Below are 121,896 nucleotides of genomic sequence, written 5' to 3' on the forward strand. Positions count from 1 at the left end.
TAAGCTTAGAGGTCAAACACTGTATAATCTACCTATGTGCTAGGACAGGAAGCTCACATGTTTGTGTGCGCTCCAGGGTCATCTCCCGTCAGGAAGCCAGGCTGGTTTTGACAAATGGTGAGAAAATGGACAGAAATATATCTGATCAATTTTTAGCTACAACATATCCACAGTTTATCTTTCTGAGACATGGGGTCACAGTTGATATAAAGTAAAACACATTTTTGTAGATGATGCATAATTATGGGCTGGGAACTCCATGGACATCAGGGGAAAAATTAGGCTAACACTGGGTACAACTAAAGGTGCTTCTCTGATGGAAAGAAAGTAGTAGCAGAACAAGTAGGCATTTTATAGTAATTTAATTACTGCTTCAGCTATTAGTTTCTATTAATAACTTAAACAGTTTGGGAATCATCAGCCATTGACAGCACCCAGTTCCATAACCACATTCAGTATGAACTGAGGCAGGCAGCTCACACTATTCCAGTCAATTAAATTGGAATGCTTTTAGGCACTGAAATGTGTGAAAAGGCCACAGCTGTTCTGACAAACTCTTAGCACCCAGAAGGTGGTAGTTGATACAGTATGTCTTTTAGTAACGCCACGGAGGCTCAGGAATAGATTGGAAGTGCAAATGACCAGAGATGAAGGCATCCCAGGGGAAGTACATCTGAGGAAAAGTAGATTCCAGCACTTGGGCACGTTTTAGCTACTGCTTAGCAAGTAGGGAGCAGTGGTCAGTAATTCATTTTTAATTTGATGTCCAGTGTGTCATATATACACCCCTGTATAGAAATCTCAGTATTTAGAGTTGCAAACTTCAAGAATTTTCTGTGATGAACTGCCCAGACTCTGGGAGAGGAGGGATTGCTCCTTTACCTAAACATGCAAATTCATGTAGTTCTAGATATTGTCAATCTACTTCACTTTCCACACTCAGATTTTCTTCTGTTCATTTTGTTTCACATTGGCACTAAACTAAATTGCAGCCTTGGCACAGGATTGCTGCAATGGGATATTGCTGAAATTAACAATATCCATAAAATGAGAAAATGTCCAATGGCAGGTTATGCAGGATCCTCAGCTAGTGAAAGTGCAGGTTTAGCAGAAATTGGGGAGACAACCCCACCAAATTTTTCCAGAAATTATTAAAATTAAATCCTGAAGGACTTTCTGATCATTCAGCCTGTTCTTTTACATGGCACAGGCTGTTATGTTTCTGCCAATCTCTCCAACACTTATCCAAATAATTTTGATTTGTAGGCATTTGATCATTGAGAAACCCCCCAAAATTTTGATAGTTTGTTCCAATATTTCACACTTTTTTTGTTACAGCACATGCTCAACATCCAGTTTTAATTAGTCTCATTTCAGCTTCAAGTTCTAATTTACAGCAATTACACTTCTAATTTATTTTTTAATTTTTTTTACGGAGAAGAGAGTGCTTGGCTGTAGAATATTCCACAGCAGGAAAATTAGAGGATTATAGTAACTTTCAGAATAATCATCTCTCCCAGTTTTGAAAAGCCTTTTAAAATTTTGTGGTACATTATTTCACTATATACCTCCATAGTAATATTCACCAGCAGGTTTGGAGGCATTTCTGCATCTGTCCGTAAGCATTCAGCTGCTTCCCCTGGTTTACTGTTGGATCATTAAAGTACTCACCCATTTTGAAAACAAAACCACTCAAAACCACCTTACTTTTCAAGGAAAATCAGTATTTAGTGTATTTTTAACCTTAACAATGCTTTTCCCAGTCTGTAAATATATAATCACTTGTAAATTATATTCCCACTAGCTGCATATGATAAATGCATATTTCATACACAGCACTTCTGTGAACATTTAAAAAAACAACCCAAACTGTGATTTTCAGTAATTTGCCTTGCAGAGGTTTTTGGGTAATCTGCAGAGTACTGGCCATTTCAGGTAATTTAAAAACTGGTAGAATCAGGGCAAAGCCAAGGATTTGGCTACAGTCAGTCAGTACACGTTACACTGCCCCTTCCCTTTTTCTTTCCACTGTAATTTTAGTAGTTGTCATATATGGGTTTGCACCTTTTCTCCCACAACAAACCTTGTTTTGGCCAGAAGAGCTTCTTAGTTTTATTGTACATGATGTGCTACACACATCTGCGACTATTCATTCCTACCTCACGCCACAGGACATCACATTTCATTTGGTTTTGTACAGCCTAGTGGAATCTGCAGATTTAATCACTGACCCACTGAAATTTCCCAGTCTAAAAAGGAGCAAACAAGGAACAACATTTTGGAGTACACTTAATTCCCATGGCCCAGGCTGCAGCCCAGCTCATGCATTCTGGCAGTGTCAAAAGTGAGTGGGGACAAACTGCAACGTAGAGATAAGACCATGCATCCTGTCCTGATTTTGGCTGCAATAGAGTTAATTTTCTTCTTACAAACTGGTACGGTGCTGCATTCAGCATGAGAATGATATTGATAACACACTGATGTTTTACTTGTTGCTAATTTGTGCTTACCCTAAATCAAGGACTTTTCATTTTCATATTCTCTGTCAACAAGCAGGTGCACAAGACACTGGGAGGGAGCATGATCAGGAGACCTGATCCAAACTGGCCAAAGGGATGTTCCATAACATAGCGCATCATGTCCAGGATGTAAATTGAGGGAGGGTGGTTAGGAGGATGGAGAATGGGCTGGGAACTGGTCTGCAGGGGGTAAGATCTTGTATTGTGTGTTACTTGTTTCTCTTGGGTTTTACTCCTCTCTCTCAGTCTCCCTCTCCCTGTCTTTTTCACAGCAGTCGTCACTATTATTATTGTTATCATTAATATTATTGTAATGATGGTGTTTTTCTTCACTTCAATCATCAAATTATCAATTATCAAATTCTTAACCCACAAATTTTACTTTTCTTTTCCATTTTCCTCCCCACTGGAGGGGAGGCAGGCAGGAGGGGAGTGAGCAAGCAGCCACATGGTACTCAGGTGTGGTTTAAACCATGACACATGAAAGGAGGAGGTATTTATACCAGTTGAGATGTACTTGCAAAAATAACTGCAGCTAAGGCGTTAGTCCACAGTTTCATGACACACTGAGTATGACTCTAGAACTCCCAGTACTAGACCAAAATCAGTACCATCACATGACACAAAGCACTGAACCAGCACATACTACTGGCAGCTTGAGATATTTTTACACCTTTTGATGTGCTGGCTTCATACTATAAGACCAGCATTATCTGACCTTCTATATCTGGCTTTTGGTATAAAAGCTGTGATGAATTTCACAGTGTGATTTAGTTAAAGCAGTATAAATAGAGCCATAAACTGGATGCTTTACTTGAATAAATTTCTTATAAATGAGTGATTCAATAATGTAGTTCCTTAGTATTGATGACTATGAAATTACGCTCTCATTCTAGAGTGATACACTTTAAAGCAACAGTCATTAAAGAGAAGTCAGTGTACAGTTATCTCACTGTTTTTTTTAACTCTGACATCTGATATAAATTTCCAGGAAAAGGTGGTAAGATTTCCAATTGTACAGAGTTAAGAGGGAAGGGAGGCAGTCAACTCAAATACCATCTTTTTCTGCTATATACCTATACATATACTTCAATTATCCACCACTTTTCCTACTCAAGTACAGACTAGGTACAATAAACTAGAATCTTTTTCTGAGTTAGGGATTGTGTAAGAAGGACAATGTTCTGTTCCACTCTTTTACCCTTTCTTTAGCATGAATTCCAATAGCAGATTCTTTGTACTCTAACATAAAGAATTCTGTAATCTTTCTGGTTGTTCACATTATTCACAAAGGAGCAGTCTAGCACAATGATGAAGGAAGGTTTTTGTCCATACAGCCTTCCTGGTCTCAAATCACTCTCTTTACAGCCCTCACAGGGAAGTGGACCAAGTATTCTACTGATATAATGCCTTATAATAGGGAAAGTACATAAGGTTCTCCCAATATCTTGCCCCTTCAGCTCAGAAAACAAACACACAAAAAAATTGCAGATAGAAATGTTAAAGGGAGCCCCCCATCTTTGGTTATTCTGATGGAAAGCTTTGGAGTCACACCTCTTGGAACACCACTGCAGACTGTATTCCTCCATTTCACACTGGATGGTAGGTGGTCAGACATGCTTGAGTCTCCACTGACGCATTTCCAAGAAAAAAATTAATGCAGCTGCACTAGGGAGTACAAAAGGACTCTGCAATACCAAACACAGTTGGGAAAAAGTTTACAGTCCATTTCAGGAGCCCTTTTCCATAGAGAAAATCCACAAAGGAAAAACAGATATCAGGAATATCATATTTTGTGGTGATAAATTATTCTCCATTTGTATAAATTTGTGTTGCCAGTTTAGACAGGCTGATGATGTTTATGTATCCTCTGCCTGCAGTAACAATATGGGCTGTTGTGCAGTATAGGACATTAGCTGTTCTTTTAAATTGGCTTTTTCACTGGCATCTTATAATAATAGATTCTATCCCTTCTGTTCAACTCCCATCAAGTTACATTAATATCTCCCCGTAGAGTAATCAGTTCTGTGATTTTTCCCCACATATCTTATATATGCAGGGCAGGAGTTGCTCTCAATGATCCTGATGGATCCCTTCCAACTCAGTGTATTCTGTGATTCTGTAATTCTGTGATCATATTATATGTGATTATGCCTAAATGGGCACTACAATTTATTTCATCTATCCAGCCTGGTTTGTTTTTCTGGGTAAAGTTAAAACAACTTCTAATCACGTCAGTTGCTCAATAAATAATGAGAATCTTACTCAGGTGTTCCTCAGAAAATATATAGACATGTCTGTGTTGTGCAGTTTAGTGCAGTGAATTCCAGGGCTACTCAAATCTGGAAAGCTCACTGAGTGCTGATTAAGATATCTTTCTCTAGTGTTTATATAGTCACACCATTAATTTAAGGAAAATCTAACCTTTAACAATATAATCTATGCAAATAAAGGTAATATTATTTGCATTTATTTTTTGCATGTGATTCAGAAAAGGAATCACTGGAATGTAATTTGCAGTTTCAACTCTATTATAATAAGAACACTCTAAATGCCAGTTCTCCTCTCATCCCTCCAAAACATTTTAAACTCACATTATTCCAGCAATATCTGCAGGCTTTCTCAATATGTTCTGTTTTCCACCACCCAGGCCATTAAGTAAAATCTCGAAGAGAAGCATGCTATAGACAGGATTATGCAATACTGGAATGACTTCTCAGATGGAGAGCTACAGTTGAAAAGGGTACAGTGTTTCCCCAGTGGAGGACCATTTAATCTGGACCATCCTTCCTTAGATTGCAAATAAGAATGTCAAGCAGGGTGATGACTTACCAAGGTCAGTATCTCATACAACCTGTTTGTCCCTCATTTACTAGTATTTTCTACCAAAAAGAGTAATTACATTGTGTTCTGCTATTTGATAATGAGAAATCTACTTTGGATAGTTAATTGGTATTTGGTCCCAATGACACTCACAAAAGTGGTTGTTCTAGAGTTTTAACCAATGCTGATATTAGGCTGAATAACTTAAAATTCTTCAAAGTTCTTTTTCACTGCTTTTCACGTTCCATACGTGCCTTATCTTTTTCACATTTGAAGCAGTAATGTCTATCAGTTTCAAGATGGCTCAGGATTTTTTCAACAAACAAGACTGAGCTTCACCAGCCCTTACAACCTGTAGTAATACAGCATATATATATATTTCATTTTTCTTCATGCTATGGTCTATGGTTACTATTGTAAAGAAAATTCATTAACCAAGTGGCAATAAACAGCTCTTTGACAGCTGTTTCCTCCTTTTCTGCACCTATGATTATTTAACCATCATTCCCTTTTACAGAATAAGTCTCTGTTTCATTCTCTTACAAAATAATGCCTGATTCTCAGGGGGAGGGGGGGATGTTGTTTCATTTATTCTCATTGAGCCTATTTAATTTTGACCTTGTATATCTGGTTTTTCTCATCCATTAAATAGCAGCACATGCAGCTGTATTTTTCTCTTTTTGGTACTATTTTTTTTTCTCCACAGCAGGCCAGGTTGTCATCCTGATTTCAATAAAGTCTCTTTTATACTTATTTTCTCTTACATATTCCTTTAAATGATCATGCTGAGAGCCCCCTGACTACCTCTTTGCATTCATTCAGATGTCACTTCAGGAACATAAGAACAGCTGAATTCTATCTTATATTAAAGTATCCCAATTTCTAATGTAACTGTATCATTACTTCTGCAATCATGGTTATGACTACTAAATATGTGAATCTAGAGCGCTTCCACTTGCTATTTAGTAATTCCTCTTCCCTAAGGAATTTTCCTTCAATAATATTGTTATTCCAATTGGTTCTCTGTTATAACACATTAGCAAACACCTCCTATTAGCAAACATCTGTTTCTCAGCTAGTTGTTTCCTAATTATCTATTTGTTTCTCCTCAAAAAGACTCCAGCCACAAATTCACAACAATGCCAGATTCATTCAGGATTGTGTGTTGTAATAAAAAAAACTTAGAAAGAGAAATGACGTTATCTCTTGTCTCAAGAAAACTGATGTGATTCAAGTCAAAAGGTTCTGCAGTTTGTGGGTTACTTATGTATTACGTTGTGTATTTGGGAAACACTCACATGATTGGTAGGTAAGATTGGTAGGTAAGATGCTCTTACAGAGACAATATTCTCACTAATTTGGTAGGCTAAATTAAAACTGAGCTGATTTATGAGTGGCCAGGTAGATTTGCTTTAGAGCCAGCAGTGCTGTCAAGGAGCTAGGCAGGGAGGTTAGGGCAGGAAGGTGTTTGGTTTTGCTGTGACAACATCTCACAACTGCTAAAGGGATGCAAGTGTGGCAAGTTCCTGGGGACTGCTGCACATTTCAGCTGTATGGAACCATTAGATTAGGGGTTTGCTCAGCAACAGATTTGTTCAAAAATCCATACATACATGTCTTCTGCAAGACTAATTTGAGCATTAGCAGCACCCAAGTTTTACCACACCTCCAGGGCAGGCCAGCTGGTGAAAACTTAAAACAATGCTTATCTGTCTTTAACACATAAGTCTGCACAACACAGAACTTGTTTCCCTTCTTCTGGATGATTTTATCCTTTATTACCTATAAAATTCTCCACTTCACAGTAATACATAGCAAGTGCTAAAATTCTGCAAATATCAGATGAAATATTTAATGCTCTTTCTGCTTTGATGCATACCATATTATGCACAATAATAGTGACTTACTCTTTTAAGGACCTAACCTTCTAATAAAATGTAGCAATAAAGAAGTTTCTATTTCACATTTCTTAAATAAGAACAGAAAAATGACACTCAGAGTTTGTAATTTCTATCTGCCTAAAGGTGGTGAATCACTCCTGCTATGCAACACTTAAAAGCTGTCAGCAATATCTTTCAGAGGCATCTAATCCTTTAGAAATCTCTCTGCGGTATTTACTGATTATAGAAATAATATACAGCTGCATGCCATGCATCACATGGTGGGAAGGGTCTTTAACAGATTTATTCACAGATTGTATAATAGTCTCTGCAGTGGAACTCATGTTTAGTGATGAATCAGTTTCTACTGCATCTGCATGAAATCACTAAAATAATTTGTCAGGATTGAACTCTAAGTCAAATAAGCCTACTAGATACAACACCAAAGATATGTTAGTCTCATTCCTTCTCAGTATTTTTCTGCCTGAACAGGATACCAGAAAGAATAAGGCAGGTACAGCTTCTCAGAACTGTAGAGACTTTATAGAGCCAGAGACATGTTAACTACACAGCCAGACACACAACATTAAACTCTCCATTACCAATCCTCATGCTTGTTACAAATCAATCTCATTAACAGGGAAGGAGAAACCCCTTAAAAGTTGTTCCTCTTTCCTTCTCAGTGTGTAGATCTGTAATATATTGTGACATTCCTTGTGAAATAGGACAACCACTGTGTTTCTGTAAGCAGGATCCCAAAGACCATGCTGATGCCACTGGTGGATTGTCATTAGTTCCCTTGTGAATGTTGCACCCAGATGTCTGGCAGGACTGATGCAGGTCCCCATTTGTGCTATTAGCATTTTCCCAAGGCCTGTTCTCATGTGCCTTTGGTAATCCAAATTGCAATACCATGGCACGAGGGAAGAATCCTTTCCTTGTTATCAACGTTTGCAAGGTGTAAATTCAGAAGGAATATGTGAGTTCTGGTATATCTTTATGAGAAAGTGTAAGTATGAATCTTACACATCATACACACTCCTGTTGAGTAGCTATGCTTCCCTTCCAGTACCCAAGAGCATTTTTGGGGATTTTTGGTGGGTTAAGTAATTCCTGAAGATGCCAACACATGTGTCACCTCTTTGACAGCTGTTCTGATCTTTTCAGAAAAAAAATTAATATCTTGTTATCACAGGTGCTAATTCTATGGTTAATCATACCAGTTAGAATTAAATTATTTAACCTGTGGGAAGATGTTTGCCCCTTCTCTCCTGGAGTGTTCTGTTCTCTCATTCTTTTGCCTGTGTCTTTGATGCTTAAATTTATCATACTTTTGTGGTCAATTTTATACAATTATAACTCAAGAAACGTAACTGACATTGAAATCCAAAACATACTTGCCAGTTTCCTCTTCCACAGTGACCTATACAAGCATATTTGTGGCATAATCTTCTAGGAATAAAACTTTTAGCATTATCTGTGAGAAGCAAGTAAATGTCTGCATGCTAATATTTTTCATGTGCTCTTCCCATGAGAACTTCAGGGTCTGTTTTCCCTTTAGTCAAGACACTTCCTTCTCCATGTCTGCCACTGGATTCTGTACCATCAGGGAATGTTAACAAGTATATTTTTATTGCACTAGTACATAATAGTGCAAGGTTTTACATGAAGATGGATGGAGATCAAAGTGAAATATATGCAGGAAATATTTTCTCAAAGCCTGAAAAAGCAGAAAACACAGCAAATATCCCTAAAAGTTGGATAGTTAAAAAATAGAAAACAAAATACTAAAATGAAATTCTTAAAATGAGCAGTTACCTCTTTTTTGCACACAGTTCGCTGCAGTGAAAATAATTGCTTTCTTCTCAAAATAATACTTTTTTATAGCCCTAGGAATGAAAATATTGTATATTTTTACACTTTTATCTGTATTTAAAGTATAAAATCTTATTCTCTTTAGATCACAGATCAGTAAACTTTTGCATTAATACAGAATTCTCATATGCATTAACAGAAATGTTATTCTGCACATTTGTCCTTTATTTGATTAAAATTCATATCTGATACACATAGATGTTTTCTTCACCTCTATTTTATCCAGAGTGATTTCTCCTATGTGGTTCACTGGCATAGAGTCATAAAATTAGAGTGCGAGATTAGGTTGTCCTTTAAAAATAGGCCTTTTGACTTCCCTTCAACTGTAGGAACTTTCCCCTGACGATTCTGTGGTAAGAATTTACAGCAGTTTTTCTACCTTTGAAGGCCAGTCACCTTTAGATATCATTTGGAAAAATATTCTCCCAAAGATATTGGTTTATTTTCTTGATCATAAAGCCCATTAACAAATAATGCAGCACAAGTCTTTATGAAGTGAGGGAGGTTTTTGTATCTTTAGTTGACTCTTTACACCAGTTAAAAATAAAGAGTCCACAATGTTTAAAAAAAAAAATAAAAAGTCTTCTGTTTTGGCTTCAAGGAAAAAGAAACGAAAACCTGACCTTGGCATTAAGCTTGGGTAAAGTTGCACAGTCTTCTAGACCAAACAGATTCTTATGTCATCATAAAAAAACAGTTTTTAATATTCAGCCATCTGTTATGATTCAGGATGCCAGGAGTTGTTTAGAGTAACAGCAACTCCCTGGGAAAGTCCAATGGAATGCAAAAGTAAAGAAAACAAGGAAGAAATTAGAAAATCAGATTTCAGAAATTGCTCAAACAAGATATGATTTATACTCTAAAAATATCCCTCCATAATGTTTTTATTCAAATAATGGATGACTATTAAAAACTCAATCATTTTTCCACTAAGTTGGGTTGATACTTCCCTTCATAAATGTTACTTCAGAAAAAGTGAGTAGTATCTGACATTAGGATAAGTTAACTTGACATAAAAATTTTAAAAACAGAAATTGGTCCTTGAGAGTTGAATACTAACAAATCCTAGCAGAAAGGTCACTGTCTTCCAGAACACTGGGAAATAAAAGAACTCTATTATTGTAATATTTCATTATTTTCTTACACTTCAGGTTTCACATGTACTGGAAAACAGGTTCTCAGTTTTAGACTTGTGGACAGATAAGGGGATATTAAGAGGATCTTTGTCTTAATAGCTAGATAAACATGATGAAACTCAGGGGCCAAAAATATTTGAGAACAAAGCCCATGATAGACTGATGACAGCAGCATTAACACACATTACTTGGCCAAACTTTCAGAGATTTAATGTCTCTATTTTATTCTACTTAAATATTTCCTCTTTACTTTTTTACCCTGGAAAGTCCTGTTCACAATTTATTGGTTAAGGTATCTAACCGTTAAAAAGATATCAAAAGCAGTATCTTCCAAGGGCAAATCCATCTTAGGAAAAATTATTATGATAAAACTGTTTCACAGAAAGCTAGCTAGCTAGCTTTACACATGGAAGCATGTGTATTGGGTTTAGATGGCTAGGCTTTGGCAGCTGGGGGGACAGCAGGGATGGCTTTTGTGAGAAGCTGCAGGAAGTTTCCTCTGTGTCCAGCACAGCCAGGGGCAGCTGGGTCCAAGAAATCACCCATCAGTGATCATGGTAGAGCCTCTGGGATACTGTATTTAAGAAAGGAGGAAAAAAAAAAATTGTGCAATTGCAGCCAGGAGAAAGGAGTGAGAATATGTGAGAGCAACAGTCCTGTAGACATCAAGGTCAGTGCAGGAAGAAGGGAAGAAGGTGATCCAGGTGCTGGAGCAGAGATTCTCCTGCAGCACATGGTGAAGAAGGTGGTGAGGCACCCGAGGCCCTGCAGTCCGTGGAGGTCATGGTTTAGGAATGGCACTCTCCAACTGAGTTATCCCCACAAACAAGACTCTCCCAAACCAGTTGCTTATTCATTCCCCCCACTTCTCTAGTGAGAGGAAAAAAAGGCAGAAATATTTGGTAAAAGATAAGAATAATTTACTGGAAACAGCAAGTAAACAAACAGTAACAATACTGAAAAGCATACAAAAAGAGGGTGACTTACAAGAAAAAAATCTCACTAGCTGATCCAACATGGCGCCACCCTAAGACATTTAACCATGATGGATGGACCCTCTGTGTCTATGCAAGAAATCCCTTTCTTCTGACCCTGAGGGTGACATGAGGTATTGTTGTTATAGAATAACAACCTAGACATGCTCACATAGCTCCAGTCTCTGCCTGCTTATGGCTACTGGAAAATATTAACTCTGTCCTGGCCAAAAACCAGGACAATGGGGAAAGAGTCTGTAAGTGTAAAGATGAGATGTGATTTACATGGTTTGTTGAGTCGAGTCTGTTACATCAGCACAGGGATATCTTAATTCTAACTAAACTGCGGAATGAGAAGAACAACATATTTCTCTGGAAAATGTTTTGTTCCTGTGTACTTCTGCTAATTAGCCCAAATAAGATTGGATTTCTAAAACCAAAGTAAAAAAAATATTTACTGGATTTCCATTTTCTGAGCCTCTAAAGATGAGCAGTTCCACATTTTTCCATACTGGTCACAAAACTTCAGAAAGAGTTAATATAATATAATGCCTTAATATAGAGGCATTTTAATTGGCTGAATATCTATTTACGTCTGTTTTGCACAACTTATAGACTCATGTTAATTCAGTTAAATGATAATTACCTCAATTTTTTTAAGGTCTTTGAACTGCTCCATGTAAGCTTCAGTTTGCCCTACTACATTTTTCATATCTAGAAAACCCAAAAGGATCACAATTTGTAAAGGCTGCCTGCTGTTCAGCACACAAGGACAAAATGAAGGACTTCTGTAACTGCAAGAATCAAGATTGCTGCAATTTGAGCTAAGAATTGGTTCAAACTCCAGTGGTTAGAAGGAGTAGGCACAAGAGGAAATTCAAATTTCACAAGAGGAAATTCAAATATGTATGCAAGCATCTAGACAAGCCAGCAAGGCAAATCTATTGCTACATGCTCTCCCTTATGTGGAAAAACCACTGGGATGTGGTGTTTGGTTTTTTTTTTTTGGCAGCACAGCATTGCTGCAGAGCTGAGGAAGGTGATTTTCCCAATCTCCTCGGCACTGGTACTGGAGACTGAGCTTGAGTGCAACCTGTAGTTTTGAGTGCCTCAGTAGAAGGAGAACATAAAGATACTGAAGAGAGCAAAGAAGACAGTGAAGGGCCTTGAGGGCAGACTGTTTAAGGAGCAGCTTTAGCGAAGTGACAGGATGCCTTATCACAGTCTACAGCTTCCTCGTGGCAGGAAGAGGAGGGGCAGGTGCTGATTTCTCTCTGGTAACTAGTGATACAACCAAAGGGAACTGCATGGGGCAGTGTTGGGGTAGTTAGGTTGGGTATTAGGAAAAGTTTTTCATCTGGAGGGTGGTTTGGTGCTAGAAAACACTCCCCAAGGGAAGTGGTCACAGCACCAAGACTGCCAGGGTTCAGGGAGCATTTAAAAATATTCTTAAGCACATGGTGATTCTGTGATTCTTAGGGTGTCCTAAGCATGGCTAGGAGCTGGACTCAATGATTCTTGGAGATCCTTTCTAACTCAAGATATTCTATGATTCTAAAACTCTATGACATGATAATCTTCTAGTAGAATTTCATAATCACAAATCATAATAAATATTAATAGTGTCATTATGTTTACTGTAACTACAGACACTTGATATTAAAATGGTATGAAATAGAAGAAACCATGGGGTATCAAATTCTTAAGCTCAACCAGAATAAATAAGTGATGTTCAAAGTCCAAAAGTCTGTCCACTTTATTGTCTACAGCTCTTTGCCAGGAGACCAGGTGAAAACTGAAGAAGCAGGAAAAGGGGGAAAACTCCACAGATGTGGCTGAAGTAGAGAAATCAGAACATGTTCAACCATGCATCTCTTGCTTTTCCTATTAGAAAATAATTTGCAATAGATACAGAGAAGCTTTATAATTTACTCTTCTACACAGAAAAACTACTGATAATTTCTCCTTCTCAGACCATATTTCATTTTGGATGGTTGCCATGCTTAGCCAGTTACATCATCTAGAAATCATTCTTCAAATTATTTGTTTCGTTCTACAGTGATTTTCTATGTCCTTCACAGTTACTTTGCCAGAAACCAGCAACACTGATGGAACATTTGAAAAGTTTGAACTCTGGTCCTCACAGATAATTTCTTAAATGCAACAACAAAAAGAATAATTCAGTGCCACTGTGGCTGTAAGCAAAGTGGTGGGAAGGAGTTTCTTTTTTACCTATTGTTTCCCTAGTAAACTTGCCCTTCAAAGAGTTGTTAGGTAAGAGACTGTTCCAAGCCAAGGCTGCAATACAAATTCTGGTGTGGTGTTGCTCCAGAAAGTATCATAAGAATGTTTTACCTGGATCTTTAGTGCTCAGCTTGTTTTGTCACCATAATGCACCACTTTGATTTAATTCCTTGAAGGGCCCCCTTTAAAAATCAGAAATTAAAAAATCAAAATATCAAAGTTCATATACAAAGCCATAGCTCAAATTCAAGAAAGTCATCAATATAATGCAGTTGCTGCTCTATTCAGAGTTGACTAAAAAATTATTAGATTAATTATTATATTTAGAATATTAGAATCTAAATCACAATTAGATTATTGTGCTTTCCCATTTAAAAATCAAGGAAGGATATTTGCTTTTGCATTCATTAGACTTCTTGGGTCATACATAAAGTCTGACTCCCATGGATGTCAGTAATAAAAAAGCCATAATAACAAAACGCAAATCTGTCAAGAGTTTAATGAAAATCATCAATGAGACAAACTTGCCAGTCACTTTATTTTAATTCATAAGACATGTAGCCATATAAAGAAAAAAACATTTGTGACTCTGTACTCACTACATACTGCATTTCCTTTCCTTATCCATTGTATTTTCCTTATATTCATACTGAAAGTTCCTAATCTGGAGACTCTAACTTTTCTTACTAATGCTTTGAACTACTGGTGATCAGTCAGTTTCTTGCTCATCTCTGCAGAACTATATGGCATACTTTACATGAGGAGAAGGATCAGAAGAGCTCTCCTTATGCTCCAAATCTTTTCTATCTGTGAGTCCAACTTCTTTGGCTTTTAGCTTCTCTTCAGGGTACACTAGTCTGAGAAGGATGAAAAGATAAAACTGAGGAGGGATTATATAAGAGCAGCTGCATAACAGAAGTGGCTGTGTACTTTTTCTGAGATGTTTATTATTTGTGGAATATATGACTACCAGTCAGAAGAACTGCAATACTTTTGCCTCCCTTTCTGTCAAATCCAAAAGTGTATAATTGCATTTCATAGGCCTTCCTAATACTTCATCGCTATGCATTTTTAACATGACTTTAGTCCTAAAGTGAAATGATGGAAATACACTCAACTGTAAAAAAAAAACTTTACAGATTAAAGGCCGATACAAATATTGTCAATTAACAGAAACCACACTAATATGCAATCTCCATTCCAGTTTTGTCTATACTTTGTATTAATTACCTTGAACTCTGGTCCTCACAGATAATTTCTTAAATGTAACAACAAAAAGAATAATTCAATGCCACTGTGGCTGTAAGCAAAGTGGTGGGAAGGAGTTTCTTTTTTACCTATTGTTTCCCTAGTAAACTTGCCCTTCAAATGAGTTGTTAGGTAAGACAGACAGTTCCAAGCCAAGGCTGCAATACAAATTCTGGTGTGTTGTTGTTCCAAAAAGTGTCCTCATAAGATATTGAGGCAATGAAAGAAAATTTTGAAACTGATATCTTCAAACAGATAATCCTTGAAATTACTTAAGTCTTCAAATTTGTTTTCCAGACAAGATGAAGAAATGCTGTTCAGAAATAGTCCCTGATCTTCCCACATTTATGGCAATAAAGTTCCAGCCACTCTTGTTTCTGTATACCTTCATTATTTGGCTGATTTATTTTTAGCTAGAAGCTGCAACACCACAAAAGTAGTATATCACAAGCAGAATCCTATCCAGAAGGAAGAATGAGGCTACTCCAGAATGTTGGAAGGCATTAGGGAAAGGGATAAAGGATGACTAAAGGATTAGCAATTACAACATGAGACTGGCATCTTAAAAAAGGAATTCCATTATTATCATTGGTGACGACATGAAATGTTTGACTACTTATCTCAGACTTTTGCAGAATCTATTTAACTTTGACAGGTGTGATTAACTTGTAAATCTCTTGCCTTCTATGTGTTTAAGAGTTTCTTTGATACCTTTATATTTAAGCATGTAGGACATTGCCCTTGACAACATGAGATAGTTATTTTTATTCAGCTACATCACTGTATTAGCAATTATTTTTAAGTAAAACTAATTTATCTCCCCAGAGTCTCTCACGTCATAGTAAGTTTGCACTTGAGCATCTTTAGTAGTTGGCCTAAATTTGGATGGGTATGCACAGAACAGACAGGGATCTGTTTTAAAGTGATATTCAGAAACATAGTTTATACACTGCCTGGTTTATATTTTTGTTTTTTCTCTCTTATAAGACGTAATGAACTCTCCTGCAATAACCTGTGTTGTCTGTGTTTTTAAGTGTACATTTGCAGTTTTAGGTTGGTGTTTTCTGCCCAGTTTGAGTGTGAAAATGCACTCACAGATGCAATTTAAGAAGCAGGATCTCTGCTTTCACACTAGTAAATCTTATGACTAAGAGCTGGTAACAGGTTTTTTGTGCCTCAGTAACAGTTTTCAAAATTAGTATCATCACTTCTGGTTGAGATTTGAGGGAAGGAGATAAGTAGATTTGTGTATCAGCTAGTCTTAGGGTGCTCAGCCAGATGTCAAGGAGACAAGGTCATTCTGGCTGGCTACTCCGAAAAGGGGAATAAGTGAGCCTCACAAAGTGAGATTGTTACTAGCCCTTCATTATGCCAATGAAAAAAAGTATGTAGTCTCTCTTGAGACATTTCATATACTGTAAGTTTAGTTCAATGTGCCTGACTTATGGTTGCTGACACCAACTAGGAGAGAACAGCTTGCTCCACACTCCTAAATAATTTTAGCCTATAAAGCAGCTTGGGGACATGCAAACTGACTAGTGGAAATGATCCATAATATATCACAAACTGAGCCTGGAAATTATTTAGAACAGTGCAATCTCATGTGGAACAAAAATATACTAGTGACTTGTGCTGGTTTTGGCTAGGGTAGAGTTAATTTTCTTCACAGTGGCTGGCATAGGGATGTGTTTTGGATTTGTGCTGAACAAAGGGTTAAGAATATAGAGACTTTTTTTATCACTGAACAGTTCTTATACAACATCATACCCTTTTCTGCTTTTTGTACTGCCAACTGGTGAAGATGTGGATGTCTTGACTGAGGGTGCCTGGGACACTGGAAGGAGACACAGGTGGCACCAGATGACCAGAGGGATATTTCAGACCATAGGACATCATGTCCAGTATATAAAGAGGGGAGAAAAAAGGAGGAAGGCAGGAGACATTTGGAGAGGTAGTGTTTGTCTTCCCAAGTTACTCTTACATGTGATGGCCCTGCTCTCCTGGACATGCTGAACACCTGCCTGCCCATGGGAAGCAGCGGATTCATTCCTTTGTTTTGCTTTGGTTTCATGCATGACTTTTGCTTTTCCTATTAAGCTGCCTTTATGAGTTTTACAGCTTTTACCCTCCTGATTCTGTCCCAGATCCTGCTGGTGGGGAAGTGAGCAGGTGGCTCTGTTGTGCTTTGATTGCTGACTGCTGTTAAACCCCAACAGAAACACAACAAAAATTTCACAGTTTGTACAATTGAATTTCAGCTCTCAGGAGCACTCGCTGGCACAGTTCAATTTACTAGAAGGTTTCAAGAAGACAGCTTATAACAGTAATGTTCTTATGTCCCTTAGAACTGTTTGAGGTAGTTTATTCAGTTAATATAATTATTAATATAATCTAGACAGTGATGCAAATGTCTCTGTGTATGAAGAGTAATGGCTATACTTACTTCCTGTAATAACAATCACCAAGAGGAGGAGTGTGTTAGGTAGGTATCACACTGAAAGAAAGATGGAATTACTTTTTTAGTTTTCTCTACAAGAAACTGATAAATATAATTGCACCCTTGGATGAGCAATTCCACACCATTTCTGTGCAAGAATAATAGTAGCTATATGGAAAGCAGTATCAAGAGGTTTTTTTCAACGTTCCTATTCACACCTGTGCAGAGTGTCAGAGAATCAGGCAACCTCTGATGCAGTAACAATTCTCCAAAGTTTCCTCAAAATTTACAGAAGAAAAAAGGGGGGGGGAAAGCCTAGTCTGAAACATCTTGAATTCCCAAAGGTGTTCCAAGCAAAAGAAAAGGACTGAAATTAAAGAAGTTCAACTTTTAAATTACCTTAAATATGTCTTTAGGGTCCATGCCTTTGCTGCTTATCTAAAAGTTAAAAGCGATTGGGGGTATTACGGCTAAAGCTGTATTTAGAAGGAAAAAGTATCTTAAAGATGAAAAGGATATCCTCAGAATTATTTTTTTAAAATTCCTATCCACCTTCTAGCACATCTCCTATTTTCATATGAGCCTATGAATTCTCAAAGCAGAGAAAAGGAGAACTAATGAGCTTTCCAGCAGGAGCCTTCAATGAGACAGAAAAAGAAATAAAATAATCTTACTTATGATGCTTTTACTGAGAAAATACTGTAAGAGAGATAAATGTCAAATTTTATGAAAATCCAGTTCAGCCAAACAGATCAATGGTCTATCTGCAAATTTTCAGTATATCTTAAAATTCTACCTAGTACCTAAACTTTGTCACTTCCTCTTTCTGTTGTTTGCTGGGGTGGTTTTTTTTTTATTATTATTTTTTTCTTTTTGGTTTCTTTTGATATTTTACTGAAGATAAAATACCACTCAGTGTTTTCTGAATTTCAAAGATTTCTATCGGGACTTCCTTAAATTTTGTGTGCTTAGCAGTCTTGCAGATCAGGCTTTTCAGATTCTATTTCCTCTGTATGCAGCTGTGATTCTAGGCTTGAAACCTCTGTGTGATCCAAATGAGAATGCAGATTAGTGATGGGGAACAAAAGTTCTGAGAAAAGACTTCAAATGGCTCATTTATGTCTGAGGTCTTAAATCTGGAGTCAAATGTAGACATTTGAAATACCAATAGTGTTAATTATGTTATATTCAGATGAGAAAAATTAATCTGAAAGTACATTTGAGGGAAATGATAAATCATTAGGCCTTGAGGGTATTATGTCTCACTAAGAATACAATTAACAGCTCCAGAAGTAGAAGAAATGTAGATGCTACACTGGTGTGTTTGCCTAGGGCTGGGGACTCCTGTGCTCTGGTTAATTATAATAGTTAACAGAGGGTAGAAATGGAAGAGTGAAGTTTTTGATATACTGATTAAAATTTCTTCTACAGACACTGAGATTATTCTACATGTTTTCAATAGTTCTGACAGCAAAGTCCTGCACATGGAGCAGGATTACATAATGCATGAAAGGCAAGTAAGTAGCAGCCACTCTGAAGAGGGAAAAGAACTTCCATCTGGTCTTGCTCTGCGGCAAGAACCTACCTAAAAAATAAGGATTTTTAACTGAAAGTTTGGAAAGTACAAAGTACTGAATTGGTCTCTTTTTGCACAGAGGCAAGTATTACCTATGTGTAGAAGCAACCATGTTTTGTTGCTGGGCAACACCTGGAGCAAAAGGACCCTACTGTGCCGTGATCCCAGTTTCAAAAAATAGCCACAGCAAGGTGAAGTATAACCTAAACCAGACACCACTGTGCTCTCATTCCTACATTTTCTAAATTGTGAATGTGGGTTTACAGCTGATTTGCCTTATAAGTAGATACTTTTGCCCACCCTCCTTTTCACCATGCTGTAAGAAACCACTAGCTGTTACTTTTGAGTAATGACTTGTGAGTAAGACCTTTCATTGTGGGAAGGGAGACTGTTGTCTACAACTAATAGTTAAGCTTCTTCCATCCATTGAGGAAGCTCAGTTTAGCAAGCCCAGGTATGAGTCAAATTTAAGCCCAGACAATTTTATAACAACACAGGAGAAAAATTCTTTTCATCATAGGCTAATAGGGTGGGTAATCTGTTTGCCATCTAGTAATCAAAAAGGGAGACTGTAAATCTTAGAGCAGATGGTAGATTTATGCTATAGCCTGTGTTCTTTTCAGGGGATTTATTACCATATGTGCTTCTTCAATTTCACCAGCCTTCTGTTTTGATTACTAATACTTCTCTATTGAAATGCAAGAAGGGCTAGGTCTCAGTGTAATGAATTCAAGACAGGTTCCAAAAGAGCAATAACCAGTGCACTCATCCCTAACATGAAGATGGTATGTGAACAAAAATTAAAATTATATGAAAGAAATTATCAAATTGATTTAGTTTTCTAGTCTTTCGTATGCTGTGCCCTGGAATTTGAAGTCTCCAAAGAAGCAAGGAAAGGCCACCATAAGCTTTTAACAATATTTATGTTAAATTAGCATTTATTAGCATTAATATCAGCATTTGGCTGCACACTCAAATCTATAAAACAGCTGGAAACTTCAAAAAGCCTTCTTCAAGAAGTCTACAGCACACTGTAAGACAAATATCTCCTCTGTGCCTCTTCATTCTAAGCTGCAGTATTATTACTTCTACTCTTTCTCATTGCCCTCATCCTCTTCTTGTCTGTGTTGTTTTTCATTCAGGTAGTTGACTTCTCCAGAGTGGGGAGGAGCAGCAAAAAGGCAAACACATTCAGCCAAAGAAGAAGACAAATATACCTTTATATTCATGAAGAACTAAGGGCCTTTCACTAGATTTCAAAATAAGAAAAAGAATTGGAACATCTCCCTGAAAGTCGAAAATACTCTTGCAATAAAAGCAGTCTAGAAAACTCTGTGATTTTCATATCATTTTTAGAATTTTGAGAAGGGGCTATATTTGGCAACTTATGTCTCAGTGTTGTCCTGCATATCTTCAAAATGAGTAAAAGGATGGCCAGTTTCTAGACTTTAAAAAACAACTACGGTTTTGGTGCTACTTGTTGTGGCTATGAAGTGCTTTAAGACGAGCCATAAAAGCCATCACCCTTTCCAGTAGCCACTTAGTTTATTTTTATTGAAAAAAAGGGGGACTCATCTTTAGATTTTTTTCCCTCAGCAATAGTCTGGAAAGAAAGAGGTTCGTTGCACACTATTGTGGGGTCATCACGGTCTTTTTCTATTCACAGAAAAATCTGTGACTTCTGGGCAGTATTGAGGAGCTAATAATAAAAGAATTAAGTGTTGATTTGTTCTGTTTGTTTAGTGTCATGTAAATTCTAAAGTTATGGAAGACATGCTGGAGAGGCCAACCAGAGTGCACCCAGATCCATATACACATTATATAGAAAACCAGTCAGAGCCAGTAAAATTAGTGAAGACACACTTGGAACATCCCATACCAAGATACATTACAGTTTGTACTTAAAGAGACACACTAAATATTTAGACGTGTCCAAAGAAGAGTTATTCTTCACGTTTCTTATATTTTTGATGTCTAACATCTGAAGCACTTTTCATGCCATGGGGTAAATTCTGACAAAATTAGTCAAAAACAGAGCCTCACTTAATGCTCTAAATAAACTCAATGCACTATTTCCTGTCAATGCACTTTATAAATAATGGTAACTTTTAAACTAATTAAAATAACAGAAATGTAAACCACAATTCAGAATGAAAGCCTGCTGCAATGGTGCTTGGGAAACCCTCATGTCTGTGCATACTCATCACCATTCAGCATCAGTGCTAGCAATCATCACGACAACTTTAAAGAAACTAGCCTGGGAACCTTTGACAGTCTAGCCACAGTTACACAGCTCAGCAGAAAAAGAATTTGCCCTGGCAAATACTGGTTCTTAACTTAAGGGTGGTTTGAGTGGACAGTTCTTGATTTTCAGGCCAGATTTGGTATATTTCTAAAGTTTAAGAGCCTCTAAAAAGAGTCCCAGAATGACCAGGACAATACACTTTCCTGAGGGATACTGCCTGATCTATAAGAGGACACAAGTGACTTTTTGAAGAGGACTGCTAACTCGTCCCAGTCAATTCTTTTCACTGACGTGCAATATTTTTGTTTAACTGATATCTATGTGCGCTAACATTTTTTTTACCATATATTCACATGTTGATTATTTCTTAGAGCTTTTAGAAACCATGCAATTACTGTACTTCGTAAACATATTGCTACCCCATTATACTCGTACTAAATATCATGGGCACTAAATATTTTTTTAATTGACATAAAAGTCAGCATCTTTTCAAGAATAATTTCTTCACTGAAAGGTTTGTCAGGCATTGAGCCAGTCTGCCCAGGCAACAGTCCCCACATAGCATTTGGTGCTATGGTTTTTTTGATGGTGGTGTGAGTATAAAGTTGGACTTTTCCAACCTTAATAATGACTCTATGGCTGTATGATACAAAGCAAGCAATGACATACATCTTCTTTTTAAGCTACTACAAGTTCTTCACAGGGTAAATTCTACTTGCTACTGGTATTGAGCTGACAGATAATTATACTGGATATAAATGATGACTACAGAAACTCTAACCAAATACACTAAGTATACCTTAGATAACTATCTAGAACAATGTTTGACAGAGCAAGGAAAGCTCTTCAGAAGCGTGTAATAGGAAAATAGCACCTCTGAAAACACCAGTTTTTACTAGTACTTGTTGCACTTGGGAAGACCTAATTATAAACACTAGGTTTTCCCATTTCTTTCAGTAGATTCTGCCATCCCTTGAAGCCTGCCACAAGTATTTAATAAATATTATGTTATTAATTCCCAGGGAGGGAGGGTGGGAAAGAGGGGGTGGGAGGGAGGGAGAAAACAATGTGTTAATCATTTCACAAACCATACATTTTTATTTCCTCTTGAGAATATAAAAAGTTGAATATATGCCTTTTGGTCAATTTTCATTAGCAGTCTTCTCCAACATGCACTATTTTCCTTGGAAAAAGAATCCCTAGAATACAAATAATGCCATAAGGCCGTGTGCACTCTGTATCTTGGAGGATATTTTGGAGACAGTTTGATGGTGAGAAAATTATGGGAGTTAACATATATGATTAAAATATCATTGATATATCTCACACAATAAATAAAAAGCTACTTCATTACACAATTATCAAACAATTCATTAACATTCTGGTGACACTGCAGAAGATGCTTTTTGAGGATCAAAAATCAGTGATAATTCATACAGTTTGTCAAAATATCCCTGTGGATGATGGTAGATACATGTTTGAATAAAGTTTCCGTCTTGATATTGTCCTTGCATATACCTAAGCCATTTACATCACGGTTTTGGGATGCCCTCCTCAGTCTGTTTATATCTGTTTTTAAAGAAGAGAAGCCTTTTGAGACACTGTTTAATTTTTTTTCTGATCATATCATTTAGCCTAAGATAAGCTACCAAACCCCCCTCAGAAGCCTGTTCCCCCTCCCTCTAAAATATAAGAAATTCTCTCAAATCTAAAAAATATCCTAAGAATGACACCTGCTGACAAAACACTTCCAACTACTCACTCTGTCAGAAACATTCCTTCATATATTAATAACATAATATGTCTCTTAAACCACATATATGTAAATATTAAGAAAAAAAATCACAATAATCACTTTTCATAAATCTATATAAAAATAATTACAGCAGGTAGAGTCAAAAATAGCTAATGGATCATCCACCAGTTATCACTCTGCCAGTATTTCAGTTTGCTCTTGTGAATGTTGCACATTGTCCAGACCCAATGGTATAATGCAGAAATCTTCATAGTAATCATCACATCCTTTTGAGAGTTCCAGTGCACACAGTCTTTGCCATCTGTTAGTAATTCAGTTTTATTGTTTTGCACTGCTAACAATTTCAATTTCCCTTAATTTTTGAAATTTTGATTTTCTCTTTAGATCTAGATTATAGGTATTCTAGTCAACAGAAGAAATTAAGTATCACCTTGCTTTCTGAGAAGGATACAAGTTTGACTAATGTTATCAAACCACTAATTCTGAGCCTTATTTTCAGACTGCAACAGACTGAAAATAAGTCACAGGTGTTCATCACTTGATATAATGTTTCTATTTTATTAGATGACAATACCTGTATTACTCACTGATGGTTCACAGTTTTAGATGAGATTTCTAAGAGAAACATTCTGTCTTGATGTGGAATGAGGCACAATCTGCCTCCCTGCCTCAGCTGTGGCTATTGTGATATTACCACAATATTTTCCAAACAATTACAGTGAGCAAGATGTTTCTCTACTCTCCCTCTGAATTTTAATACCAGATGTCCTTAAAGTAGGTCCTAATGACCAAAGCCATGTTGAGTTCTGTGGTGGCAGGTGCTGAACAAAAACATAGCAAGTAAGTAGGCAATGTTGATAATTTCCAGATACATTTGCTGGGGGGTTCCATCTGCTTTGTGTTGAATTCTAGAAGTATTTCCAAGGATTAAATGAGTAATAGCTGTGCACACTTTATAACATGGTTTTGATAAATGGAGAAAATGCTATAAAAACAATGTGATCCTTTCTTCAACCAAATAAAATATCCTTTTACTACCCATACCAGTGACAACAGTCTAGGTAAACATTACTTTGGCATTTGGCATGACCTGAAGATCAACAAGACTCAGCCTCCTTATTTTGCCCAAGTTTCAATCAATCTATACATATTACAGATTGGATTACTTACCCAGAAGTCCACTGTGTGTGTTTTAGGTTGTGATTTAGTATTCCCTATTGTTAACAAATTTTGCTAACTATGCTTTTTGAAAATTACACACTGTTCTATAATTGCCTTTTATCTTGTGTTTTGATCTAAAATGGCATCCTAAAACATTGGCAAGCCATACATTAAAATGTTATATGAATCATTAAAAATCTTGTATTGTTTTTAACATTGACTTTTTTTTGAATCTTGATGCTTACCTCTCCAAAAACAATTTGAATAATTTTTTTCATAATAACCAACTTTCCCACCCAAGTTTTGTTTCCAATCTAGAGGCACTAAAGGCTTGTTGACCAGCAGCCATAGATTTTACAGAACTGAAAATTAGTTCAGTAAATTATGAAAGGGAGGAACGATACCAAACATAATCAAAAGCTGATTTTGGTCAATTTAATTGCTGGGTTGCTTTTGAGGTCAGTCTACTTTGTCTGTGTCTCATCCCTATTCATCGTTGTCTGCTTCCAGTAGAAACTGAAAGCACTAGCTAAATACTTCAATATAGTCAACACCTTTCTTTATGCTAATTACACCTAGAGACCAATAACTGCTTTCAAAATATTGACAGCTCATGAATAAACCAATTTGACTTTTCCATTTACCCCAAGAAAGTTACCTCACGAAAATCTTTGGAGTCATTAATAACAAACATTCTGAAAAACACTCAAGAGATTTTTATCTTGCTATTTGGACAGTACATACTGATCAAATTGAGATTCAGAAAGTTCCAGGCACTACCAGTGAATTAATTTCTCATTACATAGGTCAGCTTTTATACGTTGTTTGTTTTTATAATTTATTTACATAATTATCATATTTAGCAGTAAAATTTTTGTTAAACAATAAGTATTTCAACAAAAAGACGCAGCATTTCAGTTTACACTTTAATGAACTGATACAATAAGTTATATGTTCCAGTAATTAAAAAATTTCCCTATTACACACTTAATATCACTTCATCACTTTTTGATTCGTGGCAATCATGAAGATAAATATCACCACCACTGGTTATAAATATTTATTGCACAGTATCTCACACTTCTAAGGTTTGGCTGGTTTAGAATTAATTTTCTTCTTAGTCACTGGTACAGTGCTGTGTTTTGGGTTCAGCATGAAAGTAATGTTGGTATCACACTGATGTTTTAGCTGTTGCTGAGCCAAGGACCTTTCAGTGTCCCATTCCCCATCAGTGAACATGTGCACAAGACACTGGGAGGCAGCTTGGCCAGGACAGCTGAATTGAACAGGCCAAAGGGATGTTTCACATGATGTTTCATGCCACAGAACATCATGTCCAGGATGTAAACTGTGGGGAGCTGGCCAGGAGGAGCTGACTGCTGCTGTGGGTGGGCTGAGCATTGGTCAGCCGCTGGTGAGGTCTTGTGTACTGGGTGTCACTTACTTCTCTTGGGTTTTATTCCCCTCTCTCCTTTTCATCATGATGATTAGTAGTAGTAGTAACAGCAGCAGCAGTACTTGTAGTAGCAGTTGTCGTGTAATAATATTTTATTTTGTTTCCATTATTAAGCTGTTCTTATGTAATAACACTACTTAACTTTTCTTTTATTCTGATTTTCCTTCCCACCAGGGGAATGGGGAGCAAGGGGTGAGAAAGCAGTCGTGCAGCGCTTAATTGTCCACTGGGGTTAGACCACCATGCCAGCTACTCACTATTTTTGAATCTTACCTCCTAAGTTCTTCAAACTCTTTTATTAGTTAGGTAAAATTACGGCCATTTCAAGATAGTTCTTTCTTTCTGTTTAGGTAGTTTAGATATTGTGTTTTAGCTCTCTCTTTTTGCTGCGCATCTCACAGGCTTTGCTCTCATGCCTTTGCCGACACAGTGATGATCTGTCCTTGAGGCTGGAGTCAAGGCATCCCGAGCAGAGGGATATTGGCTGAGGAAATCACTCCCTCTGCTGGATATTCGAGCCTCCTGCTCCTATTGCAATCTCAATCCAGCGTTTATCAAATGTATCTCAACTGAGGGTTTACATTTCCTTACGTGCTGGTGGCCCACTGAAACCACAGCCAGCAGTCATCTCATATATATTCCTATAATCAGCAAAGGAAATGGTTTACATGTTTCTGCTCAGCTCAGAAATTAAAAGTGAGAGAGAGAGAGAGAAGCTAATGGAAAGAGAAGACATTTTGTAAATAAATGAAAGAAAAAAGCACAACCAGATTAAAAGAAAAAAATGAAAATTGAGGGCAAATAGGAAAAGGTTAAGTAAAAAAAAAAAACCAACAAAAGGATATTAGCCCTCTGCCAAATACGGTTCCGTGTACAAATGGAACAGAGAAAATGTTTTAAAACAGATACTACAGAAAACACACAGAAGCTAAGCAGATACCAGAAGTGTCTAAAAAATGCAATTAGGTGGAACATGGAAAATTAAAAAATAAATTAAAAAAAAATCACTAGACCGCAGATTTCCAGAACCTAGAGGGGCTTACAAGAAGGCTGGAGAGGGACCTCTTACATGGGCAAGTAGTGATCAGACAAGGGGGTAATGGCTTTAGAGTGAAAAGAGAGTAGGCTTAGGAATTCAGGACATTAGGAAGAAATTCTCTGCTGTGAGGGTGGTGAGACACTGGAACCAGAAAAATTGTCAATGTCCTATCCCTGGAAGCGTTCATCGCAGGGTTGGATGAGTCTCTGATCAGCCTGGTGTAGTGGGAGGTATCCCTGTCCATAGTAGGGGGATTGGAACTAGATGAACATTGTGGACCCTTCCAGCCCAAGCCATTCTGTAATTCTGTGGCTACCCGAAGCATGGGATTTTTGTGAGGCAAGGTGAGAAATGCATGCATCCTGTGTAGTGCAGGATCCTAACTGTGCAGGACCATCAGCTTACATCAAGGTTGTAATGCGCTTAGTCATTGACAACTCAGTTTCTGGGGAAAATATGAAGAGTTGAAAATTCAATTTTCCTGACATCCCTATTTCAAAATTGTAATGTTAAAAATATGCCAAAGCATACATCTGATTTCCCAGCTTAGAAGATGTGTGAACATCGTAATGGACATGAGTCAGACAATAATATCTATCTGATGCATAAATAGCATCTTTAGCTCTTTTGGTCAGTGATGTGATATTTGAAGGCCTCAGCACAGATGGGTTGCTTCAGGAGATGCCTACATCTTAGGATCATTCAGAAGCATCCAGAGCAGGTTCAGATGTGCTGCCCACACACAGTGACTACTCAGAAAGAGAAACTTTAAAGCAGGCATGTGTCTAGGAGGGACAACTCCAGTTTACAAATTTCTCCAGCTGTTCTGGCATATTACAAACACTAATACACTCACTGCCAACTTGACAAAGGTGAGGAATATGCTTATTTGACACATGAGTGGTTTCAAATTGAAAGAGAGTAGGTGTAGATTAGATATTACAAAAAAAATTATTTTCTGTGAGGATGGTGAGGACTGAAACAGGTTGCTCAGAGAATATGTGGCTGTCCCATCCCTGGAAGTGTTTAAGGTCTGGTTGGATGGTGCTCCTAGCAACCTGGGCTGCTAAAAGGTATCCCTGCACACAGCAGGAAGCCTGGAATTAGATGATCTCTAAGGTCTGTTCCAACCCAAGCCATCCTGTGATTCTGTGATTCTTTACTGTGAGGGTGACAGAGCAGTGGAACAACTTGCTTAGAGAGGCCATGGAGTCTTCCTCCCCAGAAATATGCAAAATCTGGCTGGATGCAATACTGTGCAACATGTTTTAGGTGAACCTGCTTGTCTTGGTTTGGGAAGACAGGTATCTGCCAGGCAAAATTGGAGCTTCCTTTGGAATGGAGAATGTAAACCACCACAACCACCCTTTATTTCCAATTATAAATTTGCAGTTTAAAGTCTTCAGGCAAAAGATTTTGGAAATAGAAACAGGATGTATGTATAACAAAGTATGTATAACATACATACTTTCCTAGTATGTATAACAAAGCAAACAAACAAACAAAAAAAAAAAAACAACTACAGTATTGATAACAAAAACAGTACCAAGAACCTCGGGGGCTTTGCATCACAAAAACCCAGGGCAGTTTGGTCTCAGTGCCTTTGTAGGATCCTCAGAGCACCAAGCTGGAAACAGTGGAAAGTCCCGGGCTGGTAGCTGGGATGGCAGGATTCCCAGCAGGTGTCCCGGCAGGGCAGGGGCAGGGCAGGGGCAGGGCAGGGGCAGGGTGTCCCAGCAGGGCAGGGGGGTGCAGGGTCACTCTGTAGCAGATGAGCAGCACTGATGGAACCACGATGGCAGGGCAGGGCTGGCCCAGCTCTCCCAGGGTGGCAGAGGAGCTCAGAATTCCAGGGCGAGCAGATGATGGCAGATTTTCTAAGACTGGACTCCTCTAGAGAAAGTGAACTCTTCTAGCGGTGAGCAGCAACCCAGCCATTCTCTCTCCCTGAACGCCGAAAAAACCGAGTGCCAAACTGCCTCAAGCTCTGTCCTTTACCTGCCCCAAAACTCGCGTTATCTCCCCCTCTGAGCTTTGACCACTGCTTTGTTTTTTGTTAAATAGTCTTAAGTACAACACTTAGTTTCCTTGGTAACTTATGGGGAAAAATTCTTTAGAGTAAAAAGGAACAAACCTAACCCCCCTGCTTTAATAGGGTGTTAGACTAGATGATATCCAGAGGTCCCTTCCAACCCCAGCCATTCTGCAACTTTGTAATTCTGTGAACAGACTCAATTTCCCACGTACTTTTTGCAGCAGGTATTTATGAACACAAATATTTCTGGGGGCGTTCAATCTGTCTAACATAATAAAATTCATATGTTCTTGTGGGCCCATTTCTCAAGCTTGTCCAGGCCCTCCTGGATGACTTTCCATCACTCAGGTGTGTCAGTCACACGACTCATCTTGGTGTCATCTGCAAACTTGCTGAGGGTGCACTTGGTCTCTGTCTGTGCAATTGATGAAGATATTAAAGTCCTGCTCCTTGTACAGACCCCTGGGGGACAGCAGTCATCACTGACCTCTTGGTGAACCTTTGACCACTACCCTCTGGATGCAACTATCCAGCCAATTCCTTATCGACTGTCCATCCATCAAATCCAAATGGAAGAGAAGGATGTTGGGGGGTACCCTGTCAAAGGCTTTACAGAAGCCCAGATAAATGACATCTGTAGCTCTTCCCTTACCTACTGATAGAGTCACTCCATCATAGAAAGCCAGAGCTTGATCAGGCAGAATTTGCCCTTGATGAAGCCATGCTGGCTGTTTCAAACCATATCCCTGTTGTCCATGTGCCTTAGCAGAGCTTCTAAAAGGATGCTTTATCATCTTCACAGACACAGAAATGGTGCTGGCAGGTTGGTAGCTCCTTTCACACTTTTTAAAAATGGGTTCCATGTTTGCCTTTTTTCCACACACCCAGGACATCATCTGACTGCCTTGAACTCTCAAATACCAGAGAGAGGTTTGGCAACTACATTGGCCAATTCCTTCAAGACTCTGGGATGCACCTCATCCCATAGACTCATGTTCAATTTCCTCAGGTGGTCTCAGACCTGACCTTCTCTTACAGCAGGTGTGACTTGGCTCCTGCAGATGCAGCCTTGAGTTCCATCCACTTGAGAGATGTGAAAAGAGAGAGTGCCACTGAAAGCTGAGACAAAAAGGCTGTCGAGTACCTCAACTTGTCCTTGTCCACTACTACTGGATGTGTTAACACATATTTTCATGATGAATTTGTTTTTCCGTGGTAGAAATCAGTAAGGTCTTTGAACAGCTATTCTAAAAAGAAAAACCTTTTTTAAATATGCAGATTTTAATTTAAAAGGCTCTGAGTTTAAATTCTTTTCTTTTTCCCAGCAGAAAATGTAGATTTGAAAGTCAACACTATTTTTTAATAAGAAGTATGTCTCTATTATTAAAACTTGAGAAATACAGTAATCAGTTAGGGATGCTAGAGTGTCTGGAGGTTTGTCTTGTTCCAAAGTTAATTTCTTTGAAGCAGTTCACGTACTTCAAAGTTTAACAATTTTTCTTTTTTCATCTACAAAACACATACAGAAGTATTTTATATGTCAGGATGTGAGAACATGCTACCACATAAAGAGATTTTAAGAATGGTTTTATTTTTCATTTTTCCTTCCCTTTCTTCTTCTAATTTTCTTTTCTATTTCTTCCTCCTTTCCATTTTAAATCTACTTATTTTATGGTAATGATAATTAGGTCAAGTTTCAAGCATATGACAAAAGATGGGGAAAAGTTTCTTGAAGTTCAGTCTGCTACAGTTTTTCTGTCTCATATATTTAAGATTCTGCTGAAATGTGTCAAATATTCATCACCTATCAGCTGATTAGTCCTGATATTTTTCTCATATTTGGAAAAATAATGTATATAAAATGCTGTGACTAACTACTATGTATTTTGGGCTCATTCAGCAGTGTGTGTGTCCTGAGACATGACAGGAAAGCATCTTTATCACAGTATGAAACTTATGATGCATACAGCCAACTCTACTGGACTAATAAGGCTGCTTAACTTTAGGTTGCTTAGTCTATTTTAAGTCTGGGTTTGGCAAAGCAAGCAGCAGTCAGGGGAGTGAAAGAACATTTTCATTATCTTCCCTGGAATAATTTTTATCTGCAGATTTTTCCCCCACTATTAGCAGCAGATATTTTTTCTGTGCTGTGCTAAAAATTTTGACACTAAACGAAGTTCATAGTCTCAGCATAACAAATTTCACGATAAAATTAATGGGCACATTTTTAAATATGTACACAAAAGAGGGAAATTACCTGTGATACCAAACTGCATTAAGAGTTCTGCATGATCTTTGCAATTGCTGGAAATTTCTCTGTGTATAAGAAACCTGGGAAAGAGTTCCTATTGCTCCTAATGGAGATACCTGGCATATTCAACCTACATTTCAAAACAGCAGGTCTTCCTACTTCGTTGATCTAAAGGTGGATTTCTGACGCCTTCTTTCAAAATTGATGCAACAGTCAATAGCTCCAGTGCAGACAGTGTCCCTGTGTTCTCACTTCTGATGAGAAGGCGGACAGGGAAGACATCCAGCTTTTGTGGACTGATATAAGGGACAGACCACAGGATGGCACAGATCAAGAACCTTGGCTTCTGTAAGAACCTTGGCTTCTGTCAACTGTGCAGTTTTTCCATCATCAGATCAGAGCAAGCTCCCAAACATGGCATTTCTGGATGCAAGCACTGGTTTTGAAAATCAAAATTGAAACAGCAGGTCTCTCCCCATAAAAAACCACACAAACACTTGCAAAGGCTGGGGAGATAAGAAGACAGTACAGCCTGATTGCAGATGCTGTGAGTTCCCATATGTTCAGAGGCTCTTGCCAGGTTCCTGGCTAGAAAAGCTCTCTTTTCACACAACACAAAGTGCTTCTACAGCAGAGTTCCACACAAATTTCCCCAGACTGCTTGCAACACACCCAGATTATGTCAGGAAGATGTTTACAGTGAAGAGCACCTTTGCTAAATCCAGAGCATCCCTGAAGAGTAGTTTATGTCATTCCCATCTTCTGCCCAGGAGATGAAAGCAAATAGGATTGTGCCTCTGCTCTTCCCAGGATCTGAGCCCTACCCTGCCTGCCTTCCACATTCCTGGGGTGGAAAGGGAGATCCTGCACTGCCACCCTTGAGCCCCATAACATAGGATCAAGCCACAGCCATTGTCAGCAGTAGGATGCAGACTCTGCAGTCTGCTCAAGACCTCACAGACTGCTCAGGCATGCTCTGCCAGGATGTGTCCTGGCCAGCCTGGAGATGGGCTGAGCTGCCATAACACTTTCCCTGCTGACCAGGCGGCCATGGTGCTTCTATTTCCATCCTGTGCACCTCATGGGAGTACAGTGACAGCTCTACACTAAAACCAGAACAAAGTTGTGCTTCTGTGCAGAAGGGAGCATTGAATGCAACCATATCAAGATTGTAGTGAGCAGCGAAGGCTGGAGAAGAGCTCCAAGGTGTCAGCACAGAGCGAGGCATCGAGGAGGCCAGGTCCAGGCTCATGAGCAATGAGGCACAGGTTGAGCCCAAAGGCCTCTCCATCCTGGCAAAGCACATGGCTGTACCCCATCCCACCAGACTGGCCCCATCAGTCTTAGGCTGCTGCAGATACATGAGGGGGAAATGCGTGCACAGCACCCAGAGAAAGAGGAGAAAACTTCACAAGTGGGCATAGCAATACCAGCTGCAATATTTTAATTGGAGACCAAGGCTTTTCCTGCAGTTTTGTATTCTTCTTTCACAACAGTCTTCAGGTCCTCTTAGGGGCCAGCTTATTTCCCAGCTGCTGACTTGCCCCTGGTTTCACTGCACTAGTATTGCCAGAGATATGACTTCCTGAAGGGCTGCTGGCCCTCCTCTTTGGGGGTCACTTGCCTCCAGGAACGTTGATGAGCTGACACACAAAAATGTCTGTCTGGTTTTGTAGAAACAGCTGCAACTCCCAAACAAAGGCATCCTCACTCAGCACCACAGATTTACTCTTTTACCATTTACATGGCCAAAGCCACATTCCACCAATGGCCCCATACACCAACTGTTGAAGGAGAGCAGGGCCACAAGGATCTCAGGTAGTCCCAGAAAATTCCTGCCAAGACATGAGGCTGGAAGGCACACATGTGAGTCCTGGGATCTTGGCCCAGAGCACCTAGTAATTCTGGTGGCTGACAACTGACAGATCTGAGTGCTGTTTGAGCTATCCGTAAAAACTCCATGGAGTAAATGTTGGTGTTTACAGCCTGTCTGAAAAGGAGGAACTTTCCAAAAGGAGGAAATTTCCATTACGCAATGCATCCCAGACAGATCTGGTGAAGCGAGGAATAACATGAGCAAGATTCTACTGAGCATTGCAGCAGATGGCAGCTCCACCCAGTCTCCACAGCCATGTTTGAGTGTTGCAACAGGCTAGAGAAACCTGAGGACAGGAGGAGCTGCTCTCCTTTGCCAGCACCACAATGGCAGTGTCACGCCCTGCAGAACAGAAGAGAGCATCTTCACTCACTGCTCCACGGAGAGGAGGAAGAAAAGCCCAGATGCCTCAGGAAGGACATTTATCTAGTTCCCCATGGCCCAAGCACTCCCCATAGAGACAGCTCCAGGTTCTGTCTATGGGGCCTAAAAAATCCTGTTAGGAAGCTCAAAAACAAAGGCATAGTTTACACAGAAAATGCCCTGGATTCATCAGAAACACAGATCTCACTTTCAGAGATTTGCAGAGGCGTTCACTACTGGAAACTGATGCCCAGAAAAGGCATTCTCTGACTTTGTTTTCCCAGTCATCATCCTTAAAAACTGAAATACTTAGGCAAATAAGAACTGTTACTCTCTAGGCATCACAGATACACTTCAATGGAATATTAGGACTCTGTTCAGTTGCCAGTAAATAAACTCTTAGAGCCATATGAGATGCCCTCAGAAACAAAACTGGGCTGTAAGTGCTGCTTTAGAGGACCATGTATCTGTCAACATCATAAACAAGTGAGAACTTTAAGTACCACTGAAGACATATGGGGTTATCTCAAACAAGTCTTGTATAAAAACAGACTCAAAATACCAGCTTTCTATGGCCAAGCAGCTCCTAAATTGCCTGCAGTTTACAATATATTATGCCCATAATATAAACTACAAAATTTTTTTTAAATATTTAGGCCTAGAGTCTTGCTCAGAGACTGTGGGAACATAGTTTCTTCTTTAAGTATTTGTCCTATGGTTTAAGCCTGAAGTGAGAGTGTGACTAAGCCATATGAAAGGGAATAAAAGCAATTGCAGTGTTAGTTTGTGGCATTACTGCTTCTACCCAGAGTTAAGAGCCATGGCTATGTGGTTGGTTGTTCTTACTGAGAGCTTTGATAGCATCCTGCTCAGTGCTGGATCAGAGAACATTTTAAGGAATCTCACTCTGCACTGACTCTGCAAGAAGCATAGGTAAAGCAGAGAGCTTTCTTTCAGCTCATCAGTACTTAGTTTTGGCAATTGAAATGGTTACTTTAACAGACCTGTTTGTTGGGATAAAACCAGATTTTTCATTCAAGGGTTCGAGAAGGACTTCAATGACAAAAGCAGTAAGGAAACAGTTTATATAGAATCTGGCAACAGATGAATAACTAAAGTGAAAACACTATTTACTGTAGCATCATATTATATCACATATTTTAGATTACTCTATGATAAGAATTTTGGATCTCTATGAAGTCTGTCGGGAGAATTCTTAGGCATCATGTTTCAGTAATAATGAAAATATTATGCATAATCAGGGATGAGTGTAGGAGGTTCTTTTGACTACAAGAAGAGTATTTGAACACAGTCTCATGTTAGAAAGTCTCAAAAATCTCCATTTTGGTTTTGTTATGCCATCAAACTGCTAATAGCAAGTGCTACATAGAATTTGTCAGACCACAATTCTCAACTCAGAAACTATGATACAGAAACAATTTTCAAAAAATAGAGCTAGAAATTATCTCAAATTTTTTGTGTCCTCAACTGAAATTTGTATCTGAATGAGGATATTGTCTTCTGAGAGTGTAAGACAAATATATTTTTCATAACTAATTTTTTAATTACATAACTGAAACTGGAACATAGACATGAGCAAGATAATTCCAGAGTATTTTAGAGATTGATTGATTGCCAGTTGATTTATTATGTACCAAGATTTTTATCTGCTGAGTTCCAGCAACTTCAGAAACTAAAGAGAGTTCAGAATGTGATTAAAGGAAATAAAAAGAGAATTTAATACAACATAAAATTCTGTGGGAACCATTATCTCTACAAAATTACTTTATTCACAGAACATATCCACTCAAACCGGTCATATGAAATTAATATTTTGATCTGTTCTCAAGGATAATGTGATTCTTTAGGCTGGAGTGTCTTCTAAAATCAAAAATTGATTACATTGTTTTCTTCAGTGGTCAAACAAGTTAATAATTCCCTCTACTTACTCTCTATTTAATACTTGTAAGGAATAAAATTAAATACATTAGGCATACATAAAAGACAAACACTACTTAAAAGCTAAACTCAAAACAATTTTCAATTTAACAGGATAGTAACCAGGCAAGAAGCTGGAAAAACCCAGCAATGTGCACTCACAGCCCAAAAAGCCATCCATGTCCTGGGCTGCATCCAGAGCAGTGTGGGCAGCAGGGCCAGGGAGGGGATTGTGCCCCTCTGCTCTGCTCTGCTGAGAGCCCACCTGCAGGGCTGCATCAGCTCTGGGCTCCCAGCACAGGAAAGATGTTCATTGGAATGAATTCAGACCCAAGATGATCAGACTTCTGGAGTATCTCAGCTATGAAGAAAGGCTAAGGGAGTTGAGGCTGCTCAGTCTGGAGAAGAGAAAGCTCCAGGGAGACTATATTGCATTTTCCAGTGCCCAAAGGGGGCACCCTACAAGAGAGGTGGAGAGGGACTTTTTACAATAACAAGCAATAGGACAAGGATAACAGTTCTAAACTGAAAGAGGACAGTTTTAGATTAGATATTAGGAAGGTATCATTCAGAGCGAGTGTTGTGAGACACTGGAACAGGTTGCCCAGACATTTTGTGGATGCCCCACCCATGGGAGTGCTCAAGGCCAGGATGGATGGGACTTAGAGCAACTTGGTCTCATGGGAGATGTCCCTGGCCATGGAAGGAGGGTTTGGAACCAGATGATTTCTAAAGTCCTTTTCAATCCAAAACATTTCGTATTTAATTTCTTTATATATCAGCCTAAGAACAAGCTTGGTACTTGTAGGTATTAATGACTGAAAGAAAAGAAAGAGTGAAAGATTTTCACTCTTTTCTACCCATTCCTATTGAAAAATTAAACTGATAATTCTAGAAAAGAAATGCATTTCAAACTGCTTCATATAATGTTGCAATAAAAGCATATTTGCAGAGATTTAATTTAGATAACAGTAAAACAGGATGATGCTGGAGTGTCATGAAAGATTAAACTTCACCAAATAGAAATTACTGTGCAGAACTGTCCAGAACATTTGAATGACAGCAGAACTGAAAAAAACCTGAATTTCTTCATATTCCCTCTGAAGGATATAAAAGATATTTTTACACTACTTAGGAAATATTATCCTCATATACACATTAAGCACTGACAAAGCAGTGCCTCTCATGAGAAAAGAAATCAGGACTAAGAACACAGAGACAGAGTCATGAGGTAGCAAATTACCAAGGATAATCTTTTCACAGAAATTGTAAAACCAAAAAATAAAGTGCCACCACCAATTCCGGTAAACTTCATATCATACAGCTGTATTTCAAGCTAGTTGGTAGTTTTCTCCAGTATTTTTCTTAGGACGCTTTTCCAATAATCTCCCTGGTAGTATGAATAAAACTGTTAAACAACTAAATTTCTTATTGTTCAATTAATTTGGGGGGGAGGGGGTTGGTATACATTTCCTAAGTTATATAAGGCTGCAATAATATTTTATTCCCTCAGTGATGACCTATCAAGAAAAACTTTTCACAGCATTTTTTTGCTGAACTGAGTAAGCAAACCACTTCTGTTTTCCTGTAAGCCAAGCTCTATCAGTTTTTCATCACCTTAGTATTTTTCTTTGTGTCTACTCTGGCCCAAATTAATTTTTAAAAAAAAATATTATTATTATCACTATCCATATAATTATAAATTAAAAATTATCAGGGCATTGATATTCCCCTGCATGTACTGGAAATATACCCACAGTCCTGGACAGAATTAGTCTTTTCAGAGCTACATCACACAGTCAGTGCTCTGATCAATTAATATACTCCATTACTTAACCTCTTTATTGCTTCCAATTGATGAGTCACCACCTGACAGCAGAAATTCTTGCCAGCAATCTCAAAGTGCATAACCTTGTATATTATTCACCTGAATGTCATTCATTTTCCAATTCTCTAACAGCCAAGGTTATAAAATTAATTTAGCAAGTTCTAATGCAGCTTCAGTTTAAGCAGTTTTAATTGTTATTCCACATTCTAAAAAAATATGTCTATTGAAAATACTGCTCCAAGTAACTATCTCTTTCATTCCAAGATTATTTCTGAAAGTATTATCCTTGCTTGGATATAAATTCTTGGGTTTTTAAAGAAATATACCTTCAATTTCAGGTATGTTCCTCAAATTCCTGAGCAGTTCAGATTGGGTGAATTTCTTTAGCTTATCTAAGCTCACTTCACAGGTCAAGCACTTAAGTTGAAGACTTAATACTTTTGTTTTTCTTTACTGAAAACTAAACTAATTCAAAAGCCCGGATCAAAATTTACAATTACTGGCTTAATGGTATTATTTACACAAACTAAATATAACATAATACAAAACCCCCTTCAAAGGATTGTTAGTGCAATTTTATGTCTGTTTCGTGTAAAACACTTAAGTTCTTCCTTGAAGATCCTTGACATTCCCTTTCTTATATAAGCTCCACAATTCTTTGGGCACAGACATGTTTTTCTCCATCCTATATTCCCATAGACCACAAATCTTTTGAAACCATGCCACCATGGACAAAAAAAAACCAAAATAAAACAAACAAACAAAACAACCACAAACCCACACTGCTTTATTTTCAGCTGGATAACTAGTATGTTCTCCCAAGTTAAGGGAAATGTGAGGTAAATCTCTTTTCTGTATAAGTAGCTTCCATTCTAGGAACTAACTTTCAACAACTGATAAGCAAAAAAGTTCAGTGACTTAGTATACGTGCAGTATATATTTTATGTTTTCTTTTGTCTTCTCTCAAGATAGCAGGATTCCTTGACCAGCAGGATTGTGAAGCCCAGAAAGGATCTCTACATTTAACATAGTTCTGGATTCTATTCCAGGGAATAAGCAACCACAAATTAAGAAAACTATATTAAGAATTACATTATTAGATCTAGTCTTATGTGACTTAAAAAATGTTTTCTCTAGCTATAATCCAGCTGATCATCACAATTTTAAATGGATTTGATTATTTTTCAAAAATAAGCAAAAGCAAAGGAAATGTTTTGTTAATTGATGGATATTCTGTATAGATGTTATATTTCTTATAGGAGCATGACAAGATTTACAAATCAAATATAAACCATTATCTTCCAGTAAAGAGCATGAAATGTCATTTTCTTACAATTTACCTTGTAATAGGAAAAGATTTTCAACAGTGTGCTGAATTGAAATTCAGGCAGTATTCTCAGTAGGCTAGAAATACACAAAAATATAATCTCCATACAGTAAAAATGTTATGCTTGATGGCTATTGTAGTGCCTAGTTTTAACAAAATTTATCCAACAATTAGTCCTATAGTGCAGGGTGAAAGAGGCCACTGTTACTCATTGAGCTTTCTCCTGATACAATGCTGTTCAAATATGCAAGCTGCTTAGAAAAGGCAAAGAAAAAAAAAAAAAAGGAGACGGAGTGTGGAGACAGACATGGCAAACAAACAAAAACAAAAACAAACAAACAACATCAAAACATCAACAACAACAAAACCAACAGGTAAGGCAAAGACTGTTTTCCTTCAGTGCTCTGTATCAAGTCCCAGAAGTTCTACCCAACAATTTTTATTTCTTCATTCTTTTCTCTTAATTCTCCCTTTCTGGTCATTTTCTAAGACTTTTTTTTACTCCAGGACACATGACCAAATAATAGTTATGCAGGTCTTGGAGATGACACCACATAATGGAGAAGCCTAATGGGTTGAAGAACTAGGGCTAATGCCTTGGGTAGTCATTGGTGCACTGAGTTACAGCTGCAGAAAATGTAACTTTTTATATTCAAGAAGTATTTTGGTAAATAAAAGAAGCTCTGCAAGAATGACAATAAGGTCATCCTTTCCCTTAGGCAGTTATGTCAACACAATTGGATTGGAAATGACACATTGCTGGTATGATTATTGGAATACATGGCCACTTGTTAGAGGTTTTCACTGAGTACCTGTGAGCTGGATACCCTCTCCATTGTCATAGCCATGAAAACAGAATGTGCCACTGTGTATGCACCAAATACTGCAGCTCTGCAGGGTGCTTCAGTGCTCAGTGACCCACTGCACAGACCTTCAACGCAGTCTTCCTGAGACACGATCAATGTCTCAGAACAGCAAAGACACTCTCTGGTTTCTGACCTACTGTGTTCATTTGGCACTGGTCCTTGAACTCCCACCAAAGACTGCAGGGTCTATCCCAGGAAAAGGTATTTCATATTTAGCCTGTCTTGGAATTAACTATTCATCATTTGGGATTCATCAGCCTGTCATGAATCCCAAAGCCACAGCACAAGTCATCCTCTCTAGCCTTCCACAGTTCAGCTGCCCGGTGATGGACAAACATCTATAAGATAATCAATACAGTTAACCACACAGTACAGCTGAATGGCTCTGAATATAGTCCTGTAGCCAGCAGCAAAGTTTCATTTTTTCCCCATTCCATTTGCTGTTGCTGTGATGTGAGCCATAGAGTCCTTTTAATTTCTTACCCCCAGTGCCATCTGCATGACTATTTCTCTTTATCTCTGGGATTCCATTAAATTCAAGTAGTCCAACCCTACATTCTACTTAAACTGAAGCAAATGAGATGAAAAACTTTAAAAAACATCTCTCTCCTATTATTTTCGACATTATTTTATGTCAGAAGCTAAGGCCTGAAATGTCTTAAACTCATTATTTTAATCTGTGTTTTATTTCTTCTGTTCCTCTATTTCATCTGTTTCGATTATCAATTAAAATATGCCTTATAAGCTGCTATTCTTTATGACTGATAAATATTGTTTTTTCTAATACTCATTTTAGTTTAAGTTTGAGCACACTATAAATTATTTGAAAATAAGTCTGTTTCTTCTACATGTAGTTACTGTACAGTACGTGGCAGAGTAAAACAGAATTTAATTATTGGGAGCATTCTGCTTGTGACATTCTTTACAGGGTCTACACTAAGAAAGAAAAAGCGCCAATTAGCACAACATCTCATGTTGTAATCTCATGCAGTGCACTTTGGTCGCCATGAGAGCCCAGATCTTACTGTGAGCCCTGCATTATCCAAAATAGCTACCTGATAATATAACCTTTTCTTGACCTGCAAGGATTGTGTACTGAAATGCAAGAAAGATCATAGGAATTATTTATCATAAATACAGGAGAAACCCTGAACTGGAAGTTTCAATTTTCCAAACCGCCTCCACAGGCAAAGAAGTGAACAGACTCTAATTCAATTTTCCTCAGCAGTGTTCCACCCTTTCTTACTCTTAACATTGCTTTAAAATTGTTCCCTTCCGGTGTTTGAAGACTGTCATTAGTATCTTCAGCAGATCGTCAGCTACGAGCACTTCTCAGCTCCTGGGGAGGTCACGGTGTCACCGCAAGAGGCCAAAAGCCCGCTGAGGTGCAGGGATGGAGCTCCTCGTTTCTCTTGGGTCGCCCTGGCACAGACGCTCCCCGCCGCGCCGCCCTTCCTTCCATGGAGCCCCTCGTGACACGCAAAATTTCCTACACAGATTCATAAGTGCGTTTCGTCCCCTCGCCCCACTTTTTTCAATGCTTCCTCCTTTCCGTCGCTGCCCATTAGGACAGTCGTGGGCTGCTGAGGACACCCAGCCCAGCAGGTGACGGCGGCCGGGCGCTCGCCGGTGCCTGCGATGTCCAAGGCCTGGCTCTATGGACGTTCGAGCTCTGGGTTTGGGTTTATTCCCAGGGCCCGAGCGAATGTAGTTTCTGTCTCAGGGCCTATTGAAAAGTTTTCGTTCACCCTCTTAACCTTAACTCCCTCCGCCTCTCTTGTCCCTGGTCACAGCTCGCCGCCGGGGCTGAGCTCCCCCCGCTCCACCTCTGCCACTCCGGAGCCGCGGAGCCGCGCCAGCCTCCGGGCTCGGCCGGCCCGGGCACTGCCCCCGTTCCCGCGGCACTGGGGCTGGCCCCGCGGCCGCCGAGGGTCCCCGCCGGCCGCAGCAGCCTGTGTCAGGCCGGGCTGCCGCCGTGTGCCTCCGGCGGGCAGGGGCAGCGCTGGCGGAGCGCTTTCCGCCGCCGTTTGTCTCCCGTCTCTTCCCGTTCGCGGGAGCAGCTGCTGCTGCGCAACCCCTTCCCCGCCCGCCCGGTGGCTCCAGCGCCGTCGCCTCCTCCTCGCAGCCTCGCACGGCGCGGCCCGGTGAGCTGAGCGGGGCCGGGGCGGCGGGAGGCGCCGCAGCCGCCCGTGGGGCCGAGGCGGGCCCGGGCCGGGGGGCGAGGGGGCGCGGGGCGAGCGCGGCGATGCGGGCACCCGCCCGGAGCCGGGGAGCCGCCGGGCTGTCCGCCCCACGGTGAGCCCGGCACCCGAGCCCCGTGCCTTCCTGCCCGCCGTTAGCTCGGCGGGGCCCGCAGCGCCGAGGGTCGGGCCTGGGTGGGCTCGGGGGCGTCTGAGGGCAGCGGCCGCGGCACTGCTCAGCCTGGCGTTCCGCGCTGTGCTGGCACAGGGACACCCTGTTCTTGCTTGGTTTGGTTTTACTTTGTGCGACAGCTAATGCCTTTCGAGTAAGAGCATGAAACAGGCAGTTCTCATCTCGGGATCTCTTTTGGGAAAACGGGATTACACGCCGATCCGTGGTATTCCAGTGACGCGACTGGTCTGTTCTCTGTCAAAGCCATTTACACACTCCGTATCCTGGCTGTGCCTGGAAGACCTGTTGACTTAAACAGCATGCAGTAGGGAGATTTGGCAAGTCAAGGAATAGGTTTCAAGTAGCAAGTAGCATTTCTTTTTTAAACTTCGTTTTAATTGCATGTGTTAATCTTGCTACAAAAGAAAGTATCACATTGGCCACCCACTGACATCAGCTAGTCATCACTGTTAATAATTTCCATGGTAGAAAAACTGATCGCGCAGTGGCTGAACTGGTAGAAGAGTTCATAGACAGGAAGGAGATGCACAGAAGCAGATGATGCAGCTTTCTCCTCTTCTTTGACAGCCTGGAGACAGTTCTTTAAATTCTCTTTACTGTCTCCCCGTTTTATGTGCTATTTTATTGAGAAACATTGTTGAAGTAGGTTTGTTAAATCGTTTCTTTAATCAGAAATACTTTGGAGATCAGAAACTAGCAGCAGTTTTTTAAGTGTACACTGATGTGTCCCGTGGTTGTTTCTCTGTCTGGTAAAGTATCGGTTCCTCCTTTTTGTGGGAACAGGAACTTGGTGTATGGGCTCTTGTTGGCAGGACAGCTCATTTAACTTTTCTCTGTCGTCCTCCTACGAAGCTGACACTCTTCTAATTTTTTTCAAAACTCTCAATAACTATTGCTGAAGTTTCAGTGCCTTAGTTTCCTGCTGCAATCTAATTATTATTGTAATTTTCATGGCTGCAATATTCTGAAGGGGTCACAGGTGATTTTTGAATAAATGGATGTGATAACTGCTTGTGCTGATACATTCATTTTCTCATTCATATGTATTTGTGAATGAAGGGCAAGTTAGTTGAAATTCTAGACCAGGTTTCAACAGAAATTTAGGGGGTTGTGTTTAGTTCTTCACTGTGAACATATGAGAATTTTTAATTGGAGTTGTACTTCATGTTTTTTAGAAATTTTTTTTAAGACAGAATGACCAAAATGTAACATATTATACAATCTGGATTTTACAAGAAATTTAGATATAAATAGGCTTTTTTTTCTCCTTGAAAATTTATGTAATCTGTCTAGTCTCCTCCTAAAACTTCAGTGAGTTCTGCATCCAGAACATGGATTCAGCAAGAATAGCTGACCCATTTGAAGGAGTTCACAAAATAGCAGTGACAGTTGGAGATCAAGAAAGCATTATCTCTGAGGAAAAAGAGAAAGATTTATTTAGTTCAAAGACAAGATTGAAGGGAGGCTAATGTCTAATAAGTGTTTAAAGTTGTGAAATATTCTGCATGGAAGAAAAAGAGTAACTTTGCTCTCTGTATCCACAGCAAATAAGGGAAATTACAAGAAAATTCGATTTAAGTACTAGGGGAAAAGTTAATAATAAAGGATAAGGAGACAATGAAATAGTTTGGGAAGGCTGTAAAATCTCCATCAAAGTTCTCTAAGAGAAGATTAGACCAATGATTTCCAGGAAAGAAAACTGAGACTGACTTGGAAAAGGAAATCTTAGGGCTCTGCTCCTAGTCTTACTGGGACTAAATAATTGAAAAAGGTTTGAAGGTCATCAGACAAAAACCATGGAAGAATATAGGCCTTTTTAACACTCTGGTATGTCTGCATGTTGTTTTGGAGGCAAACATGAGCTCACATGAAGCAGCTGACCCAAAAGCAGTACAGCCACAACACACATGGTCTAGTACTAAGATGAAAAGTCCTACTCAGGGCCTGACATTATTTTTGGAGTTCCATGTGAAAAACTTTTCTCTTGAAAAGGCACTTTCTGCTGGAGGAGAACAAGATGTCTTTTAATAGTTTTACATGTAAACCAAGACAAATGAAACATAGGAAAATCTATCCAAAAGACTAAGGTTAAACTGCATCTAACAAAAAACCTTCCAGAACTTCAAAATCCTGTGTTCGTATGCATTTATTTGAACTTATGTACAAAACAGAATAAAAGTGAATGCTGATAGGATAAATAAAAAACATGATGTGTGTAGAAACCTTTGCAATTTGTTAACGTGCATCTAGAAACAGTAGAGTTTCTTCTGTGTTTGTAAGAACTGCAAAGGACAGACACATGCAGATTTTTAATACATGTAACTGAATTTTACTTTTTAAATACTCCTAGGACAGAAAAACACTTCAGCCTGCTATACCATAATTTTAAAAAAAGTATCCACTTGAGTTGGATTTTTTCCGTGTAGTTCATTATCAACACTCTTGGTTACACAAAATACAACCCATGCTATGTGTGTTATTACACATATACCACACACTCATTTCTTTTATATAAGTGTAATTTTAAATAAAAGGTATTTGCTGAACTAAGAAGAACCTTTCAAAGCATATAACAAACTAAACAAAATAAATAAATAAAAGACCTTTTATTTGGCAGTAAATCTTGGAAGGTGTTATATAGATGAGAAGGATGTTTACATCAGCTGAAGCGCAAGTGATCCTTAGAGAGCCTTTGTCTGCATGACTTGAACCATGTCTTTTAAATATAGAAAGTGCATTTATTCATCAGTCTTTTATCTGATTGTTGTGAGGTCTGTCACCAAGAGTTTTTGCCTTCCTCCAGCCATCAGCTTCAAATGAAGCAGCTGTTCAACAGATAGCAAGACATTCTTTTCTCTGAGGGGAACACAATGTATATAAAGTCTTAATTATATCATTTGGATAAAAAAATACAGCATAGTAAGTGACACAAGGTATATGTCACCTCATTTCAAGAAGGTATTTGAGTAGATGAGGATATGGCTGTACCTAAAAAGAATGTCTGAGGAGACTGCGTGCAAAATGTCTTTCAGTCCCTCCTGGTTGATCTTAGATTTGAGGCTCTCACTGAACTGTTGTAAAATTAAATTTGTTCTATAAGTGTGTTATGAATTTGTGAAGAATAAATAAATTAGAATACCTTTAGAGCGTTTGAGTGATATAAAGAAATTTGTAACTGATAATTATTCTTTCAATACTGTGTGGTGCCTAATGTTATAAAAGCAAAGTGATACAAAGTACTTACGAAAATTGTCAGAGACCAAATATGCTTTTAGAAAAAGAAATCATTCATAGAGAGGTTCATTATTTTATGTATTCTACTTTTGAAATATGTCTGATACAGAAAGTAGCAGCATTGACATGTGTGGGTTAGTAAAAACTAACTTTAAGTTAAGTAAAAACTGAAGTTCTGGTTAAGCTGAAGCATTTGAATAATTCCATTCATGAACAAGATAGGTTACTAGTATAAGTTCTTAGCTTTGATGCATCTCTTGCATGATCTTTTGCTTGGCTGTCTTAAGATTTGTTAATGGAGCCTTAACAAAAATTCATTTTAATTGTGATATTGCAAGAAAATATTTAATGCTTTCCTTAATTTCACTTTTTAAGCTGAGAGTGGATCTGATTGCTAAAATCTGCATGTACATTTGAGCCCAGAGTCTGCTGTATGTACACACATTTCTGCTTGTCCTTGTCAAACTGTATTTCTGACCTTTACTTTTGTAGAAAAGTAAAAAATGCGAATTAATTAAGACCTCAGATGCAAATAAAGATAATTAGTAACCTCTCTGTTTTTTCATTGTCTTTGATTACATCAGAAAACAAGGCAGAAGAAGGACAGTAGAAATGGGGAAAATGTCTATGTTTCAACAAGGCAAACTGCTCTTCAAACAACCTGTAGTGAAGACCTCAAAGTTTCTTAAGTTAGTGAAAATTTAAAAAATTTAAATGTTAAAATAGTTGAAAAATCAGATGTTTGAACTCTGAATCTTTTGGCACTGATTTTTGGTTTTATACTACAGCATGCCTGTCATTGAGTGTTTTGCACTTTAGCACTCTGTGTAGGCCTAACTCCAGTACAGGGCTTGAGTTGCCATGTAGATGAAAAAGACTGTCTTAAATTTCTTTTATGTAACTAGCATAAGGTGGTAAAACCATAAGTACTTCAAAAGAATTGGAGGATTATTGGAGAAAACATGACAAAAAGGGAAGACTTTGGAACAAGGTAGAGAAGACCAGAGAGACAATGAGGACACAGCAGGACACAAAAAGAGAGAAATAGAGTGTTTGTCCTGTCCTTCTGGTTGACTTAATTTAGGTCCTGTTTTCCAAGGAGGTTAATACAGATCCATGAAAAATGGTTGCACCAATAGTGCTCATCCTTCCATACAAAATAATTTAAGGGAGCAAGCCTCCATGGACATACTGGGGAAAGAGTCTGTCATCTATAGTTTTATGTTGCCATTCACTATTGTTATTTCGCAGTATATGTGTGTATGTTAATTTATTGCTTAGGATAGCAATGACTTCTTCCTATGTAACTGAAGTTCTCCTATCTTTTGCCCAAATATTGGACACAATTTTTGTGTGGTTGATTAGTCAGTTTTGTTTAATGTTACTTTGGGTTTAGTTGTTTTGTTACTGTTGCTTTCTAGTTCTTTGTGCAACTTGGAAATAAAATCAGCTTTTTCATGTTACTATTTAAAACATCTAGATGGCATGCTATACAAGATCAGATAAAGTTGTAAATAAAGTATTAGTCTCCTCTACAGTGGTGAGAATATTTATGGACTTGAAGGTCTCTCAAGAGAAATGTGTTTCAACAGGTGACCAAATTGTCATTTTGTGGTCTTTACAGGTCAACATACAGAGCTGCAAAATCCCAAGTTGACATAATGAACAACCAAGAGGCTGGTGTTCTGCACTGCTGGAGATGTAGGAAATGTATAGCAAATTCTGGTTTTCTTGCAAAATGCAATGGGAAAAAAACATCCAAAGTAAGTATAGCTTCTTCTGAGGGAGTTTGTAAGTTCTTCTCGTGCCATTTATTTTAAATTAAGCAAAGTATTAGACTTAGGCTCACTTTGTAATTAATGTTTTGTGGAGGTAAGTAGTAGAGACAGTTCTGTAGAGAGTAGCGTAGGAAGTAATTTTGGTGAAGCCAAGTAGGCAGTGATCAACTTCATGTTCTACAACATGCAGGATAGGCTGATGTTCATGGACACTTGACTAATACCCTCCATAGAGCATTACCGTTTCTAATTTAAAAATGGGGGTTGATGGCTTTAAAGCAGTCTTTTTTTGTTTGTTTGTTTGTTTGTTTTAATATCTCTTAATGGACAAGTCTTTGTATATATTAAAAACTGATTCTAATTTCCATTGTGGTGGTTAACTCAGTGTAAAATATCCCTGCCTCAGAAAATTTGGCTCTTCATTTTTTCAAATATGGGCCATAGTCTGTCCACAAAAATAGTTCAGAAGATTAGTCTGTCCTGAGCAGGGTTATGCCCTGCTCAGTAATTTATATTGTCTTTATTAAAATAAACAGAAGGATAGTTACACAGAATAAAACCGTGACAGTATATTTCCTACTGTTTTATAATGGCAGCTACTAATCATAGAGAGCTAAGGTCTTCCCAAATGTGCCAAAAAGGATCTTGAATCAAAGTTAAAAAACAGATAGAAGGTGGTGATGTTTTTTATTAATGTGTTAGTAATGCAACAACATTCTTTTTCGCACTAGAAAGGGGTGCAGCCAATAGATGTAGAAACAAAGTTTCTTTCTAAGACCATGATAGCATTATCAATAAACCCCATTTTAATCACTCTGCTTACAGAGCCTGAAGTCCTGGAATAATTTTCACGCTTTATATTTGATGGTTCTTTTTTGCGTGGTTTGAAGTGATTTTTAGGGGGAAATGTGGGAATTCCAACTCCTTCCATGGAAAAAATGCAGTGAAAAGAAAGAGGTATCTTTGTCTGAGCTCCCCATGGTGGAACTTTCAGTTGTGAGTGGAGATCCAGCCATCATTGCACACATGACTGAAATTGCTTCTTTTCCAGTTATATAGATAGCAAATAAAAATCTGTGATTTGATGCTTTATTTAAAGAGGTTGGAAGGCAAAGACAATACTCTGATGTAAAGAGTAATGTTTTCAGCATATTTTCACAGATGAATTTTAGACCTTCGATAAAGATATAGTTGAATTATGAATAAAAAAATGTAGAACAAATTTTTAAAAAAATGCTGAAGTTACAAATACAGTATAAACACTAATACTTATATCCATCTTGAAGTGCAGGTGGTCTTCACAGATAGGAGAAAAAAACAGCATAGACAAAATAAATGGATCTATCTGTCTTCTGTCAATAGTTGGAGAATTTTTTAAAGCTTCTATCTTCTGTCTAAAGTCTCACTTTTAATTTTTAGCAGAATGAAATCTTTATTCCAATGACTTCAATAACATAAGCATCCATAACTTTCCATAATCATAAATTTTAACAACTGATTTTATGACTTTCTAAGTGTTTCCTTATAATTTTAGCCATCACTGTGACTCTAGTTAGGTAATTGCTTTTATTTTAGTATCATTAATGAAATGCTACATATTTTTAGGTTTTTGTCTCTTCAGTTGATCACGTTATTGCAGTAAAAATGGTAAAGTTGCTAAGATTACCTGGTTACTCTGTTAGTTTCTAAAAAGCATTAGAAAATTAGTTCTGGTTGTTGTATTTATGCATTGCTGATCACAGTCTTCACGTAAACTATAACTTAGATTTTTCTGTCTTTACTGAAAAATTGTGCCAGCTGACAGTAATTCTAAAATCAGTTTCCAGATATTCTTGGAGGGCCTGCAACTACATGCTTGCTGTTCTTTTAAACAAAACAAAACCACCTCCACACGCCTACATTTCCTCAGTGGAGTTTGCCCAATGTTCTTAGATTCAGAAATAGAGAATTACCAACAGTTTCCTACCTGATTTTTAGCTTAAAGTAGCACATTATATTTGAGGTTATCATTTGTTAATGTTTACTGATTTTGGGGAGCTGGCCTCTGGCTATATTCATATAAATTTTGAGTATAAACAGATACCACAACCTTCAGCTGCTGCTCAGAATTTTTTCAAGGTATGGCATTTGAGCTTAGAAGCCATTCTAAGTGGGTGAAATTGTCATTGAAAAGATAGGTGTTTTTTTTTTCTTGCATCTTTGTTATTCAACATGTAAAATATTTAAGGGGGAAAATTTTGAAGGACAGTTTTCTGACAAGGTCCACGTATGTTACAGAGAACTTGTAACTGAGACAATTCTTCCCAGGACTTTCTATCATTACTATTTACAGATGTTCTTTTCCTCTAAGTATTTAATTTTGTTTTGTGTTTAATATATGCAGAAGTGCTACAAGTGATAAATTCTGTTTCCTGCTCTTTAACAGAATAATGCATTTATGACTGTCCAGATAACTGTCATGGGCATTTCTCCGTGTTTGTCAATGCTTAATATTATATTTTTTACCTAGCCTTTGGGGTTTGTTTTATTTAGATCATGAGTACTAACACATAGGTTGACAGTGACAACAAGAAGCATGTTTCCCCGTAAAAGTGGACTGGAGATTTGTTAAGAGATAAGTTTTTAGAACATGATGTGTTTTATACTTACGTCTTTTATATTTAATGTGCTCTTATGTCATATGAATAGAAAGTAGATACCTTCCTGCAAATTTAAAGTTTTGATAACAAGCCAGTGTCACTGCTTTTCAGTTTTAACTGCATATTTGAAATTACAAAACATCTCATAAATTTCCTGTTGTACTAACTGCTTCCGTTGGTATTGTCTGTTTTAGATCTAGAAGTTAATGTTGTGGCATAGATACTAATAAGCAGAAGCAGTGCTTTCTGCTGCACAGATTTTCTTTCATGAGTCTTTATTTTTGATAAGTAAATGATATTTGCATTTCTTTCTCCCTACACTTCCATGTAAAATTTTACTGTATTTTAAGCAACTTCTGCCTTAAGCAAACCCATGCTGAAAACCATGCATAAAGAGAGAAAAATTGTTATGACTCTAGAACTAAGCACTCAAATATTTAAAAAACTTCATCTTCCTTCTTTGTATTCCTCTATGTGGGGTTTTTTGTTAAACATTAATTAAACTTTTTAAAATTAGTGATCTCTTCTACTTCAATGAACACGACAGAACAGTTATGTTCAGAAACAGTAATCTTGGAGGTGTGTTTGAAAATTACAGCTCATGACTCAATTTCCTCACTTTACAGTATCGTCTAATCACAAATCTTTAATAATGAGGCATTTTTACAGGATTTTTGCCTCTTCAATTATTTCAGTATAATTGTATTCAATATTGATAGTAATATTATTGTTTTTACCTTTAGCTCTTAAATTATTTTTTTCACCTTTAGCTTTTGCATTTGAAAACACAGAGGATCAGATTGGGGACCAAGGAAATACAAAACCAATAGACTGCTTGAAATATTTGGTTAAGGCTGCAGAGGAGCAATTCTCCTCTGCTGAAGAAGGCAGACAATGCAATTCTCTGTGTACACCTTTGGCACCTTTGACTGTTCATTGTGTCACTTGATATCCTTGGAACTCTTGCCTCATTCACTTTGTCTCCTCTGGGAGGATCCTGTGATTTTATGGATAAATGTGGGGGGGTATAAAACCAATCTTACTTATAGCCAGATCTTCCTGGGCTCTGAATAATTTTGTGATCATGTGTTGTTTTCTCCTGTATGACTCCTGAATCAAAGGCTAAATCATTTTACATAAGCACAAAGTCTATTTGCAGGCTGTAAAACCCACTGCTTCCCAGACAGTTCTTTTTTGCCATCTGTCCCTGTTCTTAGCCAATCTCCTTGGATTTCATGTATATATTAGCGTATAGATAATCTTCAATAATTACAAATATGTAGCTAGTGCTGCTAGTGACCTTTACTAACCTGGATTTTCTTTCACCCATCACTTAGCACTTGTTTTGGTTTCTTTTTGTAAACATTTCAGTTTTTTCATCTTTAGGTAGTCACTATATCTGTGTACCCTCAGCTCCCTTTCAGATCTTTCTGATTTTCCCCTTACCACCTCCTCCACTAGTAGGCTGTTGCTTCTTTTACTGAGTCAGTGCTTCCACACTCTGTTGCCAAACTCGTGCTAAATCAGTCCCAGGCTTCTTGATACCACACCTCATCTCCCAGTCTCTGTGCACATGGGACATAGATAGAGATGTCCTTTTTCCTCCACACTGCATTTTGCATGTCAATTTTTTCCAGGCTTCTAGCCTTCTTAATTTTCATTAATCACTCCACCTCTCCGTTTGAAGATTCAGGGTGCTATTCCATGCCAGAGAGACCCAGTAAAGTCACTAAAAAGTGTTTTTTCCCTTTATTTTAGTGTCTAGTCCCCGGCATGGACATGGACATAAACTGTGGGAGACTTAATAATAAATCTCAGAGCAAGGCATTTGGGAATGGCCTGTGTACATGTTGGTGACCCTTATAAATTGAGAGGGATTGTGCATGTTTACAGAATTCTCAAGAATTTGAAAGCCTTTGGTTATATGTAAAGTATTAGTTTTTCTCCAAGTTAAAAACCTTTCCAGATTTACATAGATTGTCATAGGTGCAATGAAAGGCACACCTGTGATATTTTGTGTAATTTAGAGATTTTAACCCATAAGATAAGTTTCTCAAGTAAATGTTTCCAGAACTTCTAGCATTGTGTGTGAAAAATAACCATTTTTTCACACAAGTTGCTGGTGTTTTTTTTCTAAGACTGCTAAATTGGTTTTTCTGACATTTTCTGTAGCTTTCAATAGGACAAGCATCAGTCATGGACATATCTTTCCAAATCACCTTGAAGGACATTTGCAACTGAAAACAATGCTTAAACTGTAGAAATGTTGGGCAGCTTCTGTATTCATTGTTCTTTAGACACTCAAGTGAGTGAAGTGTGACTGGAGTTGATAATGTTTTTTTCTCATCTGGACTTTGATCCTGCAAGCACATAACTTTAGTCCTCAACAGTGCTCCTGACAGATTATTGTAATTGCTGAAAATACTAATAGTTGTCTAAATATGTGGGAGGACTGATAGTTGTATTAGTATGTAGGTGTTTATAGACCTTTGATATGTATTTCCTTTTGAAAAAGTGCCTTCAGGGTTGAAAAGAAATTCATAGAATTATGAATAATGAAAATAACTGTCTCCTTATATGTAGAGTATTAAAGATTTGTCATGGTATCTGCACAGAGATTATGTTGTGATGCTACATATACCAAAATACAAATACCATTTTAAGCTTTTGTGGGGTAATCAAAGTGAAAAGCTATGTTATGTTCTTTTCTTGAGAAATCTCCTTCCACTTAGTATGCAAGAAATGTATCAGCACTCAGAACATTCAGCTAAGGAGCTGCGCTTGCCAATTCCAGATTAACGTGGGAAATTGATTTCACTGCTTTAAAGATCTAATGGTTTTTTAGTATTACAGCATTATTCTATCTGAAGACAAATTTTAAACATATTTCAAAGCTCCTACGTTTTACAATGTGTGTTTTAGTTTCCTTAGAATTACTTATCACTGTAGCAAGCAGAACTTTGACCAGAACGTTATTTATTGTGGATTTGCTTTCTGCTGTGAAGTGTCTTTTATTGTATTTGAAAAACAAGAAGAAAATCCTCTTAGCAAAGGAGAAAATAACTCCAGTCATTATTTCTTGCTCATTTATTTTCAGTTAACATATTGTGTGTTTTATTTTTTTCTCTTTTTGTCAATAGGCACAGGGGACAGTTGGGAAACTTCACTGTCCATTCTGTGGAGCCTGCTTAGGGGACTTTAACTTTGTTGGCAACAAAGAATGTTCCTGTGGACAGTTAGTAAATACATATTTCTGCAGAAATTGGACTGAGCATCAGCCACTTTTCTCTGTTAAATTGTCAAAATCATCAGAAAAGCATTTATTTCTTAAAATTCAGTCTGGTTTTAACAAGGATACCTGCCATGAAGTGGTAACTGCAACTTTAGACATCAAAAATCAAGGACTTTTCTACACAGCTGGAAGTAATAATGGTGCTGAAAGATTAACAGAAGCACTTTGTTTAGAAGTAAGAGCTCCCAGATATGAGATAAAAAGTAAAAAACTTCCCTTAAAGGCATTAAATCAAAAAAGAACTCTCCCTTCTTTTTATCCTGTAAAAGATGCAAGCACTGTAAAACCTTTTCACAGAAGATCACATAGCTTGGATTTAAGTATCAGAGAAAGACTTGTTTTGTCACCTGTGTTATATGAAACTTGCAGCATGGGAACACTTTACCATGGCCAAAATGAAAATCCACCTACTTACATACAAGGGAGCCTGCAATTAGAGTCCAATAGGAAAGGTTGTAGTTCTTTTCAGAATCTGTATAGCTCCAGTGCTGACATACTACAAAACCAATTTCAAGTTACTTCCATTACCACATTACTACACAGAGAAACAGAAAGTGAGTGTGATTTTGAAGTTACTGGACAATCTTCAGGCAGTGTCACTGCGGGTGGGTCACTACTTGTGATGAGTTCCTCACCTTCAAGGGCTGCAGAAGACGAGCAGTGCATCACACCTGGTGGTCCTGTGCATCCTATGAGTATTTCCTTCAACCAAAAGCTGAGTAAGAGAGAAAGAAACAAGTCAAAAAGCCTCAGGAGAAAACAAAGAAGGCAAGAGCAATGTCTACAAAAGCAAGTAGGTGTTTAAAATTAATACTTTCTTGGTAAAGTTTGACTTGCTTTTAGAAATCATTCCAACTTTTTTTTTTTTAATTGTCTTTAACTACTGTTTAATATGGAACTGTCTTGAGTCAAGTATCAGGCAAGCAAAGGTTTATGACCCCTTGCTACATGTAGGGGTTTTTTTAATTCCATCATATCAGGTTTTCTTTCTGTGCAAAATCAAAACATGATGAGTTTTCATTTGCCTTCGTATTATTTTGTGATGTAATAATAAAATTGAAGTGGGAAAAACACCATGGGATTAAATGAAAACTAATTATTTGAATCTTTTTTTAATCTTTTAAATGAAAAACCCTACCATGTCAGAATTTTCTAACTTTAAACTAATTACATTTTGAGTTAACTTTGCAGTTAAGAATATTTTAAATGTGTTTATTATTTGTTGTAAGACAAGCATCTTTCTATGAGTAAAGAGTTGATTACTGCTATTTAAAATATTAGTCTTTAGTAGGTAAATATTTTGTCTGCAAATCTAACACAAACTGTTACATATCCTGATCAATTGTACAGTAATGGTTTCCTTCTTTAAACCATCTAAAGCAGAACAGAATTAAAGGCCACAGACAGTCACAGCTTTTGGTGGAAAGCTGGGAAGAAAAGCAAGTCATAAAATGACTAACACAGTTTTGGTTTGCTCTCAAATTTAGTAGAATGACTAATGATAAATATGTCTTTGAAAGAAAATTTCTCATAATAAATTTCCTGCAACAAAAAGCTGTGTGGTAAGCAGGAGCAAACATACTAACGCATCAGAGAAGTAATATCTACTCAAGGAATTACTCCTGCTTTGGGTAGGTTTGTCATTGTGAATTCAAGATTTCAGAGGTACTTAGAGGGTGTCTCTCTCAATTATATGTGAGAACCAGCTTGAAAATGTAATGGGTCTGGGAAACATTATGAGTGTTTTCAGTATGGTATGCATATATTCTTTCTTCTTTGGGAAGGGTTTTGGTTTTACTTTAAGACTTAAAATGGTGTTGAGACCTTTTGAAAACTTGTTCTTTTAAAAAGCATCTCTAAAGCTGAGAGTCTGGATGTCTTAATATTGAGTACTTGTATTATAGTAAGTCTATAAGGATTCTTAGCTGCCTAGATTCCCTAAAATGGCTTAAAAAATTCCAGATCCCATTGCTTCGGTAACTGGAATGATGATGCACAAGCACAATGTATATGGGCATTTTCACCATCATGTCACTTACAGTCTCTCCAGACACTTTAATATTTAGGTGTTACTTTCAAGAATAAAACATTGTACAGATTTTCTGAATTTTTGATAGCTAAGAAAGAAAAATACTTTCAGACCTTTTTCTTGTTAAAACATGCTTATCCAATTCCTACATGATTTTAGTTACATTTGTTCAGATCCAATAATTGGAGAGATGCCTCAGACCAAATTAAGTTGCAAACGAGACCATATGCTAGAGGCAATAATATGGATTTAATTTAACAGTAAATGGGAGGTAGAGAGAGATAGAAAGAAATAGAAAAAGAAAGAGAAGAAGAGAAATTTAAAAAATGACAGATTAAGTAAAGAGGTATCACCACCTGTGGCTCCAGACATCACCCCTCTGGTCCTCTTCTGGTCCTTTCAGTAGCAGGGGTCCAAGATCACTCAAAACTTCTTCTCATTTGTATGTTTTAGCAAACAAAGGAATCAATCCTCATTGGGTACACACCATTCATATTCTCTTGGTTAAATTATTTGCTCACTTCCCATGCTCAGTCCTCCTCTTCTTTTGAGTCAGTGGGCCATGGCCTCCTCCTTCTGGATCCAGTCAGACCTGATTGTCAGCGCAGTTGCTGAGTTGGCTATCCTTGTGGATTCTTCATGTTCATTATCAGTGCTCCCTCAGCTTGTTTACCTCTTCCTAGTCTGAGATAATCAGACAATATTATCACCTTATTTTATCTCTAGTTCCTGTCATGTTATTAACTTAGTGTGCAAATTTCCAGAAATTCACAAAGGCATGTCCAACAGTGGTAGGGTGGGGGGCAGGGGATCAGGGTGGTCACCAAGCAGTTGCCTCTTGGTATGATTTGCCATAATGGGCAAAGTCCTTTGGTGATCTTAATGGTCTTTGAGGCAATTTGATCTTTAAGTCTATTACAATATTATATACAGAAAATTATATACAGTTTATAAATCTGTTCGTTCTCATCAGTAAACATACAGTTTACAAAACACAAAAATTTCATAATTAGTGTGCAAACTAAGTGATTGATTTCAAGTCATAGCTTCCAGAAGAAGATACTGTGGTTAGGATTGATTATTTTTTCCTTGGTGAGAGTTTGCAATCATGGCATGGAATATTTAAATGGGCCTCCTTCTTCTGTATCAAGCTGCACATGTGTCTAGTGCAGCTGTATTTCCCAGTGCTGAGGTATCTTCCCAGGAGGATGTCAATCTAGAAGGTTACATCCTCTGTACAGCCTGACATGTTGAAAATGGGAATGGCCCTCTGCCACATACTCGATTTCACATCTGCTTTCCTCTCATGTCAGTCTGGTATCCAGGGTTTTTTGCAAGTTTTACTTTTCATCATTTTTCTTCAGTATTTTAACAATCCTCCTTGTAAAAATGTGGATTTTGTCACTCCTGTACTTCCAATAGAAAGCTGGGAAAGAAGTACTTTGTAACCATGAATTCTAACATACCATATATGTTTAAGCAATCCATAAAATTTCATGAAGAAAAAATCATAAGTCTCTGGGTAGATGGAGTGAAAAGTTTTAATAAATGGCAGTGAGAAGTATATCATTTAAGTACTCTTTTAAGAATTACATCAGTGCAGCAGAACCCTGATGTGAGGTAAATATTTTCAAAGATGTCTCAAAGTACTGAGCATATCGCTTTTATCTTTAATTGAAGCTTTTCTGGAGAGCAGTCTGAGATAATAAACCTATTCAGTCTTTGGAATTTCTTTGTAAATACAAGGGCTGCTTTACCAAGTTTATTTTGTAATGAGATAACTATCTGTCAAAGGCTTTTTTCTATCCTGCAGAAAAGCAAAGTGCAGCCATAAACATTGTGTGGTGGCAAAATGCACTCTGTTATTAAATTGAAGTATATAAAACTTAAATCGTAAATAGGAGCAATTCTGTGAGCTTCTGGCCTGTGCTTCCCCCAGAGGCTTTCATTGGTGCAGCTTCTCAGGTGCAGGAGCAGGACCAAGACCAAACTAGCTAGCTAACAGCAGAGGGACCCAAGCTTCCTCTGTCTGTTCTGCAAAGGACAGCTCTTCATGCCTTTGTGTGTGTGTTCATGAGCGATTTTTAAGCTTCTGTTAGGGTATGATTATATTGTTAGCGTGTGTTAATTATGTAATTTTTAGGTATGATAATAGCTGCTTAAGAATAGGAATTGCCAATATTAGTAATGATTCTTGTTATGGTTGCTGTAGTTAAGCAAATTAAGTATTTCTTTTATAAATTCCATTTGGTGTGTATCTTATACATTTACATTGTTTGCTAATGTAGAAGCTTGTATTAGTTTTCTGGAAGATCTCAGAAAAAGATAATTTGTGATTTCTCCAGCTATCTTGCATTTTTCCTCACAATCATTTTACACAGAGAAAGGCTCTGTAGTTAGCTTCAAAACTGCAGTGTCCTCTTGGAAAGGATCCTGATTTGTAGGGGAAAATACTGGCAGTTTTGCTTCATTTCATAATGGCACTTCATTGGTTCTTTTGTATCTTTTTGAAAACGTCAGTGTTTTATCTGACCAAGATGGCTAGTGGCCAGTTTCCCAAAATTCGGATTGCTTTTCATGCTCCCAGTGATAATCTGAACTCCGGATGAGCAGGTAGGTGAGATGCAGCATTGGTTATCCATGCTGTCAGGTGCTCTTATTTTGCCCCACAGCCTTGAGTTTTCAAATTCATCCTGATACCTTCTAGCAACTCAAAGTCTTGTAGTGAAAGTGCTAGGCTTTCAAGGTTTAACTTGTGGGCAAAGTTAGCTTCATCTGTGCAAGTCTCTTTTTCATGAGCATACTGCTTTACAGTTCTTTTTCTTGCACAATCATATTATAATTGAAATTATAAATCCTTCTTGTGTCTAGTTATGCATCTACGTACTCGGATTTCATTCACTCTTTCTATGATGACACTCATGACAAGATTTATTCTCACATTGCTTATGGATCTCTCAGCTGGCTGATGGGGGGCTAAACACATTATTTAGTGTTGGCACCAAAGCAAAGCGGGATGAGAAGGAAATTAAATGCTATCACAGCTAGAGTAGGCAAGCCATACATACAAAGTTTCAGAAGACCTTTGTTAGGGAAATATGAGGACCTGGAGAAATCACTTAAAACAAGGAAAGCCAAAATACAGGGCAAAAGGGGAAGCTCTTATGTTTAGAGTCTTTCATTGAGTGTAAAATGAAGTTCATGTTGATGGTTTCTTTTTATTTACCCCAGGATCTATTTTGTGCCTCCACTCTCTCTTCAGAAAGCTGCAGCTTCATGCCACGCACAAAGTATCTTATGTGGTGTGTAAGATACACTTACTATCTTCTGTTTGTTATGCTTAAAATCAATTCTGTGCAGGGCCAGGTCTGCATTTCTTTAACAGATCTCTAGGGAGTTTCTCATAGCTCTTTTAGTCTGCAGTGCCAACGCCAGTATGATCCCATGCATGTACTCCTCTGTATCATGTCTTGGGTCTCCATTTTGCAAGACCTCTGCTATTGTTAGCAGCCCTGCATTTCTTTACACTTTACATCATTATATTAGTAATACAGTTATCTTTATATATGTAATAACTGCTATTAGTTGTTGTACCATAGAAAGATAAGGAAAGTAAAACAAATTAGCTGCAGACATCTGGTCAATTAGAGAAACTGCTGTCACAGCTAAACAAAATAAAGCCAAGTAGCAGGCAAGGCAAGTGGAGTCAGCCAAAGCAAACGTGGTTAGCCCCTGGTGCCTTTCAAGTTCAGTGCTGAGGTAGTGGCTGTTCCTACAGCAGCAATGCAGCATTACAGGCCCACATGGGTACATGAAGCACTGTCGTTTTCAACTTCCTGACAAAAGGAGGGGAGAAATTTCAGGCATGGGTTGCTGTTGAGCAAAGTTTCTCTTTGCTTTTGCTCTGGTTGTAACTATTGGTGCTGCATGGTGACCTTTGTTATTAGGACATTCATTCTATCACTGATCATAATTAAGAAGAAGATTAAGAAGAAGGCATTAAGAATGATGGATTCATGCCCAAATGCATGATGTACCTTTGTAAAACTGCAGTTGTGACTTCTGTGGAAGTTGTATCTGAGCAAAATAGCAGGTAAAAGCTACTGTTTTCTGAGGTGCACTTGAATCTCCTGTTGCAAGCATTTAAATGTCAACATTTTAGAGTTTTAATTACTTTTAGCTGCAGCCTTTTTATGCCATTATTTGGGATTACAGCTTCTGACCTGACCTCTTCTACTGTTTGACGTGTCTTCTACACAATTTAGTGTTAATAGTAACAAGTAGAAGAGATAATTTTGCAAATTTGGAAGAAGAAGCTTTGCTTGCATTTTGTTATGAGTTGTGTTGTAAACAACTTAGCAGTTGTATTGGAAAGGAGGGTAAATTGCTCAGGATACTATTGGATAAAAATAGTATATCAGGATTGTGTGAGTGTATCTGCATGTACTTTAACATATTTTATGATCATCTGGATTATTTAGACTAGAATATAGTGTAGCTGAATTGTTATAGTAGCTCTCATGAAGGCCAAGATAGCTGGTTGTGCTGTGAATTTATTCCTTCATTTAAATGAAATGTATTATTAAGCTGATATAAAATGCTTTTAGGATGTATAGATATTATGGAATGATCTCAGCAGAGTGGAATTCCATGTGTTGTTACGCATTATGTGCCCATCTTGCAAAAGAGGGAGGGGATCCTCTGCTACCTGCTGTACCAGGCCAGCATTGGTGGTTAGTATGCTAAGAAGAGGCAGTAAGTGTTCACTGACATATTTGTACTTTTCTTGTATGCTTGGTAAGGTGTAGTTTTTCTGAAGAGGGGCATAGAAAGGTTCCAAATACAGATACCTCTGCCTTTAGTAGCAGTGTACTCGTAGTGCTACAGCCCTAAGGACCAATAGCTGGGGTAATATCTCATGCCAAAAATAAGATCCTCATCCATCCTCACTGTATCCTGCTGAATAAAAACAACAAATGAAAGAAACAGCCCATTGAAATTAATTACATTTTTATTGCTGACTGTCTGAAAAAAAGATAATAAAAAAGTATGTTTTTTCAGTAGATAACCACAGAATCTTTGCTGTTCCAAGGCTATATTGATTGCTATTCCAAGAAAACACTAATGATCAGCCTAGAACTATAGAAGTACCATATATTTTTTCCTTTTATAAATTGTAAGGTTTAGAAACTATTATTTTAGTTTCCCTAGAAGCTCCCAGACAGCTTAGGTCATACGAATTTATGAAATATTCTCTCAGCTGAGAAAGACAGTGACCTGTTCACAGAGGTAGGTTGCAGTATTGTGCAGTTAGGTGATCCCATAATATCAGTGGGGATTCTTATTACATAGATAGAGTGAAGAGCACACTAAATTGCAGTTACATAAGATGCTTTGTGGCAGATAAAAATCAAAGTTCAACAATGGCAGGAACAATAATACAGGAGTGCTTTCATATTATGAGTTTTACAGTGTGTAACCAGAAGAACAACGTCAAATACACAGTAAGGGGAGAATTTAAGATAGAATTTTACAAAAAAAAAACCCTGAATTTTATGCTCCTAGTCCTTCCTTTCTACAAGTTGTTACTGACTCATTCTCAGTGACTAAGAGTTTGAGTAGGTTTTGTATTTCTGATTAGTTTTCAGGGTATTAAACTCTCTGAATACATATAACTGAGGTAAATTAAATGTAGCTTGTGTGGAGATTTGAGTGCAGGACTTTGTCCTTCAATCTATTATTATTATTATTATTTAGGAAAAAAAATTCCCAATGTCTTTGTGAATTAAAGCTCTCTACTATTTCACAGAATCAGAATTAAAGGATGGTTTGGATCAGACAGAATCTTAAAAATTATCTCATTTTCACCCCTCTCCCTCTGTGTCTTTCTTCCAGTAGACCACGTTGCTCCAATCACATCCAACATGGCCTTGAACACTTCCAGGCCAAGACACCACAGCTATTTCTTCATGCTTTGTAGCAGTCAACGTGTCTATCAATGTTTTTCATCCAAAACATCCCATTAACTTTAATGGGATTCAAATACAAAGCATTTTTCTTTCATCATATCCACTTCTGGGAGAAAATAATGCTATCTGAAAATAATGTTTTTCTTTACATTTCTTTCATTATGCATGAGCAAAAGCCAATGTACATAAAAAAAAGACGTCACCCTAACAGAACAGACCAGATTTCATAGCAATTGTTTCTGCAGTTGATAAGCAATCAGTCATTCTAGTAGGAAATGGTAAAATTAAAGTAACAAGTTAGTGAAAGAAATTTTTATATCTAGTGCTGCAAAATACTGAAGAGATCTTGTATAGTAACAGCATTTCAGAATTAAGGAAATAATTCAGAAGTAAGGAAAGTCTTTCAGGCATAAGAATGTCTTTAACATCAAGAAACAAGTTTATACCAAAAAGTAAGATAAACCAGAACTTTCTTATGCCATCATGTAACACCCTTATGTCTGTAAAGCTATGATAATGTCTTTTTTAAAGCTAGCTGTTGCCAAGATTTTATTTGAAACACTGCTTTTTCTGGTATCACGTGATACTCTAATGCTTTGTATCAACACCTAAATTATAATGATTTGCGATTCTGTAATGTTTTATGTCAACACCTAAATTATAATAATTACACATCAGAAGGGAATTATTTCCTTTATAGACGATTTAGCTAAACATGCTTCCCATTTAATACAATTTAGAGTTATGGGGGATGGAATGTGAGGGGCTTTATTTCTCTTTTAATTTGTGTTCAGAAGTATATCTGTTTTATTTGAAAATGCTAGACATTTGTCAGTTCCCCTTATTAGTAATTTGTAATCAGGTTTCTATTTAAAGTTATTTCAACTTTCTTTTGAGCATTAGGAGATAGGATGTATTGTTTCTAAAGACTAGCAATTAGAGTATGAGCAAGAAAACATTTGGACATATTGAAAATGAAGAAATTAAATGTCCTGATTCATTAATGATCTTACCTTTTTGAAAATGCTACCAGTTTGAAGAAACTTATTCATTAGAAGAGGCTTTCTCCCTGTAGTCTTTATTAAAAAAATCTAAAACTGACAAAAGGTCAATTAAATCTTAATATTTGTAGGTCAAAAAGTTGAAGAGATGTTATTTTCAAATTTTGTATATCTCATTTTCTTCTGTCTATGGTGTGAGGAGAGATTGCACTACTTAGACTAATCAATCTTGTATGATCAGTAGAAATATGTACAGTCAAATAAATATTTGACATTATGAATGCTCAACTAAATAAATAAATTGATGCTTCTTCCAGAAGTAATGGCATTATTTCTTTCATTTGTGCTTTGTTCAATCGGTTTTAAAAGCTATTTTGAGTTTTGCTTTGGATTTAGACTTTTTGCTAAAGTGCACTGCTAATACAGATTATGAAGCAAATTGGAAACAATTAGCTAGCAGCTTGGGAACTAAAATGGGATTTTACCTAAGGGAAGCTGAGAGGAAGCAACTGGTGAAGAAAGATGGTTCTCACTTTCTTCCATAAATGCAAAAATTTGAATTCATATTTTGGTAAAAGATGTATACAAAATGGAGAAATGTCTAATGAAAAAAAACCCTACTAAACAAAAACAAACTCACACACACCAAAAATTTGTAAGAAACAAGAATTACAGGGACTTTTTAAAAAGTAAAATTAGAAAAGTAAAATTAGATGTAATCTATAATACCTCAGTTTCCATTTTCAAATTAAAATTAGTATGCCTCAGGAAGAGGAGAGCTAGAATTTTAGTGTAACTCTGAAATGTTCTTTACTAGAAAAAAAAACCTCCATCTGTCTGCTTATCCCACTGGTTTTCATGTCATACTGGTTTTCAAGCCAAGCAATTTACAGATTAGGAAAATAAGTAATGTAAACGATTTAATTAATAAAACCCAGAGCTAATAACATTCATTGAAACATAAAAAAGGTCAGACATGGTGAAGGAATTAAAATACATTAAATAGTGAAAGAAACCAGGCAATGTGCTACAATGAGTGGGCTCCCTGTATTAGACTCCAGATGACTCTGGAGCATTCTGTCTGTATTCCAATCGGCTGTAGCAAAATGTTTGTTAAAAAGACAACAAACAAACATGTATGAATAGCATGAAATGTAACACTTGTGATTCTTGGAAGAAGGTAAGAACTGCATGCCAATCATTCTCCTGGAAAAAGCTAAAAACTGTGGGCTGAGCATTTGTACAGAAAAAAATTTACAGTCTTCTTTCTGTGTGTTTCCTTGATGTTTTCTGCCTTATTTTTTCATTCCAGCTACAATTTATGATTTGGCAAGTTTTATTCAGATAATTGATACCATTTAGGAAATTAGGTATACATAGGAGACTCCTAAATGCTCTATGTGAAATGCTGTTCAGGATCTTTGTAATAGGGAAAGAAACAAGTCACAAGGCAAAAAATCTGTAGAAGCCAAGCCCTGCTGCAGCAGACCAGTCAGCACTGACACGTCCAGAAGCAGTGTGTCCTCCTGCATAGGACTTGCTGTTCTTCAGTCATATTAATTTGCTTTTATTCCTCTACTCTGATGCATGTAAAATACGCGGTTTAGAAAACTGCTTGTTTATTTACAATATTGGAAAATAAGATTCTAGAATAGCAAAGAGAAAAAGGCAGCATCCCATCGGGGCAATTGCATATGATTTTTGTAATTTGAATTTTCCAGAAAAACCCATGAAATGGGTTTGGTGCTCCATCTCACTTTCTACAGGACAGACAAGGTTGTAAAAAAAAGAAAGTGAAGAGATTGTTTAAAGAGTAGACATGGACAGACCTGGTAGTTCCTCTTGGCTGCATAATGACACAGCTTGTACTGTTAAGTAGTGCTTCTTTTGAGGTAGGTCTAAAATCCAGACTGAATTGAGTATAGTAATTATGTTACAGTAAAGAGGAATACTGCTTGTGTTGTATTAGAAAATTGAAATTTGGATTTGTGCATTAGAAAAACTGCTAAACAGAAAGAATTCTGTTTCATCAGTCAATTTCATCAGGGAACCATTAAAGTGAAAGGCAGAACACCATTTTTGAAGTTGTTGTGACAATATGCTGCTGTTTCTGTCTGCAGCACAGCACAGCAGACTGATCTGGTTTCTAAAAGTAAGCTGTTTCAGGAGGATATAAATAATGTATTAGAATTACTACTAGATTAATCTTTCTGGATTGAAATCTGTTAATCTATGGAATCTATATTTAGAGTGGTTAACCATTGTGGGGATGTTTGTCTTTTGGATTCCTTATGTTCTAAAAGTTACCCAGTTTCCTTGACCTTAAGTATAAATGTAACATTGACTAGTGTGTGGAAACTGTTGTGATAAAAATGTGTGAGTACTGAATTTTTTGGGATAAATGTGGAAAAGTACAGTATATGACCCAACACAGTGGGGACAGAATGTTTTGAGGATCTCCTTGGCTTAACTTGAGCCACTATTAGTACAATATAATCTTACTTTATAATGGAAAGATACAGTAGAATGTAGTTGCTCAGCCAGAGTGCTAAGATGGGCTCCCAGTTGTTCTCTGTTTTTTCTCTAGATTGAACTTATGTAAAACCTGTTAGGGGCAGCAGCAGTGAACATTTTATTGTCTCTAGCAGAACATTATATGATTCTCTGTCTCTCTTTATCTATACTGCTGTTTCATCAGTTACAGTTACAAAAATACATTCTTCTTGCTTGTTCTCTTGCTTCTATGAGAGATTTCATTTGGCATTTTGAATCTCAGTACATCAAATGATCTGATTAGATGAAATTCACAGTATCTGTTTAGCATCCTAAGTTTCTCTACCTAATATTCTACCTATGTTCTTGGCAGCAGTTTGCCTTTTTTGCCATTCCATGTGCTGTACATGATACCATATCAAAAGACTTTGGTCCACTGCAGCTGCTTTTTTTGAATTCTCATGTGTTTTCTCAGCATCTTATCTTCAATTTCTTATTTGAACTTCAAAGTAAGTTGGAGTGGTTTTCCACTTGTCTTCCATCAATCTTTTTTCATTTTTCAAATATGGTTGTGCATGTGCTGTGGGAAGAGACTTGGTGTACTTTTGTATGCAGTGTGCCTTTTATCATCATTTATTGTATGCAGCATTCAATTGTTCAATTAATACTTCAGGAAAAACAGGAAAAAAATGGAATTTTGTGCATAGTGGAAGAAAGCAATTATTTTACCTCAAAATGGATATCATAAAATTTTTTGTCAGTATTTTCCAGCCCTACACATGATGTGTGGAATGTGAGGTGTTACATTTTAGTGTCATAGGTATGGAAACTCTGCAGCAAAACCCCCCAGCTGGTGAACCATGGCCCAAACACAGCTGACATAACTGTCTGTGTTCCTTTGTGTCCAATTCTAGTTTGTAAGCAGTCCTTTATGTGTGGAGAGGAAAGAGATGTGGCACAGACAGAGCTGATTGTAAGTTCATTGACAAACTGTGCCTCTAGAATCCAAGAGTGAGAGCACTTAGCCTAAAAAATTAATTCAGGGTTTTTTTCCTTTAGCTGTCTCTTGTCATGCTCCTGCTATGATGCACAGGACTGCAACTGAAGGTGGAAGAACAACAAAAGGTAGTGGAGCTTGAGTGCAAATACATGTACCTTTCCTGCTTCTACTGTGCTTTGTTGTGAAGCTAGACTATTAAAAAAAAAAAAGGGAATGGGGTGAAACACACCAAGGTCACTGGAGGCCATGACTACTTAAGTAGTAGTCGTTTACTAAGTAGAAAACAGTGGTGCCCATCAACTTGCACTTATATTTGGATGTTGAAGTAAATAGACCAGGAACCTGTGAGTATATGTGGAACACACAGGATGGAGTGTCTTTTATTCATATAGGTCTATCTTTTTACTTTTAAGAAAGAATTTAAGACATATTAGTAAAAAACAAAGTGCAGCCATTCCATAGTTTACACAAGAACGTCACTTGTTTTTTCATCTGATCTAAGGAATTTTTCTAAGGACACCACTCCCCTTATTTAGTGTAGAATGTTTATGTTTCTAAAATTCAAGTGGTTAGTGTCAAATTTAGTCAGAAACAAAACACTGCTTTGTTTAAATTTTGTTTCGCTAAAAATTTCAGCTGAAGTACAAACTTCTTATCAAGTTTTTTCAACTTCTATGCCAGTGGCTCACCTTACCTGATTTAGAGCCTTCTGGTGCAAGACGCATCTTCCATGACACATTCTTATGGAAGCTCACTAGGAGTTCAAGGTCTCTGCTATTTCACAGAATATCCCTTTTGACAATTTACTAACCAAGGTAGATTTTTGGCACAAGAATTAACAAAAGGTAAGATATTGTATTATTCTGCATCATTTTCCTTTCTATGAGGTTCCTACTAGTGAATTTTAGACTGTCTGAACAACACCAGCCTATCAGAATGGTGGATGGGGACAGGGTGTTTGTGACTGAACCAGAACTTTCCAGGAATTACACTTTTGTCAAGCATGAGCATCAATGAAAGGTATATGACTCACCGTCTTTCTGATACACTACTGCAGTTTAGTTTTATAAATTATATTCTGGGAAATTTCCACAGTTCTTTGTTTGAAATACCAACACAATCAGAACCACATGGTAGTGCCAAAATATACCAGTATCTGATTACTTTTTTCGTTTAAATGATAGTGTGAGTAGGCAGTATAGGTGGTGGTTTTCATGTGAAAGTGGATGAAAAGAAACCTCCATACAATTCTGGCCAGAACTGTCTGCTTCTCTTGTATCATCTGACCCATGTTGCCCTGATTCAGAGACGAAAAAAATCTAAAACTAAATACTTCTCTATAACTTTTTCTACTGCATCAGATCATGGTGGGCTTACTACTTTGCTGTAGCCAGAATAAGAATATAGTTGGAACCGTGTGATTGGAGGTAAACAAATGTTAGCTGGTAGATCAGCCAAGCTAGAACATGAAAATATGGCTTATACTTTTGATTTTTTTGATACTAATTTGTTCCATGGTCTAACAGTCTTGATAGGAAATGTTCTTGTGTTAAAGTCTTGGTTGTTTGGAGTCACACTATTTCCTATCAGCAAATCATCTTCACTTGATGGATGTTTCCTAAGATGGCTATAAAAATGTAATTATTCTCCGTGGAAGTGTATGAGACATTTTCCAAAACTGATTTGCTGTGAACAGAATTTAGTTGAGGGCTAGAGTATAATCATTGTGTATTGAAACCCTGACTTTATAGTGTGAATATGAAACTGATCCAGCTTCTATCTCTCTACATTTTGAAGATGGACTTCTGTATCTGCTTTTGAGCTTTCCTAGCCTCACATATTTAATGTATTTAACAATCTATGCTTAAATCATATAGCATATACAGTGATACATTACTTTGCTGTATGGTCAGGAAGTTTGTGTTTTGCCTCTATATCATTTTTATTCTGCTATAGAAATCTTTAAATACCCAGGAGGTGGAGAGGAGGGACGGGGGAAGGGCTGGGGTAGGGAGAACTAGTATTGTGGAAAAATGTGTTGATTCTTATTTCATTAGGATCAGTTTAAGCACCTGCACAGTACCATTTATGGAGGGAATTTACAAAAGATATAATACAAGTATTTATTTTTTCAGTTCTGAAATGACATATCTGAACCCCCAGTTCCAGCTATCTGTTCCTTCTGTACTTTTCTATATTACTGTACTTCATTAGTCTTGTAATGAAAAGTATTTAACAGTGATCATTTAGAGAGCACTTCTTAGGCACTAGGAACAGCCTGCTCATCTAGTCATGCAATTGCCCTCTTTCCACAGGGCACTGAGAATTTTTTGGGGTTAAAAAATGGGTATGGTGACACAGCAAAAATACAATGCAAACTGTGTATCTAGTAAATACAGTGTTTCCTGAGACACTAAAATATTTGCGGGGGGATACATTTTAATTTACACTCAATAATGCAAGAACAATGAAAAGGAGCATGCTATCACCAGTTTGTGGCTGGGTGACCTGCATCATGATAATGTTAGATAACAAAAGTCTTAATCCTAAGACTGAACTTAGTTCTCAGTTTATTCTAGGAAAGACAGTTCTTTACTCTCATTTTTGTCCCCTTGCTTTGTACTAAATTTGGTTTCAGTGGACATGACTGTACATCATAAGCATATTAACTACAGAATTAACTACTCTTTACAAACATTTTTAAAACTGAACTGAAATTACAGAACTGACTATATTTTTAACATTTGATAGCAGAAAAATGGCCCAGTTATTTTTCAGAGAACTTAAAGGCGTTAGGAGTCAGTGGCAGTTTAATTTTATCTCTAGAAAATTTTTAGTGTCATGTCAGAATTTCAGAAAATTAAAAATATTCTCTGAAAAAGATAATCTGTTCTGCAAATCATAGAATGAGAATGGTTTGGTTTAGAAAAGACCTTAAAAGCCATGTATTTCCAAACCCACTGCCATTGGCAGGGAACCTTCCATTAGACCATGTTACTTGGAGTCCCATCCAGCCTGGCCTTGAACACTTCCAGATTTTCAGGGCAACCTAACTTCCTAGCCTAACTTCCAAGCCTAACTTCCCCCAGAGTAAACAATATCTGATCTAAATCAACCCTCCTTTGTTTTAAAGCCATTCCTCCTCGTTCTGTCACATTATGCTCATGTAAAAAGTCCCTCCTCGTCCTTCATGTAGGTCCTTTTCAGGTGCTGGAAGGCGCTATAAGGTCTCCCTGGAGCCTTCTCTTCTTCAGGCTGAACAACTCCAGCCATCTGAGATTCTCCTCAAAGGAGAGGTGCTCCAGCTGTCTGATCATCTTAGAATTTCTGCTCTGAAGACCAGTAGTTAGACAGTTCAGTGAGATTACAGCTGGAGAAAAAGTTTTTAGATACTGGTGTGAGAACAATGGCATGCTATAGTGAGATTGGAAGATCAGGGGGTGCTAATTCAAATTTAAGTTTGAACTGGTGCAAAACTAAGCATGTCACATTTTCCAGGCAGCATTTTCTTTGAGAGTATTGAGTACAGTCTAGGTACTTCATCAGAGCACTAGGAATCCCAGAGTATTTCAAGGGGCAAAAATTATGAAAAACCCAAACACTGATCAAATTATCATCTTAGCCATATCATATTCCAAGAATTTTCTTTTGTGTGTATGTATGTATGTAAGTATATGCCTGGTGCAAATCACAAATCATCTCCAATTTGAAAGATTGTAATTTTGTGTAGTAGTTTTCTCAGATGCAGTAAAGATGCTGCATTGATTGTGGTAGTGTGGAGCAGTCTGAATTATTAATTTAGTTTAATTTTAGAAGTAAAATATATTTTAATTGATTATGCTGTAAATTATGATATATGCTTTCACAGGGCTATTGTCTGTATTTGAAAGTTTTAAATGAATATCTGATTTTGATATTCATAAATCAGTGTGCTCAAACCCAGTATAATCTAAAACTAAAAATACGTATTATCAGAAGTGCTTAAGAGACTCTGATTCACGTAATAGATTTTAATTTCAAGAGATTCATTTATTGTTGGGTTACTGTTGCACTTTGGAAGAAGTAATTTTATTTAAAGCTTTAATTGGCAAATAACCTTTGCATAGTGGGTACGATAAATTCAAACTTAACTCTCTAGAAGCATAGACAGTAGCTGTCTATAGACATGATTTCTGATGGTAACATACATTTGTTTTGCTATACTGAAAACTAAAGTTAAAACAGCTATACTCAAACGTGGGAGAGCCTGTATTCTCTGAGGATTTTTCCTGGATTCTGTTGTAAAAATTGTTGCAATTTTTAACTGAAATGACTCATAGTTCTTCTGAGAGTCTTGTTAACCTCTGAATTCTTAAAAGAATTGCAGCTCTGGCACAAGGAACTATATCAGATAGCCATATAACAATTCTCATGATGTGTACAGGTAGACATTTTATGAAATAATATTTGAGGCTATTTTTCCATTATAAAGTAACTTTTTCCATTATTAAATATTTTTTCCATTATAAAATAATTTCATTTTATACAAGTGGAGAGCTAAATGATGGTATCTGTTCTATGAACAGGTGTAAAGAGAAAAATGAGACACCAGCATCTGTTTGATAGTATACACCTTTTAAACTTCTTCAAGATTGTCCTTTTGAAATACAGACCTAGAAAACTGTATCATTTAGATTATCAGATTATGCTTTTTTTGTAAACACAGAAAATTAAATTTTCTTTTTGTGAAAAATGAAAGCAAAGTCATACTCTTTGATAAGGGTAATGTCTGAGGTCCTTTCTTTTCATTGCTACCAAGGCAGGGGATGTATTGTTTACACTATTTGATACAAGTTTTTGTTTGTACCACATTTAGATGCTCAGAAAGTCACCATGCATTGGAAATCTACAACACCTAGAGATAAGACAGGCATAATAATCTGGCATTAATTTATCAGATTCTGTGTTGATGTGTTATCTTTGCAATCTCAGGAGTATCTTAGTGATTAGGTTTGGTGCTAGGAAAAACATAGGTTGAAAGCAAGTGTGTAGTACAAACCTAGGGACAAATTCATAGTCTTCTTTCCACTGTTACCTGTCACTGATTTCCTTCCTCTTAGTTTGGGAAGGTGATAGGTTTATGGTGATATGAATCATAGAAGTGAGATTTCACTGGGTTTTATTACATTATAAATTGGTTTGAGCTTTTGACAAGATCTTTTTACATAATGTTTTAAAGCACTTAATATGAATTGGTCTCTTCTGGCTTTGAAAAAGTAACTCAAAACTCAAAGTTTACAGACAGTACTGTAAGGAGTAGTGTGAATGAAGTGTGACTGAGGGCTGAAGACCTATTAAAAGCTCGTATACATCTTTTAAACTAGTGTTATAGTGGTTTCTTACAGTTTTATTGTACAATTATCATCCATCATTATGGAACAAATGACTTGGCTTTCTTGCTTTGTTACGTTTGTTTGTTGTTTTGGGGGGGGGGGGGGTTGGGGGGGGAGTTGTTTGTTTGTTTTTAATAAAATTATTTATGTATGCCTCATTATTCCTAACAAGATAGATTCTTTGGAAGAATAATTAAACGCTTGGTAATATTTGCTCAGTACCTTCAGGGCTGTGATAGGCTGACCCCAGCCAGCAGCCAAACACCCACCCACCCAGCCCCTTGCTCACCTGTCTCTCTTGCAAGGCAAATAGGGGGGGCCATTCTTGTGGGGGCAAGTAGAAGGAAGGTGAGGACACTCACGGATCAATACAGTGACAATTTAACTTAATTGTTAAATTGATTAGTGACTTAATTTAAATTAATTAGTGAGTTAATTTAATAAGGTGAAAGCTCTGTGTGCGCAGCCAGGGTGTGGAGAGTCTTGCTACAGAGTGGCTGCATAGAATGGGCCACGATGCTATGCAGCTGGTTGGAATTTAGACATCAAGGTCGGAATGCAACAACAGGATGTACATCCTGCTTATGTGATAAGTTGTAGCTGCAAGATAAGGGAACTGAAGGACATGATAAGGAATTTGTGGTTGTTACTAAGAGACATGTATGTAGTACTTAGGTAAGGATGTAGGCACCAATAAGAATGTTCGCTTTGTGCATATGTATGAGCTAATTACTGTCTGTATAAGTATGATGACTTTAGAACAATAAATCGAGACCAGCTGACCATGATAGCGTGAGGCTGGCTATCCCGCGACTCCGACACCAGGGCAAAAAGAGGAGTTCATTCACTCTGTTCTATCAGCAGTTGGATGTCCAACTACTTCCTAATCAAGTCTTCAGCACAAGTAATGGTTGCTTGCACAGAGAACCATAACCACAAACATTCACCCCTTCACCCTCATCTCCCTGAGCATTTATTGCTGAGCATGACACTCAGTGGCATGTGTCACCTGTTTTGACTCTGTCAACTCCAATCGCAAGCCCAGTCCCAGCCTGTTTGAAATTGGAAAGGAAGCATTCCAAGGAATGAAGCAATAGCCAAAACACAGGTGTGTTATCAGCATCCTTTTGGCCATAAGTACAAAGAAGAGACTTATATGTATGCCATGTATCTTTATATTATGTATGAAAAAAATATTTTATTTCTGCATTTGGTAGTAGTTTTTGACACACCTTCCACCGTTTCTCTGCATTTTCCCAACAGCCTCTCCGGTTCCCAAGTCTGGTTTATCCACTAAATGATCATGGTTAAATGACTAAAGTTGACAGTGATGGACTTCAGAGCTAAGACTGCACTCAGGCTTAAGCAGGACAGAGCTCACATCACTGAGTTTTTCTTTCAGGTTGTCTCCATCAGTTAAATTTTATTACTTTTGAAGGTTTATCTGTAAAATGAAGAGTAAGACTTCTTTTAAGAACAGAATGTTAGGTGCTAGAAGATTTGAATTTGTCATGCAGTCTAAAAATTTGTGCTGGTTGTACCCTTCACAAAGGCTTTATGTTACATCTTCTGCTTGAAGGCTTTAGATTGTGTCCTTTAAAATCCAAAATTAAGTGCTACTCTTGCATTGAGTGCATTGTGAAAGTCATAAAATGAAAAGTTTGTAGCTGAACAAGTTTTCTTCTTTGTAAGATTGGCAGGCTTTTGAACAGTGTAAAAGCAAGCTTTGTTGCTCCAAACATGCCCTGCTTTTTCCTGAAGAACTGACATAAATAATACATCTAAAAATGCTCACAGTTTGCCAACTACAAACTTACATTAAGGAGGCAACCAACCTAGCACAATCAAATTAAATGGCATTGGTTTGCTTTGTGTGCTTCACTGTATTGAGTCTTTTGTCTTTCTTTGTTATGTTTCCTCATTAGAAAAGACTCTCTGTTCTGCTAAACTAGGGCATAGCATGCTGCCCATTAAGGAGATGAAAATTATTAGCTAATATCAGAAAGTTTCTAAGACCTCACTTGAGAGTCCTAGGATTATTATGGAGGCTGTTGAGTGAGATCTGTCCTCTACTTCAGTCTACTAGGATTATTTTTACAGTAATTCTCTTTTTCCCCTCACTGTTGTACTAGACGCAATATAAAAACTAGTGTCTTTGCTTAATGTCAGTGTAGATAATTAAAAATGAAACAATCTTTAATTAGTATGTTAATAGTAGTGGGCAGTGTTAGAAATTTGTTGAATTTTTCAGAAAGGGGATAGATATTCGAATATTAAACCACAGTACAATACTTTGCCACAAAAATTAATTGCAGTTTATTTTTTATCATGTAGAACCGTAAGTTTGAAATAACCTTTTCTGGTGTTCTTTTTTTCTTGTGTATATTTTAAACTGTTCTTCACATGAAAACATTGTAAGCTGTGCGTTCTAGTTTCTTTATATCTCTACAAAGTTCCAAACTCTTTTATATCTTCTTGATGTCAGTCTTGCAAGTATTTTTAGGATGTCAGCAGTGAAAATTTTGAGATGCCTTGTATTCTGATGATTAATTATTTTTATGTTGGCTATCATAGCCAGATCCAAGTATTCATTATGTCATGTATCTAAGTTGGGTCAAATATGTGAAGTATTAGGGCAGTGAAATCACTTCAGTATATCTGTGTATTTTGAGAATTTTAATAAATGTAGATGGCAATTTGTTGCATGAGAAGTTAAGCTTTTTGGATAAGACTTCGCAGTGCTAAGCAAAATCCAAAAGTTCAGATTCATTCTAAGTATGAGAAGATGATCATGCTAATGGTGAATGTTTTTTCCTGCAGTACTTTTTGAAAAATTTTAACCCTCAAAGCAAGAATTTTGCCTTCATCTAAATCAAATCATATTTCATGAAAGATACTATTTCTAGCATCCTGCAATTCCAAAGAAAAGCTCTACACACTCTGGTTGTTTTTTTTCCTGCTAGGCTGGATTTTCATACTCAGTTTATGAAAGACTTTGTGAGATACTTTATTAGAAGAAAAATCTTTAATAATATTAAACTGTAGCAAAGAGAAAAGACTGAAATCTTCAAAGGTAATTATTCAGACCTCTCAAGCCTTTTTTAGGAAGGCTTATGAGAAAGGATGGAACCCTAAAATTTAAAATGGCCTTACTGTCTTCATAAATAACATCTGGGGAAAATGAAGTAGGGTGCAAATATCTTGCTTATACAACCGAGAAAATTTATCCCTTACATAAAATAAAGCATTTCAATAGCTGCACAGGGAATTTAGTTTGCTCTGCATGAAATGAAATGTTTATAGACATGTATATGGAATTACTAATAATTACAAAATGATGTGTGCATACAAAACTATGCACTTATACTATGAAATAAAAGGTAAGCAATCATTTCTGATCTGTTTATCAGACATAAAAAATAACAGCTTAATTTAAGTATCTGGAAAGTGGATTTATTCAGGTATCAGGATACTAACAGCTGACCCCTTTGAATCCATGCATGTTTAGCACTTTCAGATTGTGGCATCTAAGAGTTTACATTTGAAAAAGCTTTGGCACAATTTGGATGATTTTGGATATGACCATATGCTTATTGCTGACTACTGCCAATACCAAACCATAGTTTATAATAGTATTTCTGATAAACTTTCTAACAAAGTATCATAAAGATTAAGAGTTGAGAAGTATTAATCAAACTGAACATCTAGATATTATTTGTCAGAAAAAAACAATATTCACAACATTTGGTCTGCATTTTATTACTGCAGGTCCGCCTGAATTACTTTTTTCAACAGCTCAGGATCAAATTTCATTGTCTGTCTCCAAGGGTAGCATGAAAAGAAGAAACACAAGGGGTGTTTTTTTCTATTGCTGCATGAGGACATCCGAAACACTTTTGTAGTTTGGTTGTTTATTGTTTTAATTTAGCATTGCAATGTCTACTATGGATGGATTACAAACTACAAGTTTTGCTTAGATAATTATGTTATGAAAATTAAGATAAATGTCGTGTTGTTGATGGCCCTTAGAGTCTTAATCTTAAATTTTTTTTTACTTTTAAAAATGTCATTTGTGACTTTGAGAAAATCTCCAGAAAGGCAATACAGCTTTTGTAGGAAATCAGACAGATTTGTACTTCTTGTAGGTTTGTAGTAATGGAAAATATAATGTAATTTTCCTGGTTTTTTTTAAAGTAGAAACAGATACTTATGTATTTTGGTGCTTTGTTTGTTTGCATTTTAAGGGAAAACTGTACATGAATTTTTCAAGTCATCCTGAACTGCGTGAGAAGTTAATTAAAAATATTTGTTTCTGATGAAGCTAGGATTATTCCATAGTTATCTATTTATAGTAGGTATAAAAAATTGAGAAACAGTGATGCAATCTGATTACCTTTACCTAGGTTTCTCAGATATGTTCTTCTTTGAAACCCTTTGCTTAATTTCCCTTCAGAACAACTGAATGCTGTGCTCTAAACACTGTTAGGTGATGGAGTCTATTGAAGTAATCAATATTTAAATTGATTTTAAAAAACTTAGCCAACACACTTTAAATAGGTGGCCTGATTGTTCTAAAGAAGATGATCACCCAGTTGTTCCAGCCAGATAAGGAAACTCTTGAAAACTGGGACAGTCCTTTAATTGTCTAAATATAGCTTTAGGTTCCTAATTTTAGGGCAACTTATTTTAAAGCAGTTCATCTCACTAAGTGAATCTTTTAATGTGATGTCTCAAAACTGTATGCCAGTTGTGGAAAGAGAGGATACTTGCAGATCCATACGTCTTGATTTTGGGGTGAATGGTGAGTTCAATCTAAAGCACACGGTCACCCACCCCAAAAGAAGGATGTCACATCCCGCAGGTGTCCAAAAGAAGGGTCAAAGTTGGTCATAGTATAATGAGCATCCTGGTGAATAAAGATAAAAGCAGAGTTAGTTTATCTGGGTTAAATACTTCCTTTGGTCATATTGTTATGAATCCTAACTAAACTCTGTTCCGTCTGATGAATAAAAGACAAGAATTCTGTGACTTCTACCTCAGCCTGTGTTGGAAACATGTTATTATTGTTTTAATAAAGTTTGAGTGGTGATGTAACCACCACAGCTAATGACTGAGAGGATGGTCATGGCTACATAATAATAGTGAGGAATTAGTTCAAAAAACATTTGAAGACATTTTTGAAAGAGCCTATTCTGAGAGTTCAGTTCAGCAAACTCATCTTTCTGTCCAAATGGTAAGAAGTCTTCTGTAACTGTATCTAGCAGCCAAAAACTCTGTGTAACTTTCATTATGTTGAACTTCTGCTAATTGCTAGCAGACAAATATTTGTAGTTACTGTAGACTTTATTAATGGAAAGAACCTTACCTTGGAGCAGGCCAATGCCAGTAGCAGTGAGACCCGTAGGAAACTAAAAGTCTGTATATTTGTCTTACTATTTTTTACATTTTGTACATTGTCTTACAATTTTCCACAAATGGAGTGTCATTGAGTTATAAACATTTTATAAATAGTGTTCAGAACAGGAATCAACCTCCACATCTGACCAACACTCTTCCACGTTGCCTGCTCCACTTTCTGCTGTGTAGTGCTGGGGAAGAGACCTTTGTAAATTATAAGAGTTGATATTCTTCACTAAGCGTTTGTTGTGTAGTGTTACCTCAGATTGTGTCATACATCACTGTAATTTGCCTTAAATTTTTACTGAGTGACAAGAAACATTTCAGACACATTGTTTCATGTACTATACTTATGCAAAGCTGCCAAAATGTAGCAGTACTGTTCAAGACATTCTTTCAGACACACTTTGTTATGAGCATTTTCCCTAAAAGTAATAGTGTATACTTTCACACAGACCCTAGAAGAAGAGTTAAAAAATAAGCACTTGTCTGTTATTTCAGTGCTGCAAATCTTTTCACTAAAATTTGAAAAGGCTGATTTTGTAGATATAAAATTAATATCAAAGCCAAAATATTTTATTGATTTTTGATCAATAAAATTGATCAAGAGTGTGTATGTAAAAAAGGATTATATCTTTTATCAGGAACCCGAACAGCTACAAGTTTGTTCTAGAGAGGATTTGCACTCTCACTGTACTAGAGAGGGGGACTTCAGGTGTAGAAAGCAAATGTTTTGCTCTAAAAAACATCAATTAATTTACTTTTTAGGACTTTAATTTGACCTTCCAGTTCCAATACGTTTGTAAAATCAAGCAGAATGTTTAGCAGTCATGACAGTACCCATTCTGTATCATTTCAGTTTCCAAAATGCAAAGGGGATATATAATACCAAAAGGAGGAAGAACAATCTCATTTTCTTCCCTACAACTTCTGTAAAAAAATAAAATAAGTTGTTAAAAACAAAAGTTTTCTCTTCATGAAAGGGCCAGCGGGTCATTTTGTCTATCATTGAAGCATCATATCAATGCTCTGTGAGATGCATGGAAGTTTCTGCAGGCCTCTGGGAATGAATTTTCCTTCTCTTTGTTTGAAACAGTGATTATACTAAAGATGAATAATATTTGCTATATTCTTAAATTTAGTTACATTAACAGCTGTGCCTGGATGTTTATTTTTAGTGGAAAGCTTCATTTGCCACTCAACTGTAATAATGACATCGTCTTCTTACATGCTTGCATAAACTATGTATGTGTTTTATGAAATGTAAAGTAAAAGCAAAGATAAGCTTGTAACATGGCACTAATTTCTTATATACTAGTCAAGGGTGGTTATAAATATTAAAGTGTTTAGATGATTGTGGTAAAAGTACTTTAAGTAATATTTATTCCAGTAGCCTGTCTCTCAATTCTTTTTTATAATTGAATTATTTAATAGGGATAAAACCTTATTATAAATCTATAAAGTAGTTGCAGAGACCTTCCAAATATTTTCATAAAAGCTGTGTTTACAGATGTTCCTTAAATACGATTCTTCTAAGAGAAGTTTCCAAAAGGGTAATAATAAGCAAAGCTGGCAGTTTAGATGTCTATTTCTAAAGCCTAAAGGCTATTATTCCATAGCAGGAACTGCAGAGATTAAGCAAATTGCATAACAAAAAATGCTTAAATAATTTCAAATCTGTCATAAGTAATTGAAGTATATTATATAAGATGCTTGGAAAGAAAGGGGATGAGTGCAAAATACCCATGTACAATGTCTAGCACAAGAAATATTCAGTTTTGTGTGGCCTGTTTCAACTTGGATAAAACAATATGAATAAGAAATAAATTAAAATAGTCATTATTCTTTTTTCTCTGAGGTATGGACAGGAATAAAAAGAAAAGGTACTAGATCGTTTTCTTCCCCTTTATTTGCTTTTTTGTGAGGGTTTTTTTTTTCCCACTTCTTCAACAAAATAACCCTTTATCTCCTGACAAAGTGAAAATATTTCATTGAGACAAATTGTTTAACTTGGTATGTCCCAGGCATTTTATATTTTTTTCTTTTATAAGGTACTCTAGTTTACGTGTCCTGTCAGTAGTTGCCTTAGAAGCCTTGGTCTACAATGCAGTTAATCACACAAGATTAGCATGCATTGGGTTGGAAGGGACCTTAAAGATCATCTACTTCCAGTCCTTTTCCATGGACAGGGATTCCACTCACTCCATGGACTGGGTCACTCACAACTCCATCCAACCTGTATTTGTCCTTGATGAACAGTAACAATGCCTTCTAAATGAGACTGAATAAAAAACCAACCAATCAAAAAACCCCAACAACATCCCCCCACCCCCCCCAAAAAAAACCCAGAAAAAATACAACCAGAATAATCCAACACCCAAATAAACAAATACCATGGTTAACTTCCTAGCTCTAGAAAGAAATTCCTCTGGAAAAATAACAAAAAAAATGTCTTTCAGTTATTTCCCCTAGAGCCATTTATCAATCCCAAATGCAGGAGAGAGGGTCTGAATGAACCAGCATTGTCCAAGAAGACTATCCTGGGTGCATGAAGCCTCACCTGGAGTGCTGTGTCCAGTTCTGGGCTCCTCAGGACAAGAGTGACATGGAACTCCTGGAGTGGGTCCAGCAGAGGGTTATGAAGATGATTTAAGAGATGAAGCATCTCTCTTACAAGGAAAAGTTGAGGAAATGGTCCTGTTCAGCCTTGAAGCGATGACTGAGAGGGAGCCAATGTGTACACCAGTGTACACAGGTGTCTGACAGGAGGGTGTCAATAGGATGTATTCAGCTTTTCTCAGAGGTGCTGAGTGATGGGACAAGAAACAATGTGCAAGAGCTGATGCCCAGGAAGTTCCACTCAAACACGAGGAAGAACTTCTTCACTGTGCAGGGGAGCAAGCACTGGAACAGGTTGTCTGGAGAGGTTGTGAGTCTCCCTCGCTGGAGATATTCAAGAACTGTCTGGACACAATCCTGTGCCATGCTCTGGGATGACCCTGCTGGAGTATGGAGGTTGACTGAAATGAATCACTGTGGTCCCTCCCAGCCTGACTCATCCTATGGTTCTGTGATTCTGAACAGAGAACATGGCAATAGGTAACTCCATAGAGCTCTGCTTTGAAGTTTTTGGCTTGCTTTTGAGGTTTTCTGAAATGTTGTATGGGGAGAAATTTAGAGTGCAGGGAGTTTAGACTTGATTACTGATTTGTAAAGATGTTTAAGCCATGGGCATTGATCTCTCTACCCTATTATGATTTTTATATTTCAAGCTTAGATTTGCCAAACACCTGAAAATATGTCCTTTTGTATTCATTATACCAGTCAACTGGAACAGAGTATTTAAGGCATGTAAACCATGGATATCTAATGGCCTAATTTGGAAGAATTGCTAGTATAGATAGCAACATTTTTGGTAGGGTTTTTCTGCATTTTAATATTGGATTAACTTTTTTCTGAGATTAATTTTGAAATGCCATTAAAAGTTACTAATTTATTCTACAGAAATGAGGCAAGATAAATTCTGTTTGAAGCAACAGAACACTTTAAGATTTTCTCATAACAGTGACAATCATTTCAGCCCCTGTACCAAATATACCAGTCAATTTTAAGAAATTCTCAGGAAGCAGTGTACTTGATGTAATACCCCTTGTGCCAGATTTGTTTGCAATTGACTAAGAGGTTCAAAAGCTATTGTGAGACAACATAAATCTACTGATATTTTTGTCCAGCAACAACCAAGATGCACTTATTTTTTTTTATTTTGTTTTTGTATAAAACAGTATCAATATTCATTCTTTCTCACTTTTTCAGACCTGAGGTGTATGATTCAAATTCCGCATTATAATTGAAGACTTAAAGTCTGGTTTAGAGCTGCAAATCATTCTAGAGGCAGTTTCCTTTGCAAGATAATCATGTGAAATATAGAACTGATTTTTCCTCAGTCATCATTCCTTTCAACTGTGGACATTTTTGAGCTTACAAAGCATTCTGAATAGGTCAGTTTAAAATGAAGGGGTTTGCAGCTTGTTTGGTGGGTTGTTGTTTTTTTTTCATAATGTGGCATTTTTGTCAAATGTCATGTGTGCCTATTTGGTTTTATCACCGTTCTGCTCGTATTTCCACGTTATACTCTGAACTTCCTCTTACTGATAGCATTCATACAAAATCTTTTCTTGGAAGTGTGTATGACCACTTGGTCTAGGTCTTTCACATGATACAGGTAAATCATACATTAGATATCATGTTATTCAGTGGTGGATGTGTTCTTTCTGAATGTGAAACTGAATCAAATACTTTCTTGTCGTCCAGTAGCAGTGACTTCTCACAAGCTTTAATATCCATATTTTATTTGTCCATGCCTTTTCTCAACCACGGCTGTATTAGACTCCTTGTTACTTAACATGCTTTATAGGCTTCTCAAGCAGAAGCTGATTCACAGTTCCTCTTTTTTCTTTTGTTAATATCCTTCAGGTGTCCAACCAGTGAAATATGAGGGATTACTGTCAAAGCTGTATTAGCAGTTCCCAATCAACATGGGAAGATGAAAGGCTCTTACCTTTTTTCATTTCTTAGAAGTAATTGTTTTGCTTTCAAGCATTTTCTGGTATTATTTGGCAATCTTTCACTGTCCTTGATGTTTACATGTCCTTTCTCAAGTTTGTTCATACTATAATCCTGTAAGGAAATCATTCTGATTTATGCTTGTAAAGCTTTCATACACCAAAGCCCTGGCTCTAGTAATATATATAGGCAGCACTTAATTGCAAACCAAGAAAATAATGACTGTTTAAATTATTGTGCATTAGCTTCTAGCATAAGGAAGTTTCTCTGGTTTTAGTGTTGCAGTACTGAATAATGCCATGTGCCTACATATTTTTAAAATGGCCCCTTTTTAAAAGGGGCACAAAGCTGTAAAAAAAGATGTCTGTTCCACTAAGAAAATTGATCCTAACTAGATCTTGTTTGCACATTAGAATAATTTTGATCTTTCTAATTGCAATTGGTTCTGAGATACCTCTGTCCCTGCATCTTTCTATGATTTCAAACCTGTCTCATAACCAACCATTACCCATAAGTCCTCAGCAGTTTTGCCTCTCGGTCTCTTAGTTACTTAATTGCCATATGAAAGACATTTATCTTAGAGTCAGCTCCTCTGGTATATTTTCTTTCCAAACAGTGCTCATCAAAACCAGTTGGCAAAAGCTTTCTGGTCCCTGTATTTTGTTTTTGTGCTAGATTTCAATTTCGATTTTGATGTTACACAGGATCGTAGAGTCATGTAGGTTGGAAAAGACCTTTAAGATCATCAAGTGGAAACACTAACCTAGCACTGCCAAGCCTGGGTAGCAGGTTTGGAGGGAACTGTTACTTACACGATGTGTTAGTATTTCATGATTTTTGCCCCTCATTGGTCATATAATTACCTGAGATTACTTTCTTCACTTTCTCTGACAAATTATTTTCCACGTTTTTTCCCAAAGAAATGGTATTATGAAGCTTCCTTCATTCTAAAATTATTTAGCTGTAATCAATTCTGTTACCCTTTGCCATTCTGTTCTGGTGTGTGTTTTCTGTGCTGTAAGTGTAGAGACAGTCGGGGTTAAACAGTTCTACTGCTAGTTGTGATACTCTATTTAATGTTGGCTTATGAGCCTTTCCTATAGCATGGAGCTGAAAGTAATGGTCCCAAGCTGTTCCTGTCTGTAGCTTCTGTGGATGTTATCCATTCAAGCCTAGTTGCCTGTGTAGTAAATTGCAGTACATACCAAAGTTTTCTGCAGCCCTGTCAAGTGGAGAAAATCAAACTCAGTAAGTTGTAAGGTAAGAGACACCCAGTTACTGACATTCATGATTGTACAAGAGCTTGTGTTTGGACACAGTGGTAAACCAAAACTATCTCTCTACATTTTTGGCACAGCAGCTCAGAATTTACAAGCCCTCTTGCCACATAATATCCTGGAAAGTGCAATGCAAAGCCAAAGGTAGAATGACGGGACAAGTGTTTGTCCAGAACTGATACATCCTGGCTGAGTACCCCTGCTCTGTATTTTTAATGCAATCCACAGTACCCATGGTGTTAAGGACTTATTTACTATTTGTAGAGTTCAGTATCTCCCATAGAGAGAGATACTCTTTGGGAATAATGAGAGACACAGCAATCCAAATCAGGATAAGCAATAAATGTAATCTTCTCTAAACATCTAGAGATTCCCATATCTACAGTAATCACGATATTAACAATTGTCATTAACTTTTGGTACCAGTGTCAGGCAGTAGTGGCCTGTGATGGCCTCTACTGTCAAAAGTGTCCTCTATAATACACAGTGTGGTAGACTCACCCTGGCTGGATTCCAGGCAGCCAACAAAGCTCCTCTATCACTTCCACCACAGCTGCACAGGGGAGGCAGGGATTGGGACTTTGGAGTAAGGGCCATGAAGGAAGAGTTTTGATACCCAGCAGTGTCTTGATATGCTCCTGTCTTGAATTTCCTAGGGGATTTCTTTGTTATTGGACTATATTGGATTCTGTGAGCTGTGAAAGAAAACCAGAAACAGAAACTAAGAAGATGAATAGAAGAGGTAGAGCATAGTAAATTTCTCCTGAGTGTCTCCCATAAAGATGAAAAAAATGGTTTCTTCTTTAACCCAATATTCTCATTCCAATCAGGATAGGGTTACCTTTTGCAGTAGCCAGGAGGGGGCAAGGCTAAGGTCTAGGGGATTGTTCTATTCAATCTCATGTTATTGCTGGGATCAGGGGAAGGGAGTCTCTTCCGAAGAGAAGGGCTTCCTTCCAGTTGAGTAAGCATGGTGTGGGTTGTGAGCTGCAGGGAGCACTGGATAACATTAAGTCCAAGCTGGAGGGGCCAGTCATGAGGCACTGGTTCTGAGCCAGAGGGAGCAGTGAGGTATTTATCTGTTGTCAGGGATTTTCCAGTGAGCAATAACAGTTTTTTTATTATACTTTCTGCCTTTAGTATTGTTGCTGTTACTGTTCATTTTCTTATCTCATTACCATTCCCACTAAATTGTTCTTATCCCAACTTACGAGCTTTACCTTTTGTGCCTCCAGTTCTCCAATTCTCCTCCAGTCCTCCACAGAGGGGAGGATAAGCGAGTGAGTGGCCCATGGTTTGGAAAGTCTCAGTGGGAGCGCTAAATTGAGAATTACCATCCCTAAATCATGACAGCCAAAAACCCAGGGCACCATTAATACCTGATCTTCGGGTTACTTGGAACGGTTTCATTGTCATACAAGAGCAAATCAGAAACATGGCAATACACACAAGTTGTTACGTTCATGGGATGAGCACCATTTAGGAAGTCCAACTGTCTTCATGCAAAAACAGCAGAGCAAGGAAATTTGAAGCACATGTGCTGATAAAAGCAAGGAGTTACCAAAGATGGTAGGAAAAGAGAAGGCTTAAGGGTGATGTAATTGTGGGCTTTCAGTACCTAAAGGGAGCCTACAAGAAAGATGGAGACTTATTTACAAGTAATTACTGAATAGTGATAGAACAAGGGGGGATGACTTCAGACTGCAATAGGGTACGTTTAGATTTGATATTAGGTAAAAATTCTTTACTGTGAGGGTGGTTAGGCACTGGAACAGGTTGCTCAGAGATGCGCCATTATTGGAAATGTTTAAGGCCAGGTTGGATGGAGCTCTGATCAGCCTGGTCTAGTGAAAGGTGTCCTGCAATAACATGAGGTAGAGTAGAACAATTGCAGGAGGGTAGGAACTAGATGATCTTTAAGGTCCCATTCAAGTCATACCATTCTATGTTTCATCAATTTTTGTAATGCAGATACTTATAAATTGTTAAAATTCATTTTAAAAGAAGAAATCTGATCATAGTACAATTTTAATCTGCCTTTTTGGTTTTGTTACTTTTTTCTTTTACTGGCTTATGATTTTTCATCTTTCTCACAGTGGACATTTTCTGACATTCTGTTTTATGTTTCATGATCTTGTTAAAAGTAACCTGCATTAGCTTTAAGAATATCACCTCTGTGTACTGTTTTCTTAACCATTACTGAAAATTACTTTCCAGACAAGTGGTTTATCGAAAACTGTTATGAGCTGAATGTGAAAATATGTTCTCTTTTTCTTCTTGCAGCCTGCAAATGAAAACCTGCATACAGATGATGAGCATGAACTCCGAGGAGATAAAGAAAGCTATCTCTGTGCTGTGTGTCTGGATGTTTATTTCAATCCTTACATGTGCTATCCATGCCACCATATCTTTTGTGAACCTTGCTTAAGGATGCTTGCCAAAGACAATCCAGCCAGCACTCCATGTCCGCTGTGTCGCACTACAATTGCCAGAGTCTTTTTCCAAACAGGTATAAAAATGAAATATTTTATACATAGAAAAATATTTTTACTTTTTCTTCCTGTATGCATTCAGAGCAAATTTTGGTAATGTTAATTCACTGTGAGATTTTCTTTCTGTTTAACTCCTCCTAAGATCATTCCATGCAGGTTCTGTTCAATGTCAAGAAGCTATCTGGGACGCGTACTTATAAACATTTTATTTTAGAAGTGAGATTCTGGTAGTTTTCTTTTCTGATAGAATTCTGGTAGATTTTTTTGATTCTTCATCCTGAATAATAACAAGCTCCAAGCATAAAAAAACATTTCTCAAACAATCCTACTGGAAAAGTATTTTTTAAATTGCTCACTTAATGGCACACAAAAAAAAATGCTCCTTTCATTTATGACATTAAATTTGGGTGCAAGTGAAAATGAAGTCTGGCAAAACCCTTGATAATCTTAAATTCTCCCATCCTGGCCTCTTATACCCTCACCTCTAGTGTTCCTTACTCTTAACAGGAGGAAAATATGGTGGTTAGGAGGTCTTTGGTGTCAGATTTGGTATAGAAATAGAAGATGGTATGTAATCCTGCATCTAGAATATCTGGAACAGCATGAGTCAGTCTTTTATGTCCAAAGCTTATATGGCAGATTCAAGTACCATTGATAAAATTGCACTATGGTATCTGGAGCTAGGTCATTTACAGCACTTAAAACTGTGCATAGACTGATCACAAAGTAATGGAAATGACTCAGCCATGCAGGAGTTGTTTCATTTTAGATGCTGCAGAGATCTTGCAGAGATCCTCTTTAAGCTGTTGTGAGTGCTGTGATGATGACAGGTCAGTGATGCAGACTGAAGTATGATTTCACATTGATCAACAGGGCTGCCCACCTTCTGTTTCTGGTTGTGCACAGACTCTGCCTTCATACAGGCAGAACTTTGTATGATTTGATGTCAGGTCAGTTTGAGGAGCTGTCTGGGGTAAATAAGAACTCATGTGGGTGGGAAGGAGGCATTTTTCAGATGAACCTATTGCCCCAAGATCATTCACTAAGCAGCTGCTGGTGGTCAGGGATAGACACTGGCTATCCCTTCACTGACTGCACTGCAGCAGAGAAAATGGATGGAAAGCTGCAGCCTGAGCACTCTCAACCCCCTGCCTGTCCACTGTATAGAGATTTCAAGCTGTTCTCATTTCATTTCCCTAATTTTTGATGCTCCCTTCAATTTGATGTACACATGAGAGATAGAGAGTTAGGTTTTTCTAGGGCTATTTAAATTTTAAAAAAGCAATTTTGCAGATTTGCTACAGAAAATTACTACTGGGAGAGCACAAAAGGAGAATAAAGATGCTTCCTAAAATGTATTTGCAAAACTTTTCAACATGTTACAGTCATCTAACTGAAATATTACTTGGATTATTTGTAGCCTTTAAGTGCAATGTGTAAAAATGCCTGGTGGGAGGAGGGAATGAAGAAGGAGCCAGATTTTTCTGAGTGGTGCACACTGCCAGCATAAGAGGCATTCAGTACAAATTGAAATACATGAGATCTCATCTGAAGACAGCAAAGCACTTTTTTTCATGTGAGAGTGTCAAACAGGCTGGTCAGAGAGGCTGTGGAATGCCCATCAGAACACAGCTGGGCATGCTTCTGGGCACCTGTGCAGCTAACCCTGCTTGAGCAGGTTGAACTAGCTGTTCTCAAGGCATCCCATTCAACCTTACCCCTTCCTCTGTTAAAATATTAAATAGGTATATAGCTTTTTTGAGGAAAAGGATTTATGTAACTAAGGAGGAAATACGGTGTCATAGATACATAAATAGAGTCTACTATAAATAGTGGGCCATAACAGTGTATAATATGTTTTGTAGTATCAACTTCATATGAGAGAAATCTGCAGCTATTTGTATATTGCCATTCAGTATATAGCAATATGTGCTTGACTTCACAATATATTTAAAGATAGGTACAGTAATTTAGCTTTGTTTAATTATATATACTAAGAAAAATATTTTGAAATTTTCCAGTGCATAACATACTGAACAACTTTTAAATGAACTGAGGGATATTGATGATGATATCATATCCTTAGAGAAATTAGTAAAATCAGCACATTAAGAAGATGTATGGTGCTACAGTAATGTAAAGCATATTAATTTTTTTTTATTTCACTCAGAAGAACTATTAAGCCTTTTTAAAGTTATGCTAAAGTCACTGCTGCTATAGGTTTGTGCAGGCAGCAACGCAAAGTTGCCAGTAGTCTTTAGATAATTCTCTGATGCTGCAACTAGGGTGTCTTATTTCCCACACTAATTTATTTTGGATGCTTTCTCCAGCTTTCCATTTGTATATGTGCATTTATTTTACAAAGATATGTCAAAAAGAAAAACAATTAAGGATCTATTCAGAAGTTCATTTTTTAGCTTGTACAGTTTTGCAGACTGAACATAACTGCAACAGGATGCAGGTGGAAAAGAAAAAAAGGCTAAGAGGTCAATTATCCATCAATTATGGAGAAAAACTGTTTAACTGATAGCTACAAAGCCATATTTGACTCCTGAGAGTAATTCCTCTGGCCAGCTGCCTTGATCAACTGACCTTTTTTACAGAATCCATTAAGTATGGGTTCCAGTCCATAGAGTTTGTTTTGATGATGTTTATGATTCATTCCCAGCTTTCTTAAAAGCTTTCTTAGAAGCCCTTCTCCCATCAGGATAAACTCACATCTAATCAGATGATAGTGTGCCCAAGATACACCCAAGAAAACAGTGCTTGGCCTGATTCCACCAAGTAACTAAGTTACCAAGTTATCTAAGTTATCTTTTAAATGCTTCACTTACTGGGAAAGAGTGATCTTCTGCCCTTCATTGATGCAAAGTTTCATTTAAGTTTTTTTTCAAAACGGGCCAGATCTGACACGCATGTGCAATAAATCCACCACTTTGGAGAAATGCAGATTGAGGGTAGTGCTTGTGCAGAGGAGGTCCAGGCACGTGGCAGGATCAGCTACATACAGAAGGACTGGTGATCCTGAGGGGATCTTCCATTGAAAGCCTGGCCAAGCAGCCTTCTAGAAGCCAGTAGGACATGTCACCACTGCCTTTTCTGAAAAATAGGAATTGGATGCCTCGCCAGAGGTTTCAGTATTTAAATTTGAATAAAATTGAAAGACTTGTCTGAACTGAAAGAAAGAATCTTTTCTGCAGTCTGTAGCAGGAAATTAAAATGTTCTCTGTCTATGCTGTGAGAGGCAAAGAGTCTCATCAGAAGGCTGAATCTGAATAGTACCTAATCCAAATATGTTCAGTAGCATATAAAGCTCTTTCATAAAAATTTAAAAAACACTAGTAAAAATATACAGTTTGTTCATTTTACATTTAGGAGAGAAAAAGACCTTTTTTCCTTCAGTGACAGGGCTTATATGTGCAGTAGCTCTATTTTCACATAAGATAGATGATTTGAAGATTCTGTTCTCTTCATGTATTGTGTAGCCTCATTCCACCTGCAGTGTGGCATGGTGAAATAAAGGATAATTTTTAGAATCAGACCAGCATAGGGCTTTTACTTCAAATCTGCTAATGTCTTCCTCTTACACAGAAAAGCTACTGGAAGCAAAGGAATTTTTTTCTTCTTTTTGGAGCCTGCTTACAAAAAAGCTCAGTTTTCTTAAATTTGCCAGAGAAAGAGATTTTATCCTTTCATAAAATATTTATTATTAGAAAAGTATGTTCCATTACATTCAACCACATAAAGTGATAGAGCACAAGACTTCTCAAAAAAACCTGTGAATGTCTTTTCTTACTTTGAAAGTACAGAAAGAATTATGGTACCAACTACTATTAGTATTTGTCTGGAGACACAAATTGTGCAGGGGTTTGGTGGGCAGGGGTTTCAAGTTTTTCCTGTTAACAATTAGCTTAGCAACCCTGTTTGTTATCAGCAGATCAGTTCTATGGTAGGAAATATTGTTGTTTTCAAATTGTTTTTCATTGCATTGCTATGGATAGATTAGTCTGGAAGGTTTGAGTTGCAATCATGTAGGTATTTCCCCAAATTATAGCCTGAGAAGATGTTGATTTCTTGAGATTAATACATAATGCCAACTCCTCCAATGTGTCATGAATCATCCTACAAATGTTAGTTCCTGTTAATCCAAAGTATTTTTAAAAGTCTCAAAAATTTTCAGGCTCTTCTCCTTTTTTTTGCATTACTGACTATTACTGAGTGGTGATGTTAAACAAAAAGCAATATGAACTGAGATTATTACCACAGTCATTTTTATGCATATAATTTTTATTCATAGAGGTCATCACAGTTTTGTAAGTTAAATAGTTGATTTCTTAAATACATCATTTTGCCAGAACTTGAGATCATCTTTTCTAATTTTTTTTTCCAAAGAAACAGAATTTTTATGTATTACTATATATGGCTCTTTCTATATATGGAAATGCTTGGGTAAATGTGATTTAAAAAAGAAATTAGATGTTATAATCAGAAGGATTACATAGTGGATATGACATTTTTATTTTGTATAAATTTATGCAAATTATAATTTTATTTAGAGCATTGATGTATGTATTCTTTCCCCTTAATTATTGTAGATCTGAATAACTCTACCAGATCTTTTTTCCCTATGGAATATTTGAATCTAAAGGAAAATTTTCAAAGATCTAATTCTGCTAAATGGCCTCTACCAAGCTGCAAGAAAGCATTCAGAGTTTTTGAAGGTAAGATTTTTTAATTTTTGCCTAAATATCCTTCCATCTCAAGTGTACTATATGAAAATAAGACTCTGATTAATATATGCCATTGGCAAACAGACTGATGATTCTTAGAGATGAGTTTAATTCTCATGGGTGATTCATGCACAGTGCTCTGAATCTAAAGATAAACTGCTAACTGTAAAAAGACAATTTTGTATGTACCTCTTCATTTATTTTTGAATCTTTAATTCTGTGCACATTATCAGGATAATTGTATGTAGCATCCTCCTAAGAAAAATTTCTGTCTGCATAGTGGAATAAAGAAAATTACTCTAGAAGAAAAGTTACTGTTCTGAGTGAGGTAAATAAAGACCTCTTAAAAATGCAGAATCAGTCTTTTATGAAAGAAGTCAAATAAAGAGTTTTGAATAATATATATTATTCCATAGATTATACATATGAAATATGTATGAACAATGGATTTGCATGTTGTCATTTCTTTTTCTCTTTATTGTATGAAGAAAGCTTTGTCCTCTTGCTGCTACTTTAACACTTAAACATTTTCATTATTAACTGATTGTTAACTGAACAACATTTAAGTTAGACCATCCAAATGCAGGATTCACTGTTTACCCATATTTTCCTGTTTTCATTCCAATGGCCTTTCTTCACCAGGTCTTGTGTACGTTTGCTTACGTAGTTACTTGTATATACTTTTCATAATGCTGAGTCATGCTAGCAGATATACTTTTCCTGTTTGTAAGAACAGATTGCTTCTAAAAGTATGTGGAAAAAATAAAACAGAACTTCCATTTTTATATTCCTTTTCTAAGTCTACCCAGACCTTTGTAAAGGTGAAATTTGGTAAATTTTGGTACTCCTCTTATAAAGTCACGTCATGTAAGGTCACAATTTGATACTGAAAATATCAAGAAATGTTCCTGGCTGTCAGAAATAGCAGACTTGAGAAGCTGAAGGACTTGTAGATTATCTTTGTTCTGCCAACAGTTTCTTCTCTGAGAATCCAAACTAGGGTGACTATTTGTTTTCTCTAACAGGAGTTAATGTAGTATGGGTATTAATGCTGGGCTCATTGGTTTATTTTAATATATATTATGTATGTGACATAGTTCCTCTATGTTTTGTAGTGTTATATGGATTATGCCTTTCATAAATATATTTCCCAATGTTAAGCACTCTACAAAGCATAAGTAATTAGAAATAAAAGGAAGATCTGTAGAGATAATACAGTTTCAGTATTGTGTCACCTTAAAATTTGCCATATTGTTTATAAAAGGTGATTTTGAATTCTGGTATTCCGTGTCTTCAAAGGGTAGCCTAAAAGCCCCACACTAAATGGGAACATGGTTAAAACTACTTATGAAGACACACAAACCACACAGCTGTCTGAAACTGTCTTTGCATTCCTAAATAAAAGAGTTGCTGCCATGTCTCTCTTCTAACTTTCTATTTCAATAAAAATAACTGCAGGTTTGTGTGCTTTCAAAATGCAAATATATAGTATTTTCTTCCTGGACTGTTTATTTGGACTTACATCTGAATTGTGCTCAGCATCACCTAAAGTTCCATATTTGGTTTACATAATGGCTTGTGTTCTCTGGCTCAGGAGGCTGCTAGGAACTTTACAGGCATAAAATACTGAAAATAGGGGCAGCAAAAGTCTTCTGACACCATATTGAATTCCATTGCAAATGCAAACCCTGACACCACTGTGATCTGAAGGGATAATGAGGGTGCTTAAATTCATTTTATTTTAATTAAGAACCTAATATCCTAACAGGATGTCAGAATTTCAGAAGTCGAATATAAAGAATGGGAAGAGGAATAGGGTAGGTACATGAGTAGAGTGACTGGAATGAAAAGGGATATGATAGCAGTGCTTAGAAAGCAATGAAATCTTGCAAATTTGGATGTGAAAATACCCACCTCTATATAGGAGTGCACTATCAAATATTGCAATATAACACTCCACTGTCAAAGAATTCTGTAGCCATGTTAGAAATGCATATGTTCTTTCATCTTCATATCCAGCAGATCCAGATTCACTGAGAATCTCAAAGCTCTTTTCAAATGATACCAGCTTTCATTGTCACAAAACCTCTTCTGCAATATCATTTTAATAACACAGACATAAAAAATGATAACAAAACACTATATCACTCATTACAGATACTAGATAAAATCAGACCTCAGAACTAGACTGGGATATGAGGAGAGAAAGGTGACTATTAGGAAGTGTATATTATATACAAAATTTACCAGGTTAACTCATTTAGACTTTCTGAACACTGCAGGGCTGCTAGATAAAATCAAGCACTTCCTCTTTTTCCTTACTTTTTTTTCTGAACTGATTCACTAAGCTGAATATATTTGGTAATCTATTTGAGAGTCTTCTTTCTTATGAGATTTTCCATAAGGAATGTAGAATTATCTTTAATAGTACAACCAACCATAGCTTTTTAGCTCTTATACCAAAAGAAAGAAATCTCAGTACTGCAGCACTTTTGGGCTTTAAGCTGATGAAAATTTCTCAAGATTAGTTGAACTTTGTATTGCATTGTCTTTTTTCCAATTTTATTTTGATGGGCAAGGAAGACAGGATGCTAAAACCAGAAAATTTATAGGTTTCAAGTTCATACTGCCTTGTTAAAAAGAACAAAAAAAACGTGATACTGGTTTTCACATTCAGATACTGTGATGTACTGAGAAGAAAAGGCAGGTGTCACTGAAAATAGAAGGTTCAGTATTTAATTTTAGCCATTAAGAGTACAAGGCTCCCAGAATAATCCTTATTTTGGATTATTTTTCTCAAGCTCTACTATTCCATCCTATCAGGGTCACCCAGAGCAGGTGGCATAGGAAGTCATCCAGGTGAGTTTTGAATATCTTTGGTGAGGGAGACTCTACAATCTCTCTGGGCATCCTGTTCCAGTGCTCCGCTACCCTCAACATAAAGTTCTTCCTCATGCTAAGGTAGAACTTCTTGTGTTTTGGTTTATGGCTACTGCTCTTTTCTCAGTCTCTGGGCACCAGAACAATCTGGCATCATCCTCTTGGCACCCATCTTTGGGAAATTTGTATGTGTTATTGAGCTTCCCTCTCAGTCTTCTCCTCTCTAGACTAAACAGGCTCAGTTTCCTCAGCCTCTCTTCATAAGATTCTTCAGCAGAGCTTGTGAAATCACAGAAAGTTAATTCGCACACATCTATTTCTCACAAAATGCATTTGCAATCTGCAGTCTTCACAGAAAGTGAATTTTCTGCTTAAAAAATACACACTTCACTGGAAAGAGTTGTCTCAGAGTATCTTTGAGGCTTGTGGTACACTAATACCAAAAATACAGAATCCAAGCCTGCTGGTTGAGTGTCTTAGGTCAGCCCCATTGATGGAAACTGTAATTTTGCTGATTTGTCAGCACTTGGACCCTAACTCTTGCACTCATTTTCCTTGCTCACAAGATCTTTCAGCTCCTGCTGGTAAAAAATGCAAGACTGATTTCTTGATTTCAGGTCTCCTCTAGGTCCCATGGAGCAGCTGTGCTCTAACGAGCCTTTATGCCTCTCCTTCTGCACCTTGCCAAGTAGAAGCCAGTCTGAAAGGAAAAGAAAGTGGAGGGGGAAGTTTAAAATAAAAAGGTCATCGCCACAGCGATCAAGCTTCAGTTTCAGGGCTGCTGTTATTTTGCCAACAGTGTTAGTACAAAACATTGTGTATCAATAGCCTTGTTTATCTTTTAAGCTGTTTTGCAGAGGCTGTTCTTTAGGAACTCCTTCAGAGCCACATTCTTATTGAAAAGGATGTTCTGTAACCTTTTCCACTCCTAAAGACTGCCTCCAGCATTAGCCTTTGTAAGGGAGTAATTTACTGCTCAGAAATCATGGTTGCTGATTTGTCTCTATTGGCTCATCAATGCACTGAAGGAAATCAAATTCTATCTAATTTGTATGTGACATCAGGATTGCTTGTTTCCACTTAACTATGATATTGTAAGACTGGTGTACCAGGAATATTGATAGCTGTAATTATGCAACACCAAGGATTGTGATAGAATGGCCATGGCATGAAAGCATTCTGTAGCCTTTCCCTATTTGACATATCCCTAAATGGATGTTGGATTGGCATCTTTAGTTCTGCTTAGGCTACCAAGTGTTCATACTGGTCAGTGAGACAAACTGAGAACAACATGGACCTCTTATGAAACCATGGTCCCACAGCTGTACCAGAGACACCCAAGTGAACTTGTAGGGGTGTTAGAGGTATCACAGTTTTGACTCTGCAGCTTACAATTCCTAAAGCTTTTAAGAAGGTCCTTTTCTAAAGATGCTTGATAAAATGTAGCTGTGTTCAGGGTAAGGGGGAAAGTCCTTTGAAGCATAAATAGCCAGTTAAAAGATACCAAACAAAGAATGGAAATATATACATAATTTTTCTCACTGAAGAGATACATATAGGTCCCATATGGGTCTATATTACAGTTTGTATTATCCAGCATATTTTTTACAAGATATGAAGAAGTAACTTTTGCTAATAGTAGTGAAATATTTGGGATAATCAAAATTAAAACCAGGTGTAAGTAGTGGCAGGAGACTGTCTTGGTACCTAGTGCTCTTCAGCAATGTTTACATTGTTTTCCTTTCATCGCAAAACAAGGTAGTTAGTGGAAAAGGCACAGACAAGATAAAAGACAAAGTCAGTTTTAAATTGTTTCCTGATGAGGAATATGTAAGTACACTAGAACGCTTCACACAAAGAAAGAGATTACTAAAAGAGGGGGGATGATTGCAGTAATTAGGATCCCAAAAGGCGTAACAGAAGTGTATGTGCTGCTGTTATTCACTGTCTCATAATAAAGGAACTAGAACTCTGCAAAAGAACTTAAAGACATTAAATAAATTATCATTACCCCAAACCATGAGTTCAAATAATGACGTTATTTGAACTTGTTCCTGTTAAACTCAAAGATACCACATTTATCTGCAGAGATCCTGGAAACACAAGTCCCTCTGACTGAGAGGAAAAATGTATTGCAATATGCTTGCCTTGTTCTTACTTTTTTTCAGTCCCAACCAATTCCTCATAGTTTGACTTGTCAGAGGAAGAATGATAGGATAGGAAGACCTTTAGACTACTCAGTATGCCTGTTTTATAAGATATTCCACAGTTTGATAAAATGTCTTGCATTACAATTTTATTTAAGCCATCATAAAAAGGGGTTTATTTTATTTATTTATTAAATAAGGTCACATAAATATTTACCATTTGCTCTCTAGAGACAATTGAAAATAATACATATTCTTAGTTTAACCACATTAGGCAAAAACTTAGAATTTCTAGTTTTTTGAAGTGGTAGTCTTTCATTCCAGAATTTGTTCAGACCATAAAGTATCAGAGCAAAAAGTAATATTTATGTTTTGGATAAAATTCAGATGTGATTGGTTAAGTTTCGGATTGGTCTCTATGAACAAAGATGCCTTTTTTTCTTTACCGATTACACAAATTAGCAAGTAGTTTTTATGTGTTTTAGTGGAAGTAGGGAATAATCCTTGCTAGCTACGCCAAGAAAATAGGGAATAGGGAAAAAATGGTTATATTATATTATTAATTAGCTGTTAGGTGTTAGCTATAGCTGTTAACTCTGATGTTTAGTAAATTCTATGTGATGCATCCTTCCCCAGCACTGAAATGCACTGCCTAGGAGAGCAGTTTGTATTCATGTAGTTACTAAAGAGTTTCAGTTCTGCTGGTGTAAATACATCCTAACTCAAAAGTTAAGTTTGCTTGATGTTCAGTCCATTGCTCTGATATCTCAGAGAAACACCGTTTGCTACAAAAATATTAATTTTTGGTTGATAATAAATGGTAGATGTATCAGTTGGGTTCATCACTGTCGATGAGTTAATACAGAAGAAAGCAAGACAATCATGTACAGTGTTTTTCCTGCCTAAAATGCCTGTGATTGCTACTTCATACTCCTGTACCAGGGACAGATAGCTCTGTGTCCGTTTCAAATATGGACATAAACAGAAGTTCACTTTGATTCTGGAGCATTTATTGGACAGAAACCAGGCAAGATTTCTGGAAGAATATGATGCTTGCACAGCTTAATTTTAAAAAGTTAGGCAACTTTTTTTTAGGCAATACAGAGTTGTGGAGACCCTTTTAAGTGAAAACAAAAGCTGACATTTTAATTTGATGAAGGACAAAAGAGCAACCATGAAAGTACTCAAGGTGATGTGTGAGAATAATAAGCAAGAAAAGGTGACCATATTTTAATTAGTTCGTGAATAGCTCAACTGTTCAGAGTCAGACTAGGCATACCTTCTCAAAGAAGCCAGAGATGTGCAAACAGCAGAGTAAATTCAGGAGCTTTGGTGAATATATTCACTGAGTAGGTAAAGTTGAATGTTTGAAATGGCATCAGAAAAAATCAGAGATAACAACCATTACACATCTAATCAAGGATTAAAGGAAGGAATTTTTAACTGTTCATATGCATTTTCTTTTTATTTCAAATAGCTTCTTTCTTGTTAACTTTTTTATTACCCTGCTTTGTAAAAAATTATTTTTAATTTTCTGTATAAACATCTGTGGCTTTTTCTTTCCGTGAAATCTTGGCTAACTTCCTAAAACTGGTTAAGTACTGTCAGCATCAGAAAACTTTCAGTTCAGAAAAACTGTTCCAGCTTTCTAAAAATACAGTCTTGTACTTTGGTTTTTTATTATCTGGAGGAATATTTCTTTTGTTTGCTCAGATGGGAAATAGGAATTTTGAGCATTGACATTAGCTAAATCTGAACATGCCTTTTTTTTAAGATAGTGGCATGGCTCCAAGATAGGTCATTCACCAGTTTCTCCAGAGAGATTAAGGTAGTCATGTTGCCAGATTTGCAAATAAACTAAATGTTTTGTGTAAATGCACAAAATCTTGTCTTACAGAGAAGTGTGGTGAGGTATGCCTATTATGTGTATTCCCTCTGATCTCTGTTGTCACGCTGTCCCTGTCTTAAGAGAAGTGGGGCCAATTAATGAATTTATTTTTAAGAAAGTATTTGCATTACTAGTATCTACTGTAATCTAACATTGGCTTAAAACATTAAAGCCTTAAGCACTGAAAGGGTTCCATCAATAGTTACAAAATTCTGCAAAGTTTTTGTTAAATCATCATTAGTATTAAATATTATGTTTTGACAAAATACAGCAATAATGCAGGTCACAAAATTAAGAATCTAGAGAAAATTAAGCAGCATGCCAAGAAGCATTCACTGTAAAGACACAATATGACATATTTTTGTGCTATTTTATACTTATTCAGTCATCTCATATTATATAATAAGTCCAGCTATAAATATAAATAGTGTTTCCCTCTCTATATATTGTGAGGTAGCAGTCTGTACAAACAGAGCCTCAAGGGATGTAAGTACTTAGGGAGGGAAGAATGAAACTAGAGGGAGCTAATGCCATTACAGCAACATGACACAAACAGGTGAAGGCTTTTGTGATGATAACTTCGCAAGAAATCCAGTATTTGGTCATCTGGGAAGATGACAAATACAACATGACGTACAGAAATGTTCAGTGGTGAAATGTGGGAACAGCAGGAGAGAGATAAATGATGTTGATGATGAGTAAGAGATTAGATGAAGAGAGAGTGAAAGAGACCCAGAAAGTAGATTAAAAATGAGATGAAAACTCATTGATTTAGAATATTCTGAATTCGTTTTAAAATTATTTTTTCATATAGATTGTTTGTACATATCACAGAAAGTTAAATACCTCAAGTTGCTGTTTGAAATTCCCTGGTTTTCATTGTCTGCATTGTCATTGCAAAAAGAGAAGGTTTCCACAAGTTAAATTCACTGTTAAGATACAATTTATTTACAAAGAAATGTGATAACAAAACAAATCAACAAAAGTGATTACAACTTTGTCTTAAAGGCAAATGTATGAAAATTACTAGAACTGTAATTTGTATGTCATAAATATACAAGTCTTACCTTTATAATCAAAGGAAGACATTTTATGATCTAGAATGCCTGCAACCTATGCATTTAGATATCTATGATATGCATAAGACCAGGCAGCTTCATTCCTTGATGTCAGTCCTCAGTTGTTATATAATATCCTGACTGTTTGGTACTTTTTCTTTTATGGGTTAGGGGAAGAAAGAAAAAGCAAACAGGTAATTCACCTAGTTACTTTAAAAAAAAACTGCTTTCTGAGTATCTTCCAAAATTCCTTCAAGTCTTCCAAAGTCGAAGTGACTTTTACACTGGGGCATGTGGATTAATTACTCCCATTTTAGTATGTATCTTAGCAGTTAAGCTATCCAAGTGGCTTCTCTTTGTGAGTATTGATAATTATAGAATAATCACAGATGATTATGTTTTCTGTGATAATAATCATAGACTGAGCTTGTCTTCTAAGGCCATTGTGCCCTCCCATAGTCCTCTCATTTCTTGATTCCTTTATTTTCAGGAAAATAAGCAGCCCAAGACAGAAATTATGAGTTGTTCTACTTTTTCTTTGAATTTTTGAGACAGACTGGACATAGTAGTTATTAAACAACTCTCATAAAATTGGTAAATATATTCCTTATTTAATAAATGAGTGAAATTTTTAGTTATGCAGAATAGTCAATGTAAAATGTGTAAGCATACATTTAATGTGGCTTTATGGACTTTGGCGTTAATTTTTAAACTTCCTCATATTTTCCAACAATTTGCTTATTTGTCATGATATACAAGCTAACTTCATGGGTTCATATTTTAGTTGGTAAAAGCTGAATTATTTAGCTATAAAATAGCAAGAGGTAACTGCCTTCAGACTTTTTATTTCTTTATTTGCTTAGTATCCTGAACATCACTGTTAACTTGTAAAGAAGTACTATATTTTTTTTCTTAGAATTCAAATAGAAGGAATGTGCAAAAAACTTCATTTACAAATAATTCTCTGACAAGCTGTATTGAACAGAAAAATATCTTATATTTATTTCCAATTCAGAATAAAACTGTCAAATCTCTTTATCAAGTGAAAAGAATTGTAATTGTGATGGAATGCAATTTACAGTATTTCACCAAGGAAAAACTTCAAATGATGAGCTGCCTCCACTCTTTCCTAAAGGCCTGAGAGCTGTTAATTTAAGGGATTGACCATAAATGATCCAAAGAAATGCTAAATTCAAGTATGGCCTTTATGTATTGATTTGTAGTTAATAACCTTAAATTCTGGGTTTATTTGTTTACATATCTCTGTAGAAAAACTCTGAGATTAGCTACCAAAAAATTTTAGTTATAACTTTGAAAGTAATATGGGAAGTTAGAGCAGTATGAAATAAATATTTTTAAGAACTTTCATTGTTACAGGAACTTCTATTAATTGTTCTGGTGGGGGTTTTTTATCCTTTTCATTTTGTACATTTCTGGTTAATTTTGGTATATTCTCTTCTCAGATCCCTATAAAAGTAGGATTTATAAAGTTTTAAGAGAGGGGAGACTATCTTATAATAGATATAAATTCCAATTTTGATATAAATGCCAATAGTTTTGCTCATACCAGACAGTAAGAAGCATTGTTTGCCTCGTGCATGGTTCTGTAGGACTGAAGTTTTTACAAGCTTTTTATTTTGAAAAATGAAATGTACATCAGTGACACTTCCACATTTTGGGATTTCTGCGTAGTTTTGTCTGTAGCAGGTTGTTCTTCTTTTCATGTTAAATGCCTTATGAAAGTCACAAAACAGCCATCTAGCTGTAACATTGGTTCCCAACTCTGCCTTATGGAAAGGCGTGTCCCTTAAAGAATCAAGTCTTGGGTCCCATATGAAAGGCTTTAGGACATGACTGTTTCAGATTTTCACAGTAACTGGTTGCTTCTCAAGACTCTTTTAGACAGGGTTCTTTGACATCTTTAAAAAGTAGTTACTATGTGTTCCTCACTAAATTGCCTGCATGCAATTGATTTGTTCATGTGCAGAAGGCATCTATATCATATGCTCAGTGAGTTCAATAAATCACATTTTAAGCATGCACAAATTACTGCTTAAACACGATTTACCTCTCTGAGACTGTCACAGAATTCAACATTGAACCAAAAGCCTACCAACAGTCTACGACTGGTAATACAGACAACACAGTAAATGTAAAAATGATTTGAGGAAAGGAAAGTACATGTTTACACCTTAAGTACATTTTACATCTAGGTTTTCTAAGGCCCAACAGGTATCAGAAAGTGGGACTTGGATTTAGGGGATGGAAAAGAAAAGGAGAGATGTTTAGGCTATCATGTAAATTTAATCATGGGTACAAGATGCTAGCAGCCTCTGAGAGCCCACAGGTGAAATCAGAAGAGCAAGAGCAGAGAAATTTGCGAAGAGAGAAGAAAGAAAGTGAGAGGAAGGTAAGATCAGGATAGTCAGGGAGTTTTGGAAAGATGATTTTGCTGTGGAAAAGACCTTGCAAGGTGAAAGTAGAAGCTTTAACAGGAAAGCTGAAGGTTCTGGTGTGCATCCTAGAGAAAGAAGAGATTGTAACTTGGTATGTCTCTCTCTAGGAAAAAAAACTTCAGAGACAACAGGTGAGTAGAGCTGAAATACTGAAGCAAGAGGAGGGTGAGGTTCAGACTTTTCATGCAGAAGAAGTGGATCTCTGGATCTGAGAAGGATTGTGGTTGCATTAAATGGCCTTGGTTTGGGGAAGGACCTGGATACTTTGGGAACTTGAGTTTCAGTGAAGAGCTTGAGACTGAGTTAGAGCTTGAGACACAAGATGGGAAGTCAATGGCACATGCCTGCAGTCATTCACACAGGATAAGTGCTATTCTCTCATAAACCTCTCTGGCAGTATATGACTTTCCTTTCTTCAAAATACAAATCTCACAGCTCATCTTGACTAGCAAATCATGCAATTTAGCTATTACGTTAGCATAACCAGAATATAATGCCTCTTGATGTGCATATGGGAGAAAGCTGGCATTTATGCAAGAAGTTTGGGATGATACCTCATTTATGAAAGTGTGAAAGCAACATAAAAACACCTGTATATTTGAAAATTATAGAATACTTGGAATGTTCTTTTCCTCCATGCTGTAATCAAGTCTGCACATGACAACAAACTGGTAGACTCAGTGATGCAGCTGCTATTTAGAGAGAACAAGAAGTTGGAGAAATGCAGCTACTTCGTCAGACAAAGACCCTTTTGCCAGGCACCTAAAAAGAGAAAACAGGCTCAAATAGGAGATGGAAAACACAGTGTAAAAGAGCATGTAGCAAGCCAAATTGAGACCTTGTCAGAATGCCACAGTGGTCTGTGTATTCGGAACCTTCATATGGCATTTGGGAAAGTGATACATATATAGCTGGTAAAATTTATTGTGATATTAAATCATTCACTTCACTGATGGTAGTAAATATGAATTTGACAGCTAACAGTTCCTTTGATCAGTGACCTAGAGGAGTCAAAAGAATACATTTTCATAAGGCCTGCAGAGAGCAGAGAAGTTAAGGACAGATTGATAGACTCAGAACAGGGATACCATGCAGAGATACCTAGACAAGCTGTAGAAATGTTCTGGAAGGGCTCTGAAATTCAGCAAGGACAAATGCTGAGACCTGTACCTGGGAAGAAAGAGCCCTGGAAATGAGACAGGCTGGGCACTGAAAGCCTGGGGACAGATCTCTGGAAAGAGCCTGGGCATCCTGATGGAGAGCAAGCTGTGTGTGTCAGCTGGAAGTGTGACATGGCAGTGAAGAAGGCCAGCAGCATCCTGGGCTCTCTGAACCAGAGTATGATGCATGAAAACCTGTAGATGAGGCTTTTATCCCCTACTGTTCAACACACCATATCTAAGACCTGCAGTTTTGCCTTCCTCCCCTGTTCAGGGAAGACAGAAGTAGACTGGAGCAGGTTTAGCAGAGCGACCCAGGCTTAGCTGGGATGCTGAGGCCTGGAGAACCTGACCTGGAAGGAGAGGCTGAGGGAACTGCCTTTGGGTAGGCCTTGGGGAGGATCTCCAGTCAACGTTATCATACCTATAAGGAGACCAAGGGGACAGACCAGCAGTTCACAGCGATGCATGGCAAGAGGATGAACATTAAGGGATTTGAAAAGTTCAGATTGCAAGTAAGGAAAACACTTTCATCACTATGAGGACAGTCAGGTGGTGGAGCAGGTGCACACAGAAGGATTATGCATCTCCATAATGCATAATATTCACTGTGATGTGCTGTAATGTAGCTATTGCCATTAAAAAAAGGCATTTCAGTAATACTGGGATTAATTTTCTGAGAACATTTAATGCACAGCCACAGTAAAAAGGTAAGCAGGAATTATTGAAATAATAACAAAATCAAAAATATTATGTCATTGTCTAGATTTGTAGTGATCCCACAACTCAAGTTTTACATATAATTTTGGATTACATTATCTCAGAGAAAGATAAAGCAGGGTGAAGCATAATGTGGAAAGGATAGTCTGAAGTATAGAAGGTTTTTCCATACAAAGGAAATTCAAAAGTTATTTTGTTTGGAAAGCATATTAGAGAAGACAGATACAAGAGGTCTGTACAATTATGAATGACATTAAGATGTTTTAGAAAAGATTATTCACTGTCTCTCAGAAGCATTCCTGCATTAGCAATTATATTAGCCATAATAGAGCTGTGCACAAAATTTGATGCTCTGTGGTCAGATTTGCATGTGAGGCAAGTTGCAATCCCAAGGGCTAAATGCCCATTAGTGGTTGAAGCATATTACTGGAACACTTCTGAGATCTTAGAGCTCATCTTCGGTTTCTAGTTTTACCTGAAAGGAAAACTATTTACTCCAAAACTACTCCACCAAGGGACACAAAGTGCAGTAAATGGAATCAGTGTGAGATCTGCTCCAAAAGCATGCAGAGACACATGTAATGCTGTTTTAACACATTATTCTGAAAACAGCCTGCAAAGATCTAGCACACTAAGCTGCCAGGTGCTGCAATATGGGAAAGTCTCAGTATGTACTTGCATTTTTTTCTCACAGTATTTCAATAGCTCTATCTTATCTGCTGCAGAAAGAAGAGACTGTGCCAAAATGATGTACCTTGGTGTATCTGATAACCTCAGAACACTTGTTCATACATAATTTTATTTTACATGAGCACTTATAATGTAAATGGTTGTTGTAGCTTGCATATTATTCATTTGGAGACATTTTTAGAGTAAAATTTTCTATCTGATACCTTCTATTGTCATTTTTTTTAAAAAGCAGGTCAATTTATAAAATCGGGTTTTTTTGTGTTTTGCTAGCACTTCAACAGAAGATTGCAAAGTGAAACAGATGTGCCTAGTGATGCTGTAACGAAAATCCTTTTTGGTTTGCATGCTTTGGTGCATATAGAAGTATGATTTGCACACAACGTTGTTTTTGTAATTTAGTAACAGGTTCCCACTAACAGCCTGCCAGACTCTGCTGGCACTGTGCATGCATATTCATGTGATTTGAATAGAAGTTCTTGTTCAGAGTACAGCAGCACAGACATGTGTAAAAAAGTTAAATAAAATACATTTTTTCACAAATACATGCCCATGCATAAATTATTTGGGGACTGTATTATTTGTGGACTCATGTATAATAGGAATGTTTTTTAAGAAGTAGAACATTAGAAGGTATTTGATGCTCATTCAGATCTTCTGTTTCATAATTCAAACCCCTACTCCATATTGCTGTTCAGTTTTTGAAGAACTCTACAGCTCTCAGCTTTTATCTGCAGGTGGCTAAGAAATGTGGTTTATTTCCACTCTAGCTGGAGATAATGACATCTGAAGGTACTTTTCTTGTCAGAATTTATTAAAGAATACAGAATGCATCATAAAAATTGCTCATTTCATGAAAACAGAGAAAAAATCCAGAGTACGACTGTCCTGTATCAGAATGGGACAGATTTTCTGCCTTTGCACCACAACTCCCAGGCTCTTATTTGTTCCACAGCCGCTATCTGACACAGCTACATAATCTCTTCTCTAACCTCATGTCTTGACACAGGGGAGAGCTATGCTTCTACAGTACCTCTTTTGCTACATGGAGAAGTCTGGGGAACAATGAGGAGGACAGACTTTTTGGCAGGACCCCACACTCAGGCCATCTTGGAGTCACAGGATTTTTACTTCCACTTGACTTGTTTGCATCTGCCTATATATTTTTAAGGTGTTATCAGCATGCAAACAGTGATTTAAAAATTAAATTTTAATTTGCTATGCATTATATTAAACATAAAGAACATCATATTAAAGCAAGTACAATTTATTTAGAAGACAGTTTTGAAAAAGAATCTCAGATTCTAGAAATAGGAATTCAAATGTGTTTCAGCTATTGAACTATGCCTGTACAAATCTGGATACCTTTTCATTACTAAAGAATTCAGATGAGTAGACTTGGGGAGCCCAGCTTAACTACTAATTACTAAAGTGATTGATTGTTGCATGGAGCCTTTCGCTTCTAGATCACTGAGTCAAACTCAGTGGAAAAAAGACAGCAAAAGAGGTGTTCAAAGATCTGGATAACATAAGCAAATATCATTTGTTTGTTATGGTGGAGAATTCCAAATCCACACAAACAAATTTATTATTTTTTAGACATGGAACACAGTGTTACTTTTCAAATCTTACAAAATCAGTTCCACATTTTTTGTCCGACAAAGTGGCGAAACTTAGCATTGAGGTGTGAGATTTCCTGCTTCTATTTGCTTTTTGATAGCTGGAGGAAGGAGTGTTAACTTTTTTTTTGCTAGTCAATCTGGTCCCTTTTAAGAAGATTTTTTATCTTATAGTCTGTTCTTCAGCAGGTTTTCGAAGGCACTCAAATACTGTAACAAGGAGGCATTTCCCACACGCTGCTCACAGGATGGACTATATGGACTTCGAGGATGATAGCCGTGGATGGCGGTTTGATATGGACATGGTGATCATTTATATTTACTCAGTCAACTGGATAATAGGATTTATTATTTTCTGTTTCCTCTGTTACTTCTTTTTCCCTCTCTAGGCTGTAGAAATAATAGTTAAGGAAAATGACTGTCATGTAAACCAAAAAATTGTGAATAGAAAAATACTGAAAAAGGTAAAATGTTTGATACTGCATTTTTATCATTCAGAATTGGAATAGACTGCATCAAGCATGCTGCAAAGCTGTTTGATACTTCTGCTATAAGTGACAAAGTACTTGAGTTTGATTACAAATGTGATGTGAAATCTACATCATACTTCATTCAGTGGGAGTTTTGCCTTTGGGAGGTTTTGATGGGAAAAGGATGTACCCCTAATTTATAAAATTATTACTCCGTAGAAGTACTTCCAGTTTTTAGGGGAGGTCTGTGTACTACAAAAGGATGTCATCTATATAGTCATTTAGGGGTCTGACTCTGTGTTGACATAATTTGCTCACTCATTGGTACTTCAATTCCTCATACATAAAAGCAATAAAGATGCTTCCCATTTTTACTCAGATCTTTTGGGAGCAGGAGTGGTGCTGTACCATGCATTATACAGACATTCATCAGAGCTATTTCAGTGGCATGATTGAAATACTGGAAAATTTTGAAAACTGATAGACCTGTCAGCATTCTGCTGTGGATATTTTGAGCCTATTAGCCGAAAAGAAAAATTATACTGCAGTGTGCTGCCAGTTCATCTTTTCAGCAAATAGCTATCAAAAGTAATCAACTAACAACCACAAGTTCTGCACAATAAGAGGACCATTTTTGTGCAGATTCCCATTGTAGAACTATACCTTTTTTACCCATTCAGATGAATGTCTTTGGATCCAGCAAGACAGCTAATGGAGGGCAAGCAGCAGGCCTGTCAGCTATGATGCTGTGAGACACTGACCCAAATAAATACTGGAGACAGAAGCATTCTCCAGTGTAAGAAATGAGTATCATAATTAAAATGCTGTAATAATTGAGGATAGTTTTAAATGTGTGGGCTCTCCAGGACTTTATATCTCATGGAAAAGTTCATAAGAGGGCACACTATTTATTTGCACCTTTCTTGTGAAACAATTTAAAGCACTTTATTCTATATATAAATTGATGAATTACAGTACCAAACTGCAGCCAGTTCAACAATCATTCCAGACTTGCTGCATTACACAGTATTTTCAAGTGAAATTGAAAGAGCATCTATTAAACTGTATCAAAAGATACTAGAAACGAATGTGGAAATCAGGTGCTGAAAAATGGCACAAGATAGTTCAGGGCTTTACTTTTTGGGAAGGTACAAGGAAGTTTTTATTTCTAGTGGCATGACTCTTCAAAGTACACTGTACTTTCATCTAGAAAAGCATGTGAGTGTAGGTATATTGTCCCTCTAGTATCAGAATTTGTGTGGGAGACCTGTGGTTTTTCAGTAGGTGGTGTACTCCCCTGTTCTAGCAGAGAACAAGGAGGAATGTGTTGTGGAAGGTGCCATCTGCCAAATGTGATGGAATGAAATCAGAGTTTTATTAAGCATGAGCTTATATTCCTTTACTGGAGCAGCTCCAGCATGGTCAGCTTCTTACAGGCTATGAAGGGATCAGGACCAGCAACTTTCATTTAATCTGAAAACCAGCAGTAAATCACCTACTGATACTTAGTTATCTTACAGACTGCATAAAACAATCTATTCAAGAATGTATGAGTAGAATTAAAAACTGCAAATATAACTACACTGATTAGACTAAATAATCTTTGTCATAGTTGTTAATATATGCAAATTTGAAGAGGTGTAAGAACTGAAATTCACTATCACCATATAGTCATGGTTTTGACAAAAATGCATTTTTGTAACAGTAATAATCCACTTAGTTACTTTGTCTCTGCCTAAAAGTGACTGGTGCTATTATTAGTGACATTAAGCATAATGTTTTAAAAGCTTTAAGGCTGTAATAAAACATTTGGTGGAAGTCTTTTAAAAGCGAGAGGATGTAAGTCATAGGGTCCTGTTTGGCTACATGCACATGTGTGGGTGTGTATGCTAAAATATTACCCATATCTTTAAACAGTTCTCTCATATATGCCAGGACTGGCAGTCTAACTGCAATTTTTACCTCTCTCAACTTAGGAAATTATTGCTCATATGTCAGAAAAGGGAGGGACCAATTCATCTGTTAAGACAAAATTACTTCTACTTTTTGATCTCAAAAAAAATTTTTAAAATGTCAGGAAAAATTACTTAAAGTGACATAGTCTAAAATACCAGTAATAATGTTAAAGTTTTTTAACCAGGATAACTGATTAAACAATATCCTTCAGTACAGAGACATAAGAAATGTAATATAGATGCTAATTAGTTATATAAGAAAAGGTTACATCATTTTTAGTAGCATGTTACCACGGTTTTATTTGAAAAAGGGCAACAAAGAAGAGTAAAAATCCAATCTAATATTGGCCTCTTTTGTACATTGTCAGCAAGAATTGATGACTCAGAGTGGCTACATTTTTCTAAAGTTAGTAGGTCTCACAATTCTGCAGGACATTTCTAATTGTTTAACTCTACCTTTCTTCAAGGCCTAAACAATAAACTGTTTCTTGAGCAATATTGTTTTACTTTATATGGGTTGTTACTAATTCCAGAGGAAGATTATTTTTAATTATTAAAAATGTACTTAATAAAGATTACTCCAACTCTGAGAGATCCTCCATCGGGAAACACCCAAAAGTTATACCGTGGAGATGAATATTTTTTGTCATATGTTGGGTTTTTTTGAGATACATTCTTCTGTAAAAGTGCAGTAACAATTCAAAGGCTCAAATTTTGTTTTCCTTGAAGTCTGCTGTAAAATGCTGTTAATATCTCTTGGAGCAAGAGCAAGTCCTTTGTAGGCTATTTTCTGGTTAAAATTATCCTGATCAGTAAGCTTGTATTTCTTAACTACCATAGTATTAAAATGTTTACAATAAAATTTGGGTTGTTTTTTAATATTTTGCAGTCATTTCACTAGATTTTGCTTGGTGGAATTTCTTTTCATTCATTGTCTTCCTTGATATCTCTTGTTTCTCCTTGGGGTGAGCAAAGGTTTGCTGAATTTTTCACTACTTTTTTTTATATTAGCAGCCTTTTATTTGCTTCAGTACTTTCCAGGTAACTTTTGTCAGAAGTCATCTGGGGGCATGGTCTGTATCTTAACACATTCGGATAATGAAGAATTTTCAGTACTGGTGCTGTTAGTCAAGACCATTTAGCTGTTGAAGACAGCAGAAATCCAGGACAAGACTTAGGTTCCCCTTTTACAGGCAAAGGAACTTCGTGCCTACTCAAAAGTGTACGAGTTTTTTGTCCAGCAGTAGGTATGTTTGTAGCACCTCTACCTGCCAAGGGTTCACTCATCTTGCTTTTCTCATGAGACAATTCTAAAAGAAAATTCCAAACAGTAGCTGCTCAGGGAGCTGCTATGAAGCACAACAGAGCCTTTCATGGCTTGTGCCTGCCTACAGAAGCTCAGATCCAAGTTAAGTTTTTTTCCAGTATTCCACGTACACACCTTGTGTTTTTATCACATCAACAACAGCCTCAGTTAGTGATGCTGAGATGGAGAAGAAGGAAGAACCAGAGTTTAGGTGTGTTTTGTAATTTTTAGAGAAAATTATTCCTGATAACATGAAAGTCTGGGAGTAAGATTAGCTATTGTAGCTGTCCTCTGACAAGTAACTATCTTTGTGGTGTGTAGCATTGCTTTTGTGGGTGTGTTTTCAGCATCTTTTGTTCTTTGCAATCCTGACAACATTATAACTATGAGATGCACACTCTCTTCTGGGGAATTCCAGCTCACAAATGAACAGAAGAAAAAGGCAGGACATCAAGAGCGTCTGCTAGTGTTCAGCCCCATACCCAGAGATAGGCTGCAAGGAAGAATGCTTTGGATTGCCTTGGATCTGGAGCAAGACAACCAGCTATCCTTAGAGATGCCCTTTATTTAGCAGAAAGTTTTAAGACAGATAGTAATAGTATAAGGATTTAAAGATCACAGTTTTCTGTCTCAAACACAGTTACCACAGAAAGACTTTGCCATGAAATAAGCACAGAATGGAATGACAGGGTGGCCTAGCTCCAAGCCTGCCAGGTCTAACTAGCACATCCTGGGTAATCCACACAAAAATTCACGCTGTGACAAAGTGTGTAAAGAAGCTGCTGCTCATATGCTTATCACTGGTAAAACAAAGGTCCTGATCAGCAGGTAATGTGACAAATGGTATCTGCTGCCACCAGAGCCCCCCTCCCCCAGGTATGCCTGTGTGTATACATGAAACTTGGACTGTGAATTAAGACACCATGAGGAATACTTGAGACAACGTAAAGGTGGGTACTGTTCTCTGAGTGTTATCTCAGGCCTAGGGGGAGGTAAACAAAGCTGGGGAAGATGAATACATCAGTGATAATGGCTGAATTTATGGGCCACAAGGAAAGCCAACTCACCAACAGTGCTGAAGTCAGCTCAGGCTGGCTAAAAGGTAATTCTGGCAGGCAGAGATTGAAGCCACCAACTCACAACCCAGAGGAAGACTGAACATGGGACTAAATAGCATTAGAAATGAGAGTATCACTTAACCGATAGAATAAGAGAAATGTGTAGCCACTGACCATTAATTCCTTTGTTTACAAAAATGTATAAAAAGTGAAAAGTTTTTAACTACCTCAGAACCTCTACCACCAAGAACCCCATGGTAAAGAAGGACCAAAAGGACACTGCTGGATCCATGGGTGATGACAATCTTCTTCTCTCTCTCTCTCTCTCTCTCCCCCTCTCTCTCTCTCTCTCTCCCCCTCTCTCTTTCACTTGCATTTTATTGTTAATAAAATCCATACCATTGACTTTGGCATATGGTCTCATTTTCACCTTAGTTCAGGCCAAGGCTTCTCTCAGTAAAAGGATCCTTAACAAACTGTGAGGTGGATTTAAAACTGGCTGAACAGCCAAGCTAACAGTGCTGTGATTAGTGGCACAAAGTCTGCCTGGAGGCAAGTAATTAGTGATGTATCCCAGAGAACAAACCTGGTTCCTATCCTCTTCATTCATCTTCATTAATGACCTGGATTTTGGGGCAGAGCATACTCTCAGCAAGCTACAGAGGACAAAATAGGAAGAAGTGGATAATGCACTAGAGGGTTGTGCTGCTGTCCAGTGGAACTTTGGCTGGCTGGAGAAATGGACTGACAGGAACATCATGCTGTTCAACAAGATCATTCTCAGACCTGGGAACAGCCCCTACCATGCCTCAATACATGCAAAAGATCACTTAGCTGGAAAGCAGCTGTACAGAAGAGAACCTGGGGGTGCTGGTAGACATCAAATTGAATATGGGCCAGCAGTGCTTCCTTGTGTCAAGGAGGCTAATGGTGTCCTCAGCTGCATTAGGCAGAGTGTGGCCAGCAGGTCACAGAAGATGATCCTGTGACTCTTCTCAGCACTGATGAGGCCATCTCTGGAGTGCTGTGTCCAGTTCTGAGCTGCCTTGTACAAAAAAGATTCAGAGTTATTAGTGAGATGTCAGCAAAGGATCACTAAAATGATTAATGGAATGAAGTCTCTCTCATATGAGTAATTCTGTGAAGTCATCAAACAAGAATTGACTGGTTGAGGACTAGAATAAGTGAATTCCTCAATAATGGGTAAATAAAACAGAAACATCTGAGGAGAACATCATGTTTTCCCTTAATAACAAAAGGCAGTACAATGCTGGAAAAACTTAGCCCACATTTTTGTCCATTTTTGTCCTTTTCTGTACATATTTGCCTAGAATAATTAATTATAGTCTTCTTTTCCTTCACTGTTATCTTGAGTCCATACAACCAGTCTCTCTTTGGTAGCCAGTGCAATTTTTAAGGACTTATTTTTCTTCCTACCTATGGAAATCTGTAGTTGTTGCAGTTCTCTACAGTACTCAGTATTCAGAAGTGTACTAAGGAAAGAATCACAGAAGGTTTAGTTACATTATTTCAGTATTAGTCATCTTACTGAGAGAAATCTATATGCCAACTTTATATCTACACTTATTATTTAAACGTTAAATTCTAAAATCTAATTTTTTACAGGTAAGGGTTTGAATTCAAATTTCAAACAGTACCTCCTAATTTTGGCTGCCTCAATTTGTCATTCCCAGTGTGGTAGTTTTGTTTCGCCAATTTTAGATTTCTCAGCCAACACACCAAATAATGAGGTGGGTTGTGTGCTGGCCAAATGCCAGGGCACTCACTAGAATTACTTACTCTTATTCTGATGTGAGGTGGGATTAGGAGAAGAACAAAGCAGACTCAAAACTTAAAGGGTATGAAGAAAACCTTATTTAAACAAAACTGAACAAAAGAAAAAAATAACGAGAGTTGAAATAAAACCTTCAAAACACTTCTCCCCCACAACCTTCTTTCCCTTCCCACTGACAACATATAGAGACAAAACTTGGAACTTAGGTCAGTTTACCACCTGTAAAACAGTCTTTTATTAGTTATTTTAGAGGAGTGTCTTTTACCATGCTATTGAGACTTCTCCATAAAAAACTGTTCTCTTGTGGCTTAAGTGTCAAGGTGAACGAGCCATCCAGGAAAGAAAACACTGTTTGTGGTGTGAAAAGTCTCTCCCATGCTTTGCAGCTTTCCCAAAGCTGCTTTGATGGGCCATGTTAATTTATTGGGGTGCTATTTTAAGGATGAGCTGTTTTAGCATAAAAACAGAATATATTTCATCCATATCTGGGAAGAAAGATATTCAATTTCTTCAATTCCCCCTTGCCCCTTCAATTCCTGGGGCAGGGTTTCTCATTTGTCTCATTTCTCTCTTTTCTGTTCAATTTTCTCATTGAATTACAGCTATTTTAACATTTGCTCACTGCAACACTGGTATCTCTGCTCATGACTGTAGGTAGAACCCTACATCCTCCCAATGCATTACATGTATTTACAGGGAAAAAAAAACCCAAAGTCTGATATATCGAAAATACATCTTCACCATAGCTTTATAAAAGAACTTCAGCCCAAGAATAAGGCATCTTCTCAATCCCCTCCTATCCGGAATTTGACTCCTTCTTTACTGATCTCGGTGTCTCATGTTGTTCTCCCCACGTCCTCACTCCTTCTGTTTTCTGATTCAGGGGAGAACTGGTGTTTGCAAATCCATCTCCTCTCAAGCTTTATCCGTTGAAACAGTCTTTTATGGAGTTCTCCAGTGCTGAAAGGTTGATGTCATCCAGGCTCTGAGCAGAGAGATCCCTGGATCGCCGTGTCTCTGCTGCTGGCCACACCGTCTCTGCTGACTCTGTGTGAGCCGTGCTGGCTGCTGGCTTTCCTTAGTGCTCTCCTTCATGAGGAGCACTGAAGACAAGAAAAGCTGCTGCTGCTGCTGGTTTTGCCTTCCATCCATGGCATAGGTGGCCAGAAATGGCTAAGCAAACAAAGCCCATTGCAGCCACGCAATCAGTGCTGGTCCTGGCTGCGTGTATACTCAGCACCAGTGTATCCCTCTGGCATGGATCGACAGGCTCTGCCAGGAAGGGCCCCAGCCCACTGCAGTGGGCATGGAGGCTGCCCTGGGAACAGGCCAGCTGTTGGAATGCATGGCCTCATGAACAGCTCAACAGCCAGCACTGCAGCAGAGCCCAGCACAGCCCAGCCCGGGCCTGGCCCAGGGCAACTTCTTCCAAGGCCAGAAGCCAAGAGAGCTTTTCCCAGGGTTTGTTTGATTTTTAACATGTGTTTTCACTGAGGCATGTTGAGCTTTCTAGTGTTTTAATAAGGTGTCAATATTCAAAACTAGTCACTGATTGGTTTTGTCAGGCATGGAGGAAGCTGTTAGCAGCTTCCCTTCTTCACTAAGTATCAGTCAATGCAAAACCAGCACACCCAACATGAGACCTTCCTTCTAAAGTGACCTGATGCAGAACTGAAGATCACATTTCTCCAAGATGGGTTCTTAAGGATTTCTTATGTTGGGATCCAAAGCCTTAAATATATCTATTTCTGATGGACTTCAGCAGTGATCTAGGTCCCAGCAGAATCAATGAGAGTCATCACTGTAAAATTTAGTTTCTCATATACACCTGGAACTGGATTTACAGACTTATTCTATTTCTGTAAAATGTATTTTGATGGCATTTCTGGAGTTTTCAGAATTTCTTATGAAACCAAGTTCAAATTTTATATTTACTTACATTTGATCATTCTACTGCTGAAACTATACTAAACCTCCAGAGTCCTAAAAGTATTAGGATTTCTTTGTTGCTGTGATATAATCCTGGAAAACAAATACTGTCACTATTATCTTAATAAAATTACTTAGTTAAAAATGACTTAATAATAATCTGTTTAATTTTCTACCAAGCATCTTCTTTGGTTGAAATATTTCTACATTTCTGATGAGGCACTAAAATGTAGTGAAACTCTTTGAAAGTACTTTCTGCCATTACACTCTGGAAGTTTAACCATAAAATGTAATAATTGAGGATATTTAACTTTTTACTTGATCATATTTATCATATTTTGACACAGTTTTGTTAGAAAACATTTCCTAAAAGAAGACTGAGGATATGTATTACCCATATTTTGGTCTCACTAAAATTATTTTATTACAGACAAATCCTGCATGACAAACTTCATCTCTGATGAACGCTGCAGAAAATGTACTGAATAAGCTGACAAATTTGATCAGAGGAACATTTCTGGACAAGTCATCAGACTGACACTGGGGAAAAAAGCTCAGGGCTTGCTTCTCAAGATAAAACTCTCATCAGGGCAGAGTTATGTAGGAGACCAAATGGATTTCCTTGTCCTTTGAGTGCCATGCAGGCCATTCTCTAGTCTCCCCTGGCACTTTGGGGTCCTCGATTCAGCAGGTGTCCTATAACAAATGCCCAGGAGTTATACAGGGCATCTGATGGCACACATTGATTTTCCTTTTCTATTTCATTAAAGATTCCACAATATTCCCGAGTTTCTTAAGGTATTTCGGTTCATCTATGATGCTGGAATCTATCCAAAGAAGCCAACATAATGTGCTGTTATTTTCCATTGTTTTTTGCCCTCTGGGGCTGCTCTTCTATTTCAATCTGTTGGTATTTCAATCTGTTGGCATAACATTCCCCTCTCCCAAAATTCTGAACTTGTACTCAGGTGGGAATCTGTAACCTGACTTATTCTACAACTTTTAATGAAAGTAGTGGCATATATAAATGGAAGGAAAATACATATGCACAACACAGAGGAACAAAACACCTTGTTGTACTAGATATAAATAAAACCTCAAGATCTTTTCAAAGAAACTTCTATGTTCCTGTAAAAAGATGCCAGGAGCCAGAATATGGTTGGTTCTTGTAAGAAAGCAACCATGAAGGTGTAAAATAGGGGACAAGCAAAGGACAGCAAAGCAACTGCTTCCAGGGAGGTACTGGAGAGCTGTACTGGGTAGCAGTGCCAGGTGTTGGATGAATGCCCTTCAGCCTGGCATAGTAAAAGCAAGATCAGTGTTAAGCACCAGATTATTTTACTGACAACTGCCTGGAAAACAACTTACTGTTCCCTCAGTTCTCTTTGAGGCTGGTAGGAACAGAAGAGAGTGGCTTATGAACCTGTTTGCTCGTTGTTTCTGTGAAGATGAAATCCCTCAAGGTCTTGGCTTATCCTGCCTATACCTGTTCTTCTTAAGGCTCTTTACACATTGGTCCTTGGTCAGGGAAGTATGCTTCTTTGTTCACAGTTGTTCATGATATATGGAAATGCTACTGAAAAGGTCCCATGGTACTGTTTGAAATTTGAAATGTATCTGTTAGCACTTCCTGTAATATTGTAGCAGCAGTCACTGTCCTGTGTGCACTTCTCTAACTAGTTTTTGAATTTGAAAAATATTCTGGAACTCAATACTACAGATACCTCTCTGATACTCAACAGCAATGCTGCTTTCCCTCGCCACATTTTTTATTGTCCACTCTACTTTACAAAACATGGAAAGACTACTTCAGCTTCATGCCCTTGACATCTCAAAAATAATTTACAAATTAAATAAATTTGCTCCCAGGATTTCTAGATTGATGTTATACAAGTGATACAGATCCTTATGCTACTGTAATAGTGATGGCTTATTTAAATTTGCACTTTTGTTTTATAATGAGAAAACTGCAGTAATTATATTCTGATTTTTCAGTAGATATCATTTTAACTTATTAGTAATCTATTTCATTTTCCTCAAACATTTTCAACCTTTAGCTGAAGTATTTTTACATTTCCATTAAATCATTAAAATATAATCAGGCAATCACTTAAAATACTCCATATGTAATCCTTTATCCTCAAACAAGACAGTGAAGCAGAGAATGTAAATGCCACCAATAAAAGGATCATGGTAAGTCATTTGATAGTAATGAAAACATTAAAAATTAATTATCTCAAATCTTTTAAATCTATCATCAAAAAAAAGTATTAAAGTGCTAATCATGTAATGTATTCCACTGTTTCTGAGCTGCAGAATGAAGTTCAGACTGTGTAGATGGGAAATCTCATGTAGCTTTACTGTATTACCTGTACAAAGTGAAGGATATTAGATATTGACAGAAAAATTTAGCTGGCCATCCTGGCAAATTAAAATGGAAAAGTAATACTTTAAAAAAGCCTATGTTATACCAATCTACCTAAAGTAATCCCTGGTTTGAGGGTAGTAACTCTTCATATAATCAGGCTGCTACCCAAGAAATATTGTTTAGACTTGCAATCAAAATGTGAAAACAACTGAAATTCACAAAAACCTGTCTTTAATCCATGCAGTATAGATCCTTGGGGAGATGCATGATTCCAGAATTCATTACCAGTTAGATCATGGCATCTAATGGTGCCTGAAAGACAACATGTTCTGCTTAGAAACATGAGGTAAGAATGTGTTTGCCTTGCAGATGGCTCTAGATGGCTGATGTATGCATTTCAGCTGTTAAAAGTTAAACTAGTTCTAAAATAATTTGAATTAAACTTCAGGGGAGGAAGAATATGCAAATTTTTTTTGCATCTTATCAAGCAGAGAATGTGTGCAAGAAGTTAATGTTACAGTCAAATTATAACCCTCTCTGGTTCCATCTTATAGAACTGGACTCCACTTTTTATCTTTTTTAAAACTTGGGAATTAAAAGAACTTACAAGTTAATAAATAGCCCTACGGTCATAGATTTTTCCAATGCACATACTGCAATTTTTACATGAACAGCAATTGCAAGACCTACAAAATCATCTGATAGCTTTCTATTGTACTCACCTAGGAATCAAGCCTCACAAACTAGATTTTATTTGTCATGTATATTATGATTTAAATTATAAACTACTCATTTTAAATTCTAAACTTCTAATTCTAAAAAATGACAAAATGGTATTGAACTGCTAAGCACTGCTACTATTTTATCTTAAACTGCTTGAGACAGGAATATAATATAATGATAACAACAGCATAAATCAAGGGACCCTTCTCTTTCTCTGACTATTTATTATCCCTGAAGGGTTTTATTTTCAGAGTAATTTGCAGATCAAATTCTCATTATTTTTAATCTCTAAAAACAAGTTGTTCAGAACTTCTACTTCTTGTGCAGAGCCTAGTAGAATGTTTAATGTGCAAATTTGGCTTCTGAAGTTATAGGCACTCTTACAAACACTGGGGAATATAGGAATGCAAGTATTACAATGTTAATACAACAGGTTAACACATTTTTTGGCAACAGTAACTAAATTATCACATTATCATAATTTAGATCACAGGTCACCCAAATTATATATTCATGACTTGTATAGATACTAACTAAATTCTTTATTTACTTTAAAAAATCCTGACAACACGCCCCGTACCACTGGTTTAGCATTTACTGCTTTACAGCAAGTTTAACATTAAAAGGCCTTTCAGGGATGTCTATTGCCCACTGGCTGGAAGGACATTTCTGGAAGATTCCTACTAGCTTCCACATACTGCTTAGTTAAGTACCCTCATCAGGAAAAGGAGAAAATGTCTAAACCCTTAAATAGAGCAGAGAGCAAATTGCTTCAGGCAGCAAAATCTAAATCACAGTGTTATTTAGTAAACAGTGCTTCTGGCTTTTGTGCTGATTGAAAAAAAGCTGAGTTTATTTCACTTCTCAGCTTTTTAATGAGTACAAGTAAAGTAATCCAAGAGTAACTGCACAAACCTGAGTCAAGAAATATTTCCATCATCAGTGGTCAGCAATAAGATCATAGCAATCATACATTTTTAAAATTTAAGAGGATGTTAGTAAAGACTGTGGACTGACTTCTTGAAGAACAATATAATTTAGCATTATGTCAGAAATGCATTACAACTGCTACGTGAGATGAATACAAAAATTATATTTTTAATTTTACTGAAATTATTTGGGTTTTAAACATTAATAATGTTTACATTTCATTATCAGGTAACATTATTTAAAATTAAATTAATAGCATTAAATTTCTTTAAATCTTCAAAATGCGACAATAACAGTGGGTAATTTTCTCCCTGAAAGGCAAAGCAGTGGGTTGAATGATTGCACAGTAACTAAGTCACAGTAAAAGTACAAAATCGAAGAGAAAGAGAAAATATCAAGTCCTAGAAAAGAGACTCTTTCAAACAGATAAGGATGAAGTCCTGATTCAGCAATAAACCTTGTCCTTCAGCCCCTTCTTTTAAACCTACCATGACAGATCTAGTCTCTCACTGGGCCATTTTATGTACTGCTGCAACAGCCATACTGCACTTGAAATAGCTTTGCTTTTCCCACCTTTTGGTGCAGGAATCCTCATGTGGACTAGAGCCAGCATAGCTGGCTGTGTGCTGTACCACTTGGCATTAGGAAATCATGCAGATGGCAGGCAGCATGGCTAGGTGACAATGCAAACTGCCCATGGTCTTCCAGAATAGGCTCTGAGTGACTGTTTTAAAAGTGGATATTGAGTGTTTGCAATTATCCAAATTTTTTTTTGTTCATTCCCAAGAATTAACAGTAATATAAAATGAACTAGGTCTACTTTTCAAATATCCTTGGCACCTAACTGCCCTTAGAATAGCAGTATCTGTGATGAATAATAATGCATTTGTCAATCACAGACAACAATAATATTCTTCTGCAGTTTAGTGGCCAGAGCACTTCAGGAAAAGGGTCTAAAGATACCCTCCTACGATCAAAGCTTTCCGTGTCCATAGCAAATGCTGTAAGCACTAAACATATAGGTATGTCAGAGAGAAACACCACTTCCTTTTAGTGTCAAATGAAAGAAAGGTTTCGTATCGGTTGGACTTCATGATCTTAAGGGTTGTTCTCAGCCTCAATAATACTATCTGATTTTAAATGCCTTATGAAGTACAGAAGATGGAGCTTCTAAGTTTCAGTTTCACTGAAATTTATTCTGTAAGTTAATTACTTTAGTCAGGAGTATATGAGAAAAGGGAAAGAGAGGCAAACACTGCTCTTGGATATGCCTTTCACATTCTAGGGGTTGTTTCCCCAAGTCATCAGATGACTGTCATGGGTTCCATTCTCTGGGCTCTCATTTTATTCTTCTAGACAAACTGAATTTTAGTTCCCTTGAGTTTTAGTTCCCTTGAGAATCTAGAAGATCTGAGTATGTTGATACCTTAAGCTTTTTTAAAATCATGATACTTTATTAACTCAGCTCTTAGACAATGACTTTTGTTTGTACTTCTTAGAAAAAAATTTCCAGTGTTCTAAAAGCAGCAACAGCTTTTTCTTTCTCTGAGGCTACTTTCAGTACATTCTTTGAGATCCTTTAAAAATTAAATAAATGCAGCTAAAACCACTGTCTATTTAATACCTCTAAATATTTAATTAATGCAATAGTATATATCAATGTGCTTACTAGGTCTTTTTATAGTTGTTGTATGTTGGCAGAGGGTATAGCTACAGTACTAAGAGTATCAAAACCAGAGTATATCAAATTAAAACCCTGCAGAATCTTCTTTTTTAAATTGTCATAAGCAAAAATTGGTGACATGTGTGGCTTGAGAGCAGCCCTGCCCAGAAGGACTTGGGGGTGCTGGTGGGTGAGAGGCTGGACATGACCCATCCATGGGCAGTCACAGCCCAGAGAGCCCAGGAAAGGCTGAAAGAGCTGGGCAGTTCAGCCTGGGGAAGGGAAGGCTCCAGGGACATCTTACTGTGGCCTTTCAGTAGGACCATCTAAATTATATGTGACAATCTGTTAATCAGGGCCTGTTGTGACAGGACAAAGGGTGATGGTATTAAATGGGGAAAAAAGTACTCTACAGGTGGTGAGGCACAGGAACACATTGCTCAGAGAAATTGGGGATGCCGCATACCTGGAAGTGTTCAAGACCAGGTTGGATGGAGCTCTGAGCAACTTGGTCTAATGGAAGGTATCCCTGCCCATGGCAGGGGGTTGAAACAAGATGATCTTTAAGATCCCTTCCAGCCAAAACCATTCTATGATTCTATGAGCTTTAGCTAAAAGTTAATACTCACTTTAACTACTGCTGCTTTTTTCTAGGCCTTCTGCTTTTCTATGCCTGCCAGGTATACACAGCCCTGTTTTAACATTTTGGACCCCAAATGCACAGCTTGAAAGAAGATACTTCAGAAAAACCATTGACATACCATGCAATGAGTGCACTAGAAATCTATGTACATGCTAGGTCTAATGCACAGGACATGAGCATTTAGTGCCCAGGAGCTTTTCAAAGTTTAAAAATTACTGATATACAGACTCAAAACAGCACATGTATTGTGCAAAGTGAATATGATGATCAATTAATTCATAGAAGAAAGTGAATTGAAGAAGTATGACAACAAGAAAGGAGAGAGAGAAAATTGTGGAAAAATAGTAATTTAATTTTCACTGTCAGGAAAAGGAGTTTAAATATAAAGGGGTGATAAGGAGGGAGCCAGTTTGGAATTCAGAGAGGGAGAATAAGGTGGCTTGTCCTGTATTCATGTATCAGGAAGCCCATTAGAGAGCCTCAGCACACTGTTCTCATGAGCCATTTAAAGTAATGCATGGACTATGTTAGCTTTGGCCAGGCTGTGAATAGAATGACTTGCTGCAAGAAGCTCAACAGGAAAAAGAAGGCCACTTTTATTATCCATCAAAAGATGTTTTTTCTAGGAGTAAGTACAGCGGGGGGGGGGGGGGGGGGCGGGTAAAAACCACCCTATTTTTATTAGCTTTTCAAAAAATAATAAAGATAATTAAATCATTCACACAGCAGCACAGAGATAAAGAGGAACAGCCAATGAACCTAAGGGAAGACAGCAAAAGAAAAGGTTTAGAGGCAAAATGAGAAGCTTCTGTTTCCCACTGAGCCTTGAGACATCTACTTTAGTCAGCAATTAATTCATTATTACATTATCTAGAGCTCTCAATTGCAAAATCCTAAGAGTGTTTCCAGGTTTATTTTGTAGCTTTGACCTGATTTCCTTCATCCTTTCTCAAAATAAAGCCATTTACTGCCAAAAGAAGTTTTGAAACATTTACAGATATAGGTTAAAAATTACTTGACCAAAATTACAAAAAGAAAATTTTAGCTTATATAAATGCTTCGAGACAGACTTTTTTGTGTTTTCAACCACCATTCATAGAAGCATGTGGCCATTCACTTGGTTTACATAATTTAGACTTGTGAAAATGGTTTCAGCTGTCTTTGATTTTCACACCCTTCTTTGGATCAAATGTAACACACAGCACACAATGTCAGGTAGACTGTAGACTTCCCCATCCTATTCTGGAAGAGATAATAACATACTTGGTATTGCTTCTACTACTAAGTGATTTCTCTGTCTCTCTGTACAGTGTACAGTACATTTTAAAATCATGCACCACAGTCTGCATTTCCTCTCTAGGAAAGAAAACAATATCCTAAATAAGAGGCATCATTGCAATTTTGCAAGGTGAGACACAGCACTTTATTCACACTGTTTTGGGTACAGCCAAAATTGATCAAGACACAAGGCAGCCAGTATTAGAACATGACATACAAACTGTTCATTTAAGTTTAAAAAATGTAGATGACAAGGAATAATTCCTCATTTCTTCAAAAGTTTGTCTGTTGATACTGAAATCAGCCAGGTATAGACTTTCTAGCACTGTTTTGTGATACAATCTTACATGTGGCCAGTGTGTAATAAGCCCCATGAAGATGTATCAAGTGTGAGGGGTGACCTGCAGCCTCTCAGAGTGGCTTAATAATAGCGAGCCTTCTCTGGACATACTTTGTAAAGGAAAAGGTTTTAACAGAGACAAAAATAACAAACAGTATCAAACAAAAGAAATATGAGTAAAACACAGTGCAGAGAGAATTCTTGCACTGGCTAAGGCAGTCCAAAAAAGAGCTTACAAGTTCTGTGCAGTCTTTTTAAGTAGTGAATGGTCAAGGAAGGCTTTTTGGCAGCTTGCCCAATGAAATTGGCAGCAGATTTTGAGGTACGGGTCTAGGCATCCAACCAGTATCTCTGCTTGGTACCTGGCCAATTACTGGGAAGAACATCCAAGTTTCTGAGTAAACCTTTCCTTATACGGAAATACCTGGCCGAGAGTGGGGTGCATTCCTACAGTTCTGGATATTAGAAAGCAGGCATTCTTTACTGCAGGCTGGTCACTCAGAAGATCCTCCCTCTAACTGAGTGTGGCAAGCATTGGGTGAAGAGTGTTTACCATACACACTGATTACAAATTCATCAGCTATCCCTGCTTACTTGATGTGTCTGCATCACTTTATTTTACATAGTCGCACGCCTTTATCAGAAGTCCCTCTACGGCTCCTTGGGGTCTGTCCTCAATGTCTGGTCCCCTTTTCACGTGGCTGTTCCTCAACCCCCGCTTCTGAGTGAGCACAATGTAATTGTTTTTTAAAACTTGTGCCTTGTCAGCCCTGCAGAGCTGAGCTGGCATCCTGCTTGCATTTTGCACGGGTTCTGTCTGCCTAAGTTACATCCTTTATCTATTTCTCCACAGATGTGCTGTTCTGTTCTACTGTCCTTATCACTGTCTTTGACTAAACTTATGACTTATGTGACTTACAGACAATTGAAAGGATTTCATTCATTGCCTTGAAGTGCCTGTATGTAGATTCCAATTTTTAGCTTTTTCTTTTGCTTGTCAAACCTGGGACAAAGGCATAGTTTATTGGTATGAAAATAAGAAGAATGTATTTAAGTCTGTAAGATTTATGAATAAGTGGCAAAAGTATCTTACTGAGAAGACTTCTAAGTATTACAATCATCTAAAGAATTTCTTAAATCAACATTAATCCCTTCTTGTAAGTAAACAGTGCTTGGAAAGAAATAACTTCATTCAACCATCATTAAGAACCTAAAAAATCCCTTTAGAGCTATATTTATGATTGTAAAGAATAAAATTGTAGGTTTTTTAGACCTCCCCAAATGAGTTGGGCCTTAAATCCACATACCCACCTTAATCTCATGTATATCAAAGGTGAAGGTGTTCTTCAAGAAACAGTAACGTCATAGCTCCCTTTGAAACCTTTTTTGGCATTGAAGTTCTTTTAAATTAATTCCAACTTCTGTAACCATGGAAAACACAATACAATAAAACTTCTGCCATTGGTGTCTGGAGGAGATAGAGCAGTAAATCTTTGCTCTCTGCAGATATTTATGGGTTTTTATTAAATGCTTCTGAGAGGCTGAGAAAGAAATGGAGATAGATGGTGACAATGCTAAAATTTATCAGCAGACCTATATCCTGCAAAAAATTTCTGCCACAAATGCTTTTGAGGCCGAAAGGTTTTGTTCCTTGAAAGCCTTATGTGCTGAATCCAAAACCTCTATGTCTGAGTCACATGCCTACAAGGGGACCAGGATTTCAAAATAGGGTTTAACCTTCTTAAGAGTCTCTTCTACCTCCTCTATTTCTATTTCCTCCTCTATTTTTCTCTTCAGAAAACATCACTACATGCTTGCAGGAGTGGTTGCCCCAAAATGATCAGCTGTGAAAAGCCTCTGAAGCAGATTTTATCTGAGGAATTATTACCATATTCATAAAGTAGCAGTTCTGTGGACTTAGTCAAGTACTCAAAAGCTGTCACAGATCTTTTCTGCCTTTTCTCAGCTGCACTTAGAAAAAGGGTGTGAAGTTCCCATAGACTGGTGCCCAAATATTTTCTGTTTTCTGTATTACATAGCTTTATTTGCTTTATTAAAATTCCCAGTACACTGGATAATTAGAAGATGACCATAAAACCAAAGTCTCTAAGAGAAATAAATAGTCACACTCCCATATATGACCACTGTGTAAAAGTACATATTTAAATGTCTACTTCAAAATTACTTTAAATTGTAGGGTTCTAAAATCATTAGTAATAAAAGTATTCAATTTTTGGTTTAGTATATTTTTTAAAATTCATTTGAGAAGCAAGTTGAAATTGCTCGTAGCTGCCTTCTTAAATAACTTCCAGATTGAACATGTACACTTGG

General features: G+C 37.1%; 1 protein-coding gene across 1 annotated transcript; it reads left to right on the forward strand.

Annotated features, from left to right (window-relative positions):
- Nucleotides 1-46,100: 46,100 nt before the first annotated feature.
- RNF180 (ring finger protein 180) lies at nt 46,101-106,674 on the forward strand. Its single transcript, XM_066338628.1, has 6 exons — nt 46,101-46,223; nt 52,018-52,962; nt 83,554-83,779; nt 88,358-88,483; nt 103,294-103,412; nt 106,564-106,674. Exons 1-6 carry the CDS (start codon nt 46,122-46,124, stop codon nt 106,672-106,674), a joined length of 1,629 nt encoding a protein of 542 aa, XP_066194725.1. The 5' UTR covers nt 46,101-46,121.
- Nucleotides 106,675-121,896: the final 15,222 nt, after the last annotated feature.

The sequence above is a fragment of the Sylvia atricapilla genome, chromosome Z (genome assembly GCF_009819655.1).
Source record: "Sylvia atricapilla isolate bSylAtr1 chromosome Z, bSylAtr1.pri, whole genome shotgun sequence".
In the NCBI taxonomy this organism is placed as follows: Eukaryota; Metazoa; Chordata; class Aves; order Passeriformes; family Sylviidae; genus Sylvia; species Sylvia atricapilla.

Excerpts from the sequence above, each read along its gene's own strand:
- RNF180 (XM_066338628.1), top strand. The coding sequence starts at position 46,122 with ATGAACAACCAAGAGGCTGGTGTTCTGCACTGCTGGAGATGTAGGAAA. Across the intron at positions 52,963-83,553 it reads AGCAATGTCTACAAAAGCAA|CCTGCAAATGAAAACCTGCA; the intron begins GTAGGTGTTTAA and ends TTCTTCTTGCAG. Across the intron at positions 83,780-88,357 it reads CAGAGTCTTTTTCCAAACAG|ATCTGAATAACTCTACCAGA; the intron begins GTATAAAAATGA and ends TAATTATTGTAG.